This window comes from Struthio camelus, chromosome 9 (assembly GCF_040807025.1).
Source record: "Struthio camelus isolate bStrCam1 chromosome 9, bStrCam1.hap1, whole genome shotgun sequence".
In the NCBI taxonomy this organism is placed as follows: Eukaryota; Metazoa; Chordata; class Aves; order Struthioniformes; family Struthionidae; genus Struthio; species Struthio camelus.
Window position 1 is genome coordinate 8957156 of NC_090950.1, and position 112961 is coordinate 9070116.

General features: G+C 50.7%; 1 long non-coding RNA gene and 1 pseudogene across 4 annotated transcripts; both read right to left on the minus strand.

Annotated features, from left to right (window-relative positions):
* Positions 1-16699: 16699 nt before the first annotated feature.
* Positions 16700-57067, minus strand: LOC138068202 (pinopsin-like; annotated as a pseudogene).
* Positions 57068-70758: 13691 nt separating this feature from the next.
* Positions 70759-87456, minus strand: LOC138068114 (uncharacterized). Of its 4 annotated transcripts, none has more exons than XR_011142738.1 (3): positions 85516-87456; positions 76187-84966; positions 70759-73384 (listed from the first exon to the last, which is right to left on the minus strand). It is a non-coding gene; the product is annotated as an uncharacterized lncRNA (long non-coding RNA). The 4 variants fall into 4 exon arrangements; XR_011142737.1 differs by having other exon boundaries at positions 76187-79902; positions 82918-87456; XR_011142739.1 differs by having other exon boundaries at positions 70759-72514; positions 73257-73384; positions 76187-87456.
* Positions 87457-112961: the final 25505 nt, after the last annotated feature.

Below are 112961 nucleotides of genomic sequence, written 5' to 3' on the forward strand. Positions count from 1 at the left end.
CAGGGCATGTGAGCCCTGTAGGAGGTGGTCTGATTTTGTTTAGGTGGGATCACACCGTGAAGTTTCTAAGCTGACTTACTGGATTTCCTTTCAGTGGAGCACTGGGCTACTACAGGTTTGTGTAGCTCATTCCTATCTGTGACCATTGCTTGATCTCTGTCCCATACCGAAGTATACAGAGTTGTTCACTGGCTTTTAATTTGGAATATAGAAAGAGATATAAAAGGGCTTGGAGAACTCTGGCCCCTCTGGCAGCCGTGCCTGGAGAATGCTACTGTTTCTGGGTTATATTTCTCAAAACTTGGTAACAACAGGGATGTCAGGTGCAATGTGTTTTACAGCGATCTGCTTCACAAGAGCGGGGACATAGCTATTTTTAAAACTGAGCTGTTTTTGATACATTCCACTAGGGAATATAAGCCAAAAATAGAACCACTGAATATTCACTTATCAGTTTGGGAAAATCTTGGCCTTGGCCTGCAAGATAAAGTGGCTGCAGCTGCTTGCTGAACGGGGGAGAAGTCAGTGGGAGTGCAAGGCGAGCTGTGGAACAAGGTATAGGTGACAGGATCCCTGACGTCTCAGTGTGTCACCGTGACTCCCATGGTCCTGTTGGTCATCCACAGCCTGGCTTAGCAAAGAAATACATTTGAGCCCTTGAGTGTATGGAACCAAATGAAGACAAATCGAAAATCCCAAGAACGTGCTGCCTAAATGATTTCTGCTAAATATACTAAACGCAGAAAAAAATGATTTAATCCTACAGCATAAAATAAACACCTGTAGTGCAAAATATGCACTCTTCAGCAGTACGCTATATCCCTGGCTGCTAGGAATCTGCAGAGCGCGGCTGGCCTCAAAAGCAACATAGCACTTAGCACTGTCGGAGGGGCTACCCTGTTATATACATCTTTATTTTTCTAGAAACCTCCCAGGATAGTTCGGTCCTAACCAGGACATTCCTCGATCACTCCCGCTGCCACTGAACCGCCTGGACAAGATGATAACAACCAGCTTGTCTCCTTTTACAACATTAGCAATGGCTCTTATGTTTTCATTTGTCCTCTGTCTTATCAACTTTATGGCAGAGTTCACATCTGTAGGTGACTCTCTTACCAGTCATCTTTGTGTAATTGCTTGATCCACAGGAAATTTCTTGTTAGAGAATAAGAATCCCTCTCTTTCATCTCTGTAACCAACCTTCATTTATCCCTTACCCAGAGACACATACTGTACATGCAAAGTTTATTTTATCCAGACCCTGGATAAAACTAGGGACCCAGTAATTTTTGGACATTTACTAAAGGGAAGGAAGGGAAGCCTGGACACATTTTCTGTTTAGAACAGAATATCGTTAAATTAGAGAAAACCGATGATTGCATCAGGATTTCCAAAACATCAGGAATGTTGTCAGTGTTGAACCTAGTTATCTAAATGACCGACTCCCCTCTAATTTGTCCTGTTTGTAATGTAAAAACTATCCTGAGCTGATATTCACTCCTTTCCACCACCGGTGACCAAATGGAGGTTTGTGGCCAAGCACTGGTCTACGGCTGAATCAGTACTGTTTTGGCCACGCGCTTCTGGTGGGGGTTGTTGGTCCGTAAAACAGCTATGTCTCTGTGCGCCTATTTTAGATATGAACGTGAGAAGGGGCCCTCGCACTAATGACCCTGTGAGCCGTGTTCGTTCCCTCCCATTCCACTTTCCCAGTACGCAGCTCATACAAGTTTCCACGCGGGTACTGACTACCAAACAGATCAGGGGCAACGAGGGTCGTTGCTGGAGATGAACACCTCAACTTGGGTGTAACAGCACAGAGCTGAGTCTGAGGCAGCCTTAAGCATGCACTTACCGCACTACTTAGCGCTCTAATAATCACGGTGAAGCATGAGCAACTATTGATCGATTTGGGTGTTTTTCCACTCACTTGCAGTGATGATCTCTTCAATGTTCCAGGCAGTTTCATGCGATAATTTTATTCATTAAAAAAGAAAAAACTAGAGGGATGGGGGGAAGAGTTGTTAATGTCCCAATGAAAAAGACAAAGAGTTCTCCAGGAGACTGAGACACAAGCCACAGTGCCAAAGAAAGCAACACGAACTCCTCCGAGCTGTTAGTCAGTGAGTAGAGCTGATGGGCAGTGTAATGGAAACTTTTTACTTGCTGGGAATTTCTCATGCCCCGGCACAAGCAGCCGCAGTGACTGCCAGACTTGAAATCAATCCTTTTCCATCATCGTTTCTTTCAAGAGCCAGTGAGTGACTTATTATCTATACTTCCTAACAGCTTCCAGAAATCGTTTGAAGTGGCGCTCAGAGGATTTCCTGGACTCGGAGGAACAAATTATATGCCTGTTGTAATACCAGAAATCAAAGGTCAACACATCTCTGGATTATTTTGGTTGATGGAGCTGAATACAGTTAAAGGACTGGACTAGCTTTAATGATGCCTGGATGCCTGCTTGTTCTCTGCAGATCTCTGTCCTTTCCTTCTCTCCCTCTTCTGAAGGTTTCATTTTCTGCCCCAAGGACCACACAAGCTCCTGCCCGTTGTATGCCATGTGTCACCTTGACATTTTGTGTCCTGTGAACTCCATCGCATTTTCTTAGCTTGCACAAGAAGAAGATGCAGTCCTGAAGCGACTAGGAGTGGAAGGGGGAAGGTTTCATAGTTTCAAAACCTTTCCAGTTGTCGGATCATGAGTTTCCCCTGTGCTGAGTGTGGGAATACAACTGGGAACGGCGCACTGTCCTCTGAGCCCTGAACCTGGGGAAAGGAGCTAGGTGGAAAACCAGCCCTGGGAAGGTGAGAGCTGTCTGCAGCCTTGTAGGGAGTGGGAGAGAGGAGGGCTGGACACATTAGCTCCCTCCTCCAGGGATAACTGTGCACAGTTGACACTATTTGCAGGAATATGTGCTGGCTAAGAAAAAGTATAATTTCTATTTTCTGTCATTTCTGGGAACTTGTCAGACAAAGTACAACTACGCTGTATTTTCCACAGTGAACTGAGAAAGAAGCCTGCTCTTTGAGCCCCGTGGACTAATTAGCAGCAGAGGGAAGAAAGAAAAACAAATACAAACAGTACTGTAAGAGGCTTGAAGCACACGGAGTTATATAGTCCATTTTATTGAATAAGGAAAAGAAATGAGAGGAACCTTTGCACTGAGCAGATGGCTGAAATCCCTGTTTTCTGAAGAAAAGAATACACTGATGGTATCTCTTACTTGGTAAATGAACTGAGCACAGTAAAGAAACCGCAATTAGGAAACACGGAACGGACAGCATTTACAATAAACTTGTAAAAAGGGAGTCAGGAGGTCCAAAAGACAAATGCTATTCCTGTAGGGATGGATAATCTGTAAAAAGAGAGTACAGGGCTCTGCTGGAAATCTACAGTGACTGGCTTGAAATACCTCTGCTTCGCAGCTACCAGCTTTCTAGCTGAGCTCCAAGGCTAGAGCTCCTAGGGTAGAATTGACGGAGAGGACTCGGGAAGAATGGTGCCTCCCTAAAGCAGAAGGAAAGATTGCTTAGACTCTTAACGGAGAGGAACTGGAGAGCATTTCCAGGCCTTAGGCCAGCTGTTTTGGACTGATTTAGAATCCCAGAATAATTCAGGTTGGAAGGGGCCTCAGGAGGTTTGTGGGCTAGCCTCCTACTCAAAGCAAGATCAACTGTGAGATCAGGCCAGGTTGCTCAGAACTTTATCCAGTCAGATCTTGAAAACTTTCAGTGATGAAGACTGCACAGTGTCTCTGGGGCTCTGCTCTGCTGCTTGACTGTCCTCTTGGTGAAAAGTTTTTTTTTTCCTTGCGTCAGAACCTAGTCAGCACCTTCCCTGTTGTAGTTCCTGACTGTTGTGCTTGTCCTCCCATTGTGCACCTCTATAAAGAGTCTTCTTGATAATCTCCCTTTAAATGTTGGAAACCTGATTGCAGATCCCTCCCTAAGACACGTATTTGTTTTGTTCAAGACTAGCCCCCTATGAAGGGCACATTTGCCCCGCTCTGAGAAGAGGACCTTTGTGTGAAATACTGTGGGTTCCTTGCCTAGGTTTCCTCTTGGAGGGATCTACTGGACTTGCTCCTGTGGGATTCCAGGAATGAATTAAAGCATGGATGACTGGGGGATCGAGGTCATGAAGCAAAATAAAAAGTGAACCCAAATAGCAACTTTGATGCCCCGTGCACGTTTTCTCTTTGCTGTGTCTCCTCTTGGCTTTCTTCAGAAATGTTCTCTTCCTTGCAACAACTCCCAGTTCTTTCCTCTTCAGAGCTTCCCTTTCTATGCTCTAGATGCGACCAGCAACACAATAGTTAGTTTTCACACTGAAAGGTCAATCCTGCCCTTTGGGGTTCTCATTCCATAAGGCTCATAACAGGCAAGGAGATTCTACGTTAGACTCGGTGGTGATGATGCCAGCTCGCAAAGAGATGGGGAGAACTGCTTATTCAAAGTATCTGTGAGCAATACAGTTCCACTTGTGACTGAGCAGTGAAAAACAGAGGGAGTAAATCGGAAATAGTAGGTGCGGTCTCTGTGTCTTGGGGGTTTTCTTGTCAGTCACCAAAGTATTAAGTTTGAGAATGCTTTTCTTCCTGCAGTGCCTCAAGGAGCCTCTTTGTGCATTTGAGGGCTTGAAACAAATTCTGTCGAATGGATTTGTGGACTAGGCATCGCCTGAGCCTGTAAAGAAAGCCAGTAGTTAAAGCCCTGAATTATAAGTTTCATATTCCTGCTTTTGTTTTCAGATGACTCCCTTAGCGTTTTGATGGCTGATTGCTACCCTGTCAGAAATTGTCCTGTATTTCCAGGTTGAAGTCTGCTGGCTTTAGTGATCAGTTATATCTTGTTCTGAAAGGTCAATGTACTTTGGGCTTTGCAGAGGTTGTATGTGGCATGTGGGAATGAAAAGATGGACCTGAACCATTCTGCCAGGGATGATTATACCGAAGCTTTTGCATGGATATCTCACTAAATACTAGCATGAGATACTACTTAGCTGATAGAGAATTAAGTAGCTGCTCTAAGTTTGGATATTTAGGTCACCAGCTTTGAAAAGCTTGTCTAAGCTCATTGATCTCTATGTATCCATATTTGGATGCTTAAAATAATACCTTGATAATGGATTGACATATGCAAACACTCAACGTTTGGTCGAGTGACCCTGGTTTGAAAACTCATGTGGTAGTAAAGGGAAGAGCAAAGACAACTCCTGTATGCATCCTGGTCTGCCAACGGAGGACCAAATGGAGCTAGTGAAACTTCCTAAAAGCTTGACAGTAAACTGCCATGGGTCTTGTATAGAAAAAAACTTGGAAAGTATCTTCACTAGTGTATCTATATTTCAATATTGTAAGTGTGGAAGAAGAGGTAAATGGGATTTGTCTAGGACATAGCCTATGTCCCTTTTGTACGCTGTGATGACCTTAGAGAACGGCAGTTTTTGTCGTTACCTTTTATCTCTGCTACATCAAAATTGTAGCAGTGCAATTTTTAAACTCAAAAGTAATTTTCTGCTTTTTCTTCATACGTCACTTCCTTCACGTGTTTTTCACAAATTCACAAATAATGAATGTTCTGGATATTGTGACATTCACTGTTTCTGTGCTAGTTTAATGTGTACTCTATAAAATGTCAGGTCTTTGGCTTGTTATTTTCCCCAAAACTCTGGTCCTAAAGAGCTCCTCCTTTTAATGTTTCCTGGTAGCTTGGACTGTGATACGATTGCATTGTGGGAAAACTTTAAGAAAAGGGAGATATGTTCTCAACTTTGCCTGTGAAAGTCTTGGGCCTCCTGCCTGCCGGTTTTAATTTTAGCAGATCTCTAAAATCAATAAGAAGAGAGTTTGCAATGGCAAAGGCACAGGCAACCAGAGGATTAGATTGTGAATATGACTTGATTTGGAGATGGATCATGTCTGACCTTTGTTAACTTGACTTCTGGATTATGAACCCTCTGAAGTGTCAGTTATCTGAAGTGGAACACGTTTCAAAAAAAAAAAAAAAGAAAGAAAGAAAATCTCCCTATCCCTCTGATTCTTATAATAGATGAGACACTTTGTAAGACAGGAAGTTTCAGTTTCAATTTTGTGCATTATCAGATATTTAAAAATAGCCCTGGTTTGAGCCAACAATTTTTGCTTCTGTATGGGTGCTAGAAAATGCAGAACATACTCTCAGTTAAAATCATGACTATTATGCTAGCTTTAAGGCGGTTAACACTGTTATAATAATAATAATGCTTCTCTAGAGTTTTATATCTTCATTGCGAAGGAGATCATGTCAACTAATTCAGGCAAAATCACCTCTTTACTATATAACCCCTAATGCTGGTGCGCTAGTAATGCGGATAAAACTGGCCTCAATGGAGATATGTGTATATATATAAACATATATGAGCCATTTTTTCTCTGGACACGTGATAAGATTCCAAAGACAAAGGCATTAAATCCATCATTCCCTGTGGTGCCTGGTATTTTTAAGGTCTGAATAACAGTTTTCCTTCCTCTATTAAATAAATTGTCAGAAATTAAGAGAGGGGGAAAGAGAAGAATGAGGCGTAAAGCAGGTGCCTTGACTAAGTATCTGGCAAGACCAGATCAGAGCTCCAAGTCGTACACGGACAAAGTCGACGTCTACGTCCTTGCCTGCCTTCACTGCTGCCGGACTGTCTCTGTGGTCTCGGTTTCCCCATCAGTTAACGTGCATGGCTTGAGTGCCCATTAGTGGCTCTGTTAGCTAGGGACAGCGCGAATCCTCCCCCCAATGGTACCTCTGACAAACAAACGTGAGACAAACCATAATTATGTAAAGGAAATTTTGACTTTTTTGCTTGGTCTTCATGATCTCTTTTTTTCCACGCTTGCATTTTTTTGCCCATCTGTTAAGCTCCTTTGTACAGAAATGAGCAGAAGAAGTTTTAATGAGCAAACCAAGCCTTTGCTCTTGGGAATTATCTGGGGGATTTTGACTTTTATAGGGCAATTTTTTTAAGCTTGTGAAAAATGGTTTGCAACCAGCTTGTTTTGAGGTATACAAAAATGTTCTGCTTATTCAGAAGTCTTCATACTGTGTGAAGTTCGTACTTCTGTAGCGTTTTTTTGTTTGGTTGTCTTTTTTTCAAGGGCCTATCGATTATTATTTTTGAGTGAGGGAAAAATCCCAGCAGAATCATGTCAGTAAAATGTCCAAGTGGCTGTATTGTATTATACATAAATTAAGCATGCCACTAACTATTTTTCTACAGCTGAAACTATCCAAAATGCTTACCTAAAATAAACTACTTTGTCAACATCGTTTTTTTTTTTAATGGGTTAGTTTGGCAAAGTTGGCAGATTGACCAGTCTGTGTTCTTAGAGAACAATCCAAGGGCCCACAGCTAAGTTTTTAGGGTTTTTTTTTTTTTCTTCCTCCCAGGTGTTTGTTTTAGATAATTACAAGTTGCTTCAGCGAGGAATCCTCAAACACTGAACATACAATTCTTTTTAAAATCGTTTTGCCAAATTCTCTGGCATTGCAGTATGGGTTAACAGAAGGATGCTAAATTCCAGCTAAAATACAGAGGATAAGTATTTAAAATAGAATTCAATGTGTGCATATATATTTGCATGCTTTGCAAACAGGTGAGAACAATGTAAAAAGGAAATAACTACAGGTGCCACTCAATTAAAAATAGCTTATGATATTATGGAAATACATGATACCTGATAGAAATCTGCTTCAGACACTTTGTACTGAAGTGGATGTTTAGCATCCCTGCCGACATGTGCCGGCTTTGTCTGTGTGATGTTTGGGAAGGCGAGATGTACTGAGAGGTGCAGGGAAAGACCAGGCTGCAACTCTTTTTGCTTTAGGATGGTTTGGCAGATGCATTCCAAGGGTAAAACCTGTAGAAAAAAGCAGTATCTGAGGAAGCAGATAAAAATCTTCCATTTGGGCCAGCTTTATGTTCTGGCTTTTTTGCTGGAAAGCTAGTTAGAAAAGAATTGGTTGAAAATCTAGGAGTGCAAAGGAAGGAGTGGGAGGAAAAGGAATAGAGACTTCAAAAAAAGCAGATCTCGAGCACCTCAGGGGTAAATGAACTCAGGAGAGCGGGGAATGACTGAAAGAGGCTGCTTGCCTCTTTCACAGCCACTTCACCTGGTGAGCAAAACAGATTGGAAGCAAGACAGGAGATCTGTATGGCTGTCTCCCAAACTCTTTATGGTTCTGAAAATCAAAGGCAGTCATAGAAAACTGGAAGCAGAAATTGTTTAATTTTGATAAGTTGCATTAAAAAGGGAGGGAGCATAGGTTCAAATAGGAAAAATTCATTTCGGTAAGATAGATACGTTCAGGTCAGGAGGGCCCGGTGAAATGTATTCAGAGCACATGAGGAACCAACTGATGCAATCTCTAACCCATTAGTGATCACCTTGGGTAATCTGTGCGGGCTGTAGAGGGACCTCCCTGTAGAAGGTATCTCCTGTAAGAGACCAAAAATGAGAGGCCTGGAGAGTGGTAGACCAGTCAGGCTAATGTTGATTCCTGTAGCAATAGTGGAACGATAATCAATTTATAAGGATAATATAGTGAGAGGAAACTGTCAGCAAATTCTGCCAAATGGATCTCATTTCCTCCTTAGCAGGATCTTGCTAGGTAAGGGGAAATCAGTAAATGTAACATACTATAAATTTAGTAAGAGTGCTGCCACTACCACCTGATATCTCATTAGATGTTGGAGAGTGATAGTCTAAAGGAAATCATGACCTGGCAGGTGCATGACGGGTTGGAAAATTAGATGAAAAGGATAATTATCAGTATGTCACTGTAAAATGGGAACTTCAATAAATAAAATACACATGCAAATAAGAGGAAATAAAGTAAAGACAGTACAAAATGCTACCCTTGGAAAGAGAAAATCAAGTGCATAAATACTAAATGTGTATGGAGTGGCTCCAGAGCTCTCTTCCAGAAGAGGGTCTGGATGTGATAGTGGGTTTCCTAATGAATATAAGTAAACATAAAAGCGCCAAATCTTAGCACAGTCCGGAATGATGAGTGTTTCACACGAAAGAGATGGAAAGTTATATCTGCTGTCCCTCATGTTGGTCATATCTACATGGCACTACTGTATCTGTGCTAGAATCTCTACTTTAAATGGGACCCATAGCCAGTAGAGAGGGATTGAGGTAAAGGAAGGAAAAATAAGAGCACCAGTAGATATAATCCCTGAGGAGAGGCTGAAAACAGTGGAGTTGTTTAGTCTAGACAAGAGAAAATTGAGGAGGAGGAGGGAGGATGGTCAGTGTGCCAGTATTTATAAGGTTGCTACAAAGAAGATGATAAATTGTTCTCCGTGTTCCTTGATAGAAAGACCAGAAGAAAGCCTGCTTTGGCTGTGCTGAAATCGTGCCAGATAGATACTAGCGAAAACTGCAATTTTTAGAGTGGTAAGACTTTTGGAAGTCATGGAGTCTCTTTTGAGGTTCCTGCCAGCCTCCAGTCCTATGTCCCTGTGCTTGCTTCTGAGATGTTTGAAGGTAGTTCCTTAAACCTAACTTAGAGTTAGATTGCAAGCGAGGTCCATAAAGGATGTTAGAGATGTTCTTCAGTTCAGTGGCGTTTTAGTTACTGAAGTGTCTTGTTTTGATAGGTAATAGATCGAGTTTCAATAAATCTGATTCTTTATATACACATTTTGGCAATGATGGCTAGTAATTACCTATCTAATATTGCAATATAATGAAAGTATAGACTTTTCATTTATTCAGCTATGGTATCCGTCTTAGTGAGATGCAGGTTAGCAGCATTCAAAGCGCCCGGGAGCTCTTTGGAAGCAGAAATCTGGCCAACAGTGGCTAGAGGGAAATTGCGGAAAAGTGCAAAGCAACTCTCCTGAAATGAAGAACTCTGTTTTATTCCTCTGCCCTCAAAGTATTGACAGTGGAGACCATTAATCTCTTTGTACTGTGGAAATGGCTTGCTGCTTAGCAGAGGGAGCAGAAATGGGAGGCTCAAGCCCATGGAAACTTTTGTGAGTCACTTTTGAGTGCTGCTGGGGCAGGCTGAGGGGTTTGAGCAGTCGGTAATGGAAGAAATTTAGAGCAGCCTCTGTTTCGTCTCAGCAGCTGTCACTGCAGTACAGAATTGTTAACTCCTGCAGGAGTCTGTGCGCGAGAGATGAAACCTGTTTCTAAGTCAGACCCTCCATACTGCGGTGAATCAGTTCTCGTGTGGTCATAGGGATTTGCTGCATCCTGCCGGAGAGCACTTAGTGTGACATTGTTTTTAACAATTCCCATCTCCAATCTCTGCAGTTTTCAACTACTATCCTCACAATCTTTCTCCTTAAAATAATGTTCCTTTTTTTTATAAAAAGAATCTTATAAGCTCAGGAAATGTTTGGTCTTGAAATTCTGAGAAATCAGCTTAGAGCATACAGCATAAAAGATTCAGATGTCAGATGAGAACTGCAGTACGTTTGCCCTCTTGTTTAGAAGGTTACTCCTAATTAGTCAGACGATGATTGAATTTAAATGAGAAGAGGTCTAAATGGAGATTGTAGTTACCACTGACATGAAATTCTTGGGATTATGTGATTCTGGCCCTGTTTTTTAAGCTTTTACTCTGATATGCTGAAAGAGTCTAAATCTGTGAGACCACAGGCATGCCCACCAGCTGCATGCTGAAGCACACACAACCTTGTGAGGTTCCTGGGAGATAACATGTGTTATCTACCTTTGTTCTCACACCAGCAGTCTCTCTCTGCTTTTTTGCTAAGTTATGCATATGATGAGGTGAAGGAAGAGTTTCAGTGTTTCAAGCGTTTCAGTGGCTTTCATGAACTTATCCTGTCTGAGTTAATAAAGAAATCCTGGGATAGAGCTGAGGATTGCAGAGTAGACTGCTGTCTTCTGAAGCTCTTTTGCAACTGTTTAGCTCAAGTTCATGGTGCAGCATGAATGTGAGCCCCTTCTCTCCCAGCAAACTTTAGCAAAGCGAAGGCAACCAGGCTTTTGAGGCTTCTGATACATTACCAGTGTTCAGAGAAGTGCCGTCATGTGTGTTTCATGAAATGCAAACTCTTATCAGCAAGTGGGTTTCAGATCAGCTGAACAGAAACAAATCACTGAGCAGTCTTACTTACCACATGTGCTACTCGTGAGTATGGCGCCAAGGCTAGGGCTTCCTCCAAAGCAGGCAGTCTGGAGAAGTGGGAACCTTTCCTTGGATCTGCACAGCATTTTCAGTCTTCAACTTACCTCAACTCACAATTTCCATTTAATGTCCTGGGAGGAACTGAAGACTGAAAATAACATATGGGGCAATCAAATTCCATTTGCTTGGGAAAAAATAGTCCTGCTACTGATATCTGGGTATTTGCACCTGGAGTTTCTAAAGGGAGAAAATTAGGATAAAAACAAAAGCGGGTGTTTTTATGCTGAATTAACAACTACATGGTGTTGTAAACCTTTTCTCTCTTGTATTCTGTCTTAAATGTAATTAAAAACTACCTTCCTATGGCATCATTTCAGTCTTCAGCAGGAAAAAGTGGTGTTTATGGGCACCTTCCATAAGGCAGAAGCACTGGAAGCTTTCCAGGAGAAGGCCAACACCTTCTGGGATTTCCGTTCCCTTTTGGCCATTGTGGCGGCCGTGCCACAAGCGCCTTGGCAAGGCACAGGCAGGATGAAATCTCTGCTCTGTGGGCTGGCCAGCAGCAGTCCCCAGACACCACATCTGCCCCAGAAAGGGCTCTGGAGCTGACATCAGGTGCACGCTGTGGACCATGGAGAAAAGTGAAATGGTCAGAATGCGTTGTCCTGCCTGCTGAAATTCACCCTTTTGGCGAATGAAAGGGGTCATTTGGTATACACATGGCATTTTTTTTTAAAGATACTTCCCAGAGAGAAAGAATCAATACCTGACGAGGTCATCTTTATGGATTTATATGCCATTTTCCTCTGAACTTTTCACATATTCTGAATATCATACTTTTCTCTATGATAGAGTCATTCTTTCTACTGAGGCATGTTGAGAGTGAAACTAAACTGCGTTATAGACACAGCAGGGAAAATCTAATGTCCATGAAGACGATTTTTCTATTTTTTTTGTTTGTTTGTTTGTCACTACAGATCAGTTATGCTTTATTTTTTCAGGGATGACAAGTAACCATAGAATGATTTAACTAGTCCAGAAAATGAGGTGCAAAAACTTTGACTGGAAACTTATTAACATCGTCTTTCTGATAAGAAATCTTACTGTTATGAACCCCGTTGCGGTTTCTGATTGGCTCTGAAATCTCACTGTGTGTTTTTACGAATAACTGTAATTTACGCCTGAAAGTTTTTATCTTAATATCAAAGCAAATGCCCGCCCAGATTTTTCACATCTGCTTGCTGATGTTCCTGTCCTGTAGCGCTTTGAGGCACAGCCCATTTATTTCTGGCAAGTCCTAACCGTGAGAGCATGAATTTGCAATGCAAGTGCTCATCTGATGCAGTGCTTTGCGTATAACCTACAACTGCTCTGGTCTGTAAGGCTGCCCAAAGGCCATCTCCTCTGCTCACCGTGGAGAGCTGGGAGCTTTTGCCTTGAAATATCGATGTTTTGTGAATGTCAAATGAATGCTAGTGTTGCTGATGTACCAGTTAAATTAAGATGTTTGTGTTAACTGTGACTGGTTCTGCTGTCTTTAAGATTTTAGTCTCCTCCTCTGTCAGCATATTAGCTAGAGGAAGGCCTATTTTTAATGTCTTTGCTGATTGTGTGAAAATGCTGCAGAGATTGCTGTGAGCTAGAAAGAGAGGGTAAGGGGTCACAGATTAAACTGGTCTTGTTCTCGGAGCCAAGCTTTGGATAGATTAAAGAAAAAAAGGATTTTTCTCATATATAAAAACATCTAATACACCATTTCAGTCCGCCCCACTAGTTTTTGTGTCCATGTCACTTTAACCTTTTACAATGGCTTTACTTTAATCTGGTCAGGAAAGCCAGAATTTGAGCTGACTGGCGGGTCTTTCCATACCTGCGGGAGCTGAGGGTGTCCGGGGAGACATCTCCATGGGACAAATCTATAAAAGCAAGACAACCAATGTTGTTGCTACTGAAAACAATAAACTGTGCATCTTCACAGGACATCTTCTCCGCCTTGGACAAACTGAGGTGAATGACACCCAACGCACTCATCTACCTACTCATATAATGGAAAATCATAACCACAATCTCAGTGACTGTGCGTGCTGGTTAGCACCATGGAGGGTTACACCTGTGAGAGAATATCATTTTATAATGGAAATCAGGTTTTGCTGGTAGAATATATTAAAAATATTTCTCACAGCCTAATGAAACTTTTTAATTAACAAAGCATTTGGCAGATGGTACTGCAGGGTGTAATAATCTAGCTGACTGACTTTTGATGGTTCACTGAGTAACAGAATTTCTTACGTAAATCAACTGGTTCTAAATAGTGCAGGAGTCTTGTCTGTGAGCCCTGTACTGGCCGTGGTCATCTCTCACACTGCAGTTCATCCTGAACAAGCTGGAGTTTACTATCTTCTGTGTTACAGTGCTAGCAAATGTGTAAGGCGGAAGAAAAGAGCAGGTCAGCCAAACGAGCTGTTGTGTTTAGGACTGTTCCCTCACTGGAGAGATGGAGTATTTAGACAGACCTATTTAGATGGAACTTTGCTCCTGGGTTCTTTGCAAAGAGGGTGGTGACTTTTGGAAAGAACTTGGTAGGTTTGTGGCAATTACAAATCACAGCTTCAAAATTATAAATAATCCTGACTATCAAAGGCTGTGATCCTGGCTTGACTGATGGTAGTAAAATTTGATATTAAATTTTGGTGGTATGGGCTTTGCTGTAAATTTCACCTAAAAGGGGCTAGAAAAATTTTCCAAATCTACTGAGACCAGCAATCAGCAATCATTGGGCAGTTGTCATATGTTTTGGTGGAGTTTCCTTAAGGTGAAGGTTGCCGAAGGTGAAGGTTGCCGAAGGTGAAGGTTGCCGAAGGTGAAGGTTGCCCTTTCCAACAGCTTAAGTTGTCTATATCCTGATTCTCCATTGTTAGTTGACCAGATTTGCTCTAGTGAATGACACTAGTCACCTTCATTAGTATAGCAGGTATGTTCTCTCAGATCAATCTCTTTCTTTCTTTCAAGACTTCATGGGGATTATTTTGAGTTGCTGATGCATTATATTGAAAGAGTACAAAGAAGGGGGGGGTGCCATGCTGAGATGAAGCTGGACAGGGCTAGAACTTGGTGACTTCCTGGAAGGATGTGGAGAATCCCAAAGCGAGTTATTGACATACTGTGTGCGATATCAAAGATATGAGGTCTTTGTTGTACATTTACCACCTGGAGAGGGGCAGACTCGAATCCAGCCCTCTGGCTGCGCTCTGCAGGATATGAGCCTCCAGATACAGCCCCAGGCACCCCTGAAGCCACCTACCTGATGCCCTCCCACCACCTATCTCTTGGCTTTCTGGGGGGCAGAGGCAATTGAGAGGGAGAAGCAGGATATGAAGCTAGCTGTGTTGGCAGCTGCTCTGGGATCTGCTCTTTCTGACTGAGACGAACACGCTCCTTGAGTCTACCCAGGCTGGAGAAACTGTGTTTCTCAGGTGCCCTCAGGGTCAGGTGTGGGAAAAGGAGCCTTTCTTTGCTCTCCTTCTGCTTACGGGATGTTGAAATGCATGCCATGAGATGTGGGCGCCTGCAGGTGTTGTCAAGGAGGGATCTGAGAGGGACCAGGCAGCGTTGGAGTAATCACCTGAAACGATGCCTCTGAGGCCTGGGTGTAGATCACAACTGAGAACGACCATGCTTCATGTTGGCTCCATCTTCAGTTTGTCCATGTATCTAAGATACTGTTTTATATTTAGTGTATTTCATATAGGAAACGATCATGAAACTGGGAAACTGCAGAGTCCCACCAAACTTCTTCACAGCAGTTCTGCAGAGTTCCTGCTAAAAGGGCATCAGGGGTACCTGGGTTTTTCTGTCAAGAGGGCTGTGAATTAGGCAGGGAAGAGTTAAATGCCTGGGGAGAAGACGCAGCTATAGCTGGTTACTTTGGCATTAGTAGAAATAAAAAAGGAACTCCTTAGTGTGGAAGGATGGAGTCTGGCTCCTCTTTAGGGAAGGGTTATTTGAGGCGTAGAAAAGAGAGGGAGGACTTGATTTTGAACTTTGTTTATGCCTAAAAATTTGAGGGTGAGAGAGAAACACATCCCTTGACTTCTGTGCCAGCATGTGCTTCCCAGTCTGCTGGGAGCAGAAGTCTGAGAGGTGCTTCTCCGTATAACCTTATTTCTACTCTAAATATTATTATAAACCTCCCATATTGTTTATATTTTACACAAAGCTGTGGCCACCATCCTCTATTCTCTGTGTAATCTGTGGTGATTCCTACTTTCCCGTGCCTGTGCTGCCCCAGCCAGTTCTCTTGGAGCCACAGAGGTAGTATGTTATTGAAAGCACCGCAGAGAAGGAGATGGCACAAGCAGCATGTTGTCAGCTGGTGCAAACAGCCATCGCTCCTGAGACTTTCCTGGAGTAGCCTCGAAGAAGCTGGGCCTGGGGATTTTCCTTCGTAACTGAAAACTCTCTTGGACCGCTCCCATCAAACTACGTAACTGGGATTAATAATGGGGCTGGAGGCAGATGGTGCTCTGGATTATTCTCATAGTTGGGTACAGTGCAGAAAAGGTGTGATTTCATGTCACAGTTGTGTAGCTGCTTCTTGCTCTGCACTGCAAGGTGGCTCGTTCCTCCCTCAGGGCAATGCTAAACGGAGGGGAGGCAGGATACCTGCTATCGTATTTTCTGAGAAGTGGTGCTGCCGCTGCGAGTAGCAGTTTCATTTTGTACCTGGTCAAATAACAACATCTTGTTGTGGAAGAGATGAGAAGAGAGGGAAAGAAACATGACTGGAATATTCTTCAGGAAGTAGGTATCATACAACACCTCTGAGATGACCTGAAGCGACCTCTGAAACAGGAAGGTCAGCATGGTCACTGGTGCTTGAAGCATCTATCCAAAGCCTCCCTCAGCCACCTCATCATCACTTGCACGCAACATTTCTGTGGCCACTGTCTTTTGACTCCTCTTTGTGACGTGCCCTTAACCATCTTCAGCATAGGACCAAAATTAGGTCCTTGCAGAGTGCTTTTAGGCACATCCTCATTGATCATGCTTCCCACTAGCTGTAGGAGAGAACACTCTTCTGTAAGACAGAAGAGTGACCGAAAGATTTGAGGGGGCTTATAAAGAGAAGGAATTGGGGAAGAACAGGCTGCAGTTGGAAAGAGGAAGAGTTGCTGTGGGCAATATACTGTGTCACAGGCATCGTGCAGAGTAGAAAAGGCTCATGTCCTAACAGGACTTCATATATCTGACTGAACTTTAGACAGTATCAGGAGCCTTCTTGCTTGCCAGAACATTGATTTTTCCTCTTCCTTATTAACTCTTTGCTCATCAAGTTATGTAGTGGAACAAAAGAATCCATTAGTTGCTTTTTGGATACGTGGGAAGTTGATTGTCCAATTTCTAGAAGTCAAGACTTCTTAACTTAAAGAAGTTGCTCCACATATCCCTTTCTGTGTTTCCATCTTACCTGTTTGTTCAGTGATGTCACTGATGCCCACTTTATTTTTTTGCATGCGCTGAGTCTGAATGAATGCAAGGAGAACATTTTACTTACCTATTTGTTCAGAAATATGTAGATGACTGGGTTGTAGACTGTGCTGCTTTTGGCAAGGATGGATGGGACGATGCTGGCTGAGGGGGTGATGAGACCAGGTTTTCTGAATGTAGCTATGAGTGCCACAATCCCATATGGCAGCCAGCAAAGAAGAAAGGAAATTACCATTACCATGGCACCATGATCAGGATGCGCTGCTCCCTGGTCCGGCCCATCCCTTTGGTGATGCCACTCACCTGGATGGGAAAGAAGCATGAACACACCATTATCACTGCTGCTCATTCTGGGAACAGAAGATGATGCGTGGGAGCTGCTGGGATGGCTGCACTCAAGGCAGGGAGGAAGATGGCAGTGCACCTGCGCAATATGGGTAGGGATTCAAGCCTCTCTCTGTCTAGGAAGATTTGTACAAATGAGCAGCCCCACTGGATTAGCGTTAGCAATAGTGCCATTCATCTGGAAGAGCTTTCTCCATCCTTCTCTAAATTACAAAGCACGGAGTGTGAGTGTCTGATTGTACAGAGAAGGGGGAACCTGTCATCCTCTAACTGGCCTGGAGGATATTCAGAGCCAGTGCTCCCAGAAGGAATGGTTATGTGTCAACCCTTCCCTTAGTGATGCATCCAGCCACTTCAGTGTTTGTCTTGCCGTGGAAGAAATTCTCTGCACCCAGAAGCTGCCAGGGCAGGACAGCAGGCAGGCAACAATGTGAAGAACAAGGATTTGAGAGACCTTCCTGCCCTGAATCCATTCAAAAAGTCACTGGTTCACTGAACCACTCTGTGTTTCATCGACAGCTGTCTAGTGTAACACTAAAAGCGTTCATAATAAATCCGACTATAAGGTGCTCCTCTCAATCGGTGCCATAGCAAGGACCTACCCACTGCAGAACAGTCCTGTCATCCCTGCTTTCTTATCCCTATGAGACCAAGCAGATTTGTGCACAGCCGTTGCTATGAACAAGATTATATGACATGCAAGAGAGCCTGGAGGGATAGGGAGTGGGAAGGAAAACATCAAGTCCCTCTCAGATTTGCTTTTTTTCATTAATGTCTTCCTTTTCTGCCATCTACTCAGTTGGAATATTGTATTTAGTTACCTTATCTTATATAACAGCATATGCGATTTACCTGTGCAACCTGTGCTGACAATGGGAACTGCAGAGATCAGAGCCATCATGTAGATCCTGCTCCTTTCTGCAGAATGGACCCTGCCGTTAACCCCACCACCAAGCTCGGCTGCACTGCGGCAGTTCACAGTGTGGTAGCAATTTACACCGCCCATAAATCTGACTTCATTCTTTCCAGAAAGTCATTGATTGCCTTGGTAATAACTTTCCTTCCAAGAAAAAGAACTTGACTGAAAAAATAAGTAGTGTGACAATGTTTATATGAACACATATAACCTCCTTCAATGAAGCGAGGTAGGAAATTGATCTGTTTTTCCTCGTACACTCTTATAAATCTCATTTCATGACATGCAGCTGGCTTCTGAAACTGGAATTAGAATGGATTTATTTTACCAGCAGTATAAAACTCCATTTTAACTTGAATGACTAATGACTATGATGGATGTTACTTTTAGGCTGCATAATACTCGTTAACTCAATTTACAACGGTTACAAGGTCACACTGTAATTTGTAAGTGCCAATTTCTACAGTGCAGAGTACCTCAGTGCCAGCTCTCCTTATTGTATTTATTAATTAGTGTAAGATAAGTGATTTGCAAAACTTGGCAGTCGGGAAGGCTGACGGTCGCGTTCTCCAGAGCTCCTGCCAGTGTCAACCTGAAAGAACAAGTCACAGTGTGGTCCCTTGACTAGGTGCATTTGAGGTGGAAATCTGGATTCTCCGACAGAGAGATGGCCTCGTTCTTTCCTGGTAAAAAAGACCAAATAAAACGAGTGATAAAGTTTAGGAGTGCACTAATTCCAAGAGCTCGTTCAGCACCTTTCTCCTTCAGCAGCTGGATAAAGAAGCCAAGAAGGGCTTGGAGGAGTTTGCCCCTTCTGCCAAATCCACTTTGCTGTATCTGAGCTCCTTGGCCTGCTGGCCACGAGCAGCCAAGTGTGAGCACCCAAAAAGTGTTTTCCTCCCCACCCAGCTGGGTCCTGTAGGACCAGATCAGGGAGAGCTTCAAAGCTGCTTGAGATGGAGGAGCTTCTATCCAAAAAGGACACACGCAGCTCGCTGACTGCTCATGACGTAATACCAGCAGCATAACCGCCTAAAAGGGCAGCTTTCACTATAAAGGAACTTGGTGTGACTGCTGACCTGTATTTTGGCTAAGTGAACACTTCCCCAGGCTGTCCCCTGCAGGTAGCTTCCCTTCGCTCTGGTCACCGGTGCACCCCTGAACTTCTGAACTTGTTCGTAGGTACAAGACGATCTTGTTCTGGTTGCTCATAAACATTTGTAGAAGATGATCTGGTTTTGACTCCCAGGCAGAGGAAGGAGGCTAAATTGTAGCTTAAGGAGGAAGTGTGGGTGGAAAGGAAAAAAAACGCAAAAAAACAGATGGCAAAGGAAAAAGAAGTAAATCACAGTTTAAAAGATAGTTTTTAGTTTGCACAAAATAAAATAGATAATATTGCATATTTGATGCTCTGAAATGGTGATAGAAGCGCTTTATACTGGAGAGATGAGAGAAGTTCAAATAAGGAAAATTTTAAAATGTCATATTGTACCTCAAATCCTTACATTTCTTAATATTCTGGAGTTAAATGAAGTAAATGCGTATTTTTATTCAAAGTGTTCTTGTAGTAAAATAAAATTATCAGAGATGTAATCAGGCCAGAGGTCTAAGCCCAGAAACCGAGCTTCAGCAAGAGCAGGAAAAGGTTGTTAAGCGTTGTAATTTATAATTTGGGAATCCAAAAATGCCAGGTTTTGCTCAGATGTTTCACCATCTCTGAACTGACATTTTTCAGGAAAAGTCTGTTCATTTCAAGTTTCAGTATTTGAGCTTTGCTGATGAGGAGCAGGTGTTGAAACATGTGGCTTTTCGGTGCAACGGGAATTCCAAATTTTGTCAAGACGAGGAGGAAGGGCGCTCACCGCTGAGCCAGCGCCCGCTGCTGCTTGATGCAGAGGTTCAGCCAGTTTCTGTGCTGCTGAAATCAATGGGCGTTTGGGTGGAAACACGAACCCTTTAGAGAGTTGTTTTGGATTTAGCAAAGACATTTGTTCTTTAAACCTCTTGTATTAACTTTTCAAAGTCTAAAAGGAGAAGGAAACATGGAAAAAAAAGGGAGTTTTCGGCACATGAAGGGCTGCTGCCGTTGAATTCAACCGATGCATCTATGTCTCTCTCTCGTGACTGGGGCTCATGCTATATTGCTAAGTAAATTGTACCATATATAAACACTGAGGCCTTATATCTCACCTTTCTCTTCTAATTTCTTATGAATATATTTTGAAAAATGTACCTTCTACAGGTTGCTGTGTAATCCCTCCACTGCAAAGTGCTGCAGTAAGCGCTAGAAACTATTGCAAAAAGTTTTACGGGGAATACAGCAGGATGTATTTGCGTGCTGGAAGTCACCTTGGGACTAATTAAAAGCCAACAGAAACTGTTCTGAAAGTGGAACATATCTGTAACTGTGTGCTGCGGGAACGTAGTATAAAAACCCTGTTTTTGTGCAAATTGAATCTTTTATGACACTTGCCTGTGTTTAAAAAAAAAAAGTAATATTTGCCATAAGGCAAATACGTTTGTTAATCAAAATATTTCCATTAGTAACGGGTAAATATTTCACTCAAATACACCCACAGATGGTAGTAACTCAGTTTTTTATGCAGCCATATTTTAGAGAAAGCTCACACGTGTATCTTTTTCTATTGTGTTTTGGGCTGTTGATTTGAATTTTTCATGGTATCTTCCCTCTGTTCAGATTTTTTTTAAATCTGCCCCAGCTTGGTATAGACTTTAGGAGAACGCTCAGGCTGTGTGACGAAGTAGAAATAACTGGATTTGGCCAAAGATTGGGGCGCGTTTGTGCGAGGACACAAATGGGAAAAGAACGATATTTTGCATCGCGTGGGCTCGATCTTCAGGCTCTCAAGAAGAGGCGCTGGCAGCTGCCTGCCAAGGTCCCGGCAAAACCCCGGCCCTGGTGTGTCCACGTGCCTTCCTGGGAGCCTCCTCTCCTCCAGGCTGAAACCAAAGCTCCTCTTCCTGCTTTCAACGAAACTCAGGGTAACTCCTGGATAGGTTTGAGGGAAGGAAACCCGTACGACCCTTTCTTCTTGCTTCAGGTAAGGGCAGAAAAGATGAAAGTTTTCTGGATGTTTTCTGGATCAATAGGAGCCTGGTCTGAGACCGTGGGCAGGAAACAGCGGTATCTGGAGGTATCTATCACTTTAGTAACCTCCAACAGACCGCGAATCACACAGCGGTGGCTGTTTGTCTCCACACCTCTTTCTGAGCACCCTGATGCAATGTGACACCTAGTTAAGCAGGGAAAAACCGGTTCCTTTTCATCACTTGATTGAATACTGAAATAAGGTTAGTAGAGTGTTTCTGGTGGTACCTGTTCTATGAACTCAAAGCACCCTTGTCAAGCAAACCCATATCTTGTCCTTAAACGAAATTTATCTCTGAGTATCTTCTCTCTTCCTAAAAGGAGCTTGCACTTTTCAAACGGCGTTCCAGGGACTGGCTTCGCTGGCAAGCAAGTGAAGACTTGAATTCTGTTGCCAGCAGCAGGAAATGGTTATTTTCACTCTACAAGGCCAGCAAGCTTGAGTATCTTCCCATTTTTAAAATCCTCCTTGAAACATTTTTGCTTTCAGTTGCGAGGCTCCCCTGTTCAGTCAAAGAAATCTGATACCTGGTGAAGAGATGTTAGTATTCAAGGTAAATACAGAAAATCTGTGCAAATCTGTCCAAACTCAGCAACCGTAATATGCTGCTGGCAAATCTTCAGTTGATGTGGACTCAGAGACAGCACCAAATTCCTGAGCTGTCCCTGAGGCCACGGGATTAAATCCTGTAGATCAGCAAACGAAAAGACCTGCACGATGCTGAGACCTGACACTGTGGCCTTAAGCATTAATTTTGACTTGATAACTGGGTAAATACGAAGGCGAGCCTGGTCCAGCTGGCTTCCTTCTCGTCAGCAGGCCCGTAGAGATTTGAAAGTCAGTCTAGAGTCTCTCTGACTCAGGAGCAATAATAGCGACGCTGCTGCAGCAGTTCAGGTGCAGGGTTACGCTAACAGTCCACTGAGCTGGTATGGAGTGTAATTTATGTTGTTGCTGTTGTTAAAAATCTAATGTTAATCTGTTGTGCAGGAAGTAGGAAAAAAAACTTGCCATTTCTGTGGGGTTTGACATATAAAAGAGTCCCAGAAAATAGGTTTTTGTTATCTTTATGTTTTCTTTGCTGGAAATCGAGTGTCTGTTTCTCCTAAAAGCACTCTTTTCATGATGCCCCTCTATCCCTCATTCCATGTGTTGCATGTGCAGTCAGATGTGCTCGTTTGCCTCTTTTCAGGCATAAGCCATGGCCAAAACCAGAACACTGATGAACAGCTGATGAATCCGTGTTATCAGTATACCTATCTTGCTGTAACACAAACTTCAGAGTGTTGTGCTGAGTTAGCAGGAGGGGAGGTCTTATCTCCAGTGGCGTTGGAGGCTGTGATTGTGTCTGCTCTAGCTGACAGTTACTCTTACAGTGATATTGTCATGTGCATCTCATTGGTGTTAATTTTTATACAGGAAACTAATAAAAAGCTCAGGAATGTTTGGGAATCTCTTTAAACATGAGCTGTACCCAGTTAAGGTCCTGACCACGTTTCTCCCGGCCTCTGTGGCTGCACTGTGAGTCCCTGCCAAGTGAGTCTATAGGGGACGGAGAGATCGTGCTGGGAAGCAATGCTGAGTAACGAGGAGATGGCTTAATAGTGGGCTGAAGTCACATCCCATGACAATTTCTGTGAGCAGAAAGAAGGCTAATGGACTGGACATGTCACTGTGCATCCTGCACGTAAGCTGCCTCATTTGTCTGAGAGCTTAGCATGATCACGATGATGTCGAGCACCGGGGTCAAAAAAGCATCTTGCCCTGTGCATTATGTGCTCCATCCGAGGGAACGTTGACTCTCTCAGCGCAACCCGTGACGTCAGGAGTAGCGGGGTAGAGTGCTGCCTGTGTGTGTTTGCACGCTGGCTGTATTTGCCTGTCTCTCATCGCTGATATCGGGACCTCTGAGAGCTGGGGCTGCTCTGAACCTGCCACCGTGGTGGAGGAGCCCCTCAAGCCAGCGGGTTGGGGTGTCCCTGGCACATGGCCACTTCACACCATCCGCCAGAGCTGGTGCTCCTGTCACCTCTCTGCCCACAGCAGGGCCCACATGGGCAATGTTGCCAGATAAGGGCAATGGTACCTATGAACCCAGATGATTTTATCTTATCTGAGTGGAATTTCTTGGCTGCTTCTTAACCTGGAGAGTTGCCTGCTTTTTTTTAAAAAGCACAGAAAAAAAATGCATGGTTACCTTAATCTCACTGAGAAATCCCTGTCTTAATGAGCTCTTGGGTCTTTCTGGTTCTTGTGTATATCTGAATACAGAGGGATGCTTTATCTGTCTCTCTGCATCCAGCAGCTCTTAGGCCTTGCAGAGCGCTCAGAGGCTGCCAGTGCCAAGTGGCTACTGAGGCAGGTGAACACCCATGGCACGTTCTCTCAGCAAGCTGGCATCTCCTCCCAACAGAACTAGCTCTCGCTGCAATATAGTCCCCCTGCACCGTGACACTCTAAATCCTAAGGTCAGGTATTTAAGGATGCAGGAAAAACCTTCAGAAGACCTTTTAATGGCTACTTGTAATTTCTGTTGTATCTACTGGATCCATTTCCTAGAAGCAAGTATGGAGATAATTCATTAAGAGAGCAGCTAAAATCCAGCTGGTCATTAAATATTGTGGGTTTTATACGAATATGACTAAAGTTCTGACTGCCTTCTCATTTCCCTTTCCTGTACAATAATGTTGGGAACTTCTTGGATTTATGGGATTAGCAAGACTTTGAAAGTTTCTCAGATTTTACTTGGAAACAATATGTTCTCTTTTTCCATTTGGGCGTTCTCAAGAAATGCGTTTTCCTTTGCTAGACTAGAAGGGTATGCAAAACACTTCTGTGCCAAGAGAAATGCACCAGCAACACGGCAAAACACCAGCTTCAGCTTTGCCACCCAACAGCTGAAGTGCTGGAGTGCTGCAACTCCCTGCTGGATGTAACTGTACGATGTCTATTTGATTAATGATCTTTAGACTAATTCCTTTACACTCATCTCTTAGAAAAGAGGCTTTAGTAAGGCTGTGAGTACGAGTATGCCTGTGCCTTCGGACCCGCCAGGGAATCAGGCCTCAGGGCTGGCCCCAGCCCTTGCTGAGCAGCCACCCGCTGCTCCCCAAGCACAGGGGCTGGCAGGCCGCTTCTTTAGCAAAGTAGTGGTGGCTGCCTGTTGACCTCTGCTTGAGGAAGTCATAACATAACTTAACACTGCGTTAATCGCTGTACTCAGTACTGACTTCTGGTGTCAGATAGGGTCCTTGGTGGAGGTGAGTGTGCCAGGTGAGCATAGGAGGAGGACAGTCCCTGTGCTGTGGTGCGTAATGTCGTAGCTTAGTTCCGTTAGGTTTTTCTAATCTGGAGAAGCACCCCTAGGTGGTGATTCAGCCCTTAGAAGAGTTTAATTTGTGTCTGTTTTTTTCGTTCTCTGTAATCGGGAACATACATGTAGGGGGAATGATTTGGGCTGAAGTGCTTACAAACACAGCGTTCATGTGAAGTGCCAGTGGACATCATGGGCCAAAGGACGTGGAAGAGAGACAAACGCAACAAGCAGTAAGAACATGTTTAAATAGTGGTTACTGTGTACACAGCTAATCCCTGGCTGATACTGTTTACATGCCCTGTGCAGAAATACCACAGTCATTGCAATACTATGAAAGTAAAATCTGTATTTTCAGTTAGGGATATGGTAATAGTGCGGTACTGAACTGGAGAGCGCAGTGGAGCGTGCCCGCATTTGCCTGGGAGATTTAGCCACAAAGTTCCCATTGAAATTAATAGCTAAAGCCCAGGCCGATCCGAGAATCTCAGCCAAGTGAGTGACTGCTGGCCTGACTGTGTTTTCCCTTGTTTGTTTTGAAACCACGGCAATATTTATTTATGCTTGGAGAGTTCACAAATACACTAATGGGACTAGGATGATGACCCTTGAGAGAAGCCTGAAAAAAAGGAAGATAGAGGAAAAAGCTCAACCAAGCTGGATATGCAATGGCCTAAGCACGCTAGCTCAGATGGCCCGTTTACGTGAGCAAAGCTGCTGCGTTTCTGTACAACAGGCAGCACAGCATCCCCCTTCAGTCAGCAACCGAACCACCTTCAAACATCACTATCTTAATTTTGTTCATCTAGGAAACATACCTGAGTGATATGAAATCAAATATATCCCAGTTTACTCAGCCCTGGTGAATTAGTAGCTTGCAGTTACTTGAATAAATACTAGAGACCCAGACTATAACTTAATAAAGTTGCAATTAAATTGTGTTGCCTTTGCATTAAAGGTCAGCACAATTCCCTCTGAAGTCAGTGCAAGACTTCCTTGGTCCCTGCACATTGGCTTATGCCCTGGTTTTAAGAACTGATAGTGGTTTTGCAGTAGATACATCAGATGCTTCAGGGGAAACTCTCAGCTCTTTGAAGTGTTACTGTGTCATATGTTCATCTCATTTGATGCTCACGGCCCCAGCCAGGACATCTGTGGGAACGCACGTGAACGCGTCTGTGCATTGCTTGGAAAGAGCTGTGAGGTGCCTAAAATGGCATCAGGTTGCCAAGGGAGCCTGCCAAGCGGCCAGAGGAGGCTCAGAGGCTCTGCAGCCTCTCGGCATGAAAATAGCCTACCTCTGCCGACGCAGGCTCCCGCGGCAAAGAGCGAGCAAAAAGAAGAAAAGGATTCAGCAGAAAACTTCAACCAGTAAGTCAACAGCGTGATTAGACAAAGGGTGTGAGAGGGTCTTTACATCATATCACATTCCCCATCAGACCTTGGCAAAGTGGCATGAAGGGAAGGCAGGTGAGTGCAAGATGTCAGGAAGCTCTTCAGAAACATTTTGCTAGTATGAGAAACTGCTTGGGTTGCTTCTGTTGCCATCTCTGCCCAGACACATGATCACCTCTCTACCTTTTTTTCCTGGACCAAGAATTTAGGCACCTGCTGTAAACATGGAGATTTTTATAAAACACAAAATCCTCTTTCTTGGCATTATAAAAATGTCCTACTTTCTATCAGGCCAGGGTGTTTCTCCAGAGATGTGGGTCATGCATCCTGACTCTGTTAATTAGCTTATACATCCTACCGCCGCACGGAGAGCTGGCTGATCCAGACTGCTGGAAGTTACTAATATTCTTTATGATGATTTTACTCTGGCTGCTTTTGACCTTTCCTTCGCAATGTTGTTATGCCAGTTATGAAATTGTTGGTGAGAGCCTAACTCCTGGGGCCTGTCTAGCACGCCCCTGAGGGAGCATTGCTTGCCTCGGTTTTTTCCTTACTCTGTGAATTGCACCTGTAGGATTTAAGTGAACCTGGGGAAGGAAAGGGGAGCAAGTGAAGGATGGCTGCCCTGCACCAAAGTCTCTTTGCTAGACCATGTGCCGCTCTCGCTCACCTCACCAGTGTCTGCAGAGGAGCTCTAGCTCCACGCTCCCCCATGCTAATGCTCGTCCTGTTGTCCCCCGGTGAGACATTGCTGTTTACACAAGGCCTCTTTACATCACAGGACAGAGGAATAAGGCAAAAACGGGAGGCTGTAGGTGCATGGCAGGTAAAAGTCCCACTGTGAGTGAGGCTTGGGGCCTTCACGCTCTGTGCTGAGCATCCTCTGGCTCACACGGAGGTGAGCTGTTGTGCTTAGCTGCTGCGAGAGATCGAATGTACCGAGCCGGAATGCATTTGTTCCCCTTTTCTGGGGATCCACATATTATAAGCACTCATATTAAGAATAAGGAAGAAGTTCCAGCTTGCAGCAGACGCGGAGCTGTTAACTCATCCCTGTGCTAATCCAGAACGCAAGCGTACAGCCACCTAGGGAGCCTGTGATGCTTTTTGTCACTGTAACTTGCTATTGTGAGCCATAGGAAACAGGGTTATTCTCATGTAGCCTTTGCTAGATGAAAGCTGCATGCCAAAACTGGTTGATAAGATGGACTTTTCCCTGCTGCAGGTAGAAAAGAAAGCTTTGGCTCTACAGTTATTATGCATCTTTCTCGCATCTCCTTTTAATAGTCAACTAACCATTAAGCTCGCCATATTCCCAGACTGAGCTTTTGATTCTTTCCCTCTCCCTTGCCCCAGGCAAACCCCTCCTTTGCCTGCTCCTTCAGGGCTTGCAGTTTGCAGAGCGTGAGCAGTTTGCTGTCGATACTCTGCTTCTTACCAGAGACTTCTCCAGACAGATTACAGCACGCACTGGCTTTGGAAATATAAACAAGTATATAACTTGTATAAAAATGAGGCTATGCTGTTGCTTTTATCCCCTCAACCTCCTCAGGTATCCAATTCTTCCGGCAACAGAGCCAGGCCTCAGTGCTCCGTGCCCTCCGCGTTTAATTGCCAGAGGAGCAAAATGCTCCACAAAATCCCACTCGGAACCTGCCAACACAAATCACAGTCCATTTTGTGGGGTCTTTGGAGCCTCTCAGAAAATGCCCACCACGCCATGGGATGGTATTCACTTTTCCACCTCTGAGAGCTAATCTGAAATTTTGTTCCTGCACTGCACGACGTTACCAGCAAATATTTTGGAAATCAGGGTAAGAGTTTGAATCATCTCCACTCCTCTCTCACACTGCACCCTCTGCCTCCCCAGGACTTCTCCAGTATGTCCCGTGATTGGACTGGACCTCCTAGTTTTTCTTCTGAGGTAAGGCCCTGCCAGGGAAGACCATGTGCCTCCATCTGAGGAAGATGGTTTTTCCTGGTAAGTGATTTGCTGTCACTTCTGCAGGCTCAAATAAACTCTTCAATTGTATTCCTAGCTGCTCCCTCTTTGCCTGTGCCCTCAGCAGCACCACTGAGTAAAACCTAAATGATTTTGATCTGGTGTGACATTGGTGACAGCTGTTCTTGTGAACTTCAGGATTTTATAAAATACCATTACAAATAACGTGACTAATATTTTCTGCCTTCTTATATTGTCCTCCATTCTAAAAAATACATAATAGCAATACTTTACTAAAGATAAGTGTATTTTTATGGAGGGATAACGAGCATGGTTTCTTGCAGAGCTGGAGCCTTGGAGTATTTAATTAAGCATGGGCAACTAAGACACCTGTCTGGAGCTGTAAGCTGCCTGATGAAAGGGGACTGTGAATGTGCAAGTACAAAAGGGTAGCTAGGAGCCGTAAGGCTTGTTCCTACAGAGTGCTTTCAAGGCTTCTGGCTGAAGCATTTCGTTTATAAATGGTCTAGACAGTGGACTTAATTCTCTTCTGGCCCAGGCGAGTCCAGACTGGCAATAACCCACAGAAGTCATCAGCGGGTGTATGTGAGACGAGACCAGGGCCTAATATCTCTTGACTACAGCACAGATGGCCAGCAGCAGGTACTGTAGAAACACAGTCTGGAGCAATTTTCCCTGCAGTTATATTCCTTGTAAAGCAGAGTAAATACCATGGCCCCAATAGTCAGCTGTTGTAAATCAGAAAAGCTCTTTCAAATTGCATGGAGCTATGCCAGCTTACACTACAGGAAAACCTGGCATACCATCGAGATCCTATTTATGTCCAAGTCACTCAGGCAGAACTCCTAAGGATCCCTATAAACCAGTGGCTTACATCATACGAATACTGAAAGACGTCATAAATCTTGTTGGGATGGCCTAGCACTCCATAAAGTCTATTATGAAATCTGCATGCAACATCTGCTTCCACTAGAGACCCTGGGAAGCCACCTCTGCAGAAGGAGTTGGATGTACGTTCATGGGTAAGTGTTTGCAAGCCTGAGTGACAAAGCAGTCACGTTTGTTTTAAGGCATTACTCGATACTGATGCAATAAGTAAATCCTCAACTTTCTTTTCTTATTTTTCCTGGAGAAGACCTCTTGAAAGAAGTATGCTTTCCATGACCTTTTTTCAAATACTTTTGATCTGCAGCATATTAATTTTTTTTTTTAACTTGTCAATTTTGATCTGAATGAAAAACACTTGCTGGGTGTAGGCAAGCAGTGCGCTGTGGTGGTTGGGTGCCTCACCCTGCTCCCAAGCGAGCGGCCCCGGGCTGGCACGTGGACAGCTCTCCCACTCTGGCCTTTGCCCACCACCTGCCACTGGACACCCATGGACAGAGGGGCTAACCATACTGAGGAGATACTATTTTGAAGGTATGTGTTACGGGAATTGGAAGTTGTAGAGATCATTTTAGAGAGCTAGCCCTGTTACTGTGAGGGGACAAAACCAATGGGATATGCTGTGGGACAACCTGGTAATGGGTATGATGTGTAAATATAAGCAGACAAGGGGAAAGTTGCGCTTACAAAAGACCAGTGGTTAGAGAAGCAGACCAGTCAGGGAAACCACTTTTTCATAAATTACTGGTGAGAATTGTGTGGGGTTTTTTTAACTCTATTAGTTATGTTTCTGTTTGTCAGTTTTGTGAGTTCTCATTCCATGATGAGTCCAGGAAAGATGTGAGTAACAAATTCAATGACCCAACGTTTTCCTGCCATACCCACGTTTGTAAACTGAAAGAGTACTGCTGCTTAGGTGTGATTAATCTACATAAGTTGCCGCTTGAATAAAGGATAACAGATTTTGATCTAAAAGGCTTCATCTATTGTTATCACACTGACGCTATGTCCTACTCACCTAATAACATTTATTGTTAATATTCACATTTAACAGCTTACAGAAGGCAGTATGTCTTGCGGCACTAATTTCCTGCTACTTTCTCAGGAACGGAAACGATCGGGCTGTCTTGATGGGATGGACAGACCACTGGCTTTTCATCTAGAGATCTTCTGGCCCATGTGAAATGGCAATAGAGCCCAAACAGAGGTACTTGGACAGAGACGTGGCTCTAGTTGTAGGTTTGGTCCAGCATAGACAGTGCTCTCGAAAAGGAATGAAGGAAAATAAGTTTCTTGCTGTGGTCAGCCTTGCCTATTATCTGAAGATGCAATAAGTGGACCGAGGAAGCCGAAGGTATCTTTTTATTTCGTTATCTTAGATGGTTTCTGAACTTGAGAGCACTGAGTCATAGATTTGTGGAGAGACTAGCTGACCCCCTTTCCCCTTAGGAAGTGATCTGTGGATAAATGACTGCAGAGGCTAGTAGCGTGGTTGTGAAGAGCTCTTGGGTTCCATAATATGCACTTTCAGAGAGTAAGTAGTTGCTAGTAAAATAACACTCAATATACTATTGTTTTATCAGAGGAGGGAAAACTGAGCTGCAAGGTGCTGGTGTGAGAAATCGGCCTGCTAGGAAAGAAGGTAGCCCTTGGCCTGAGGCGTGATTTCTATCGCGTAACGAGAGCTTCCCAGAAGTTGCTAACCAACAGGCAGTGATACAGTGGTCAGTTGAACAACAGCTCTTGATCTCTCCTAATAATAAAAACGCTTTTGTTGGGAGAGGAAATACTCATGTTTATCAAAGACAATAAATCGCTGATCCTACCGTTGAGAAATGTTGCCAGATCAACTTAGATTTTATTTTTAGGGAAGTTTTTCTCTCTCTCCTACCATGTCAGACTTTGTATCATGCTTAAAGGCTTATCACTGGAACTGTAAGACCTGGTAACGTATTACCTGCGTTTGTAATCAAAATATTTTCATATGATTTTTGACTTAGAGCTTCAGCTTTTTAATAAAATCCCCATGCATTCAATACTTTGCAATAAAAATAAGGGTGAGAAAAACAAGTTGCCAACTCTATGTTATATTTCAGTTTTAATTCTCGCCTATAGCGTGAGTGCTTTGCTCCTAGCAGGCCTTGTCTTTTACTCCATAAAACAAATTTTATACCAGTGTTACACCTTTGAACCCAGGAGGCTGGATTTCAGTACAACAGAAGAAGAGATGGTGAAAAGCAAAATATAGGACAGGACTTAAAATAACAGTCACCAACTTGAGGTGAAAAGCCGTGACGATGCTAGTTTGCCGTTGAGAAACTTCTGCCTCCTAGTGTTGCTCTCCTGGTCTAAATTTAGCAAATTAGCATATCTTGAGGCTTAGCAGCCTCACTGTCCTGACGACAAAATCCCAAATTCCTTCTTCTGTGTCAAAGGCAAATCTTTTTGGCTGCCCCTTGCGTGATGCCAGCTAAGAAAGTTCCTAGCTGGTCAGGCTTGTTGGGGCCAGGTCTTTTCTATTTACGTTATTGCAGTTACTAACCCCCTCTGAGTTATGATACTTTTGAGTATCCCACAGCACCAGTGGTATGGGTGTGTGTGAATACTGGTAGAAGTTATGAAACAGAAGACCTTTCCAGTTCACATCAAGCTTTATCAGTTCTGCAAAAGTCATGGAAGATGCACCAACTTGTGCACCACATTTTCTGCAAAGGCACCAGCAGAGTTTGCTCACTCTCTGCATTCAGTGAAATTGGGAGGCTCTTCTGGTTTTTGCTGCAGTCCGAGCAAAACTGAGCTAGCAGAGATGGAAACTGATTTAAAATAGTTCAGTATTAATTTCAGGTGCAAAACATGCAAATACGCTCAAGATTAGGAAACCTTTCTCAAGATACTGGAAAGAAGCAAGCATGTCTGCACGTTCCTGGACAGAAAGGGCTATAAACACTCTAACAAAAGTAGTTGCACACTTCTTCCATGATCACAGAATTCTTGGCAGTTGGCTTCTTGCTCTTGACTAGGCGTAATTTCATGCGTAGTGGAACACCTTATGTGCAAGAAAAAATAAAACCTCTGTAAGAAATTGCTTTTGTTCTCAAACTACTAATTAATTGCAACCAGAATTCCATCCACTTTTTATAAGAGATGCAGCCTGAAGGGAACTGAGCTTTGTATTTGGAATTCCCCTTATGAGGTGCTCTGTTCTGTGTTCTGCAGATCTATATTCTATTATGTAAAGTGTCCGTGTATTCAGTTCTTGCCCAAGTAGAGATTCAAAAGAGACTGTTGATGAATTACCCATCTACCGTCTCTTCTAAAAGATGGTACCCTTTCTTCTAAGTGCATGTGAAAAGACAAAGAAATCCTGAAACAGATGAATAGATTTTTGTTATTTAAGCTTGATAACAGTCCATATAAGTGATTTGCTATCTTTTCTAGCCATTTTCAGCCATAAAGTTTTTTTTTTTCCTCACTTTTCCTGCTGTGGAATTGTGCTGTAGTATCTGTCACTTTCTCAGTTCTCAGCGGACACGGTTCTTGCTGACTTGAGCATCTCATTGCTTTTGAAATGCTTTAGTGACTTCCAAATCACTCCACTGTGCTATGGGAGGAAGGGGACCAGATGACAGATGTTAGGAGCGTTTCTGATGTGCAGAACATCTTATGCTCCTGAGTCCCACAAATGCTTTTGCAAGGAGTTTTTGTTTAAAAAAACAAGCAACCCAAAAACTTCAGATAACCCTAAGCGTAGCATGTGTTCCTATACCTTAATGACTTAGGTTTATTCCAGCACATCCCAAATTTGCTTGCTCATTCAGAGGGGAAACTAACAACTCTCTCCCGGTGGATCCAGGCGGCACCGGCACCTCCTCTTGTGCCTTCAGTGCTGGCTGCTTCTAAGAGACGCGTGAAGGTTTCACTCTGCAAAACATCTTTTCCCCAATAGAAGATGACAGTGGAAAACCATCTGTGGTAAGTGTGCTAATAGGAAAGACACTAGGTAAATTTGGTCAAAATTCACTTAGAGCGGGCTGTGGTAAACGAAGGTGGTCGCCGGCTCTGTCACAGCGGAGCAGGAATCTCGGCCACTGCGGGGATCCTACATGCGCAGGGCCGACAGGAGCCTGGCCCTGCTGTCCTGACCCCTTTCGGGAAGGGATGGCTCCAGTGTTAATGCAGACCTCTGCCGAAGCTCAGGGATGCGAAGGTGAAGAGAGGGAACGTTTCTTACCTCTGTGGTTACGTCTTCCACCTCTGCTACAGTAATTTTCTCATCTCGGAGAGGTCTCGGAAGGCGCCAGCTGAGTAATAGGAAACGTGATGGGGCCTCGTGCTGTGCCGGGGAGAGTGCGCTCTGGCTAGGAGTCGACGTTGGTTACAACATTTGTGAAGCTGTTTATACCCTTGAAGCTGTTTACAACATCCTCTTGCACTCACCTCTCCCCTTGGCTGAGTCCTCGTAAGGATGGGCCATGCGATTTAAGATTAAAAGGTTTTTAAGATTACAATTAAATTTAATTTTTCACTAGTCTCTAGAAACATAAAGGGCTTCATAACAGTAAGGAGAGGTCTGGTGATAGCCAAAAGGAGATTATAATTAATTTAAAATATCAGAATGTTAAAATAATTCATTGTCGCTGATATTTCCCAAAGATGTAGTAACAGGTGCATACGCCGTGCAGCACTGTGAGAGGTTTCTAGATTCAGAGTGTTGCCCCATCCTTCTCCTATTTAATTTTCCGTAAAACAGCAGGTGTGCTTTTATGCATTGGGGCACTTAACTGTACAAAGTAGAAACTAATAACTGATCAAAGGAACCATGTCGTTTTGAGTTATTAATCTGCTTAACACATTTGCCAGTATGAATGAATATTAAAATACTTCAGCATTAATTATGTTTGCACTGGTTTGATTCCCCTCTTTCTGCTTGTTTGCTAGATACTTTAATTGGCAATGGCTGGGATTATAGCATGTTATTATCATTTAGACTGGAGTTTTTCTGAAACATTTAAATGTTTAGTCAACCAGTCTGAGGAACTGGTTCTTTCGGGTTCTTCTGAAAATTGCAACCCCAGTTTTCATCTTACATTTCTAAAGTTTTAAACTCTCAGATAACATTTCCACAGGGACTTAGAACACAGTCCTGCCTAAGCGTGGGTGTCACTGTGAGAAGGGAACTTGGACCCGATGCTGCGGTTCGCTGTGACTCTTGGACGGTCTGGGAACCCATGGGAACAGCCTGTGGCATGAGGTACATGTGACAACATCCAAGTATTTCTGCATAACGTTGGTTGACAAGCTCTACACTGTTGTGCAAAGGCACTTTTAAGTGGGACCTTTGCAAGTGTAGGATGTCTCAAAAACAACTCTTGGGCTCCTCTTAGTGGGAGTATTTGCAAAAAAACCCTCTCCTCTAAGGGAAGAATGACTGTTGTCTCTATGTATCTAGGAGGATGATTATGTGTTGTCATGCCTGTTGCATCTTCCGTGGCAACCATGTATGGGTAAAAGCTAGACTGCTGTCACGGAAAACCTGTGGCAAGGTCTGCATTGAGCTTGAAATGGCCACACAGTTCCTGGCTAGTAGTTTGCCCTCCTGAAAACATATTTCACTGTCTAGCTCGGTGTCCTCAAGTGCAGGAGCTGGGACTGTCACAAGCCTCCACGTGGCTAAAGGAAGGAGCTGGGGTCAGTGTTCTCATCAAAGCCTGAGGGCAGTAGATTAATCCCCAAAAGAGCCACACAAATAGCCACACTGGGCATTTGTCTTGCCCTTATGGTATGGAGGACAAAGCACAGTCATCTTAGCTTGTGGAAAGTGGTTATATGAGATACAGTGAAAGACTTGCATGGTGAGGACCGGTGAACACTAGAAACTGCCACTCAAGAGGAGTGTGAGAACAGGGCAGGGAAGGAAGTGTGTCGAGATGCCCTGGCCACTTGTGCTCTCCTATAGAGCAGAGGACCAGATCAGCCCAGTTTCTAATGGCATGGTGTTCCGCGCGTGCAGAAGGAAACGTTCTTTAGAAAATAGTGATTATTTAGCTCTTGTGCATGTACTCCTGACCTTAATTCAAGGTCACGTTTTTGCCATGCCCCAAAAGGATACATGAGTGCCTGGAGGTCCTTCGTTTTTCACCCATCCTCAGGTCTGCTCTGCTTCCCATCAGCGACTAACAGCTATTTTATTGTCTCTAGAAGGTTGCATGCAGTCAGAAACGTTGCTTTCGTGCTATCTCCACTCTTTTTCCATCAGTAACTTGCCAAGTGCATTCCCTAGCGCTTCTCAGCGAGCTGTGCTTTCATGAGAGAGAAGAGCAACCTTCAGAGATCCTAACGTATGCTGTTTCTACCTTCAAAACAATTGTATATACTTCTTATGATTACCTATTTTCACCGTTCTTCTAGCTGTTTGTAATGAACTTCCACATCTTATTCAGAGCTTAGAGTGAGCCTTGTTTTAGAGAAGTAGAAGTGGTTGCTTGCAGCTCCTTCTCATTTAAATCTCGCTCCAAATCCCAGAGCAAGTACACATGGGAAAGGGTGTCACTGACACTGCTCTTAGCTTGCAGGGAGTAAGATCGTTACAAGTTACAAGTAAGATCGTTGCAAGTAAGATCGCTACTTTACGTACTCCCCATTTACTGCTTTAGCTCATTTGCAGGGAAAATGAAAAAGAAGTCATTAACCACTGAAAAGCTTTTCATTTGTTGTGCAGTCCTACAGGATCAGGATGCTGATCCCATCACTTACGTGTTCTAGCTGGCTAATTTTTTTGCTAAATTTTACTGAAAGAGAGTAAAGGAGGATGATTTTCACTGTGAGAAACCCTGATGCCATAACAGTAGAATAACCTACAGAGGTCCAAGCAGGAACTGCAAAAAAGCCAGACAATTTTGTAATGGGGAATCTATCTCAGGCATGGGAAAGGAAGACACTGAGGCTTTTCACAGGCTGCAGGTTTCCCCGAAGAAAAGATCTGTGGGGGCGAGCTCCCTTCAGCTGGTTGTTTTGCTTTGTTTTCCAAAGGGGAATTTGTGTCTCTAAATCTGAGAGTTTTAATGGATGACCATTGCTGCTAGCTTTTCCTCCTAGCACAAACGCTGCTGGGGACTCTGGCTGTGACGGGTGTATCGTAGGAGGAGGGAGAGATGGCCCTTGGAGCAGAAGGTCTCCTGCCCCTGCACGCTCTTTCTTCTAAAATGTCATATTTACCTGCTGCATTCTTTGTAATCCTTTCCTCTGTTTGTCAAGCCTAAAGGACCAATTACGCTAATACAGGAGATGGTATTGATGGCTGAGAGGGTGTTCCCTAAAGGCAACTGCTAATGGAAGGTAACCTTGCACTTGGTTTGCTGATTTAGGGAAAATTTAACCAGTGTTTCAAGGACTGCTGTGAGAGGTGCTTCTATATTAAAAAAATAGATAGGGTTTGTCCATTCGTTGAGTCTCCTCCTTAATTTTTGCCTTCTGTTAAAATGGCTTAGTCGTGGGGGCAGGTTTCTCCCTTCTCTGTCCCACAGCACCCTTTCCCTCGGAGTTCACTGGTCGTGGGCGAAACCCAGAGCAATGACAGGAGTGGGGATTAGGATGCCCAGAAGTCGTCTGTAATTCTACAAAAACCCTCAGCAGTAAACCTGGCTCTGGAGAGTTTGCTGCGCCTGCCTGAGAGGCAGCACAGCAAGGAGAGGGAACTTGGCTTGGCCTCAGAGTACTAGCATGCACAAGAGCCGACGAAGGGAGGAAAAAGTGGTTTCTGGCACTGACCGTGCTCTTAGAAGAAGGAAAGCGCTCATACTGAAAGCAGCTCTGCCTGCGGAGAACGGGTGCTCTCTGCTGTCCTGCAGGCTGAGAGGGAGCTGTGTTGCACTCGTCTTGCGTAACTGTAAGTGCTTGAATGCTTCCCTTCTGAATTTTTGAAGTGAATGCTGAAAAACAGTTGAACTAGAGAGAAACGGAAAAGGTCGCACTTGCTTTGTTTTCAGCTAGAAAAATCCTGCGTGTATTAATCAGGCAAGTGACTGCTGTCGGAAAAAAATCTCAGTACTGTCTTGTTTGGTAACGGTATATTGTGCACAAAGTACGATAGCAGAACACAAAACACGCACCCTCCAGCCGTCTGCAGAGGCCAGGGACCGTCACTGTGCCCGGCCTTCAAAGCCGACTCACACGTGGAACCGGGGTAACTGGAGGGGCAAGCGTGGCCCCCTGCTCCAGAGCCACTCTGTGGCCGGTGGCTGTGATTTTTACATGTATTTAGTGTATTCAGATAGGCAGCAGATCTTCCCGCTGCCCAAGGTTATAGCTGCTAATGGGGAGTGTTTCTCCAGCCCCGCAAGGGAGCACTTTAGGTAGCCTTCAGCCAGAGAAGTTTGCAACTGCTACGAGCAGAGGTCTTGCTACCATTCGAGTGGGAAAACAGAAACGCATCCCACTGTTTCGTTTTCACTGGAATTGAAGTTAAAAGAAGCAAAGAAAACCAACCACTTTGTTGTTTGGGGGTGGGGAGGGCTTTTGTTTTTAAAGGTGAATGCTATCTTTGGTCATCGGGTTTGAACTCTTACTGCAGACTCTTACGTGTTCAGCTCTCTCAAGGCTGATTTCTCTTATTTGTCATCTAATGTGTTTCAATGCTTAAGCTTTAACGCTTCCTGCCTTCACACTTCTCCGTTTCAGGCTAAATTTGTTCTGGGTAAGTACTGGCTGAAGTAACAGTAACAATTGTCTAGACAAGTGCTTGAGGACAAGTGTTAATTACAGTTTCCCCTTTATTGTCAGTGAAAAGGAAGTATTGGAAAACAGTGTTGTGTTTCCAGATTTCTTGTGCACAAGCTCTAGGGAGCTATTGCCCCAACACTCAAAACTGTTGGACTCACTAATCAACATAACGAAGTTAATATGTAACATATCACCTGACTTGCTACAGTTTTTTTCCTTCCATAGCACTTGAGGGACCAAGAGGGGAGAGGTCTAATGGAAACCATGCTGAGATCCTGGCTTTTCCTGACTTACATGTGATTATCCCTGGAGGGAGGGGGCTCAGAGCACCCCACAGCAGGGGTGAGTACCATGCAAGCCTGGATAGATGTTAACAGCTCAGACGTGATTATTTCCATGGCACCATTCCTCACATGCCTTTGGTGCACGTAGCCAGCGCGTCCATGAGGTGCTAGGAAAGGCAGCCTTGCTCAGGGCCAAGCTCTGCACGCTTGCCTTCACCGTGCCAGCTGGCTGGCATGTGGGTTAGCATGTATGCTGCAGACTTGGGCTCACGCAGAGTTTTCCTTGGACCACTGGTATTCAATGCTGGTGCAGGGAACCTGTCCCCTTGCTGGAGTGTTAGGGCCAGCTGGAGGACAGGAGATCAGATAGTGACCCTGCCAGAAGACCTGACCTCCGTAAGGGCCTTGTTTTTGCTCCTTCTCCTTTTGTCCCTGAGAGGAAGGGTGCTTCTGCAGGGTGGGACAAGAAGGGGAACTGCAAGTCCTGGGGCTGGTCAGGTTTGGGGTCTGAAACTGAAGAGCCGTGAAACCTCCCTCGAACCTGGAGCTTTGCATTATGACACTTCTGCTAGTTTTATGCTGATGTATCTCAACCCAATGCAGAAGTCTGTGCTGAAAGGCACAGAATGCTGTGCCCAAGCACTAATTTACCGGGATGAACCACAGTCAGTAATTTGGGTGCAGGCCTTGAGGTAAGTTTGTCTGGGAGATGACAGAAGAGTAGCCTGTCAGTAAATTAAGGAAAAAGAATCCAGGAATTTAAAACAATTGTAATATGGTTCCATAAAAGCTGGAATAAATTACATTTGCGCTCTGACCATTCACGCAAGAAGAATCTGCCAAACTATCGAAGAGGCTAAATGATGACTTTCTCACCCTTGTGCTCAACAAATCATTCATCTTTCTCAACAAATCATTTATCTATCTCAGATAAGCATTTTTAAGATCTCCCAAGCTGACTACAATGATTTTGAAACTTGGTAGCAGAATGGTCACATCCTGCAGGTTTCATGAACGCAAGGGGTAAAGCGCTGCCTGAGCAGACAAGGTAGCAGACAAGGAGTGTAGGGCAGCCACTGTATTTAATGACTCTTCTCCTAGATGTTCATTAATGGGAAAACTCTGTTTATCTTTTCTCCTACTAACTGAACCTCTCAGATTAGGATGCAAAGAGAAAAATACTGCTTTGTAAAATTGAATGTCCAACTTTCTATCTCAAGAAGCTGCTTCAGCTCTATAATGAGTGCAGCAGCAGCAGCAGATTATTTACTACAGTGGATTTAAGGCACAGACCACATTTGATGAGACGGTTTACCTAAGGAGGTATGTGCTTGGCATCGTATTACACCCATGCGTTGGGTTTGACAGCCTGGTGAAACACACAGGAACAGTCAAAAAGGTCTCTTGCTTCCCCAGGACATCCAAGAGTTCACGGTGAACCTGAAACTGCCTCTGAAGTATTTGTACTAGAAGAAAGCCCAAGCACAGACAATATCACTAAGAAGCTGAAATAAAGGAAGGTGACAGAAATAGCACCAGGCCCAATTTTTTTTTCCATAGTCTCTGCTGGTTCCATAAGATCTTGCAGTCTTGAACTGCAGCAGCGGGTTAATGCTGTTACTTCACCACCGCAGCAAGGCAGTGCTTCAGGACAGGGTCATCTCCCTGACCGATCAAGAATAATGAATTGATGTTAGTAAATACGTGCGGGACACACATTTCACTTCTGTCATTTTTGTTATTGAACTTCTAATTTGATCAGATCTGAAGGATTACAAATTCCCTGCCGCGGCACGTAGTTTGGATGAGATCATCTGTACCCGTATATTCCAGTTATAGGGGAAATAACGTGCTCTCAAGACTCTGCTAACTAAACAAAGGCAATTACAAAGCATCCTTGAATTTTGCAGCAAACCCCAGTCAGCTGATTTCTGCTAGAAGCTCCGTCAGGGGAATGAGTCCAACCACGTGAGGTAAAAGGAGCAGGAGCTGTGCTGAAGCCCGCTGTGCAAGAGCTGATAAAGTTATAGCTAAATCCCCACAGCCAAATGTTCACAACTGCACAACTTAATTGTGCCCATTGCAGCATAGCAGACATCCTCCGGGGGCCTTTGCTTGCATGCGGAGTACCGTGCCGCAATTCGCAGGGGAGGTATGGAATTAGTATGGAAACAGAAACGCTTCCCAGAAAGAACGTAATTAAGAGGAAAGTGCAATATGTTTGGATGCCTAAATGCTGCTCATTTTCTAATGTTTGTTTTCAATATTCGCTAGCTAGTAAAGATTCATTGTCAGTAGCGTTCTCTAATACGTTCAAGCTCCTTTGATATTCATTTGAAATGGCTCAAACTTAACACTTTCTCTCAGGACATTGCCTGCCAAACTGAAATGAGACTTTGCGGCAAAACATGGGTCCTCTCTTAGTGGTGACAATTTTCTTCAGGTTTAGGGAAACCATGGGCTTGAAACAAGACATTACGATTTCTCATCTGCTTGCAAACAGTACAGAAGACTACGAGACGCGGATTAATTTACAAGTTTTTAAGCATCCCTGGGTATCTCCTGTGATGGCAATCATGTCAGAAATCAGAGCATGAAAATACAAACGTCAAGCAAAAGAATATGATCTTGCACGGTTGGCTGAAACCAAACACCCTGATCTCCCACACCCTGACGTATAATTTTACTTCTGTCAGCAGCACAAACAACCTCAGTTACGGGAAGCTGTTCACAATAGGAGTTGGAAACATGCTAAAAGGCTTGCAGGATATTGCCTGTAATTTTGAATCTTCTAAACGCACAAATGTTTATCATTCAATTCTTTTTGGTGTTTAGCTTGCATGTGAAGTTTGTTTCATTTGGACTGGTTTTTGGGGTTTTTTCCTCTCACACACTCCAGGGAATTTTGCTGCTTCTGTACCTTTTTCCTGAAGTTCTCACCACGTGATGCCCTCAGCTGTAAGTACAGGACAAGTAAACAACAATATTAAGGACTACTTTGAATCCCATGCTGGGATGGTGCACTCTGATGGTCAGGTCCATCACTGGAAACCCCTACAGCAAGCCTTATTTGCGGGGCTGCAGAAGACTGCATCCGGCACTCATCTGTTTCCACCTGCAAACGAGTGGGCTCACGTGTATCGCTAAGGCAGAGCCGGGCTCATGAAATCTGACCATGTTCCCACTGCACAGGGCTTTGTCCGCAAAGGCAGGACGCGGGAAGAGCTGGGGAGAGCCTGAGGAGCAGCATCCTCACGTGTGAACCTCTTCAACTTTCTTTTGATTGTTTTTTTTTTTTTTAACAACAGTGCATCAGACATCAGAAGAAAAGAAAAGGAAATCCCTAAAATTACTTTGCCTTGCTTGCTGCTGTCCTCCTTGAAGCTTTGGAAAAAGAGCAGTAAAAAATGTATGAATTTCTGGAACAGGTGATAGGTAATCATTCCAGATTAAACCTAATTATGTTAGATTAATACATCTTTCATATATGAGGAGATGGACCCACTGTTTAAAACAGGAGCACTTGGAAGATTTTCGTGTTAGCTGTCTGAATATAGCTGGAAAAAATCATGCATCTCCTTCTGTGCTCACAGATTCATGGCTTCAGAGCAAAACAATGCATCAAAAATGCACATAATTTTTCCCCATCTGCTGGATGTAATGAATAAGATATATGAGCAGAGAGCAGCCAATCCAGATCACTGTTCCCTGAGTGAAATCCAGAGATTTACGGTTTAAAACCCAGGGCTGCATGATGGTAAAGTATTAGCTACTTTTTTCAAGACGTTGAAACTGTTGCTCTTTGATAAACACAACTTTCTTCCTGGCCTTATTTCATGAGATCCTGCCAGCTAGAATAAAGGCCGCTCTCTGAAGCTAGTATTAGTAGATCAGCTTGCTAGTAGTCTTAATGATACAAGGAAAGCTTGAATCAGATTTAAGCTCTTTTTTTCCATTGCTTGCTGGTTAGGTTACCCTCCCCGGCCAAGTTTTGCTCCACTCCCTGTGACACACTAGGCAAAAGATTTGGCTCGGTTTGCGTATTCCCAGGCTTTATAAAATGACCCATACCTATCCCTGCACCCTGGCCCAAGCAGTGGCAAGCGTAGCTGTGCTGCCAGGCGAGCCGAGGGAAGAGGGGGGAAGGCAGCAGATGGCCCCTGTCTGGGCTGCGGATCACGGGTGGTAGGTGTGCACGGTGCAGGGCTGGAAAACCCCGTGTTCGGTGGGAGGTATAATCGAGCTAGAATGGCTCGATGGTGGTGGCAAAGCGAGTGAGAAGCCTGCCACAGGGGAAGCTGCAAGGCAGGTAACTTGCCAGTCGAAGACTGGGCCAGCAACGTGCATGTTGCTTAAATTCGGAGCAGGAGAGAGGCTTTGGGGCTCACCTCTGACAGAAAAACCTCTGGAGGGCCTCTGTAGATCTTCGCCTCCCATCCTACCTCTTTGGGCTTCCCAAACAAGCTCCGCTGAGCCCAGCCCTCCATGTCTCAGTGGTCCCAGCATGTCCAGGAGCAGCAGCCAGTTTTGACTTTTTGCTCTTGGTGGAAAGACCTATGCCCAGGCTACCTTTCCAAAGGTTTCCCACCAGCTTGGTGGTTCTCTCTGTACCTCATTTCCTTGTTTTTTTCCTGCTCTATAATATGCAGCAATACCATGTTTTTGTCTTCCTCATCCTTCCCTCCTTTCTTCCCCTTGCGTGGGCGTACCGTACTTCCCACCTACGTTTTTGAAGATGCTGGATGTTTTCCTCCTTTATGGAGCCTCATATCTGCACTGTGATCACCACCTCCTGACCTGACACCTAGGAGATGTTAAATGGTTTGAGGGTGACTTCACTGGCTGAGATCACTGCTGGATTTGGATCAAGAGCATTATATACTGAAACGCTTCAACATCGGAGTGCGAGAAAGGGGAGACTGGCACAAGGAAAAGGAACTTCATCTCCAGGAAGAGAAGTATGTTTGGCAGGTCATGTTTGTAAAAGGCTGAGCCTCAGACAAGGCTGTCCTCCTCTATGCCAGGTCTTCAGAAGTCACATCCTGGAGGGTCATGTACCAAGTATAACACATAACATGCGCACACTTCAAGCACACTATGGAAAAATGGCTCTTCCAGTTCTGACAATAATTTTTATATTGTTAGCAAAATCCCAGTACATTTCCCATGCTTTGAGTCAGGGTGCAAGGGAAACTTTGGCCCTGAGTGAAGCCTAGAGAAGTGTCCAGGCCACGCAGTGAGTGCAACACCCTCTCTGAGCACAGTGAACTTCTCCGCTGACCGCTCCGGACCTCAGCTCCAACAGCTGGGCTGCTCTTCCCACCACCCCACCATTATTCATGCATTTTCTTCCCTGTCCTGTCACTCTGTGGGGACCCAGCTGCTATGAGACTGATGTCTCTCCTGGGACCAGAAGGCCCGGGCAGGGCAGGTGTTGTCCTTCCCATACATAGCTGAGGTCTGACGGGGGCTGCGATAGCCTCTGCTCCTGGTCACCCTTCCATGCCGCAGTGATCACAGCAGCACCAACACCCCAACAGCGATCTGAATTCCCAAGCAGCATCTCAGCAGACCTCTGACAGCCGTAGCTGCCACTGGCCCTGGGGGTGCCAGGCAGGAGCGAGATGGACTTGCTCTGGGGCCTGGGAGATGCAATCTGTTCTCTCTTCCAGAGCTTTGGCACGGTTGAAACCCTCTCTGTTCCTCCAGTTCACACACACCTTGCGTTACACCACTCTCATTCCTTTGCATATCTACAGTTTGAAGCTTGGTTTTCTCTGCCTCTTGCCTACTGCTTTTGCAGTTCCTTTCTTCCCCTCAGACTAGCTCTGCTGTGTGGTTAAAACAACGCTTCCTACAAGTGGGGCCGGGGAGGCATGTGTCTTTGTGCTGTCTCCTAAGAGGAGAAATCGTTCTTGGCTATAAGCAGATGCGCGTTCAGCTGGGCGACCAGCCTTAGACGGGTGCCTGCCTAAAATTGGTTTCACGTTGTGCTGTTTATAGACATGAGCCCTCTGCTTTGTTCTCACGTCTCCCTCTGCCACAACAAAGACGCTCCCTCCCTGCTGCTGCAAGGTAAAGGTCCCCTTAGGACCTCCCCGACCCGGCCCCGCTGCTTGCTTGTAGTGACTGCTAGTCCCCCAGCTTTATCCGCATTCCTGACTTCTCTTTTCCTAGCTCAAAGGTAATGTTGATATAGACAGGAGATCACTGTGTAACAGAGACCTCTGCATGCTATAAAACTTTACAGCATCTGAGATTACTGATGGTAAGTGATCAATCAATACCTTAAAGTACAGACACCATTTATGTATTTATCATCATTTTTATACAGTAAGACTTCCCCCCAAGCTAGGACCTGATTCACTGTTTATTAATTAGTTAGTTTTTTTTTTTTTAATTCTTGCTATAGGATGACTACTGTATGTTTTTCATAGGAATACTTTTACTTAAGAAGTTTCCTCCACTTGAAATATCAAGTGTGTGTCTTGAGCAAAGCAAGCCATGATGCCCAAAAATCTGAAAACCAGACTATGAGTTAGCTCCTGCAAACTAACACCCCTTCCAGATGAACTAGGCATTATCAGCTCCGAGTTGGGCTTCCCGTTAGCATCCGAGGCAACAACTCACTCAGAAGCAACTGGCGATATGTCTCCTGCTAACTAAAGCTGAGTTGCTCCCATCTGGCCTTAAGGAGCACTTAGAAATGGCAATAGACAGTGTGCAGGCATCTTACAGGCATTAGTCACAGCCCACTGGATAGGAGGACATAGACAGATAGCTCCTGTGAGACGGACGTTGTCCTCTGGTTATGGATCTAGGTGATCCCTGTGCTCTTGTCCTGGGGCCTGCAAGCAGTATCCCTGGCTGTGCACTCCACATGAAGTAATGTTTGCTCAGAGATCAAAGATGCGGTGAGGCGTTAGTTCTGTTTATTGAACTCGCCCTGGAAATTCCCTAGCATGAGACAAGGCATGCAGGATTTCTGCAGCGTGCAGACGTGCAGAGCGCTAGAGTTTGAACAACTGACTTTGCATTTTGCATCTAGCAAAAAGACGCAAGGCAAATGTGGCGTATCAAAAAGCTCATCTTGGTAGACAGCCCCACTGCACAGTTTCTCACTAGTACTAATGGCTAAATACAGATTTTTACTCACAAGGAAACCAAAAATTCTGTATCAGCCATGGGAGCAGATGTCGGATACATCAGTAGGTGACTTATGCCAAATCAGTTTCTTTTTTCCCCTGAGGCCTCAATCATGCTTGGGAATTATTTTAATATTGCTCATATTACTCAAAATTGCATGTAGCTATTCTTTGCACCCAGCAATAGCTGTGTGCTCCAAACACACCCCTGCAAAGAGGGGGGCCTGGAAGGAGGGGAAGGGAAGGACATGCACCCAGGTATGGCATTCACATGGCAGTTTCTAGGAAAAACACAGGAACGAGGCTTGCTGGAAACAACGTTTGGTGGGGCTGGTGGGTTTATGGCTGCAGAGCTTTTTTTCACTTTGAATTCAAGTGCCGAACCTCTGCCTAGTCCTTCTGCATTTCAGCTTCCCTCTTAGCCTGAGCATTAGCTGCAGGGTCCTGCAGAGCGGCTGCAAGAGGCACACTGCTGCTGGGAACGGCAGGCACGCTCCCTCCGGCATCGCTTCATGTTGCACACAGCAGATTAAATCCCGCAGCCTGCACGAACCCCCTCGCTTTGGCGGGACAGGAGGTAATTTGGGAGTCTGTTAATGCCCTTCCACGTGCAACCCGGGAAGAAGCAAACAGCTTCACAGCTGCAGGAGGCAGTAGCTGGTAGACACGCAAAGCCCATCCTCATTGGTACCACCTATCTTCCCAACAGCCGGCTCCACAGCCAAAATTAGAAGACCTTTCCCATCCTGTTAAACACACACCAGCTAAACAGCTCGCTGGTGCTCACCAGCGCCCCTGGGGCAGCAGGAGCGCCGCTGTGCTGCCCTGGCTGCTCTGCGCTCCCTCTCCCACCCATGGCCCATCGGTCACGAGGCCCTGAGCTCTTCTGCACAGAGCACTTTCACCAGTCACCGGGATAACGTTTGTACATTGCTGAAGCTGAGCTGTACGCGAACCGGTGACCTAAAGCTACTCCCTCCCATTAGCAATCCCTGGCTGTACTCGCTCCCCTGTCAAGCACAAATGTGCTAATGTGAGAGGCGTTCGTTCTCACTAGAGCTTGTGAGTGCCAAGGAAGCCAGAGGGTAAATGATTAGGTTAATTAAAGCTTCATGCCTCCTGGCAATCCCCCACAGGAAATCCAGCTCTGCACCAAAGTGGAACTGCCTTTTTTTTTTTTTTAAAGCCTTCCCCACCAGCGTTACAGCTGATGCACGTTTTTCAAGGACTTTGTGAGAAGATGCCCAATAGGGAACAAAAGAAACGAACTGTTGCTCCTTTCAGAGTGCAGGAGACTATTTGCCCACGTTACCTTATGCTCTAACTGCTGCAACACAGAGCATGAACAAAACCTTGTTGTTAGACCCCAAGATGCTGAGAATAACGTCTAATTGCTCATTAGTCTTTTACAGATATCTTCACGCATTCAGCCTTGCTATGTTTCTTACTGGTAGGATGATGCTGATGATGACATTCTGGGGAAGCAGTTGTGGGGTCATAGTGTAGGTTGATGGGAACGAGATAACTAATAGCTTTCTGCTGTGTCTGATCATCCTAGCCCAAACACATGACTTGGTAACACCATCTTGTTATCTCTGCACTGGGTGGATTAGCAAGATTAAAAGCAATTATCCCTTACCCATAGGATAAATCAATAGCTCATGATCATTTATGGATCAGCTTTCTTTTGTGCTTAAGGGCTGAGCTGTCATGCCGTTGGGTTGGATTCCAGTTTGCCTTTGCTAAACTGCTCCCTGCCTGGCCTGGATCCTGCCAGCATCTGGCTCACGCGGGGCTCTAGCACCTCTTCACAGCCTCAGCTGCTGTGCTTTCAGAGGAGAGGTGCTGGACCTTGTTTGGGAATCGCAGCTCCCATTCCCGTCCCTGATCGCAGAGCTCTCAATCTGCAGCTGTTGCTCATGTCCCCATAGGCCTGCTGTCACTTTAAGTGAGGCCCTAGATAAGTCCCTCCTAGTGGTAATTAGTGGTAATTAGGAGCTCCTGGAGCAGTAAGAGGAAGGCTGAGGCTTCTCAGTTCACTAGTTGCCCTTCTCTGGGGCTGGAAAGAGCCTGAATTCTTCCCTGCTTTCATCGCTTGGATGTATGAACGCTGCTGAAGCATGCGTGATGGTCTTGTGCAGAGACACTTTCAGCGCACAGCCAGAAGCTGAGTGCTGCCTGTAGTTTCTGGAAGGCCACGATGAGCTGACATGCTGAGCTGCAGCACCGGTGAGCTTCTCCTCTGTTACCTTCTCTGCTAGAGCCTGTCTTGGTGATGAAATGCTTTCCTTTGTGTGCTGTACTCAGTCTGCAGCTTGGAGAGGAGCTGTGTTTAGTGGTAGAGGACCCTAGAGCAGGACTTCCAGCTCCTCAGCTGTGTGTGGAGTTGAGGAACACTGGTTGTGTCGTGATTGCTACCTGAAGTGGAGGCTGTAGCATAATCTCAATTGCTGCAGAGACCAAGGGAGGCGCTGCACAAAACTGTGTGTAAAGAACTGTTGCACCCTGTGTGTGACCCTTCAGGGTGCTCTGTCCCCCCTACTTGAGGGAAGCATGTGTGTCTCATGGTGCTGGCTAAGGAGGAAACTCTGGCTGGTGACTGGGACCCTGGCTGGGAGGGCTGGCTCCAAGTCCTCTTCCCCAGTGGCAGAAGCGTGGCCCCTGGGAGGATAACTGATTTCCCTTTTCTGTTGTGATTAATGGAGTAATGCTAAGTGATGCCACCCTGGCATCCCTGGTGCGCGGCCACTGGGAAGCGCAGGTCATCGAAGGCCTGGCGGTTTGAACAAGGCTTTTGGACGGGGTCTACCTGCCACCTACTAGCAACAGGAGCAATCCAGACCCTACCTGAAGCGCTATGAAATAGTGATGGGACTGCCATCTGCATGAACAATATATAAATATATACACATAGTTGTTGGTGTGGATACACGGATATTCTCCACAGATATTGTTTCAAGCAGAGTACAGTGGTTCAAAGATACAAAAAAACTCCTTATGATAACTTTCTGGTGTGGGTATAGGTAGTGCCCTTTCAGTCCCAGGGAGGAGGGAAGTGGAAGTCATTGCCCTTGTTTTTGCCCACCCCACCCCTTGTTGGAGAGCGTTTGGGGGTTCACTATTGCTGGGGTCATTTTCATCTGAAGGACACAGGTGACTTTGTCTCGCCGCAGCAGGCTGTACTGGAGAGGTCATCTAACGACAAGTGATTCCCATTGCAAGGATTGTATGTTTGCCTCAAAAATAGCTGATCATCTCCCAGGCTAATGGCATTCCTTTGTGTGGAAAAAGCAAGTCCCCGACTCCTGATTGTGGCCAGTGCTTGCTTAGTGGTGTTTGCTGGTTTTGAGGGGAAGAGGAGGGGGGGTCTGTGCCCTCTTCATCCATAGCTCCCTGCTGTGACTGTCGTGTTTGGCTTGTAACCACAAGTGGTTGTATCATGAAACAACTAGTACTAAATGCAGAGTGTGAAGAAGTGCCCCTGCCCAGGGCTGCAAGATGGAAGTGCTGACCGTGTGCATCTGAAAAGGCAGGTCTTGGACGAAGGGTACGGTTTTCCTGGAGGTGCGATCGTTGGGTGTGGGTCAGGGGCCAGGGAGGTGGCTGTGTGCAATCTCTTCCCGTGGGAATCCGAATCCTGCTTTAGCTTTGGCTACAGGGAATCTCTATTTGCAGCCCTGCTGTTATTTCTCCCTTTCCCACCTCTTGCCAAGCCTTTCTGGGCCCTGAGAAAGGGGTGGGGGAGGAAAAGCAGCTCCTGAGATCCCTAACCTCTTGTGTCACAAAAATACTGTGATGGCAGGAGGTGCAGCCCTTCCCTTTGTTCCTGAGCAAGCAGTGGCATCTCCCCTCAGCCTGCTCGGGAAGGATGTTTGCAGCATCTTCTAGGCAGCTTCCAGCCGCTGCCCTGGTAGTCTCCCTAATGAGCTACGATGGTATTGAGCAGTGCTGCCTGCACAGGACGTTGCCTGAGGCCGGCTCTGCACCCTGCCAAACTTCTAGCACTACAGACAGAGTAGCAGACATTGGTATGTTTTGGGATGTGTTTTGGGACAAATAGAGATGATAGTTTACATACACCCTCCAGATTAGATTAACGTTGTTTCAGGTCATTAGAGCACCTTAAAGGCTATTCAAAGGTTAATTCACATTGGCTGTTGCAAAATGAGCAGCCTGTTCCTGCTACCCACTACCCTTGGAGACTTAATAGTCTGTGTGTGTCCATCCTCCCAGCTCCCTCCTCTCCTCTTAAGGAGCTGAGCAACCTGGGGCTGGTGTTGAGCTCCTGGTGCTGCCCTGCAGCACTTCAAGGCTTTCCATAGTGAACTGCTCGTCCTGCTCCGAGGCTGTGGATGATGCACCATCAGCCTTCTCTCTGCAGGCATGCCTTCTCTTAAGTAGCTGTGCTAAAGCATTTCCCATTGGTTTTATTTTTTTAATTAGGACCCTTATTCAAAGGCCGCTTCAACTAAGTAAGTTCTCTTTTTATTTCTTATTAGTTTTGGGGTGACTTAAACACTCAGCCCCAGGATCTGCATTTAATGTACATCTGAAACTTCTGAAATGCGTATTGCTGCCATGGTAATATTTCACTGGGTTTTTCATCTCTATGGATAAGTGTTCCGGCTGTAGTTACTTCAAGAAAATCTTAATCCTTAAAAAAAAAAAACAAACAAAAAACAACCCTAAAATGTAATAAAGCTGACTTGCTTACTTTAAAGTTTAAGATAGCTGTAGAACTTGGACTCTTTTCATTTGGCAAGTGATTTTTCCAGAAATATCATCTCAATGATCAAAAGCTGGTTTAGGAAAAAGCCTATAAAGTGCTCAGTTCATCCATGGGAAGAGAGCTAGAAGCAGTTTCTGACAGGATCTGAGTAAGGCATCATGGAGGGAACAAATGTGACCAGTTCGTAAGTGGCCTGGTTTTGCAAACTTGAGGAGAACACCTATTTTACATAAGCAGGTGTTTCTAGTACTTCACTGAAAGAAGTCCATCCCCCTGAAATACTCTTCTTTTCTGGGGGGAAAAGCTCTGTATAAAGATACAGAATGATCAGTAGTATGAGATTTTTTCCAAGAGCCTGCGTTGTGGCTTTGTGTGTATTTTATATGTAAATGTAGATGCTGTAACTATGGTGTACAGAAACTGGCTGTTTATGGTACGTGCTGATGTAGAAATATTGCTCATTATTTCTGGACTGCTTAAGACTGTCTATAATGGCTTGGCTAGAGAGGCTTGAATGAAGGTCTTGGGGAAGCTTCAGAGCTAAAGTGTCTGTGCCTGGCAGCTTGAATCCCTAGGCCTCTAGCATCTGCATAGCACTACTGAGAAAGGTGCTTATTTGGAAGGGTGGTTAGAGTTGTTTTATTGCGCTTGGAAGATAGTATTTTCAGTCCTAAAGGACTTGAATGTCTTCCTGACTAGTGTATTCCACCTTTGGCATTCCCAATTTGATCGTCAATGAGGCCTTTCATTACAAGGCTGATCTCACTGAAGTTTTCCTGAAGGGTGACCATCTGTCCCTGGTTTCAGATACCCTTGTCTTACTCATTTTCCTCAAGTTCATGCAGCAGTCAGACCTCTGAAGGACCCACAAAGCAGTGCAACTGCTCGTGTCAGCCTTGGCTTTGGTCAAGAACTTGGCCGAAGCTGTCCCGGTAAATATCTTGATCACGGTGCTGTTCTTGGAGCGCGGTGGCACATTGCTCCTTGTGACAGGTCTGGGATGGTGCTAGCTGGAGACTTTGCAAGAGCTTTCTGGAAAAAAACTTAGTGACCTGTAAGTGAGGGGCCATTAGATGGCTCTGCTGAACTGCCACAGGTATGTCCTCAGCTGCTGAGAAGGCTGTGGAAGGACAGCTCCAGGTGTGTAATGAGAGTAGACATTTGGATTGTGCTTTCAGCATAGGAGAAAATAAATGAGGACTTCTGTTCCCCTCTCTCCCTATTTTTTCCCTTGCTCTTCTCTCGCTGAAAAACATAGCCCACCTTGCAGAAGAGACTCCTTCATTTCTGTGTCCCTCTCTGCCTCGCTCTGGTTAGGCTCCTCAAGGAATGACTGCCAGAGGTATTGTTGCCCTGAGGGGAGTTGCTGGTGGCTGTCTCGTTTCCCCAGCCCAGCTCTGCTGCTCTGAGATGGAGCCCTGTGTCTGACCTCAAACAGCAATTGTTTACACTAATGCAACACATCTATAACTAAAATATCCTGCAGTTCTTAGCAAACTTCATATAAGTGACTTCAACCTCTGTCAAGCAAAAAGCTAAATCTAGGAAGGGCTATAATCTGTCCAAAAATGGCATCCAGAAGTACCTTATGTAATCCATTTCTTGATAACTACAGGTGATTGTATCCAATAGTTGTACATTGTGGAACTTGTATCTGAGGTCTCCTGAGCAGGTGAAGGGGTGCGTAGTAGATCTAGACTGGTATCTAAGGGTATGTAGTTTTTCCTCTTAATATCTGGTCTTACATCCTTGCCTATGTTGTGGAAGTCACTGTGAGGTTCATTCCTGGAACAAGTCAGCGTATGCCACCTAAAATGCTAAGAAACTACGTTCCTAGATAAGTAGAAGAATGATTTTGCAAGAATCGGGGGGGAAAAAGAAATAGCTGTGGTGCTCACTGCAGTGTACAAGAAGTTTTTTACACTGCTCATGGTGAAATCTCAGATGTGAGACACCACTCAGCTGTCATGAATGAGAATAATATGGTCTACAAGAGCAAAGCTCATGAGACTTTGCTAACACGTGTGAAAATACAGAAGATGAGCAAATCAGATGTTTTGATTGTTTGCAATACTCATCAAATCAACAGTTGTTCAAAGGTCTTGTTTTGCAAGACTTATCAAATGCTTGTGTAGTACACCTTGGAAAGACAAAAGTGCCTGTGTTACCAACGATGTTTTTCTTTCCTTCAGTTGAAAAAACAACTAGGAATGGAGTTCAAAAAACTTTTGCCTCTTCTGTGGCCACTGAGGCCGCAAGTCATGGCAATGTGTGTATTCTCAACAGTTGCTTCTCCTTGTGCAACTGAGAAGAGAATAACCCATTGCTGTCCTGGTTATTTTCAGGCTAGGGGTGGACCTGTTGTAAGAGGTGTTGAAAGGGATTTTAAAAATCGCAGTTTAATCATTTGAGTGGTACAGTGCATCAGTGAGCAGCGTGGTTATGCTCTGGTCAACTTGGGAGAAACCAGTCTGGCCAAGGCATAACAGCAAATGGGGTGCAAGCCTGCTTCTAGCAGAAATGCCAGGGCAGGAGCTGGGACAAAGAGCTAGTTATGGGGTGGGGGCAGGAGGTCACCTTTCCCCCCAAGGTAGTGCGACAGCATTTTAGTTTCTTACCCTCATCTGCCAAAGGAGTTTGAGTTGTGTGATCATGGAGACAAATTGACAAGAAAAGTTCACCTGTTATGTTCCATGTCTCCACAACATGGTGTCGCCTCACCCAGTGGCAGAGAGGATCATCTCTGAACGTTTTCTAGCTCTTAACTTGCTGTGCTTCTATGAGGATGCTCCTCTTGCATTTTGTCAGCTTCCTAGCACTGGAGGGAGTCTCTCAGTGACTTCGTCCTGTTTGCTTTTTATGATGGCAAAAACTCGAATGCGTGCTGGAACTCGGTGTAATAGCTGTTGTATGTGGGGGCTGATATGTGCCAAGTGATAAATACGTGGACGCAGTTAAAATGTGCAAGTGAGGAAAAATGTATATGCTGTGGAAATGGAGATAGTATTCTGTAGGTGTCTTCCATGTTTTCCTCCCTGGAAAATGGAGATGGAAAGCAGAGATGACTGATCAGGGAAGGAGCAGAGCGCTAGCACAGTGTGTGTGACTGGCAGGGCCAGGCAAACACTTTGCAGAGGGCTGGAGGATGTCCGTTGGGAATGCATAACCATGACAGACTAGCACTTTCTGTGGAAATCGTATGTACACAGATGCTTTAACATCTGGTGCGCTGGAATCCTGTGGCAGAAACTCAGTAACCACATAATATTTGAAACTGCTAGGCAGTTTGGCTGCTCTTTTGGAGTCTGAGACTTGTTCAAATAATCCTTGTTTTCTTACACTCGGATACTTCTGCGCAGGCTGCCTGCCTGTGTAATTAAACTTCTTCCAATTTATCTTCTGCGTTACAGCTTTGTCTTGACATTTAATGTATATTGCTTAGAAACAGATAGCTAATGCCTATACTTCAGGACTAGCATGAAAGCATCTTGCTGCTAGAATGATCTACATGTAGCATCTTTGTCCATCTCCTAAGGAGATTCACTGACTTGGAAAACATAATTGTCACACTCCCCTGAAGCAGTAGCTGCCTCATGGATAAGGTATCTCAGATGGCAAAAGCCTTGCCGGGCTCTGACTACGAGCCTTCCCCTCTCCAGCATATGGGCAGGCACAGATTCTTTCTGATTCAGTTTGAGAGTCATCTGAAACTTCTTGCTCAACAGATTGGCTGTGATTGGGAGCCTCTTCCAATGAGCCTTGGCAACCAGGCCTGAAGAAACTACCTAGAAATTCTCACTAGGAGTGGGGAGCGGTGAGAAGAAAATCATCTGCAGAAGGAATTACTGTTAATCTCCCTTGGTCTGAATACTAGGCAACTTCTGTTGCGACTTGCATGCTTCCATTGAAGCGTTCATTTTGTTGCAGTGGGCAGATATGATGCTATACTGAGATCCTCAGATATCCTCAGCCAGTATTTCCTTGCTCTGAGGAAATGCTTCTTCTGGACCTCTCAAATGAGGCAGACCATCAGGAATGCTGCCTGTGTACCATGTACATTTTACACCAGGTAGCCTGAGTGTAAAACAGAGCAGCATACTAGCAGTATGGCAGCAGGGTCGTAGCATGCTGCATGGATTATCAGTGTCTACCCAGCTTCTGATGTGGCTTTTGCAGCCCAGCCTCCACCTTTTGCTGGTTTGGTGAGTCTACGAGGTAGTGTTTGCATGAGCTGTGCTAAAGCCGGCTCTGGGGCAATGGTGAGAGATCACCTAGTCCCACCCAATGTCTCCATTCTTGTTATCCAGGCACAGTTCCCTCAAGGCAGTGTCTGACATGACTGTTAATGCTTTTCTGGAGACTCTGCGATGGAGGCCAGCTTCCCACAATATATCTGTAAATCAGAAGTCTGTTATGTTCTGCCTATGGCTAACTACTGATATGCAGCAGTGTGTCTGTATAGCAGTGTGATTTCCTTCCTCTCCTCTATGTGAAGATATTCGCCATCTGTAAGTGAGCTGAAGGTACTATACGTGACACTTCAATTTAAATTGAGGTTTAAAAGCTGGGGGATGGGGGAGGAGAGTTGATAACACAATACTTGAAGAGGAAGCTCCCACTCTCAGGCAAACTTACTCTTCTGTGAAGTGGTAACAAGAACTTCTCAGTAGTGGTCACAAGAACTTAGTTCACTTCTAATGCTTTGGTAGATTGGAGCTTGTCACCGAGACAGTCGCAGGAGACACGTTTTCCAAGCACCATATAGGTATGACAGTGACACATCTGACAATAGAGAACTTGTAAAGATGGAAGTGAAGGTTATTGATCTCTGCTTTTTTTTTGGGGGGGGGATATTGGGGGGTTACAATAAAAAGGTAGTTTAAGAATTTACTCACCTGCCTCATAGCACACAGCAGTTTCCCATACAAATAAACAATAATGACAAAAGGGATTACAAGGCAAAAGATGAAAAGGCATATGATGTAGGACACGTTGTTAGCATCCTTTGAATGCCAGTTTACTGAACACATTGTTCCTGGTCCTTCTGGCCCATAACTACTCCCGCCAAAAAGGGGTGGTACAGTCCAGAACAATGAGTATATCCGCAATAGGTCAATTTTTATCTGTATCTTCCTGTAGTTTGTGGTGACCACTTCTGTTGTTCCCATCATGGTGCAACACCGTTCATAAGAAAGTACAGCCAGGGAGACGAGTGAGATAGTGCCTGCATTAAAACATACCTTTTTTTGTTAGCCAAAATGGCTAAATTAACATTGATCTATCTCCCAAAGCAATATTTCAAACAAGATGAGAGTAACTGCAGGAACCTTGAGAACCCTACTGGGCAAGGACTGTGGGCTGAACTTTGTTCCCCTCAGAGAACCTTCACCTCAAGAGCACCTTCAGGGCTGAGAGCCTGACCTCGGTTAGCAGAAGGTTGAGGGTGTTTAAACATCTATCCAGCTGAAGGAAGCCTATTATCACTGATGAATAACTGAGCACGATCTGTGTGTGTGTGTGTGAGACTTGCAGCCAAATCCTGGCTAGAAAGTATCACTGATTCAAGAGCTGGGTAGGAGCTTGGGATATATAGCAAGTACCCCTGTAGACATGTTTTAGAGGTGAAGTAAAAATGCAGAACGATAAAAAGCACTGAACAGTAGCTCAAGATACAAACGTGAGACAAAAATGTCCTCTTATTAAATGGCAGTCTAAGGAGATTTTTCTCTGGTTATATATGCATAAAAACTACTTTTTCTGGATTTCTGGGAAGAAAAGATTGGCTATTTACTTCAGATCTTCCACTAATATGCCTTATCTTATATGCTCGGAACACTGTAGTCTTGTCTATTCATTACAAACAGTAATGGCTAGTTGTTGGTTTGTAGCTCTCCGAAGAGGTATGTAACGTAAACCAAGTGGCACGTATTGAGCCAAGCTGCTTTTTAGGACTGATATCTGAGCTGAGGAGGAAGACAACTGAACTTTGTTCTGAAACTCCCTCAGGGCCTGGCTCTGCACTGCTCTGCCCCTTGTTTTAGTGACATCTGCCTGAGCAAAATGAGCGTTATGAGTTGCTGTCCAAATGAATGGAAAACTTTGACTCTTGTCCATCTTTGTGCAATCTCAAACGGTGGTAGCAGAGATAAAGCAACAGACTTAAATCAGCTTTTCGAACTGAGTCTTTGCGGTACCTCGGGGACGGTACACCTTCTCACCACTAGTAAACAGTAACCTTGTCCTCATACTAAAACTGTGAATGCTGGAGTCGGGCTTGAAATGCCATCCTGATACTATGGCCAGCTGAGGCACCTGGAGCTAAACATCTGCAATGTTTAGCTTCCTCTGTATGTACGGATACCCAACTGTCCTCAGCTGTTGGGGAGATAACTTACAGCTGGTTTGTAGGGCAAACCGCAAGAAATGACAGGAAAAATAAGCACAGAAACAAGAAAAGATGCTATTTTCTCCCATCAATTTTTCTGAATAACTATTGGTTGACACAGAATTAGGAAGTACCTAAAGAAAGAAGTGATTCAAGCGGTTATGGTAGAACCTCTGGAGAAGAGATACGAACAGATGAGGATTTCCTAAATGCTAATCCTACTCCTGATGACTGCAAGAGCTTCTTATCTACAAAGAAAGGCTTTTTTGGCTCAAATTCTCTGCTAGACTTCAGTACAGTCCTCCCTCTGGGTGCTCTAACATATTACTATATGGGATAAGATCCTATTACCTTAAATTGCCCTTGCATAAGCACAAACTGGAGAAATACTCTTTTTGTTTTGTTATAGGAACTATATTTGAAGGTAGGCGGGTGAAAAGACCTATGAATGGTTAAGAAGAAGTTGTGAGACTACTGGCAATGAATTCTGAGGATACTCAGCATTGGCTTGTCTGGACTGATTGGCCGTGAGCAGAAAGGGGGATCGGCTTGAATAAGAATAACGGTTTTGTGCCAGTGAGAAACAAAAAATGGGACAGAAGGTACCTAGAATGGACTTAAGGCCAGAAAGAAGAGTGTCATGTTTGGGAGTAAAAAATAGGCTGCTCTGGTTTTAAGCTGGAGAGCAACCTTGGGGGAGCCAGACTGCGAGAACCTTTTCTGTAAACTCGTATCTAATGGTGCAGTGGTAATGCATACGCGGGGGCCTCTCCAGCCTGAGAGGAAGCACTTGGTTAAACCTTTCTAGGGAATAACGGTGGGCGATGTCCTTGACAGCTGCCAGTAACCTGCACGGATGTAGCCCTGACTGGACTTCTTCTAACAAGCAGTCTCCAGGAAAGAGAAGTGAATGGCTGATCTCTGAAAATGTGAAGTATCATCTTGGCTGCACAGTTTTGTCATCAGTTAACTTCTCTATTGGTTTCTGAAAAGAGAATAAACTATATTCTTTAAAACCAACAAATCTAATAGTGTTTTTTATTGAATTTGGAGTCTGGTGCTTCCAAAAGATTAATAGCTGCGTTTGCCCAAAGTTCAGGAAATACCCAGCTTCACAGACTACTTCAAGCATCTCTAGTACCGGCTGAAATGACGACATTGGCTGTTCTCTTCCTGGGATTTGTTTTCTCCTGGGCATCTTTTTCCTCCAGGAAAGATGTTGGCAACAATAAAATGTACGTGCCCATTGTCTGATCTTTTTACAGAATTTTGACCATCGCTTTTGGTATAAGAGAAGATGTTGAAACTCAGAGTGAAGGAAGCAGGAAAAAGCTACCCCTTCTGGCAGCTTCTCTAGGTGTTATAGTCTCCAGACAATTCTCAAATGTTTTTCATGCATCTGTGTGAATTCTGGAAGCTCCTCCTGGAGACTCGGCACCAAACCCACAAAACCTGGCAGTATGCTAACTACAGCATTCAAAAAACAACAACAAAAAAAAAAAACTGCACCATTATTCTCTTGACTAATAGCTACAGAAAGGATGAACCCTGAGGACTGTCAGCACTAATACTGAACAGCAAATGCCACCTCCTTTCCAGTTCAGCAGTAGCTGTGCTTTGTTCTTGAAGCCAGGCACAACAGCTTATAAGTGGAGGGCAAAAGTGGAGGGAAGAGCAAAAGGCCCATGCCAGACATTGAGGAAAATGGCATCCTTGGATGGAAAAAGGATGTGAGCGAAGCCAGAAACTGTACAGGAACAGAAGTGACTTGAAAGCCTGTAGAGCTCACCTAACCTCCTCGTGGCTATCTTTACCAAGCAAGGAAGGTGAAGATCTATACACGAGAGCATCAGTGGAGCAATGCTCCTTACTCAAGTGGAACTTCTGGAAAATCAAATCATATTATTCACTTGTGCAATTTTGGCTGTTAGAGAAGAGACGATTCTGTGAACTTTTGGTGTAAGAATGGGAAGAGGGTGCATATCACAGTTTAATAAACACTTAATAGAGCCAGGAGAGCTTTGCCAATGGCCTGTGGGATGTCTGGCAACCTGAATGAAACCTTAGAGCCAAAATCAAGACCTATGTCTTTAGGTGTTAGACCAGAAAAAATAGAGCCTAAGGAACACGGTAGCCTTGTTGCTCAAGTGAAACCTAACTTGGAACTCCCAAGGCGAGCACTGTAGCTTACTGCAGCAACGTTTTTTCTATCTAAAGCATGAAGACATCTTAATATCCAGCAAAATCACAATTATTTTAGAGAGTCAGTCAGTCCCTCTTCTGAGATGTAGATAACAAGAAGTCCTGCTCTGCCAGCCAGAAAGTGCAGAAGTCTGAAAACCCTCTTGAGGAAGCACAGCAACCCAGGCTCTTTGTAAAAGCTTATCACCGCTCAGCGATTTGATGGCAGTTGGATCTTCCTGCTTATGTAATGCTGCATGTAATGTTATGGCAGGAAACGAGTGTTTTTGTAAAGCTAATGTTAGACCCTTCCCCCCCCCCACCCCTCCAGGCATTTTAGAAGCGATGCTGGCAGGTCCAAGAAAATGTCTCTGGAGCTGCTGGTTAATACTGACGTCTCTCAGTACTTCTGTGTTTAAGCTCTCCATGGTGTTAGAGGATTTATTTGCACGAAGTCCAGCTTGCAACCCTGTATAACTTTTTCAGTGAGAGAGGCTACAGGAAACATCTAAACTGCTACTGCAGGTGACAATTCTGTACCTTTAGAAAGGGTATAACCCATGTTCCCCTTGTGAACGTCTCCAGAAGTGGAGGTCTGCGCTCTGGCTGTGATGCCGAGTTGATTCTCGGGTTGTTCTGCTCTGTTACTAGAGGGCACAGCGGTAACTCCATCAGTACAGGTCCTCCCTGTTAGTAGGGCTAGGCAAGGCAGGGTTGCACTGATTTGTGTCACTGTTTCTACTTTTAACACAGGCTAGGGGAAAACTTTGATGTTAGAAGCTTGAAAATATAAGAGACTGCAAAAGTCACTTAGCTCAAAGGGGCTCTCTACTAAACTTCTCTTCCTATAGCTTAGGAAATACTGAAGAACCACGAAGATGGCATGCGGGTATGTCTACGTACCTGTCGTCCTTCCGGCCTCCTCACCTGTCCCACCACGGCCCACGTTTACCTCTGTGTGTCGGGCTTGCGGACAGGGACGGGGCTGGGTACAAGGAAAGGTGCTGGCTGGCGATGCTTCCCCGCTTACTGCCTTCTCTGCTTTGCAAGCGCGTTTGCCTCGCCTGCACCCATCGCCGGGTTCCCCTGTGCAGGAGCTCTGCCCTCCCCTTCCTACGCCCCTGCGTGTTTGTGGTGTCTGTACCAGTGCCCCTGGCCGCCCTGCTACCACCCCATGACAGCGCATCCCACCTCCTGCCTTTAGTGGTGCTTTGGCAGGTTGCAGCTGAGGGGTCTTGTGCCGATGCAAGCAAAACCAGCCGGGAGGTTTTTAGGCAAAGGTGTGCCTAAAGTAGGATACGACAAATAGCTTTGGAAGAAGCTTCAAAGATTAAATAGCTTCTATACTGTTCAAAGACATCTCCAAAGTAGCTTGTCTGTTTTACACGATACTGTTTTGAAGCACAGCCTGATAGTTAAAGCATACAAACAAGCATAGATTCTGCTAAACTTGGGTACTAAATATTTCTTTAAGAATAAATATGTATTGGATGGGGTGGTGAGAAGGGAGAAATCTGTGTTGCACTGGAAAACTAGCATTCTGTGCTGCAAGCTTGTAAAGCTCCCAAGTTTATTTTAGGAGGTCAAGTTTTGCTCCCTTGATCAGTGCCTGTCTTTCTGAGAGCAGGAATAAGTCCTGTATCTTGGGCAGGGACACTTGCCAGGTAACAGCTGTGTTCAACAAGCAGAAACCTATTCATCTTCCTTTGGAGAAAGGCAACCCTTCCACTGAATTTTCTTTTTTGCCGATCCTCACATGGGAGTCCCTGATGGCGGGCCGGCCTGTTCCCTAGGTGCACGGGAGCTAGTCTGCCTTTCAGATATTCCCTTTGCACTAATCATCTGCAGCCAGATGCTCTCTGTATATCATCTCCTGGCAGGTGCTATGCATGCACGCAACTGCCTCCACTCGAGGACTCGCTAGGCAGCAAAACACGGGAGCCACCTGAGTGGGGTTGTGCACTGTGATTTCCCCCAAGCCCTGCATTTCCCACAAACTATTTCTAATTATAAGCCCAGGAAAAAGCTTCTTGATTCTTTCAACAGCAATACGGGCACCTTTGTGACCACAAAATGCAGGGAGCCGGCCTTGGTACAGGGAGGGGAAAAAAAGTGGTTTGTAGCATCTTGAGTTCTGCTTTTTGCTCTGTTGACGTGACTGGGTGGGCTAGGACTTTGAGGCTGGCGGGTGGCAGTAGCGTGGCGGTGCCCCGCAGGGCGTCCCCGAGTGCAGCTCCCTCGTCTCTCCCCGGGAAAGCAGTCAATAAAGTTTATCAGCGTTCAACCACGCTTGCTCACGTTGTCTTTGGGGAAGGCTGGCAAAAGCGTTGGACCCGTTTAGTCGCCGCCGGTTTGGTGGAGGGAGGAGCGGGCACAGGAGCGGGCTGCAGGCAACCCTCTCTGGCCAGGCCACGGGGAACTGCTTTGGCCGAGCCACCTCCCTGGTGGGCTGCACCGATTTTGGCAAATCTGCACCTGGGTGGTGCATCCTCGTGGTGGCCCCAGGTGGCCAGTGGAGGAGTCCACCCTTCTGCGCGAGGGACCTGGGGGCTGCTGTTGCTGCCTGCTCCTTGCCTGCAGCCGCGTGGGGCAAGGGTGTAGGGTGGCGCGGGACCTTGCGGGCTTGTGGTCAGCGTGCGGAGGGGGCTCCCGGAGCGGGGACCAGCTCTACCTCATGTGCTCTTCTAGGCATCCCCCACCCTGCAGGACCCCAGCTCCTTCCTCCCTCGTCCCTTGGTCCCGTCCTTTGCACGGCGCCAGCCGAGACCCTTGGGGAGGGCAGCACTGCCCCTGCCGCCCCACGGTGGCAGAGCTCAGGTGCATGGCTCGGGTCAAAGCTTAAACTGTCTGAGGGATATAGAATAAACCTTTTCTTATCCATTAAAATCTCTTAAAACCTACAGGGCACCTCTGAACAACTAGCTGGGTCCGTATTCCACCCTTCAGAAAGGAGTGCTGCTATCCTGAGGAAATATAAGAGTATGTTTTCAAAAAAAAAAAAAAAAAAGATAATTGTCTAATTTCCTGCAGCTCAGTGTCCAGGAGTAGTTAGTAATGAAAAGGAGGATCTGAAAGATGATTATTTAGGTCTCTCTTTTTTTTTCCCCTTTTTTTTCCTGGACTTTGTTTATGGTAGGGAGGAAACAGTTCAGTATATCTCTGCTTGTAATGATTTTTAAAGTTGGTTTTTAAAAAATGCAAAATTCTGAGCCTTGGGGAAGCCTGCTGCCTCTTGACTTCCCTCTAGGATGCTAGTGGTGTGTTGCCTTAAAGATGAACATGGTCAAGTATAGCGTCTTCTATTTAGCGTTTTCGGAGAATATGAACGTGACTAGGTGGGTGTAAGTAGCGGTTAGCTGGGCTTTCCAGGAATATGTATTTGGATAAAAAAATAAGCTTGTGTAAGAATTTCATCCTCAACTGTAACTGAAAAAAGAAATCTCTGTAGTTCTTGTCCTGCTTATACATATTTGCACAACACTAGCTATTACATCGAACAGCAGAGAGCAAAGCTAAGTCCTGATCAGGATAAGATAACGTTGTCTATGATATTTACCTCGGTTGACTTAGGGCTCAACCTCAGAAGGGCTCATACTTGGGAATGGCTGTGCTAAAGGAAACAGGATGACAAATCCTGCAAACTTACTTCAGATAACAATTATCGCTGTTTTTTTTTTTTTTTGCCTATAGGAAGCAAGTTTCAGTATATTTTCATAAGCGATGCCTGACTCATTTCAATATTTGCATACAGCTATCCGCGTAGGTAAGGCGAGGTGCTCATGGCTGGTTTCTTATGCATGGCAGTCTGTAGGCAAAGAGGTTTGTAAGCAAAAATGAAACGAGACAGGGAGCGTTCACACGTAGCTTGCTTGTTGGTTGCTCAAGAGCGTTAGATAATTTGCATGAACAGCCTGGAAGCTATAATATAATTATAAACATATATGAATGTAAGTAAAATTCAGCACCAATGTGTTTCCTAAAAAGTACCAGGAGTTTGCTTAGCGATGAAAAGAGAGTGCATCCCCCAGCGACAATAAAGCTAATAAGATTCTTCCCCTAGTCTGAGGAGTTTCCAATCATCCCATGAAAATATATAAAATAATTATTTTAATAATTCAAAATTGCTTTGAACTGACCATTTCACGCAAAGTGCTTTGATAAAAATTTTATATGTGAATAGTGTGGAGCAGGAGTTTTCAACCCCTTCTAAAACAAAACCTAGCACTTTCCTGAAGAGAATATGTTTGATGTGAAATTATATTCTGAAAGTAAATCTATTAAAAACATATATTGTGGTTTCACATTTATTTTTTGGTAAGGAAAAGCTATTTTACCCAGCAGCTATGCAAATTCAGCCAAGTTTCCAGATGATTAAATAAATGAACATGCTGCTGAGTAGCATCTTTCATGCAAGTTAGATGCCACGTCCCTTTGCTATGTGAAATAATAAGTGAGCAAGAAAGTAAGGGAATGGGAGATTTAAGGAAGGCAGGAAGACAGAAAAGGAGGAGGAGAAATTGTGAGAGATCATCCAAAGGGGAAGAAGAGAGAGAGCAGGGGAGAGCAGAGTTTTCTCAAACCAAATCCAAACTGCTAGTAGAAGTCCCAGTTTGGCGGTTTTGGGTTAGTTCCTCGCCCAAGAGGAGGAGGAATCTGGGCGTGGGGCGGTATTTCTTTCCCACTTGGATATTCCTACTGCTGAGTGCAAAGTAGTTTGGCCCTAGTCTGCAAGAGGAGAACCACTAGCCCATCCAAGAGGTATCAAATCATTTATTCCTGGCAAAGTGGGATTAAGGTGCTTGCAGCAAAACGGGAGCATTTTGCACTTTGCAGAGGCAGAGAACTGGGCTGTGTGTGTAGCACCTGGAGGACCACAGGGCCGAGCATCCTTGGTTGCTCTCCTTTTGGGGTCCAGTCTGCGCCCCTGGCTATTCGGTTTTCCTGGCAGGTACAAGAGAGCCCCCTTACCACATCCAGCTGCGATACAAGTACCAGATCCTCCCTACACCCCTCCAAGCTCTTGGGAAACACTTGTGTAGGCACCTGCCTGGGTACAGCCGCTTCCCATGGCAGAAGCTCACAGGCTGCAGCCTATCAAAATGCTCGATACATGGTCTAGTCAAGGGGACACAGTAATGCCCTTAGCAATTTGACTCTAGCATGCAGTGAGTACTTAGCTGCCTTTTCGAAACCCCACAGAGCACCTCTTCTCTATGGAAAACAGGATTTTATTCTTTAGGCCACTTTGACTAAAAATTTCAGAGCAGCCTGTGGGACTAAGGTTCCTAAATTCTGTTCTCGACATTGTCTTGGTGCTTAATGGCACAAGTTAGAACTCTATTAGTTGTGCCTCTTCAGGCTCTGCATCTTATTGATGAAAATATCAAGGTGCTGAAGCCGCTTTGAAGAGCAGGACTTGGATTTCTACGTCAGAGAAAAGCGTTAACAATGTTAAATGCTTTTATCTCAATGACAGCTCTTTGGGGATATTTCAGAAAGGGCAAATTCTAGTTAAAAAAAAAATGCAATAAGAACAGTCAAGAGGGAAACTTTCAGAAAAACAGCTTCTGCTTCTCACTTAGCAGTGGAGTTTCACCTCTCAAGGCGAGAAGGATGGGCTGCAGATTGAAGAAGCCGGTTGCAGAAGCATTAACTTTTACAGCAGTGCGTTCAGTAAACCACAGGGATTTCTCAGCACTGGGGCAGCAGCGGCTCTTCAAAAGACCATGGGGGGATGACCTGCCCGTGGGGCCGTCTGCAGGGGCACAAAGAGGCCTCGGAGTTCCTCCGAGGGTGCGTGGCGGCAAGGCAGGGGCCTGCCCAATTTTTCAGTTTTCTGGCTTTTCCCGATTTTTTGGCTAAAATTATTATTTTTGGCTCATTTCTTGACAGTGGTGTTTAACCTTGACCTGTGCCTGCAGCAGGCTTCTCCTGGGCTCTGACCAAAGCACGGGTCCTTCTGAAAAACAACTTGCAGGGCAGGAATAAAAGGCAGTGACCCAGCACACGTGTGCGCATGGGGGGCAATGCAGCGTTAAAAACAGCCTGACATATTGGTGCTTGCCTTCATGGCCCCGCTCCGGGGCGGCTGGTGGCACGCTTCCGCCCTGATAACGCGTATTTACGTCGTAGACGGCTTTTGAGCTACGCAACTACAAATCTGATATTGTGATAGTTGCCAGTTTCCCTGATTGCGGAGATTAAACGGCTTTGTGGCGGGTTACCGGCAACGCATGCGTGCCGCCAGTTTGGGCCAGCACACCGTGGGCTGTGGGAAACCCCCTCCTGTGCAGTGACCCCGCTGCCCCCGACCGGGTGCCACCTTTCGCTCCTGCCCTACGAAGGGCTTTGCTGGCTGTGAGCGCTGGGGACAGCCAGGGTGACAGCCGGCAGCGGGGCTCCGGCCGGGCTGGCTCTGCCTGGGGCCCATCCGGCCACGGCAAGGGGAAGGAGCAAAAACCTTCTTGCTTTGATGGTATTGGAGGTGCATCTTCTAAGGTGGATCAGAGGTACGTTTAGGACGTGTTGTCAGGTTAGCTCAGGCAGAAGTTCATTTGATTTCACTTCAGCTGTCTTCTCCTTTCCATTAAAAGGACGTACTTTCAGGCTGAGCTGACACTTCAGTGGCAGGACTGGAGGTGGATTTGTTCCTCCTGAATGAGGAACACTAGGGTGTCTGCACGGTTCCTTACACCGACTGAAGCCGTAGCTGCGTTCAGCTGAACAGGGGCAAATAATTTCTTACACTGAGGCATTTAAGGGAACGTGGAGGGGTCTCTGACGGGCGGTGTGATGATTAGAGGAATCCTCTCTGTAGAGGGCTGGTTTTCTGCTGTTGGAGGTGGTGCTGGCTGCTTGGGTCTTACTTCACTTTCCTGGAGCTGAGGAGGCTGGAGGGCAGCCCGGGCGCAATGAGGCCGGGGAAACGAAGGCTGTGGTCGTGGCACTTGGGGGTTGTCGGGTAGTCTTCACTTTCTCCTGACTTCGCTCATTGTCCTCCTGGTTAATTTGCCTATATTTTAAGAGTGGCCACAAGATGGCAGAGGGCCCTTCGTAGTGTGATCAAAATGTGATCGCAGGACGCACGTTTTTTTTAGGTAGCCTGCATTCAGGCTGTGCTAAGGCTGCCCAAAAATAAAATACTGGTATGTGACACTCGAGAGACTTGAGCTTCAAGACGTTTGTAGGTCTTGGCAGCTTAGGCGCAGAGTAAACCTTGCACCAGCCTCTCACCTGTGCCTCTGTGCAGACCGGCCCCGATTCAAAGGCTCGTGGGCAATGCGGGCAGTGGGACAGGGCTGCGTGTGCACCGTGTCTGCTGTCACCCAGCTCTTTGGAGGAGGAGAAGTGGTTTCCGCATCGCTGCCTTGTTTTGACAGGTTTTGTCCCACTTAAGGTTGTAAATATGGACATTTCTTCATGACACTGAGCGATGCTTACTTGTGTTCGTTTTAGCAAACTGGCTCATGCAGATGCCTTGGTCGGCATGCACTTGGATACCGGGCAGCATGTGCCGATTTTAAGACCTGCGATTGCCCTGTGGCAGTGTCCATGTCTTTATTAAGGACATTAACGCTAAGGAAGCACAGGACATTTAATCTCTTGCGGGGTGGAGGGAAGTACCGGAGCCTTGAGGGGCGTCAGGAGAGGGATGCGATTTTGCCATAGGCTGGAGGGCAGCGTTCCTGAGACTAAAGCAGGAAGTTTACGTTTTTGTAGATGAACGCGCAGCTGGCTGCACTGCTTCTGAAAATGAGGCATGAGCAGCTTCGTTCTGTGCGGGCATCATGTACAGGGGTGTTGGGCTGGTGTCACCGCAGGCAACTGTGTTGTCATGCTGCTACGCTGAATATTGGAATAGCAAAGTCCAGCTAGTATGCACAGGTGCATTTCCGACACAAAGACTGTGATACAGCTGATTCCTATTGCATTTCACCCCTGTACAGTTTATATTTCCCGCTGGTATTCACTCTTCCAGGCTGAAATAACTCCAGGATGCAGTGGCCATTGGGCCAGGTGTTAACTGGGGAAGCTCTGATACCTCTTCTTGGTGGTACTTTTTATTCCAGTGTCATCTTCACTTTCTCTTCTACTAGTCACAGCATTCAGCGCCCAAGGTGAAGAGAGACAGTTGTATTCCCAGTTATTCCTAAGGGTATCAAGCACAGCACAGGTTAGCAATATTGAGGCAATTATCTTTTCTCTCTTGTAAATAATAAGAGAGGTAATAATCCCCCATAGGACTAACTACAGGCAGTGAAAATATGGTAATGAAAAATCAACTCTAATTGCCAATGTTTGGAGAGTCACCGTTTCCATAAAAAAGAGGCTTATGTGAATAGCGATTATTATTTTGTACATGGCTCTCTCTTGTCCCATCTATTGTAATTTCGGTAAATCTCAGTGCAATTAATCACAGAAGATTAAATGTTGCAGGGAAAGCAATGGGAAATTATGCAAAAGCAAAACTGGTTGGTTTTGACTTTAAACAAACCTGGGCTATCTGTTGCAAAGAGCACGTTGTCTGGTCTGCTTCCTACCTAATAAATCCGTCTGATTGGATTCATTTCTGTGAGAGCTGTGCAGATAGTGAAGAGCAGAACAGAGTCTCCTCAGACCCATGCAGAACTCCTCCCACATGATAATGGCTGTGAAGGACCTCTGTGGGTTCTTCAGATAATCAAGAAGTAAAACATGCAGAAAGGTGCCTAAAAAGTCTCTCAGAATTCCCAAGGAATCTACATGCAGATTCTTGACAGCGTTTGGGTGCTCAGCTTTACAGCTGAAAACCAATTGATCCTCCAGCTTTCCTGCTGCTACCAGAAATTAATGTAATTTCCCCAAATATTAATCAGTTTGACTGTTTTCTGGGTGTCTCCATGGCATTGTTTAGCTGGGTTCAGTGTGGACTTGGAGATTGCACCCCAGATCTTTGGGACAAATGTTGGGAACAATGGGGAAGGCGGAGGGGCTTTCCTTGCTCCCCCTCCCCCTTGCTTTGGAAACACTGGCGAGGTACAACCAAGCAGATAGAAGTTGGGCCAAGGTGTCTCCTGGAAGGTTATCGCCACTGGGTGTGCTGCAGTCAGTAATAATAGCACCAGCCAGTATTTCACTTGCCGAGAACTGCACCTAGTTGGTTACCCGCAATGTGTTATGATGAACCCCTCTTACCATGAATTTGCTCAGTCCTGGATTCCAAGACTCAGTAATTCCAATTATTGCACCCAAATCCAGCATTTCCTGCCCTCCGTCCTTCGAGTGTGGTCACACATGGTATCAAACACACGTTTTTGGTGGTAGAACAGCCCTCTAAGCTCCTCCAAAAGCCACCCCCTCTAAGCACTTGTAGTTAAGCATTTGATATATGTATGAATGAACACTTGATATCATCTACTCTTTTGCTATTTCGGTCCCTGATGATATCTCATCTTTATTCCCTGAAAGAAAGAATGTCAGCTAATGAGTTTCTTAATGATTGTATGAATTGTTCCTGTGTGAATAATTGCTGCTATTTGCGATAAATGAGTAGACTTTGAACTGACTTTTCTGTTTGGTCCTTCTTATTCTCATTTTGAATTTTGGGTTTGGATTTTTGTTTGGATAGATCTTCTTAAGGATTGTTTTCTATTCCTTATGATCACTATCTACTTTTAAGGCTGTTAGCGCCGGAGTATCTTAATGGGACTTGACAAGTTTGAACAGCAGTTACGCCTGCAGTGGGTTGGTGTCATCTCTTTTTTTTTTTTTTGGTACAGGTTGTCATATATATTAGTGATTGCTATTATGGAGCACTCTTCAGTGACAGCTCTACTAGACTTTTGATAGGATTTTAATTAGGTGATGAGTGCCTAGAATGACCCCTTCTCTGTAAGCGCCACAATGCTTCCCATGGGATCCCTTCAGGTCATCGGATCACCTATCACCCTTCTTCAAATGTGTTTTGCTGTTCCTATCAAGAGAACTTTGTCCCTAAACTGGTGGCTACTGTGAGCATAGGAGCTTTGGTCTATTTACCTTTCGCTGGCCAGTAATGAATAGTTATTGAATTAGAGTGGTTGTCACTAAAACGCAAGCAGCAGTAGCCACGAATAGTAACGACATCTTTAGGAACCATGTTAATTAGCAGCCAATTCACCCCAAGTTATCTGGAATGGTTTGCAGCATGTCGACAAATTGCAATCACTGAAAACATTTACAGACAGCAGAGATGTACTTAGGCTCTCAGGACACGCTTTGCCTGCAGTAGTGCTGTTCTGGGACGCAGCTATGGTGGAGGCTGCTGCTACGTGTGCCTGTAGAGAGGTTTCAACACTGGCAGATGCAGATGTGGGAGGGCAGGAACAAGCATCTGTGGCTGCCCTGCGGGTCCCTAGCTAGCCATGTCTTGCACCAAGCCCTGTCACAGCCATCCTATTGCCCCAGGAGCGTGTGTGCATGCGTGCACACACACGGACACGTTTCCAGTTTACCTAGTGAGCACAGAGCTATTGTCTTTATGGAGCCAGCAGAACTTGTAGTTAACACGCTATGGAGGGGCAGGGATTTGGGAAGGGCATGTGTCAGGGAGACTGGAAATTAAAACTGATGTTAATCAAACCGGAAGGAAGGTGTTAAGTTAGCACTGAGGGTAATTAGACACCAAAAAGACTAAGAAAAGGCAAAATAAATTCTTCACTGCCTGACATCTTTAAGCCAGTGTCATCTGTCTGAAAGAGAACCTAGTACAGTAACAAAACGTTCCCAGTGCGGAAACTTCGGTGTGAAATCAGTACAGTGCTTTGACTAACTGAACTCTCCTTTTTCCGTGATCTTTGGCCCAAGTAGAGGGATACATATCGGGGGAGCCTTTCCCTGCACAGCTCAAAGGCCAGAGGAGAGGCCTTGAGGCACAAGGGATCCCTAAGACGCACTGTGGCAAAAACTGTATCCTGCAAAATTTGTCAGTGATGCATAGATTTCACAAAGGTCAGTCTCAAATGTTCAAAGGGTTAAATCCTACTTTCTCCCAGATTTTCTTCTTTTGCTTTTTATGTGCCTATCTTTTTATGCAGTAGTAGAAAAGTCATACTCCAAAGAGAAAAATTTGGATCCGCCACCAGCCTTCATGGCATGAGGTCCCCAGCGAGACACACCCCCCCCGCTTTCCATCCTCTCCCACATTGCCCCAGCAGGACTTCATAGCAAAGTACATAGCAAAGTACTTGCCTACCTTTGAGCTACAAATCTGGTCTTTGCAACAGCAGTTGTATATGTTTCAGGACACAGAAAGCATCAATGCTTCCTTGTTGCAAGGATGAGAGCCACCACCTTAATTGGCTTGCTAAATTAGATTCACAGGCAGCCCCACTGGGGTAGTAGCAGAGCAGTGCAGCATCAGGCAGTGCCAGAAGATTATTGTCACTTAAGGTAGTTTATTGCATTGCTCTCTATGGCAGGTCACTGGATAGAACATCAAAGAACAGAGTAGATAATAGGCTGCAAAAAAAAGATGAAGAAAAACTTAATGGATTTTTCTTCTCCTTTTCTTTCAAAGCCTATTAAGGCTCCTCTAAGTGTGCTAAAAGCCAAAGAAGCCTGTGCACTCAGAATATTACAGACCTTTACCAAAATCATGTTTTTGGAATTGGGAAAGTGCAAACAGGGAGTCTCTCCCTCTCAGCCATTCGGTACTGCCATTTGCATACGAAGCTGCCCAGCTCCCTAGTCTCTGGGCGTCCTCGGTGTTGTATGTCCAGACCCTTTTCTGCTGGGTCCCTGCTGGGTGCTGCTGTGAGCTCCAGGAGGCAGTGACGGTGGATGCGACTGGCTCAGAAGCTCCCACCAGAGAGGAAGGCGAGGCTGTCTCTCTCTGCTTACAGAGGATGCTTACAGGGGAGGGACACAGCCCTAAGTGAAGGTTTAGGGACATGGGTGGCCAAGATGCAGGGCTTGTTAGGGTAGTTTAACTACACACAGCAGGACCCCAAAAATAATTCTCGACCTGAGCTTCAAAACCTTGCAGCAGTTGCTGAGCTGTAAAAAGCGGTTGCACAAAGTCAGCGCTCTGAGCAGGTTAGCAGCTGAGCGATGGTCTGCTCTAGCCACGCATCAGTATTTTCTGTGCAGCGACACTAATGCCGTCAATAGAGTAAGGCTCGGTCAGCAGCTATCAAACAGGAGGGGATGCTGTAAGTGCTGGGAAAGCAGAGGCAGGTTCCCAAAAGCATTTACTGAGCACACACTCTAAAGCTGCTTGGTTTTCTTTGAGAATGGGATGGGAAATTGTATTCATGGTATCTGCTGCTCGGGGAGAAGCAGAGCTTTCTCGCACAGGTCTGGAGTAAAGAGAGCAAGGGAGATCTGCAGCCCCTTAAAGGAGGCCGCGGTGTGAGAGCGATGCCCGGGTGGAGGAGCGAGCTGGACCACCCGCAGTAATTCGAGAGACAGCAGGGGGAGAATTGCAAATTGTAGGAGTTTCCAGCCCTGCCTGGAGACTGTATGAGATCCTTCTTCTCTGAGCACGTTCCTCAGCCTTTGCCAGCCACCACCCACCCGGGGCACCCCTCTGCGCAGGCCGCATTGCTCCTGCAGCAAAAACTAGGCCATGGAATAAAACTGCCCTTCTGAAAAGCAGGGTACAGACAGAGCTGCGTGAGGCTGGGGAACTCGGTTGCCTGAAGGGGGATGAGAAGGTAGGATGGCAGTGGACTGAGAGGTCAGAAACACTGAAGCAAAGAAAACGGAGAGGAAGGCAGACACTAGAAAATGTGCTGTTTGTTGTTATCAGATATGAGTTTTATTCCTAAACTAATCCATGTAAAAGCTGAAAAACCCTCCTTCTAGCTGCTTTCTCTGTTTTTTAAAACATCCTAAATGGCTTTATCTTGTCCTCCCTAGCCACTTTGCTACCCTTTGCTGCAGGATCCTGGCACCTTGTCCTTGCACAGCTGGCTTCAGTGTCACTTTGTGGGTTTTCCAGCAAGGCTGACTTGGAAAGCGTGCAACTCCTGACCTGATTTCTGCAGGACTGAGTTTCCTGGAGGCTCAGAAATCATCAGGGCATTAGAGATGCACTAGTAGAGAGGAGTCTCTGGAAACACACCGGTGTGATGGCATGCAGCTCTGTGTGATGATATCTCCTGAGACTGTAGGGGTAGATAGAGAGACGTTCGTGGGAGTAACACCAGAGCTAACAGGAAAGGAGATTAGTGAGGACTGATGATTTGTCTCCCACAGCTCTGTAAATAGTAGGGAGTATGTTGAAACTACAAGCCTAGAAGGCTGCATTTCCCCGTTGCGTTTTCAGCTGCTCACAGAGACGAGCAACATGGTGGTTTTTCTCTTTTGCCTGGTGTGAAAGGCAGCTTGGCGATGTGGCTGAGGTTGTGGCACTAGTTACAAGCGGCTGATGTGAGGCTCTATTCCCCCTTCCCAAACACTTGCCCTGCGCTTCTGCATGACGAGCTGGATTTCCCACCGTGGCAAAGTGGGGAAAGTCTACATCACTTTTAGGAAAGATCCTGTGAGTGCCCACTTGCCTGACCTGCGCTCCTCGTTACGGGACTCAAGGGATGTCGGGGTTAGGAGCTCCAATGGGGAATGGTGCCTCAGGATCTCCTGTCCTTCTCCTTAGTCCTCTCTGAACTCCTCACCCTCCTTAGTGAGTAAGCGGTGCTTGCTCTGAAGATTTGTGTTTCTGTGGTGTTGCCTGGCCTCAGAGCTTTGTCAAACCACGTAGTGGCCTGTTTTGGTGGGAGATCCTGTAGAAGAGGCGGGGGTCAGGAAGGGCTGAGCTGCAAGTTCGTCGTGTGGATCCTGCCGCTCTGTGGCTGCAGGGTTCAAAGATCCCTACAAGTTTGTTAGAGGCTTTAGGAGCCCAGTCAGCTCTGTAGGACAGGACGTGACTTGGTGAAACCTTCTCCTTATGGATTCAAGTCTGCTCTTCAGCTCTTCTGGGCTGTCAATCATCTGGCACTCCTCCCAGTCTAGCTGAAATGTATAGAAAGCTACTGTACACTGAGAGAGACAAATAGGGCTATTTGTTTTCCTAATAGTTATTGTGCATGGTTTGTTTTGTTCCAAGTACTCCTCTGTGCCTTTTCTCTGAGGGAAAACACTTCTGAGTAAATAGGAACCAAGCAGTGAGCTTAGCCTATTGCATTGATAAGGTGCAAGTCTGTGGACGTTGAGAAAGATTGTGTGCATTATCTTCTATAAGTCTCTGTCAGATAAAGTGCGTTTAAGGTCTTATAACTGTAAAATGTCTAGCAGATAATACCCTTTACTAGAAATCAGTAATATTGCTGCAAGAACTGCAGGCTAGGAAACAGGTGTAAAATGTGCATCGTACACAATAAAACTATATATACAGCTCTTCCTCTCCATTCCCTGTTTCGGGTCAGATATTTTTCTTATAGTTCAATGACACAGTTTCACGGGCCCTCCTGCTGATCTGAGCGCATCTCTAATCAGTGGTAGAAGATGAGCCTTGTTTTCAGGCCGTGACGCTTGCTGCTCTGATAAATGACCAGCTGAAATAAGTAGAAATGAAAGTGTTAATTTCCCCCGGGGTCTAGTGTTATTCAGCTCTGACATATACGGTACCAATGGGAACGTCTACCAGACAGGCCTTTAAGGGATTGAGCTGGACGTCTTGAATCAAGCAGCGTGAATCGGTGTGCGAAACAGACGCCGTATTGTGCTTTAATCCACCCTTGGGAGCAGATCCGTGTGTTAAATCCTTCCCCTCCCTCTCTGCGGTGCACTGCGGCTAAGGCTTCCTGGTGGGTAAACGGCAAGAGATGCGAAGCGCGTTTAAAGCAAGAGCCCTCAGGAGAACTCGTGGTGCAGAAGGCGGGGTGAAGCGATGTGAAACGGTGCCAACAGCGAGCGTTTCCCTTGCCTCAGTGGCTGCTCAAGGCTCCTCCTGGGAGCAGCCGAAGGTGCCCGGCTTTGCTGGTGTGCGCACCGGCAAGGCGTGATTTGGAGAGGCTCTTCTTCGGGATTCGCCTCCTAGCTCCGTTTCAGGTCCACACAGGTCTTTGTGGAGAGCCTTGGGTGCTCTCCTGGTGTTACCAGAAAGCCAGGTATCAGGCACTGGGCTTGAATTTTAGGAGAACAGGAAGTTTTGTGTATATGCCAGTGGCGCGTGGCCCTTCCTGGAGGAAGACATGGATTTCTGCTTGGTAGAACAGCCCAGGCCTGACGGGAAATCGGATATTGGGTTTCACTCCTCTGGGAGCCCCACCCTCCCAAACCACCAGCCTTACTTACTGCACAACCTGGAACAGCTGAGGTGTATCCCATTCCTCGATACCCTCCAAGATCTAGAGACCATTGTTCCGTTCCCTTGTGTTTATAGTGTTCTGGAGTCACGTGCGTTGTTGTTTGAGCTTGGAGGTCTGTGGAGACAGGAGTATGTGGCGATTAGATGTGATATAGGCACGTATGTATATAGGCAGTTACGGATTCGAAAGCTCTTCATCTCTGCTATAAAGGGACACGCACGCTCTTTGCAACAGCACGGCTGTTACAAAACCCCACAGCAGAGGCATGAGCCGGCTCTCTTGCTTTTCCTCAGCCCGGGCTGCCCTCGCAGGAAAATCAGCTGTACCTGTGCTCTGAGAGAAGACCGAGGGCAGCAAATCTAGGGCATTTCTAACTGCACAAGTACAGCGTGCTGGTTGCAAAAACCAGCCCCGAAGAGGTGCTCTGAACGCCTCAGAAGGTGATAACTTGTAAGGCAAAGCTTTGGGGCAGGCCTGTTCGCTCAGCGGCTCAGCCGGGGGGTTTGCAAGCACGCTCTGGGGATGTCCCACGCCATGATTTACGGCCGCCGGTGCAGCAGCCAGCCGCGCGCGGGACGCACTCCTTTCGCAGCCCGGGAGACCAGCACAAGCAGACACGGCTGCAACCTAAACAAAAAGGGCTTGAAAACTGTTTTTCAGCAAGGTTTGGCTCTAGCTGTGTCCTAGCTCGTGTCAGATGTTACCGCAGGCCGGAGGTGTAGCGGCGTGATCAGATCAGCAGCGATCGTTTTCTTCTAGGGAGGAACCAGCCACGAGATGGGAGATAATGTTTTGTTGACCGAGCAGCAGCTCTCGCCCCAGACGTTTGCTCGTGAAGAAGCCGCGTCCTGTGCCTGGGCGGCTAACCGGCCCGGGCAGGGACGGGGTGGGGAAGCCCTTCCTGGGGCAGCTCACGCAGCTCCTGGCCACCCCAGCTTGCAGCTCCTTGCCCCGAGGCAGGCCCTTGCGTCTGTTTTACAGGGCTTACGCTTGCACCCGCCCCGTAAAACCTCCTCTTCTTCCTCCCTGACGGTAGTACAACATACCGGGGATTTGGGAAGAAACGGAAAAACCCTCTGGCTTATTTCTCAGAGGGTCTGGCCGATAGAGCATTGTAGCAGTGGGGAAAATCGTCTTCCTCGACGTTGCAGGAGGCCAACGTCAGCCTGGCTCGTTGTGTGCACAGCTGCAGAAATAGCCCTTCAAATGGGTTTTACAGACTCCGGTAACATCCCCTGAATGAAGCCAAGCGGGTAAACAGCGTGTGGGGCTGTGATTTGCACAGTGGGGCACACCTGGGTACCGAGGGGCAGCGAAAGCCTTTGGAGGCAGCAGCGGGGACCTGGAGGAAGGTGGGCTGCTGCAGCCCTTCCTTCTGAGGCGTCAAAGCCGAGTGCAAGAGCAACCTCAGCGTGAAGCGAGGCCCTGGGAGGATGCTGCCTGGCAAAGGGAAAAGGCGGTAGAGAGAAAGGGAGACGTACTAGCCAGCCGCGAGGGTGGGCGCGGGGGCAGAGTCGAAGCAAGAGAAGCGCGGTTCGCTAGGGCTGCGCGTCCCCGGGCGAAGGGGGAAACGGGGGCTTTGTCAGAAGGTCGGGAAGAGAAAGGCGGCGGGGATGCAGTCTCCCCCTCGCTGCAGCGAAGCTGTTGACAGCTCTGTTGGGGGAAGGCGACCGAATGTCCCTGCCTGGCCTGGGCAGAGACGTGGGCAGCGGACGCGGTCGGGAGCTCTGTCTGTCCAGCAGAAACGCCAAGGTCCCGGAGCGGGAGAAGGTCTCTTCTCCCCCTTCCCCTGCGCCCGCGTGGTCAGGCTCGGCCGACAGCGTTGCAAGGGGTCACGGGGAAGCCTCCGTCTCCGTCTGGTGCGGTTCGGAGGCAGATGCCGTGCACATCCCGCGCGTTCGGGCTGCCCCCGCAGCTGCCCCTCCAGCCCCTGGCCAGCATTTCCAGAGCAACCCCACTGCACACAGGCTCTATGTACTATATGAAAAATATATATGTATATATATATAATATATGTACACATAAAGAGCATGCCAAAGGAAACTAAGAGTGACTTTTCCTTTTCTTTTTCTTTCTCTTGTTTCTACAGTGCTTCAAGTGAGTGTACCATCCCGCGCTGCTCGGAAAGCCGGAGCCCCCCCGTGCCGAGGGATGAGTTTTGTGACCCCTGCGGTTATTAGTGACGTGGCCACCACCCAGGCTCATCACTGGCAGCACCGTGGGACGGGGAGCTGTGGCACGAGGAGACCCCCGAATAACGAAACCCTTCCGGCTCAGAGGAAAGCAGTGAGTTTTGGCGAGGGGCGCGCTTTAAGACAGCAGACTGAGAAATTTTGCCCGTTGCAGATGTACAGTGGTCCGAGCTTGCTTTTCTCATCGGGAAAAAGTTAAATGGTCCCTTTCCAGATGTGGAGAACTGCAGGGAAGTGTGGACTCGAAGCACAGAACTGGTTTTTGCCGTTGTTACAATTTGGGGGCCTGAAGAAAGTACAAAACGGAGCAAGCCTAGAGATAGCGTTTTTCTTGCAGTGAAAGGTGTCAACGTATTTGTCAGCCTCCGAAAGTTCAGGGCATCAGCAGAGGCCGGTAGTGTTTGTCGCACCATGTTTTCACTGATATCAGTGAAGCCGATGAGTCTCTTCTCAGAACTGGAGATTTTAAACTCCCAGTTATTTGGGACAGGGCACAGCATTTACTGCATACCTGTAGCACCTCAGAAAGCCCCCGACCTGCTTTAGGACTTGAGGTGTTCCTGTGCTGGCAAGACTGAATGCATCTATCCCAAGCGTGTGAGTGAGTCTCACCCTGAGCAGGGGCTTTAGGCCACAGCAGCGGTGAGCGCTCAAATATCAAGAGGAAACGTAGGAAACATTGCTCTGATAAATATCTGCCCACGCGGTCGGGGGCTTATCCTACCTTTGGAAAGGGTGCAAACTCTCTTGCTTGAAACCGGTCTCAGCTGCAAAGGATGATACAAAGTTTAAAAATGACCTTTAAGCATCTAATTCGGAGGTCATTCTCCTCTGAATATAGCTTTCTGGTGAACTTCGGATTGCTACGGTGTCCAACGGGATGGTTAGAAAAATAGTAGCAATAATCCCACGCAAAGCTACTCCAGAATAGACTGAAAGCAAAATTAAGATCAATAGCTGTTTAGAGGAAGAGCAGCTACTGGAAATCAGTAAACCAAATGAAGCAACGATTTCCTGTTACAAAAGAAATATTGAACCTGACGTACTTCTCGGGCCGTAGCCGTGACTGGAGCCTCAACTGCAGCTGCGCGGCCCCAGGGGAGATGTCCAGCCGGTCTGGCCAGGGTCTTCCACCACGACCACGGTCTGGTGGCTGCTGTCCTTTCGGCAGTGTGTTGTGGTTTGGATGAAGTGGTTGTCTAGGTGACGTGGACACAGTCGAGATTTGTTTTATGCCTCTAAGTGAAAAAAGCAGAGTAGGCTGTCTTCTGTATGGGCAGATAGGAGAAACGTCTTTGGCGCTTGAAGCAGATTTTTTGCAAGGTCTGTTGTGTTGTCTGTGGGAAGGCGCTGTGTGCATGCGGGCTGGATCAGATCTCTCTCCTTTGTGAAAAAAAAAATCTGAGTCCCTGTAGTAGGTCATGCCGTTGTGCCACTGCTGAGGGAGGAAGATTCCCTGAATATATACGACTCTGTGTAGCTAAGATGGTCAGTTATGCACGCGCAGTTACACAGAATCAAAGTCCATCTTCCTATAGCGAAAAGGGATTGTGGGCACGCTAATAGTAATTGAGTTATAGCACCCCCAAAGTTTCAGTAAAACAAATTTATAACGCTGCCACCCTTGAGCAAGCAAGGTAGAAAATTGCTTTTAAAAATTCATGTACTTTGTGGAGAGAGAACTTATTTCCTGTACCCTCAGATTTTTTTAACCTAAGGGTCTAGTGTGCAAAGTAAATACCACACCTGAACAGTATCGTACCCCTTCTGGTAATACCAGAAGAAGAGATTGATTGTTCTTTGACCTTTTAGTTCAGAGAGGAGAAGAGAACTGCTAGATCAGAGATTTCATCAGTCTGCAAGGCAGCCTGCACTGTGCTCAAGGACATAGCGAGTTGACTGATTGCACTTCTAATCTTAGCCAAAATGCCAAAAAGACGTTGATACAATGAAATAATAATAATGGCACGTCTTAGGGACTGTTGTCCAAAGGAAAGAAGCAATTGTCCGAAGTGTAGCCTTGCATCAGCATATGCATTCAGCGTTTCCTACTGCAGATTGACCCAGGGGTTCACGTCTGCTCTGTGTAAAGTATTGTGTTCAAGGGCAAATTCTGAGCGCTAAACACTACTGTGCAGTTTGGGTGTCTCTTCGCTTCCTTCATCTTTCAGCTGCGTCTGCCACGTATGATTGTATACTATTGCAAAGCCTTTTGTATTTATAGAGCAAGACGAGGATGCACAGAGTTTTGTTTGCCCCACGTATTATGTAGGTCCAAAGTTTGAATGCTATCAGTATACGAATCATCATACGTGAAACTGAAGAGGGAGTAGCTTCCTGGGCAGAAGGCACAAAGCAATTGAGCCTTGTGAATTAGAAACTATAAATTGTTGACAAACTTGGAGTAAAATTATGTAATCTGTAGCATAACTTAGGCCACCTGAAGAGACTGTAGAGGTGACTGAATCATTTCTATGGGGATTCTGCTAAAGATGAGAAAGGGATGTCAGTTGCTTCCATCATGCCATGGGTTAGAGGAAGACAGTCTGAGAAGAACTGAACTCAGAGCCTTGCACAGCTTTCTAGAAAAAGATGTCCTTTGAAATAGGGAGTGAGGCTCACTCAAATCACGACAAAGGTACTCTTAAGCATCCAGTCACTGAGAGGGCTGAGGAAGGTGGCCACACCTGGGTCATTGCTACACTGCAGCATGATGATGATAACAAATTTGGGTCTCGCTGCTCTAGTCCATCACTGAAGAACGGCATCCCTCCCTTCATTACTTGTTAGGGGCTTTGGAAAGTCCTCAGGCAACAGGAGGCGACGGAAGGAGGTGGGCTGTGTCAGACTTACCCAGGGATTAGTCAGGGCCTGGTTTTCTCCAGCTTACTTTGCAGTCTGGTTCCACCATCCCTCGTTATTGCGTTGCCTGTGCCAGGGCTGCTCGTGGGCAGGGTCACAACTGAACGGTCACTCACCGTTAGCTCAGCCCAGCCCCATCACATGGGGCAGCTGTGGCCTGTGCTACTGCCGCCCCGCACGTGAACAGGGCCCTGTGCAGCCAGAGGTGGCCTCCAACAGGAGGCCTCATCCAGAAACACTAATAGTGTGATAAATGAGTATTTTAAACTGTTAACGTCTGGAGAGAGAAAGTAGTAGTGGTGGTGGTAGGAAACCCAAAACACAAGGCTGTTGTGACCTTTACCACAGTAGGACTTGGACATTTCACAGTGTTCAGCTGTGAGGCCTGGTGAACTCACAGGGACACGATGGCAGTCGTCGGGTGGAGAACAGGACATAACACCACCTTACAATGATTGGTTGGGTTTAAAGTCATGCATTTCAACTAGCGTATTCCACTGGCAGAGATTTGTCCTCATCTCTGACTTCTGCTGCAGTAATGCAAGGCGAGTATCGACCAGAGGGAGTCAGGCACTTCAATATTATACAGTGCTCACCTGTCCCCCCAGGTAAATGCTCTAACCTAACGCTCACCTGGAGAGGTACAGGTCTAGAAGTCACGTAAATAAACCTAAGTAAAACCTGCCCTTAGTAAGCAGAAGATGCTATTAAACCTGTAAGAACTCATTATTTATCTCAGTAGAACTCATTACTCTCAGGGTCCCTATCACAAGCATCTGGAAAATGCATTGTGGTCACAGTTTTGCACAAGAGAGCAGGGGAGAAATATGCTGCTCTCTTGAGTAGGAAGTTGTGGTAAAAGACTCTCACATAAATGAAATGTCATAGAACGAAGCAGATAAACCCCCAGCTAGCAAATCAAGTTCATACTTAAATGGGATTCAGCAAATTTATGGTTTTGTCGTTTTCCCCCGCATTACGCTCTCGCTAATTCCAGGAACTCGATGTTCTGGTCAACCTGACACTAGCTCAGGCCAGGATGGAAGGCAGCTGGTCAGAGCTGAAGGTCGTCTTCCTGGTGTGACTTCCTGCCTAAGTTTTGTTCCCTTTTTCTAGCAAACGTGGAGATCTTCAAGTAGGAAGATTTATGAAGGACATGCGTATGTTGGCAAATTTGGGGTTTTTCAGGGACTGAAAGACTTCGGACAAAGGGCTGTCTGTGGCAGACGTTCAGTGATTTAAGAGTAGGGCTGAGAGGAGTTCCTACTGTGACAAATAGTTGGATGACAGAGCGTGAATGAGTGAAAATCAGCGTGTTCTTCAAGGGTGCGTTGTCCTCAGGTTCCAAGTATGTAGTGCATGTCACCCGCACATGTTTTAGCTGAGACCTGAAAGCCAAAATGTCCATGCTCAAAATTAAATTCCACCAGCAGAGCCTGGAGCAGAACTTCCAAATCAAGTTTTCCTTGTTTTGTGTCTGATCAGGGGAAACCTTGTCCACCTCCCAGTGTTTGTGCTTTTCTGCTGGGTTCTTTGCTCTTCTGTTTTATTTTTGCAGTGTGGTATGTCAACACTGCCCTAGAAAAGGGAAGGCTGACATTTATAATGCACATATGCTAATATGCTCTCCTATCCTGGAAAGCAAAGTAAACACAAACAGCTTAATCTTTGAACATAAAAGGCAGTCCTAAAAACGGTACCAGTCAAGCTGATCGCTGGCGTATTACATTTCATATAAATACACATGCACATAGACGTGTAGCTCACGCGCAGCTCACCCAGCAGGCTCCAGGTAGCATTGTTCTCTGTAAATCACATTATTCCTATTGCACAGTTTAATTGCATTGAACGCTTGGTAGCATACAAAGGAAGGAATAAAACATTTGTCCTCCTTAGCTTGTGTGCCCTCAGGCACCTGGACTTTGGAACTAGATAATGTTATTGACATTATCTATTATTCCTAATTCTTAAATAATGGGATAACTTTCTTTTTGGAAATGGATATGTTAATAAAAAACAGAATTTAGAGATCAAAGTGGAGCTCGCGTCAGATTGCTCCTGCTCCTGCTCCTTCTCCATCAAACATCACTAGCAGGTAACCAGTTCAGTGAAGGGAAAGAGTTGGCAGGCTCCTGATGTTGCTGACTAAATAAAAGGTGTCCAGTCACACAGCCTGTAATCATTTAAAATAGTTGCTTAGCGCGTAAGATCAGCTCAGAGGGAGCACGCGGGCTACAAGAGCTCGGGCCACTGCTGAGCTTTCTTGCCGAGGAGCATAAGCACGCGGTGAGCTCCTGAGGTTTATGTCCATTGGCACGGCCCACTTTGGTGCCTTAGCCCCAGTGCCCCAGACTGCACCCTCAAAGGTGTCCCAGCAAAGGATACCGTGGCAGGTTTTCAGCCCTTTCCTGTTTTTTCTGCATCTTCCCTGCAGCGTAAGCGTTGCAAAGAGCGTCCTACCCAGGCAGGCGAGACACGAGCCAGCACGCTGTGGTCGACACTTGGTGCTGCTACTCTCGCGTGGTTACAGGAGGGCTCTGGGCCCTAACGCCCCAAAGGGACATCTAAACTGCGTGTTCTTGCCAGCATTTATCAAAAAGGTGATGTAATTTGGTTTACAAGATGTGGAAAAAATAAGCATGGAGGAAAAAGGGCAACGAATCTGGAGGACAACGAGTTTTGATAACACTCTTATTTCAGGAAACCAGTGTAAATACATTTCAATAGAGTCTATTCCAGGAATGCTTAAAAGAATAGTAACAAAAAAAAAAAAACCCCATGGGCAAAGTCCAAAAATGTAAGCAACAGCCTTTAACAGCCTATAGCACATGCTATATGCCAAGAATGGTTGCTGCTCCTAGTCTGAGAGCACCTCTGTTATCAGGTAGAAGTGCAGAGGACATAACTGCAGTGCAAAGTACGGACTGGTCAGTGAAAGAGGAGGATGAAATGATTTGTTTGCCCAAGAATAGGAGAGCGTAAGGCAAGCACATGTTTCAGTTACTAGACTTACCACAACCCCCACCCCATCCCAGTGTTTCCTCTTCACAAAAAGCATTTTTTTTTGTCTTGTGGTTGAGAGGAAGAGAGAGAAAAATTTGCTGGAGATGTTGAAACATCAGATGTCTCTCCACCCTGCAACGGGGCACTCAGGAAAAAAAATCTTTCTGTTTTTGTCTTTTTTTTTTTTTTTAAATCTTTATGTAAAAGCAGAAGTGTTTATTTTAACGGGTAACTCAGAGATGCCAGGGCAGCATCTTGTTTGGAAATCCAGTAGTACTTTATTCAAGGTGCGGCCGTAGCAATACACCGCTTCTCTGATGATGCCGAAATACCTGAAACAAGTGCTTCCGTACAGCATGTTTGGTGGTACGCTTTGACTGAATTTTGCGTGTGACTTGCTCAGATACCAGGATAGATCATGAGTGCTGTAAAAACCAGCCCACTGAGCCTCATTAACATTGATGCTATAGATTCATATTATTAATCTCTAGAGCTGAATTTCCAGGTCAATATTCCAATTGTGCCTAATTATTCGGCCTGAGAAGTTTCTAAAAGAAGCAGATTTATGGTTGCAAATTTTATCTAGCAAGGGTCAGTCCAGGCACATAACGGGTCTGGAAGCAGTTAATAAACTGGGGCAGCTGGAAAACACCTTGTGCTTGACCAAGTCCTCTGCTAGCAGCGTAGGTGATTAGCATCTGATGCTGAGAAAGAATTTGGCCTTGGCAGATAGGAAAAATTAAGGTAAATAAGACGAAACCTTTTTGTTTTCCTCCTCCTTGAACATGTGAACTCAGATTGTAAATGAATTAAGTTTTGAATTCGGAATTTAAAAAAGTAACATGAAGTCCTTCCATTCCCAGATGGTTGCACAGCCAAGTGACCTTTCAAATTGTAAATGTAAGAGTGAAACTTTCATAGTTGAAGGGTGGGAAGCAAAAAACGAGGTTAAGAGGCTTTTGCCTCACTGCCGTGCTGAAGGTGTTACCCTTAAAGATCACTGTGACTGTCATACAGAGGTTTGCAGCTTCCCACATAGGCGTTCCCCTCGTTTCATGTCACAACCTAAACCTCACCGTCTAGTTCTGCTCAGCATACTACAGCTTTTGGCAACAAAAAAACAGACGTAATCTGTGTTATCTTATCTTTTTCCATCACAGGGATTTTGTAGGAAACTGGTAAGAGATGCCAGGGAAATATAAAGAAGAGCAGAAGCACGGGCATAGGGAAAGGCTCGCTCCTGCAAGGGGAGGCAGGGGGAGGCTGGTCCTCAGCCTGCCCCCTCCAGAGAGCAATGGCTGCTCCCATGTGTTTTGGTCTCACTGAGGACCTGTGCGTGGTAGGAAGCCAAAGCCGTGGCCAGCTGTACCAGCCCCTCTCTCTGTCTCTGCCTTCACCCTGCTTATGCTCCTCTGGTCCTGACGTTGTGGTGCTGGTTTTCCTCCAAAAAAAATGGCCAGGGTGGGGGTTATGGTGAGTCACCTGCACCCCGACCTCTTCGTCTGGAGGAGTGTGATGTGGATGGTTTCTTCGACTTTGCTCTTGGGTCTGCTTAGGGTCATTTTTATGTTACGCTGTCTGCTAACTTACCTTTTCCCAGCCGCTTGGCAGTTGCACGTCGTGTCCAAGTGTTACTATAGCATGTGTTTTGCAGATATTGAATACTTGTTCTTTGTCATCTCTGTTATCTCCGCAAATGGTTTTGCCCTGCTCCCAGGTTTGCAGTTCTTTAGTTAGCAGTGATTGACTATTGGAGAGCTGCTTCTGGCCTTGGTGCTTTGGTACCACCTGTGCTTGTGGGGACCTTGTTACAACCTGCAAAACTCCCCCAAAAACAATGTCAGTAGGAACACCTTAATTTGCAAATGGGTAAGAAGCTCAGGGTGGAAAGCTATCAGTGGACAGCAGAGACACTAACCTTGAGCCATTGAAGGGTCTCTGGCCAGGAGTGGTATCGATGAGCCGAGATTGCCAAGTGCCTGCCATTTGGCACACCATGAATGTCTCACAGCCAGGGCCAGGGCAGGAACTCAAGCTGGGACATGGTCCTTCCCAAACAGTGTGCAACTCCCCCATTTCCAGGTGAAGTTCCCCATTGGTGTGAAGTTTTGTTCCCCACAAGACTTTAGAAGTTTTGTCATCTGTGAGGATGTCGTGAGCTGGCTAGAGCAGTTCGGTCAGTGTTACTCCGTTAGTCAAGGCACCGTCCTGTCTGACGGGAGGTGCGCTTTGCAGGTCTCATGGAACATTGTGAGATGAAATGTCCCAAGACATCTCAACCAATCTGTTCCAGGATTTTTAACTCAATGAAAATAACGTCCACTTTTTGTTTCAAAAGAGAGTGGAAGCGGAGGTTGGAACGCAGGCGTGAGCCTTGGATACATCCGAGGTTTGCAAATAGCTCACGCGAAACGTTTGCACATCCGGAGTCAGGCTGTGAAGGGCTGCCACAAGAATAACTTGTTGCTGCTCTGTAACTTGTGTTCGAGCTGTCCTCTGCAGGCACAGAGGAGGGGACCGCCACTAGTAATCCTGTTTGTCACCCCCTTCCCTCCACAGGATGGTTTTGCTCAGGCTGCGAGGTCTTTGAAAGCTGGAGCTGTGCTGGGGGCTGCTGTTGTCACGAGAGTAACGTGGCTGCAGAAACACTCTGAACGTGATGGTGGGGCTCGAAGGGGATTCGGAGCTGCTTCTTGTAGTTTTTCTTGCCCTCAAAGTAACCCCCAGAACACCTGAGCAGACCTCAGGGAAAGGGAAAAGGATGTGAAGTGACCCAACGTCTCAGGGCCCCACAAGCCTCTTTGCGCTCTCCTGTCCTGCTTTTCAGAAATCACCTAAATGACATCTAGAGCAGGGACGGTGCTGTTGATCCTGTTGTGCTTCTGCGTGTTTCGCGTTGTCTCAAGGGTGGGTTTTGCATGTTCTCCAGCCTGTGGTCCATAGACCCTGGCTGAAATGGGACTTTGTCTCTTCCTTTTTTCCTGAATGCTCTTTTGGCTGGAAACATATAAAAGTAACTTTGCTCCCACAAGACACCTATTCAGGGTGCCTGAAATTCCAGAGAGAATTCACAACTTGCAGAGCCAGAGCTATGTTAAGTGGATAAATACACGCACGTGTATTTTGTGGGCGCGCTTTGCAGTATGGATCCCTACGGAATTTTAAGCAGGAATTGATGGCCAGGGGCTCCCAAACCACCGGCACCCGGTGCAAACTGTGCACCCAGTTGGTTTGCTTGCCTTTTGTTTTTTAAAAGTAATCAAAAGGGAAAATCAGATGAAATCACTCTTCCTCTGGGCAGCATCCGAGACTGTTGCAACCCCTTGCTGTCTCGTGGGTACCCGTGGGTCTGTATGGGGTCGGTGTCTCGAAGGGCATGCTGAAGGATCGCCCGCGCGGCAAAGCAGCTGGGGTTGAGCCAGGCTGGGATGCCAGGACCAACTAACCACTTCTAGGAGGAGCCAAACCCCCTTCTGCAGTGACCGCCTAAACTGGGCCGTGTCCTGCAGGCTGGGGAGAGCCCCCCGCTGTGTGCTCAGTGCCAGCAGGGTCTCAGCCAGCTCTCTGGGTCTGGCTGGTCAAGGGAGAAGCGAGCGAGTTAGAGCAGCCATCTGCCAGGAATAACGTGGCTCATCCTGCCTAGAGGGGAGGAATGAAGGAGGAAAAGCTGCTGATAAAGTGAAGGACATTTTTCCCCAGGTAGCAAAGGGCAATTAAAGCATCAGGAAGGACTTCTGAGTGTCCCACAGCCCTCGGCTGCATTAGCCGTACACGAAAGGGGAGATAGCCCCAGATAATTGCTGTAACGGAGCTGCTCTGCAAGCTGCTCGTGGCAGCCTCTGCGGTCCCTGACGTTTTTGCACTAATTGACTAAATTCCCCTTAGACAGGGCCCCCGGCCCTGGGGGCTGTCTGGGCACTGCAGCATGCTCCCATGGTTGCAACCTCCAGGGCCGCTCCAAGGGGGAGCTGCTTTTATCTCAGCCAAGGAGAAGGCATGTAATTTCCTCGCTGTTTCAGGCGCAACACAGGCTGCAGTTTGCGCTCGGACTGATGGTGCAGGAGTTACAGCAATTGCTCGTTTCCCTCTGTTGCATCTCGGCAAGCGCCGCAGGCTGCTCAGGCCTGTCTTGGAGGCTCTCTGCCTTTGCCTGAGAGAGCTGTGATTCCTCCCGTGTTGCTTACATACCCTGTTGTGCGTTGGCGCTGGTATCGTAACGGGGGCTTGCTCTTTAAGCTATCTAGCGTTCGCCATCCTGCCCACACGCAGCCCAGGTCCGAGCTCGTGCCTCGCCTCTGTCCTGCTGCGGCGGGAAGGGAAGGTTTGGGGAAAGCCGGTTGTCCATCTGCGAGGTGTAGCTGTTGGCAAGCGTCAGCCTGCGTTTGCATCCTGCGTAGCGTGGTAGCCGATACCGGCGGCTGGTACGTCTGCATCGCGGAGGGGTCGGTGTAAAGCCACGCTGAGCGACGCGGGTTGGTGCGCCGGGGACGGCGAGCCGCAAGCGGAGCCGTTAGCCGTGGCACGTCTGGATCAAACCCACCTGGGCGAGGTTGCCGTTTCACTGAATCTACTTCTATAATTCACACTGATTTCCAGGAGAAACGTCTCTGCTTTTATGATTTGTCTCTATCAGGCAGAAACAGGCCGTGGCGTTTGCAGTGTTTGGAGGGATTATTTGTTCACTTAGACTTCCCTGTTCTCTTAGCTGTGTTATAACCATTTGTGGTTAGTTTCTAGGTTAGAGAAACTGACTGTTACACGCTGTAACAGCAGGAAAGTTAGGCGGCAGTTGTCACCCTCCCCCCACCCATTTCAGCTCAACGGGACCAGTAGCTTGTCCCTGGCAGGACATCCAGGTACCCAGGCCACAAGCCTAGAAAAGTTTGAATAGCTGAGCAGCAGTTATAAAATGCAGCTGTTAAAGGAGCGCTAGAGACCAAATGAAAGTGTCACTCCAAAAAGACCTACTATAATCGGTAACATCCTGGTACACGTGGAACTTGGTTTTTCATGCCTATACGTGACAATTGTCAACCTCATTATAAAAGCAGAGCATCTAACAATCCCAGCCTCGCGCCGTACCCTTGTCACCACCCTCCTGTCAGCCAAGTATGGGGTCTTCTGTTGACGAGACACTAGCGCAGTGGTGTTTTTGGAGCGTGCGCCTTCGTCGTGTGCTCAGGGTTTTACAGCCGCGAAGTGTCTACTTGGGCATCGGTATAGGTGGTTGTCGTCACCTTCGTGCTGCCAGCTCTTCTGGTGCTGCCAGACACATATTTCCTTTCATATCTCATTCCTACCAATCTTAATATCTCTCAGAGATGTGATGCACCAGCTCACTGACAGCTTTGAGAAATACAAGACTCTCTCCACCCACCACATCTGGATTCATATCTGTAAATTTGTAGGAGCTGGGACTGCAGTCTTCCGTGTGCACTGAACAACACAGTACAGGAGAGCCTTCCCGCCTAATAGGAGTATGGTAGAGCAGTCAGACTACTGCAGCATAAATAGTGAAGAAGGCAGTATTGTTTAGATGCAGACATTGATTTTTTCCAATGATTTAAAGTAGAGCAGCTTTCATCAGGAAACTCAAAAGTCCTTCCCTTAAGCCTAGCAATTCCCAACGTGTCGGTCAGCCAAACTCCGGGGACGAGGGTCAGTTTCGGAACGGTTAAGACTTAATGTCGCCTTGGGGGCAGAAGGGAAAATAGCTTGTATGTGGGCCTGAGAAGTTAGTGTAGCTGAAACCCCAACAGTCCAAAGAAAATATAAGTGGGTGCTGTTGTTACTAGTGGACTCATAAAAACGCTAGCAAACACAGCTGTTTTGATATACCCTGAAGACTCTCCGTAGCTAGCATCCTTCTCTTCTTCATGTGTTATCCAGTGCACCTCTGGGCCCCATAAGCAGGGGACACTTCTGCATCCCACAATCTTTCTCCGGAACACTATGATGCTCTTAGTGATGGGGGGGGGGGTCTTCCTCCTTGAGGCTGGGTGTTTTAGGGGTTATTTTTAATATGGTTTCTTAACACGGTGTGCTTACATGCTCTTTCCTTTCACGGGCACCCAGCAGCACAGTTCGCTGGTCTCCTCAGTATCGCTAAGGAGAGATTTTTTTTTTGTTCCCCAGTGCCCAGGGTTGCATTCTGGCAGCGACCAGTCGCTGACCCTGGTTTTCTGTTGGCCTCTGGCATCACCCTGGCTCGGCACCACTCCCCTCTGCACGCTGGAGCTGGTCACAGGCAGCTGGGTCTGCATGCACTCACTAGCTAGTGTTGCATCAGGCTATCTGCGAGCGGCTGTGTGAGTGTCACGGATGGCTGGGGAGCAGCTCCTTCTCATCCCCACTCGGCTCCCTTCTGGGGCAGTGCCTGGACATGACAGCCCGCTCAAGCACTCAGGTACTGACTGCACCAAAGATACAAGCGCTGGCATGGAAATAGGGAACTGCTTGTTGTACAGAAAGGTATGAAACTAATTCTGTTTCCCCAAATGGTTGGTAGCGGATAGGCTAGTTTTTTGTTTTGTTGTTGTTGGGTTTTTTTTCCCCCTATAAGCATACTTTAAGAATCTAAGTTAATGACCTGGACAATGGGGCGGAGTGTACCGTCAGCAGCTTTGCCAGTGATGCAAAACTGAGAGGAGCGGTTGATAAAATAGCCGGTTGCGCTTTCATTCAGTGGGACCTTGACAGGCTGGAGAAATGAGCTGAGAGCAATCTCATGATGTCCAACAAAGCGCTGAGTCCTGCCCCTGGGGAGGAACAGCCCCACGCACCAGTACAGGCTGGGGGGGCCGACCAGCTACAGAGCGGCTTTGCAGAGAAGGTCCTGGTGGACAAGCTGACCATGAGCCAGCAAGGCAACCTCATGACAAAGAAGGCCAAAGGTATCCCGGGCTGCATTAGGAGGAGCACTGCCAGCAGGTGCTCTTCTCAGCACTGGTGAGGCCACATCTGGAGCGCTGGGCTCCTCGCTATAGGGCCCTACTGGAGAGACTCCAGCAAAGAGCCACAAAGATGATAGGGGCTTGGAGCTCCTCTCATATGAGGAGAGGCTGAGAGAGCTGAGCTGTTCAGCCTGGAGAAGATATTGGAGATACTTAAAATCTGACTGGACATGGTCCTGAGTAACCTGCTCTAGCTGACCCTGCTCTGAGCAAGAGTTTGGACACGGCACTCTCCAGAGGTCTCTTCCAAACTCAGCAGTTGCTTCCATGGTTCTGCTCTGGGCAGGACCACCAAGGGCCTGCAGCATGCCTGGCAGGTAGTACTGCTACTTAGAGAAATGCACAAGAGGGTCGGGGGGTGGGAGGGGATATGCGCATGTGTGTTTTTTTCCCTAGTGACAGCCTTTCTTTCAGGTGAAGCGGACCAGGCGATGTGGAGGCCCAGCAGCAGCTAGATCTCAGTTTGCCTCTGGGCTCAGACTGCCTGAACAGTAAGTGGGGCTATTACCAGGGGCTAATGGCGCAGGGCAGCTGCAGCGAGCCCATGGCCTGCTGAGGCACCGTGTGGCAAGGCAGCCGGGCGCAAGAGAGACGCGAGGCCCTGGTCTGGGAACGCAGTCACTGAAGGGAGTGCTCCGGGAGACGTTGTCCACAACGATGGCTAGTGAGAAAGAAGAGTCCGTTTCTACTGGCCTATGCTGCAAAGGTGAGCTGGGGGAGCCCTGCCCTGCTCCTCTGCCACCGACCAGGGCAGGCGATGCACGTGCACGTGGACATAGGGTCGAACAGAAGGGGACGCATGCAGGCTAAGTAAGAAAAAAGAAAAAAGTGTTTGTTTTCTCCAGGAAGCAACTAACTTTCTTCTGCCTGACCTCCTACAGCAGTGACTGGCATGGGGGGGGGGGGTTAGCCCCCTTCACTGGGAAGCCTGGGTAACTTGCTGCTTAGCAAGCTGCGGGAGGCAAGCACGCCGTGCGGAAAAATGCAGCAGGAGGACCATTGCTTCTCACAGGGACACAGGCCTGGGGATGGACAGCCATACGGTCTCTGGAGGTGCAAATCCAGCGCTTGCCCTGTTTGGGACCTGCACGCCCGTTCAAGCAGGCCTCAGAAGAAAGGAAGGAGCCTGCCGCGCTTGGCCCCGGCCATGGCTTAAATGACACCTACTCCCCAAAGTAGGATCGTACTCGGGGTTCGGCAGCTCTGGACCAGATACCTTGGCAGTGTGACAGAGACTGTGAGGAGGTGAGACACGCTTGGGAGGTCTCCTCTACCCTCCCTTTTCACAGAAAATAAATGGTAAGACAGATAATAAATGGACAGAAAAACACATGGCAGACAAAGAAGGGAAAAATCAGGAAACGGAGATCAAGTCAACACAGATCAGTGAGGCAGAGAAATGAGATGGTTTCCACTCCTTGTGCCGTGCGTCCATCAATTAATCACATGTTAACAAACTACACCTGTGGAATGGGGGGACTAAACAAATGAACATCAGTACAGAATGGGATACATCTTAACATTGAAACATGCTACAAAGTGGGGTGTTGCGGTGTGCGTTGGGGCGTTGTTGGGTTGCTTTGGGGCATCGTTGTTGCTGTTGGGGCTTGCGTTGGGGGGCGTTGGGGAGGCATTGGGGCGTTGTTGGGGCGTGGGGGCATTGGGGCTTGCGTTGGGGCTTGCGTTGGGGCGTTGGGGCGTTGTGGGGGCGTTGGGGCGTGCGTTGGGGCTTGTTGGGGCGTGCGGGCGTTGGGGCATTGTTGGGGCCTTGGGGCGTTGTTGGGGCGTTGTTGGGGCGTTGTTGGGGCGTTGGGGCATTGTTGGGGCGTTGGGGCGTTGGGGCTTGCTTTGGGGCGTTGGGGCGTTGGGGGTTGGGGCTTGCTTTGGGGCATTGTTGGGGCGTCGTTGGGGCGTTGTTGGGGCGTTGGGGCGTTGTTGGGGCGTTGGGGCGTTGTTGGGGCGTTGGGGCTTTGGGGCTTTTTGGGGCTTTGGGGCGTTGTTGGGGCGTTGTTGGGGCGTTGTTGGGGTGTAGGGGTGTTGTTGGGGCGTAGGGGCGTTGTTGGGGCGTTGTTGGGGTGTTGGGGCGTTGGGGCTTGCGTTGGGGCATTGGGGCTTGCTTTGGGGCGTTGGGGCTTGCGTTGGGGCATTGGGGCTTGCTTTGGGGCGTTGGAGCTTGCGTTGGGGCTTTTGGGGCCTTTGGGGCGTTGGGGCTTGCTTTGGGGCGTTGTTGGGGCGTTGTTGGGGCGTTGGGGCGTTGGGGCTTGCTTTGGGGTGTTGGGGCGTTGGGGCTTGCTTTGGGGCGTTGGGGCTGGCGTTGGGGCGTTGGGGCGTTGTTGGGGCGTTGTTGGGGCGTTGTTGGGGCGTTGGGGCTTTGGGGCTTGCTTTGGGGCGTTGGGGCTTGCTTTGGGGCGTTGTTGGGGCGTTGGGGCTTGCGTTGGGGCGTTGGGGCTTGCGTTGGGGCGTTGGGGCTTGTTGGGGCGTTGGGGCTTGTTGGGGCGTTGGGGCGTTGGGGCTTGCTTTGGGGCGTTGTTGGGGCGTTGTTGGGGCGTTGGGGCGTTGGGGCTTGCTTTGGGGCGTTGGGGCGTTGGGGCTTGCTTTGGGGCGTTGGGGCTGGCGTTGGGGCGTTGGGGCGTTGTTGGGGCGTTGTTGGGGCGTTGTTGGGGCGTTGGGGCTTTGGGGCTTGCTTTGGGGCGTTGGGGCTTGCTTTGGGGCGTTGTTGGGGCGTTGGGGCTTGCGTTGGGGCGTTGGGGCTTGTTGGGGCGTTGGGGCTTGTTGGGGCGTTGGGGCGTTGGGGCTTTGGGGCTTGCTTTGGGGCGTTGGGGCGTTGGGGCTTGTTGGGGCGTTGGGGCTTGTTGGGGCGTTGGGGCTTGTTGGGGCGTTGGGGCGTTGGGGCTTGTTGGGGCGTTGGGGCGTTGGGGCTTTGGGGCTTGCTTTGGGGCGTTGGGGCGTTGGGGCGTTGGGGCGTTGTTGGGGCGTTGGGGCGTTGGGGCGTTGGGGCGTTGTTGGGGCGTTGGGGCGTTGGGGCGTTGGGGCGTTGGAGCGTTGTTGGGGCGTTGGGGCGTTGGGGCTTTGGGGCGTTGGGGCTTTGGGGCTTTGGGGCGTTGGGGCGTTGGGGCTTTGGGGCTTTGGGGCTTTGGGGCTTTGGGGCTTGCTTTGGGGCTTTGGGGCTTTGGGGCTTTGGGGCTTTGGGGCTGGCTTTGGGGCTTTGGGGCTTTGGGGCTTTGGGGCTTTGGGGCTGGCTTTGGGGCTTTGGGGCTTTGGGGCTTTGGGGCTGGCTTTGGGGCTTTGGGGCTGGCTTTGGGGCTTTGGGGCTTTGGGGCTTTGGGGCTTTGGGGCTTTGGGGCTGGCTTTGGGGCTTTGGGGCTTTGGGGCTTTGGGGCTTTGGGGCTTGCTTTGGGGCTTTGGGGCGTTGGGGCGTTGGGGCGTTGGGGCGTTGGGGCGTTGGGGCTTTGGTGCGTTGGGGCTTTGGGGCTTTGGGGCGTTGGGGCTTTGGGGCTTTGGGGCTTTGGGGCTTTGGGGCTTTGGGGCTTTGGGGCTTTGGGGCTTGCTTTGGGGCGTTGGGGCGTTGGGGCGTTGGGGCGTTGGGGCGTGGGGGCTTTGGGGCTTTGGGGCTTTGGGGCTTTGGGGCTTTGGGGCTTGCTTTGGCACTTTGGGGCTTTGGGGCGTTGGGGCTTTGGGGCTTTGGGGCTTGCTTTGGGGCTTTGGGGCTTTGGGGCTTTGGGGCTTGCTTTGGGGCTTTGGGGCTTTGGGGCTTTGGGGCTTGCTTTGGGGCTTTGGGGCGTTGGGGCTTTGGGGCTTTGGGGCGTTGGGGCGTTGGGGCGTTGGGGCGTTGGGGCTTTGGGGCTTTGGGGCTTGCTTTGGGGCTTGCTTTGGGGCTTTGGGGCTTTGGGGCTTTGGGGCTTTGGGGCTTGCTTTGGGGCTTTGGGGCTTTGGGGCTTGCTTTGGGGCTTGCTTTGGGGCTTTGGGGCTTTGGGGCTTTGGGGCTTACTTTGGGGCTTTGGGGCTTTTTGGGGCGTTGGGGCGTTGGGGCGTTGGGGCGTTGGGGCGTTGGCTTTGGGGCGTTGGGGCGTTGGGGCGTTGGGGCGTGCGTTGGGGCGTTGGGGCGTTGGGGCGTTGGGGCGTTGGGGCGTTGGGGCTGCTTTGGGGCTTTGGGGCTTCTTTGGGGCTTTGGGGCGTTGGGGCGTTGGGGCTTTGGGGCTTTGGGGCTTTGGGGCTTCTTTGGGGCGGCTTTGGGGCGTTGGGGCTTTGGGGCTTTGGGGCTTTGGGGCTTTGGGGCTTTGGGGCTTCTTTGGGGCTTTGGGGCTTTGGGGCTTGCTTTGGGGCTTTGGGGCTTTGGGGCTTTGGGGCTTGCTTTGGGGCTTTGGGGCTTTGGGGCTTTGGGGCTTCTTTGGGGCGTTGGGGCTTTGGGGCTTGCTTTGGGGCGTTGGGGCGTTGGGGCGTTGGGGCGTTGGGGCTTTGGGGCGTTGGGGCGTTGGGGCTTTGGGGCTTCTTTGGGGCTTTGGGGCTTTGGGGCTTTGGGGCTTCTTTGGGGCTTTGGGGCTTTGGGGCTTTGGGGCTTCTTTGGGGCTTTGGGGCTTTGGGGCTTTGGGGCTTCTTTGGGGCTTTGGGGCTTCTTTGGGGCTTTGGGGCTTTGGGGCTTCTTTGGGGCTTTGGGGCTTTGGGGCTTCTTTGGGGCTTTGGGGCTTTGGGGCTTTGGGGCTGCTTTGGGGCGTTGGGGCGTTGGGGCGTTGGCGTTGGGGCGTTGGGGCGTTGGGGCGTTGGGGCTTGCTTTGGGGCTTTGGGGCGTTGGGGCTTTGGGGCTTTGGGGCTTTGGGGCTTTGGGGCTTTGGGGCTTTGGGGCTTGCGTTGGGGCGTTGGGGCGTTGGGGCGTTGGGGCGTTGGGGCGTTGCTTTGGGGCGTTGGGGCGTTGGGGCGTTGGGGCGTTGGGGCGTTGTTGGGGCTTTGGGGCTTTGGGGCGTTGTTGGGGCGTTGGGGCGTTGGGGCGTTGGGGCGTTGGGGCGTTGGGGCTTTGGGGCGTTGGGGCGTTGGGGCTTTGGGGCTTTGGGGCGGCTTTGGGGCTTTGGGGCTTTGGGGCTTTGGGGCGGCTTTGGGGCTTTGGGGCTTTGGGGCGGCTTTGGGGCTTTGGGGCTTTGGGGCTTTGGGGCGGCTTTGGGGCTTTGGGGCTTTGGGGCGGCTTTGGGGCTTTGGGGCTTTGGGGCTTTGGGGCGGCTTTGGGGCTTTGGGGCTTTGGGGCTTTGGGGCGGCTTTGGGGCTTTGGGGCGGCTTTGGGGCTTTGGGGCGGCTTTGGGGCTTTGGGGCTTTGGGGCGGCTTTGGGGCTTTGGGGCTTTGGGGCTTTGGGGCTTTGGGGCGGCTTTGGGGCTTTGGGGCTTTGGGGCGGCTTTGGGGCTTTGGGGCTTTGGGGCTTGCTTTGGGGCTTTGGGGCTTTGGGGCTTTGGGGCTTTGGGGCGGCTTTGGGGCTTTGGGGCGGCTTTGGGGCTTTGGGGCTTTGGGGCGGCTTTGGGGCTTTGGGGCTTTGGGGCTTTGGGGCGGCTTTGGGGCTTTGGGGCTTTGGGGCGGCTTTGGGGCTTTGGGGCTTTGGGGCGGCTTTGGGGCTTTGGGGCTTTGGGGCTTTGGGGCTTTGGGGCTTTGGGGCGGCTTTGGGGCTTTGGGGCGGCTTTGGGGCTTTGGGGCTTTGGGGCGGCTTTGGGGCTTTGGGGCTTTGGGGCGGCTTTGGGGCTTTGGGGCTTTGGGGCTTTGGGGCTTGCTTTGGGGCTTGCTTTGGGGCTTTGGGGCTTTGGGGCTTTGGGGCTTGCTTTGGGGCTTTGGGGCTTTGGGGCTTTTTGGGGCGTTGGGGCGTTGGGGCGTTGGGGCTTTGGGGCTTTGGGGCGTTGGGGCGTTGGGGCGTTGGGGCTTTGGGGCTTTGGGGCTTGCTTTGGGGCTTGCTTTGGGGCTTTGGGGCTTTGGGGCTTTGGGGCTTGCTTTGGGGCTTTGGGGCTTTGGGGCTTGCTTTGGGGCTTGCTTTGGGGCTTTGGGGCTTGCTTTGGGGCTTTGGGGCTTGTTGGGGCGTTGGGGCGTTGGGGCGTTGGGGCGTTGGCTTTGGGGCTTTGGGGCGTTGGGGCGTTGGGGCGTGCGTTGGGGCGTTGGGGCGTTGGGGCGTTGGGGCGTTGGGGCGTTGGGGCGTTGGGGCTGCTTTGGGGCTTTGGGGCTTCTTTGGGGCTTTGGGGCATTGGGGCGTTGGGGCTTTGGGGCTTTGGGGCTTCTTTGGGGCGGCTTTGGGGCGTTGGGGCTTTGGGGCGTTGGGGCTTTGGGGCTTTGGGGCTTTGGGGCTTCTTTGGGGCTTTGGGGCTTTGGGGCTTGCTTTGGGGCTTTGGGGCTTTGGGGCTTTGGGGCTTTGGGGCTTGCTTTGGGGCTTTGGGGCTTTGGGGCTTCTTTGGGGCGTTGGGGCTTTGGGGCTTTGGGGCTTGCGTTGGGGCGTTGGGGCGTTGGGGCGTTGGGGCTTTGGGGCTTTGGGGCGTTGGGGCGTTGGGGCTTTGGGGCTTTGGGGCTTTGGGGCTTCTTTGGGGCTTTGGGGCTTTGGGGCTTTGGGGCTTCTTTGGGGCTTTGGGGCTTTGGGGCTTTGGGGCTTCTTTGGGGCTTTGGGGCTTCTTTGGGGCTTTGGGGCTTTGGGGCTTCTTTGGGGCTTTGGGGCTTTGGGGCTTCTTTGGGGCTTTGGGGCGTTGGGGCGTTGGGGCGTTGGGGCTTTGGGGCGGCTTTGGGGCTTTGGGGCTTTGGGGCGGCTTTGGGGCTTTGGGGCTTTGGGGCTTTGGGGCGGCTTTGGGGCTTTGGGGCGGCTTTGGGGCTTTGGGGCTTTGGGGCGGCTTTGGGGCTTTGGGGCTTTGGGGCTTTGGGGCTTTGGGGCGGCTTTGGGGCTTTGGGGCGGCTTTGGGGCTTTGGGGCTTTGGGGCTTTGGGGCTTTGGGGCTTTGGGGCGGCTTTGGGGCTTTGGGGCTTTGGGGCGGCTTTGGGGCTTTGGGGCTTTGGGGCGGCTTTGGGGCGGCTTTGGGGCTTTGGGGCTTTGGGGCTTTGGGGCTTTGGGGCGGCTTTGGGGCTTTGGGGCTTTGGGGCGGCTTTGGGGCTTGCTTTGGGGCTTTGGGGCTTTGGGGCTTTGGGGCTTTGGGGCTTTGGGGCGGCTTTGGGGCTTTGGGGCGGCTTTGGGGCTTTGGGGCTTTGGGGCGGCTTTGGGGCTTTGGGGCTTTGGGGCGGCTTTGGGGCTTTGGGGCTTTGGGGCGGCTTTGGGGCTTTGGGGCTTTGGGGCGGCTTTGGGGCTTTGGGGCGGCTTTGGGGCTTTGGGGCTTTGGGGCGGCTTTGGGGCTTTGGGGCTTTGGGGCGGCTTTGGGGCTTTGGGGCGGCTTTGGGGCTTTGGGGCTTTGGGGCTTTGGGGCGGCTTTGGGGCTTTGGGGCTTTGGGGCTTTGGGGCGGCTTTGGGGCTTTGGGGCTTTGGGGCGGCTTTGGGGCTTTGGGGCTTTGGGGCGGCTTTGGGGCTTTGGGGCTTTGGGGCTTTGGGGCGGCTTTGGGGCTTTGGGGCTTTGGGGCTTTGGGGCGGCTTTGGGGCTTTGGGGGGGCTTTGGGGCGGCTTTGGGGCTTTGGGGCTTTGGGGCTTTTTGGGGCTTTGGGGCGTTGGGGCGTTGGGGCTTTGGGGCTTTGGGGCGTTGGGGCGTTGGGGCGTTGGGGCTTTGGGGCTTTGGGGCTTGCTTTGGGGCTTGCTTTGGGGCTTTGGGGCTTTGGGGCTTTGGGGCTTTGGGGCTTGCTTTGGGGCTTTGGGGCTTTGGGGCTTTGGGGCTTGCTTTGGGGCTTGCTTTGGGGCTTTGGGGCTTTGGGGCTTTGGGGCTTGCTTTGGGGCTTTGGGGCTTTGGGGCTTTGGGGCTTTTTGGGGCTTTGGGGCGTTGGGGCGTTGGGGCGTTGGCTTTGGGGCGTTGGGGCGTTGGGGCGTTGGGGCGTGCGTTGGGGCGTTGGGGCGTTGGGGCGTTGGGGCGTTGGGGCGTTGGGGCGTTGATGCTGCTTTGGGGCTTTGGGGCTTCTTTGGGGCTTTGGGGCGTTGGGGCATTGGGGCTTTGGGGCTTTGGGGCTTCTTTGGGGCGGCTTTGGGGCGTTGGGGCTTTGGGGCGTTGGGGCTTTGGGGCTTTGGGGCTTTGGGGCTGCTTTGGGGCTTTGGGGCTTGCTTTGGGGCTTTGGGGCTTTGGGGCTTTGGGGCTTTGGGGCTTGCTTTGGGGCTTTGGGGCTTTGGGGCTTTGGGGCTTCTTTGGGGCGTTGGGGCGTTGGGGCTTTGGGGCTTGCTTTGGGGCGTTGGGGCGTTGGGGCGTTGGGGCGTTGGGGCTTTGGGGCTTTCGGGCTTTGGGGCGTTGGGGCTTTGGGGCTTTGGGGCTTCTTTGGGGCTTTGGGGCTTTGGGGCTTTGGGGCTTCTTTGGGGCTTTGGGGCTTTGGGGCTTTGGGGCTTCTTTGGGGCTTTGGGGCTTTGGGGCTTCTTTGGGGCTTTGGGGCTTCTTTGGGGCTTTGGGGCTTTGGGGCTTCTTTGGGGCTTTGGGGCGTTGGGGCGTTGGGGCGTTGGGGCTTTGGGGCTTTGGGGCTTTGGGGCGGCTTTGGGGCTTTGGGGCTTTGGGGCGGCTTTGGGGCTTTGGGGCTTTGGGGCTTTGGGGCGGCTTTGGGGCTTTGGGGCTTTGGGGCGGCTTTGGGGCTTTGGGGCTTTGGGGCTTTGGGGCGGCTTTGGGGCTTTGGGGCGGCTTTGGGGCTTTGGGGCTTTGGGGCGGCTTTGGGGCTTTGGGGCTTTGGGGCTTTGGGGCTTTGGGGCGGCTTTGGGGCTTTGGGGCGGCTTTGGGGCTTTGGGGCTTTGGGGCTTTGGGGCGGCTTTGGGGCTTTGGGGCGGCTTTGGGGCTTTGGGGCTTTGGGGCGGCTTTGGGGCTTTGGGGCTTTGGGGCGGCTTTGGGGCTTTGGGGCGGCTTTGGGGCTTTGGGGCTTTGGGGCTTGCTTTGGGGCTTTGGGGCTTTGGGGCTTTGGGGCTTTGGGGCGGCTTTGGGGCTTTGGGGCTTTGGGGCGGCTTTGGGGCTTTGGGGCGGCTTTGGGGCTTTGGGGCTTTGGGGCTTTGGGGCGGCTTTGGGGCTTTGGGGCTTTGGGGCTTTGGGGCGGCTTTGGGGCTTTGGGGCTTTGGGGCGGCTTTGGGGCTTTGGGGCGGCTTTGGGGCGGCTTTGGGGCTTTGGGGCGGCTTTGGGGCTTTGGGGCTTTGGGGCTTTGGGGCGGCTTTGGGGCTTTGGGGCTTTGGGGCGGCTTTGGGGCTTTGGGGCGGCTTTGGGGCTTTGGGGCTTTGGGGCTTTGGGGCGGCTTTGGGGCTTTGGGGCTTTGGGGCGGCTTTGGGGCTTTGGGGCGGCTTTGGGGCTTTGGGGCGGCTTTGGGGCTTTGGGGCTTTGGGGCGGCTTTGGGGCTTTGGGGCTTTGGGGCGGCTTTGGGGCTTTGGGGCGGCTTTGGGGCTTTGGGGCTTTGGGGCGGCTTTGGGGCTTTGGGGCGGCTTTGGGGCTTTGGGGCTTTGGGGCTTGCTTTGGGGCTTTGGGGCTTTGGGGCTTTGGGGCTTTGGGGCGGCTTTGGGGCTTTGGGGCGGCTTTGGGGCTTTGGGGCTTTGGTGCTTTGGGGCGGCTTTGGGGCTTTGGGGCGGCTTTGGGGCTTTGGGGCTTTGGGGCGGCTTTGGGGCTTTGGGGCTTTGGGGCTTTGGGGCGGCTTTGGGGCTTTGGGGCTTTGGGGCGGCTTTGGGGCTTTGGGGCTTTGGGGCTTTGGGGCGGCTTTGGGGCTTTGGGGCGGCTTTGGGGCTTTGGGGCTTTGGGGCTTTGGGGCGGCTTTGGGGCTTTGGGGCTTTGGGGCGGCTTTGGGGCTTTGGGGCTTTGGGGCTTTGGGGCGGCTTTGGGGCTTTGGGGCTTTGGGGCTTTGGGGCGGCTTTGGGGCTTTGGGGCGGCTTTGGGGCTTTGGGGCTTTGGGGCTTTGGGGCGGCTTTGGGGCTTTGGGGCTTTGGGGCTTTGGGGCGGCTTTGGGGCTTTGGGGCTTTGGGGCGGCTTTGGGGCTTTGGGGCGGCTTTGGGGCTTTGGGGCTTTGGGGCGGCTTTGGGGCTTTGGGGCTTTGGGGCTTTGGGGCGGCTTTGGGGCTTTGGGGCTTTGGGGCGGCTTTGGGGCTTTGGGGCTTTGGGGCTTTGGGGCGGCTTTGGGGCTTTGGGGCGGCTTTGGGGCTTTGGGGCGGCTTTGGGGCGGCTTTGGGGCTTTGGGGCGGCTTTGGGGCTTTGGGGCTTTGGGGCTTTGGGGCGGCTTTGGGGCTTTGGGGCTTTGGGGCTTTGGGGCGGCTTTGGGGCTTTGGGGCTTTGGGGCTTTGGGGCTTGCTTTGGGGCTTTGGGGCTTTGGGGCGTTGGGGCGTTGGGGCTTTGGGGCTTGCTTTGGGGCGTTGGGGCGTTGGGGCTTGTTGGGGCGTTGGGGCTTGTTGGGGCGTTGGGGCTTGTTGGGGCGTTGGGGCGTTGGGGCTTGTTGGGGCGTTGGGGCGTTGGGGCTTTGGGGCTTTGGGGCTTGCTTTGGGGCGTTGGGGCGTTGGGGCGTTGGGGCGTTGTTGGGGCGTTGGGGCGTTGGGGCGTTGGGGCGTTGTTGGGGCGTTGGGGCGTTGGGGCGGTGGGGCGTTGGAGCGTTGTTGGGGCGTTGGGGCGTTGGGGCTTTGGGGCGTTGGGGCTTTGGGGCTTTGGGGCTTTGGGGCTTTGGGGCGTTGGGGCTTTGGGGCGTTGGGGCGTTGGGGCTTTGGGGCGTTGGGGCTTTGGGGCTTTGGGGCTTTGGGGCTTTGGGGCTTGCTTTGGGGCTTTGGGGCGTTGGGGCGTTGGGGCGTTGGGGCTTTGGGGCTTTGGGGCTTTGGGGCTTGCTTTGGGGCTTTGGGGTTTTGGGGCGTTGGGGCTTTGGGGCGTTGGGGCTTTGGGGCGTTGGGGCTTGCTTTGGGGCGTTGGGGCTTTGGGGCTTTGGGGCTTTGGGGCTTGCTTTGGGGCGTTGGGGCGTTGGGGCGTTGGGGCGTTCGTTGGGGCGTTGGGGCGTTGGGGCGTTGGGGCGTTGGGGCTTCTTTGGGGCTTCTTTGGGGCGTTGGGGCGTTGGGGCGTTGGGGCGTTGGGGCTTCTTTGGGGCTTCTTTGGGGCTTTGGGGCGTTGGGGCGTTGGGGCGTTGGGGCTTTGGGGCGTTGGGGCTTCTTTGGGGCTTCTTTGGGGCTTTGGGGCTTTGGGGCTTTGGGGCGTTGGGGCTTTGGGGCTTTGGGGCTTCTTTGGGGCTTCTTTGGGGCTTTGGGGCGTTGGGGCGTTGGGGCTTTGGGGCGTTGGGGCGTTGGGGCGTTGGGGCGTTGGGGCTTCTTTGGGGCTTCTTTGGGGCGTTGGGGCGTTGGGGCTTCTTTGGGGCTTCTTTGGGGCTTCTTTGGGGCTTTTTTGGGGGGGCGTTGTTGGGGCGTTGGGGGGGCGTTGGGGCGTTGTTGGGGCGTTGGGGCGTTGGGGCGTTGTTGGGGCGTTGGGGCGTTGGGGCGTTGGGACGTTGTTGGGGCGTTGGGGCGTTGGGGTGTTGGGGCGTTGGGGCGTTGTTGGGGCGTTGGGGCGTTGGGGCGTTGGGGCGTTGGGGCTTTGGGGCTTTGGGGCGTTGGGGCGTTGGGGCGTTGGGGCTTTGGGGCATTGGGGCTTTGGGGCTTTGGGGCTTTGGGGCTTGCTTTGGGGCGTTGGGGCGTTGGGGCGTTGGGGCGTTGGGGCTTCTTTGGGGCGTTGGGGCGTTGGGGCGTTGGGGCTTCTTTGGGGCTTCTTTGGGGCGTTGGGGCGTTGGGGCGTTGGGGCTTCTTTGGGGCTTCGTTGGGGCTTCGTTGGGGCTTTGGGGCTTTGGGGCTTCTTTGGGGCTTCTTTGGGGCTTTGGGGCGTTGGGGCGTTGGGGCGTTGGGGCGTTGGTGCGTTGGGGCGTTGGGGCGTTGGGGCTTCTTTGGGGCTTCTTTGGGGCGTTGGGGCGTTGGGGCTTCTTTGGGGCTTCTTTGGGGCTTCTTTGGGGGGGCGTTGGGGGGGCGTTGGGGGGGCGTTGGGGCGTTGGGGCGTTGTTGGGGCGTTGTTGGGGCGTTGGGGCGTTGTTGGGGCGTTGGGGCGTTGGGGCGTTGGGGCGTTGTTGGGGCGTTGTTGGGGCGTTGGGGCGTTGGGGCGTTGTTGGGGCGTTGTTGGGGCGTTGGGGCGTTGTTGGGGCGTTGGGGCGTTGGGGCGTTGGGGCGGCTTTGGGGCTTTGGGGCGGCTTTGGGGCTTTGGGGCGGCTTTGGGGCTTTGGGGCTTTGGGGCGGCTTTGGGGCTTTGGGGCTTTGGGGCGGCTTTGGGGCTTTGGGGCGGCTTTGGGGCTTTGGGGCTTTGGGGCGGCTTTGGGGCTTTGGGGCGGCTTTGGGGCTTTGGGGCTTTGGGGCTTGCTTTGGGGCTTTGGGGCTTTGGGGCTTTGGGGCTTTGGGGCGGCTTTGGGGCTTTGGGGCGGCTTTGGGGCTTTGGGGCTTTGGTGCTTTGGGGCGGCTTTGGGGCTTTGGGGCGGCTTTGGGGCTTTGGGGCTTTGGGGCGGCTTTGGGGCTTTGGGGCTTTGGGGCTTTGGGGCGGCTTTGGGGCTTTGGGGCTTTGGGGCGGCTTTGGGGCTTTGGGGCTTTGGGGCTTTGGGGCGGCTTTGGGGCTTTGGGGCGGCTTTGGGGCTTTGGGGCTTTGGGGCTTTGGGGCGGCTTTGGGGCTTTGGGGCTTTGGGGCGGCTTTGGGGCTTTGGGGCTTTGGGGCTTTGGGGCGGCTTTGGGGCTTTGGGGCTTTGGGGCTTTGGGGCGGCTTTGGGGCTTTGGGGCGGCTTTGGGGCTTTGGGGCTTTGGGGCTTTGGGGCGGCTTTGGGGCTTTGGGGCTTTGGGGCTTTGGGGCGGCTTTGGGGCTTTGGGGCTTTGGGGCGGCTTTGGGGCTTTGGGGCGGCTTTGGGGCTTTGGGGCTTTGGGGCGGCTTTGGGGCTTTGGGGCTTTGGGGCTTTGGGGCGGCTTTGGGGCTTTGGGGCTTTGGGGCGGCTTTGGGGCTTTGGGGCTTTGGGGCTTTGGGGCGGCTTTGGGGCTTTGGGGCGGCTTTGGGGCTTTGGGGCGGCTTTGGGGCGGCTTTGGGGCTTTGGGGCGGCTTTGGGGCTTTGGGGCTTTGGGGCTTTGGGGCGGCTTTGGGGCTTTGGGGCTTTGGGGCTTTGGGGCGGCTTTGGGGCTTTGGGGCTTTGGGGCTTTGGGGCTTGCTTTGGGGCTTTGGGGCTTTGGGGCGTTGGGGCGTTGGGGCTTTGGGGCTTGCTTTGGGGCGTTGGGGCGTTGGGGCTTGTTGGGGCGTTGGGGCTTGTTGGGGCGTTGGGGCTTGTTGGGGCGTTGGGGCGTTGGGGCTTGTTGGGGCGTTGGGGCGTTGGGGCTTTGGGGCTTTGGGGCTTGCTTTGGGGCGTTGGGGCGTTGGGGCGTTGGGGCGTTGTTGGGGCGTTGGGGCGTTGGGGCGTTGGGGCGTTGTTGGGGCGTTGGGGCGTTGGGGCGGTGGGGCGTTGGAGCGTTGTTGGGGCGTTGGGGCGTTGGGGCTTTGGGGCGTTGGGGCTTTGGGGCTTTGGGGCTTTGGGGCTTTGGGGCGTTGGGGCTTTGGGGCGTTGGGGCGTTGGGGCTTTGGGGCGTTGGGGCTTTGGGGCTTTGGGGCTTTGGGGCTTTGGGGCTTGCTTTGGGGCTTTGGGGCGTTGGGGCGTTGGGGCGTTGGGGCTTTGGGGCTTTGGGGCTTTGGGGCTTGCTTTGGGGCTTTGGGGTTTTGGGGCGTTGGGGCTTTGGGGCGTTGGGGCTTTGGGGCGTTGGGGCTTGCTTTGGGGCGTTGGGGCTTTGGGGCTTTGGGGCTTTGGGGCTTGCTTTGGGGCGTTGGGGCGTTGGGGCGTTGGGGCGTTCGTTGGGGCGTTGGGGCGTTGGGGCGTTGGGGCGTTGGGGCTTCTTTGGGGCTTCTTTGGGGCGTTGGGGCGTTGGGGCGTTGGGGCGTTGGGGCTTCTTTGGGGCTTCTTTGGGGCTTTGGGGCGTTGGGGCGTTGGGGCGTTGGGGCTTTGGGGCGTTGGGGCTTCTTTGGGGCTTCTTTGGGGCTTTGGGGCTTTGGGGCTTTGGGGCGTTGGGGCTTTGGGGCTTTGGGGCTTCTTTGGGGCTTCTTTGGGGCTTTGGGGCGTTGGGGCGTTGGGGCTTTGGGGCGTTGGGGCGTTGGGGCGTTGGGGCGTTGGGGCTTCTTTGGGGCTTCTTTGGGGCGTTGGGGCGTTGGGGCTTCTTTGGGGCTTCTTTGGGGCTTCTTTGGGGCTTTTTTGGGGGGGCGTTGTTGGGGCGTTGGGGGGGCGTTGGGGCGTTGTTGGGGCGTTGGGGCGTTGGGGCGTTGTTGGGGCGTTGGGGCGTTGGGGCGTTGGGACGTTGTTGGGGCGTTGGGGCGTTGGGGTGTTGGGGCGTTGGGGCGTTGTTGGGGCGTTGGGGCGGCGTTGGGGCGTTGTTGGGGCGTTGGGGCGTTGGGGCGTTGGGGCGTTGGGGCTTTGGGGCTTTGGGGCGTTGGGGCGTTGGGGCGTTGGGGCTTTGGGGCATTGGGGCTTTGGGGCTTTGGGGCTTTGGGGCTTGCTTTGGGGCGTTGGGGCGTTGGGGCGTTGGGGCGTTGGGGCTTCTTTGGGGCGTTGGGGCGTTGGGGCGTTGGGGCTTCTTTGGGGCTTCTTTGGGGCGTTGGGGCGTTGGGGCGTTGGGGCTTCTTTGGGGCTTCGTTGGGGCTTCGTTGGGGCTTTGGGGCTTTGGGGCTTCTTTGGGGCTTCTTTGGGGCTTTGGGGCGTTGGGGCGTTGGGGCGTTGGGGCGTTGGTGCGTTGGGGCGTTGGGGCGTTGGGGCTTCTTTGGGGCTTCTTTGGGGCGTTGGGGCGTTGGGGCTTCTTTGGGGCTTCTTTGGGGCTTCTTTGGGGGGGCGTTGGGGGGGCGTTGGGGGGGCGTTGGGGCGTTGGGGCGTTGTTGGGGCGTTGTTGGGGCGTTGGGGCGTTGTTGGGGCGTTGGGGCGTTGGGGCGTTGGGGCGTTGTTGGGGCGTTGTTGGGGCGTTGGGGCGTTGGGGCGTTGTTGGGGCGTTGTTGGGGCGTTGGGGCGTTGTTGGGGCGTTGGGGCGTTGGGGCGTTGGGGCGTTGTTGGGGCGTTGTTGGGGCGTTGGGGCGTTGGGGCGTTGTTGGGGCGTTGGGGCGTTGGGGCGTTGGGGCGTTGTTGGGGCGTTGTTGGGGCGTTGTTGGGGCGTTGTTGGGGCTTTGGGGCTTTGGGGCTTTGGGGCTTTGGGGCTTTGGGGCTTTGGGGCTTTGGGGCTTTGGGGCGGCTTTGGGGCTTTGGGGCGGCTTTGGGGCTTTGGGGCTTTGGTGCTTTGGGGCGGCTTTGGGGCTTTGGGGCGGCTTTGGGGCTTTGGGGCTTTGGGGCGGCTTTGGGGCTTTGGGGCGGCTTTGGGGCTTTGGGGCTTTGGGGCGGCTTTGGGGCTTTGGGGCGGCTTTGGGGCTTTGGGGCTTTGGGGCTTTGGGGCGGCTTTGGGGCTTTGGGGCTTTGGGGCGGCTTTGGGGCTTTGGGGCTTTGGGGCTTTGGGGCGGCTTTGGGGCTTTGGGGCTTTGGGGCGGCTTTGGGGCTTTGGGGCGGCTTTGGGGCTTTGGGGCTTTGGGGCTTTGGGGCGGCTTTGGGGCTTTGGGGCTTTGGGGCGGCTTTGGGGCTTTGGGGCTTTGGGGCTTTGGGGCGGCTTTGGGGCTTTGGGGCTTTGGGGCGGCTTTGGGGCTTTGGGGCGGCTTTGGGGCTTTGGGGCTTTGGGGCGGCTTTGGGGCTTTGGGGCTTTGGGGCTTTGGGGCGGCTTTGGGGCTTTGGGGCGGCTTTGGGGCTTTGGGGCGGCTTTGGGGCGGCTTTGGGGCTTTGGGGCGGCTTTGGGGCTTTGGGGCTTTGGGGCTTTGGGGCGGCTTTGGGGCTTTGGGGCTTTGGGGCTTTGGGGCGGCTTTGGGGCTTTGGGGCTTTGGGGCTTTGGGGCTTGCTTTGGGGCTTTGGGGCTTTGGGGCGTTGGGGCGTTGGGGCTTTGGGGCTTGCTTTGGGGCGTTGGGGCGTTGGGGCTTGTTGGGGCGTTGGGGCTTGTTGGGGCGTTGGGGCGTTGGGGCTTGTTGGGGCGTTGGGGCGTTGGGGCTTTGGGGCTTTGGGGCTTGCTTTGGGGCGTTGGGGCGTTGGGGCGTTGGGGCGTTGTTGGGGCGTTGGGGCGTTGGGGCGTTGGGGCGTTGTTGGGGCGTTGGGGCGTTGGGGCGGTGGGGCGTTGGAGCGTTGTTGGGGCGTTGGGGCGTTGGGGCTTTGGGGCGTTGGGGCTTTGGGGCTTTGGGGCTTTGGGGCGTTGGGGCTTTGGGGCGTTGGGGCGTTGGGGCTTTGGGGCGTTGGGGCGTTGGGGCTTTGGGGCTTTGGGGCTTTGGGGCGTTGGGGCTTTGGGGCTTTGGGGCTTTGGGGCTTTGGGGCTTGCTTTGGGGCGTTGGGGCGTTGGGGCGTTGGGGCGTTGGGGCTTTGGGGCTTTGGGGCTTTGGGGCTTGCTTTGGGGCTTTGGGGTTTTGGGGCGTTGGGGCTTTGGGGCGTTGGGGCTTTGGGGCGTTGGGGCTTGCTTTGGGGCGTTGGGGCTTTGGGGCTTTGGGGCTTTGGGGCTTTGGGGCTTTGGGGCTTGCTTTGGGGCGTTGGGGCGTTGGGGCGTTGGGGCGTTCGTTGGGGCGTTGGGGCGTTGGGGCGTTGGGGCGTTGGGGCTTCTTTGGGGCTTCTTTGGGGCGTTGGGGCGTTGGGGCGTTGGGGCGTTGGGGCTTCTTTGGGGCTTCTTTGGGGCTTTGGGGCGTTGGGGCGTTGGGGCGTTGGGGCTTTGGGGCGTTGGGGCTTCTTTGGGGCTTCTTTGGGGCTTTGGGGCTTTGGGGCTTTGGGGCGTTGGGGCTTTGGGGCTTTGGGGCTTCTTTGGGGCTTCTTTGGGGCTTTGGGGCGTTGGGGTGTTGGGGCTTTGGGGCGTTGGGGCGTTGGGGCGTTGGGGCGTTGGGGCTTCTTTGGGGCTTCTTTGGGGCGTTGGGGCGTTGGGGCTTCTTTGGGGCTTCTTTGGGGCTTCTTTGGGGCTTTTTTGGGGGGGCGTTGTTGGGGCGTTGGGGGGGCGTTGGGGCGTTGTTGGGGCGTTGGGGCGTTGGGGCGTTGTTGGGGCGTTGGGGCGTTGGGGCGTTGGGGCGTTGTTGGGGCGTTGGGGTGTTGGGGCGTTGGGGCGTTGTTGGGGCGTTGGGGCGTTGGGGCGTTGGGGCTTTGGGGCGTTGGGGCGTTGGGGCGTTGGGGCTTTGGGGCTTTGGGGCTTTGGGGCTTGCTTTGGGGCGTTGGGGCGTTGGGGCGTTGGGGCGTTGGGGCGTTCGTTGGGGCGTTGGGGCGTTGGGGCGTTGGGGCGTTGGGGCTTCTTTGGGGCTTCTTTGGGGCGTTGGGGCGTTGGGGCTTTGGGGCTTTGGGGCTTCTTTGGGGCTTCTTTGGGGCTTTGGGGCGTTGGGGCGTTGGGGCGTTGGGGCTTTGGGGCGTTGGGGCTTCTTTGGGGCTTCTTTGGGGCTTTGGGGCTTTGGGGCTTTGGGGCGTTGGGGCTTTGGGGCTTTGGGGCTTCTTTGGGGCTTCTTTGGGGCTTTGGGGCGTTGGGGTGTTGGGGCTTTGGGGCGTTGGGGCGTTGGGGCGTTGGGGCGTTGGGGCTTCTTTGGGGCTTCTTTGGGGCGTTGGGGCGTTGGGGCTTCTTTGGGGCTTCTTTGGGGCTTCTTTGGGGCTTTTTTGGGGGGGCGTTGTTGGGGCGTTGGGGGGGCGTTGGGGCGTTGTTGGGGCGTTGGGGCGTTGGGGCGTTGTTGGGGCGTTGGGGCGTTGGGGCGTTGGGGCGTTGTTGGGGCGTTGGGGCGTTGGGGTGTTGGGGCGTTGGGGCGTTGTTGGGGCGTTGGGGCGTTGGGGCGTTGGGGCTTTGGGGCTTTGGGGCGTTGGGGCGTTGGGGCGTTGGGGCTTTGGGGCTTTGGGGCTTTGGGGCTTGCTTTGGGGCGTTGGGGCGTTGGGGCGTTGGGGCGTTGGGGCTTCTTTGGGGCGTTGGGGCGTTGGGGCGTTGGGGCGTTGGGGCTTCTTTGGGGCTTCTTTGGGGCGTTGGGGCGTTGGGGCTTTGGGGCTTTGGGGCGTTGGGGCTTCTTTGGGGCTTCGTTGGGGCTTTGGGGCTTTGGGGCTTCTTTGGGGCTTCTTTGGGGCTTTGGGGCGTTGGGGCGTTGGGGCGTTGGGGCGTTGGGGCGTTGGGGCGTTGGGGCTTCTTTGGGGCTTCTTTGGGGCTTCTTTGGGGGGGCGTTGGGGGGGCGTTGGGGGGGCGTTGGGGCGTTGGGGCGTTGTTGGGGCGTTGGGGCGTTGTTGGGGCGTTGTTGGGGCGTTGGGGCGTTGTTGGGGCGTTGTTGGGGCGTTGTTGGGGCGTGGGGCGTTGGGGCGTTGGGGCGTTGGGGCGTTGGGGCGTTGGGGCGTTGGGGCGTTGGGGCTTCTTTGGGGCTTCTTTGGGGCTTCTTTGGGGGGGCGTTGGGGGGGCGTTGGGGGGGCGTTGGGGCGTTGGGGCGTTGGGGCGTTGTTGGGGCGTTGTTGGGGCGTTGGGGCGTTGTTGGGGCGTTGGGGCGTTGTTGGGGCGTTGTTGGGGCGTTGTTGGGGCGTTGTTGGGGCGTGGGGCGTTGGGGCGTTGTTGGGGCGTTGGGGCGTTGGGGCGTTTTGGGGCGTTGTTGGGGCGTTTTGGGGCGTTGGGGCGTTTTGGGGCGTTGGGGCGTTTTGGGGCGTTTTGGGGCGTTGGGGCGTTGGGGCGTTGGGGCGTTGGGGCGTTGGGGCGTTGGGGCTTCTTTGGGGCTTCTTTGGGGCGTTGGGGCTTTGGGGCGTTGGGGCTTTGGGGCGTTGGGGCTTTGGGGCGTTGGGGCTTTGGGGCTTGCTTTGGGGCTTTGGGGCGTTGGGGCTTTGGGGCGTTGGGGCTTTGGGGCTTTGGGGCTTTGGGGCTTTGGGGCGTTGGGGCTTTGGGGCTTTGGGGCTTTGGGGCTTTGGGGCTTTGGGGCTTTGGGGCTTCTTTGGGGCTTTGGGGCTTTGGGGCTTTGGGGCTTTGGGGCTTTGGGGCTTCTTTGGGGCTTTGGGGCTTTGGGGCTTTGGGGCTTTGGGGCTTTGGGGCTTTGGGGCTTTGGGGCTTTGGGGCTTCTTTGGGGCTTTGGGGCTTTGGGGCTTTGGGGCTTTGGGGCTTTGGGGCTTCTTTGGGGCTTTGGGGCTTTGGGGCTTTGGGGCTTCTTTGGGGCTTTGGGGCTTTGGGGCGGCTTTGGGGCTTTGGGGCTTTGGGGCTTTGGGGCTTTGGGGCTTTGGGGCTGCTTTGGGGCTGCTTTGGGGCGGCTTTGGGGCTGCTTTGGGGCGGCTTTGGGGCGGCTTTGGGGCGGCTTTGGGGCGGCTTTGGGGCGGCTTTGGGGCTTTGGGGCTTTGGGGCTTTGGGGCTTTGGGGCTTTGGGGCTTTTTGGGGCTTTGGGGCTTTTTGGGGCTTTGGGGCTTTGGGGCTTTGGGGCTTTGGGGCTTTGGGGCTTTGGGGCGCTTTGGGGCTTTGGGGCTTTGGGGCTTTGGGGCTTTGGGGCTTCTTTGGGGCTTTGGGGCTTTGGGGCTTTGGGGCTTTGGGGCTTTGGGGCTTCTTTGGGGCTTTGGGGCTTTGGGGCTTTGGGGCTTCTTTGGGGCTTTGGGGCTTTGGGGCTGCTTTGGGGCTTTGGGGCTTTGGGGCTTTGGGGCTTTGGGGCTTTGGGGCGGCTTTGGGGCGGCTTTGGGGCGGCTTTGGGGCGGCTTTGGGGCGGCTTTGGGGCGGCTTTGGGGCTTTGGGGCTTTGGGGCTTTGGGGCTTTTTGGGGCTTTTTGGGGCGCTTTGGGGCTTTGGGGCTTTGGGGCTTTGGGGCTTTGGGGCTTTGGGGCTTTGGGGCTTTGGGGCTTTGGGGCGCTTTGGGGCTTTGGGGCGCTTTGGGGCTTTGGGGCTTTGGGGCTTCTTTGGGGCTTTGGGGCTTTGGGGCGCTTTGGGGCTTTGGGGCGCTTTGGGGCTTTGGGGCGCTTTGGGGCTTCTTTGGGGCTTTGGGGCTTCTGGGCTTTGGGGCTTTGGGGCTTCTTTGGGGCTTTGGGGCTTCTTTGGGGCTTTGGGGCTTCTTTGGGGCTTTGGGGCTTCTTTGGGGCTTTGGGGCTTCTTTGGGGCTTCTTTGGGGCTTCGGGGCTTCTTCGGGGCTTCTTTGGGGCTTCGGGGCTTCTTCGGGGCTTCTTCGGGGCTTCTTCGGGGCTTCTTCGGGGCTTCTTCGGGGCTTCTTCGGGGCTTCGGGGCTTCTTCGGGGCTTCTTCGGGGCTTCGGGGCTTCTTCGGGGCTTCTTCGGGGCTTCGGGGCTTCTTCGGGGCTTCTTCGGGGCTTCGGGGCTTCTTCGGGGCTTCTTCGGGGCTTCGGGGCTTCTTCGGGGCTTCTTCGGGGCTTCGGGGCTTCTTCGGGGCTTCTTCGGGGCTTCGGGGCTTCTTCGGGGCTTCTTCGGGGCTTCGGGGCTTCTTCGGGGCTTCTTCGGGGCTTCGGGGCTTCTTCGGGGCTTCTTCGGGGCTTCGGGGCTTCTTCGGGGCTTCTTCGGGGCTTCGGGGCTTCTTCGGGGCTTCTTCGGGGCTTCGGGGCTTCTTCGGGGCTTCTTCGGGGCTTCGGGGCTTCTTCGGGGCTTCTTCGGGGCTTCGGGGCTTCTTCGGGGCTTCTTCGGGGCTTCGGGGCTTCTTCGGGGCTTCTTCGGGGCTTCGGGGCTTCTTCGGGGCTTCTTCGGGGCTTCGGGGCTTCTTCGGGGCTTCTTCGGGGCTTCGGGGCTTCTTCGGGGCTTCTTCGGGGCTTCGGGGCTTCTTCGGGGCTTCTTCGGGGCTTCGGGGCTTCTTCGGGGCTTCTTCGGGGCTTCGGGGCTTCTTCGGGGCTTCGGGGCGGCTTCGGGGCTTCTTCGGGGCTTCGGGGCGGCTTCGGGGCTTCTTCGGGGCTTCGGGGCTTCTTCGGGGCTTCGGGGCGGCTTCGGGGCTTCTTCGGGGCTTCGGGGCGGCTTCGGGGCTTCTTCGGGGCTTCGGGGCGGCTTCGGGGCTTCTTCGGGGCTTCGGGGCGGCTTCGGGGCTTCTTCGGGGCTTCGGGGCGGCTTCGGGGCTTCTTCGGGGCTTCGGGGCGGCTTCGGGGCTTCTTCGGGGCTTCGGGGCGGCTTCGGGGCTTCTTCGGGGCTTCGGGGCGGCTTCGGGGCTTCTTCGGGGCTTCGGGGCGGCTTCGGGGCTTCTTCGGGGCTTCGGGGCGGCTTCGGGGCTTCTTCGGGGCTTCGGGGCGGCTTCGGGGCTTCTTCGGGGCTTCGGGGCGGCTTCGGGGCTTCTTCGGGGCTTCGGGGCGGCTTCGGGGCTTCTTCGGGGCTTCGGGGCGGCTTCGGGGCTTCTTCGGGGCTTCGGGGCGGCTTCGGGGCTTCTTCGGGGCTTCGGGGCGGCTTCGGGGCTTCTTCGGGGCTTCGGGGCGGCTTCGGGGCTTCTTCGGGGCTTCGGGGCGGCTTCGGGGCTTCTTCGGGGCTTCGGGGCGGCTTCGGGGCTTCTTCGGGGCTTCGGGGCGGCTTCGGGGCTTCTTCGGGGCTTCGGGGCGGCTTCGGGGCTTCTTCGGGGCTTCGGGGCGGCTTCGGGGCTTCTTCGGGGCTTCGGGGCGGCTTCGGGGCTTCTTCGGGGCTTCGGGGCGGCTTCGGGGCGGCTTCGGGGCTTCGGGGCGGCTTCGGGGCGGCTTCGGGGCTTCGGGGCGGCTTCGGGGCGGCTTCGGGGCGGCTTCGGGGCTTCGGGGCGGCTTCGGGGCGGCTTCGGGGCTTCGGGGCGGCTTCGGGGCGGCTTCGGGGCTTCGGGGCGGCTTCGGGGCGGCTTCGGGGCTTCGGGGCGGCTTCGGGGCGGCTTCGGGGCTTCGGGGCGGCTTCGGGGCGGCTTCGGGGCTTCGGGGCGGCTTCGGGGCGGCTTCGGGGCTTCGGGGCGGCTTCGGGGCGGCTTCGGGGCTTCGGGGCGGCTTCGGGGCGGCTTCGGGGCTTCGGGGCGGCTTCGGGGCGGCTTCGGGGCTTCGGGGCGGCTTCGGGGCGGCTTCGGGGCTTCGGGGCGGCTTCGGGGCGGCTTCGGGGCTTCGGGGCGGCTTCGGGGCGGCTTCGGGGCTTCGGGGCGGCTTCGGGGCGGCTTCGGGGCTTCGGGGCGGCTTCGGGGCGGCTTCGGGGCTTCGGGGCGGCTTCGGGGCGGCTTCGGGGCTTCGGGGCGGCTTCGGGGCGGCTTCGGGGCTTCGGGGCGGCTTCGGGGCGGCTTCGGGGCTTCGGGGCGGCTTCGGGGCGGCTTCGGGGCTTCGGGGCGGCTTCGGGGCGGCTTCGGGGCTTCGGGGCGGCTTCGGGGCGGCTTCGGGGCTTCGGGGCGGCTTCGGGGCGGCTTCGGGGCTTCGGGGCGGCTTCGGGGCGGCTTCGGGGCTTCGGGGCGGCTTCGGGGCGGCTTCGGGGCTTCGGGGCGGCTTCGGGGCGGCTTCGGGGCTTCGGGGCGGCTTCGGGGCGGCTTCGGGGCTTCGGGGCGGCTTCGGGGCGGCTTCGGGGCTTCGGGGCGGCTTCGGGGCGGCTTCGGGGCTTCGGGGCGGCTTCGGGGCGGCTTCGGGGCTTCGGGGCGGCTTCGGGGCGGCTTCGGGGCTTCGGGGCGGCTTCGGGGCGGCTTCGGGGCTTCGGGGCGGCTTCGGGGCGGCTTCGGGGCTTCGGGGCGGCTTCGGGGCGGCTTCGGGGCTTCGGGGCGGCTTCGGGGCGGCTTCGGGGCTTCGGGGCGGCTTCGGGGCGGCTTCGGGGCTTCGGGGCGGCTTCGGGGCGGCTTCGGGGCTTCGGGGCGGCTTCGGGGCGGCTTCGGGGCTTCGGGGCGGCTTCGGGGCGGCTTCGGGGCTTCGGGGCGGCTTCGGGGCGGCTTCGGGGCTTCGGGGCGGCTTCGGGGCGGCTTCGGGGCTTCGGGGCGGCTTCGGGGCGGCTTCGGGGCTTCGGGGCGGCTTCGGGGCGGCTTCGGGGCTTCGGGGCGGCTTCGGGGCGGCTTCGGGGCTTCGGGGCGGCTTCGGGGCGGCTTCGGGGCTTCGGGGCGGCTTCGGGGCGGCTTCGGGGCTTCGGGGCGGCTTCGGGGCGGCTTCGGGGCTTCGGGGCGGCTTCGGGGCGGCTTCGGGGCTTCGGGGCGGCTTCGGGGCGGCTTCGGGGCTTCGGGGCGGCTTCGGGGCGGCTTCGGGGCTTCGGGGCGGCTTCGGGGCGGCTTCGGGGCTTCGGGGCGGCTTCGGGGCGGCTTCGGGGCGGCTTCGGCGGCTTCGGGGCGGCTTCGGGGCGGCTTCGGGGCGGCTTCGGGGCTTCGGGGCGGCTTCGGGGCGGCTTCGGGGCTTCGGGGCGGCTTCGGGGCGGCTTCGGGGCTTCGGGGCGGCTTCGGGGCGGCTTCGGGGCTTCGGGGCGGCTTCGGGGCGGCTTCGGGGCTTCGGGGCGGCTTCGGGGCGGCTTCGGGGCGGCTTCGGGGCTTCGGGGCGGCTTCGGGGCGGCTTCGGGGCTTCGGGGCGGCTTCGGGGCGGCTTCGGGGCTTCGGGGCGGCTTCGGGGCGGCTTCGGGGCTTCGGGGCGGCTTCGGGGCGGCTTCGGGGCTTCGGGGCGGCTTCGGGGCGGCTTCGGGGCTTCGGGGCGGCTTCGGGGCGGCTTCGGGGCTTCGGGGCGGCTTCGGGGCGGCTTCGGGGCTTCGGGGCGGCTTCGGGGCGGCTTCGGGGCTTCGGGGCGGCTTCGGGGCGGCTTCGGGGCTTCGGGGCGGCTTCGGGGCGGCTTCGGGGCTTCGGGGCGGCTTCGGGGCGGCTTCGGGGCTTCGGGGCGGCTTCGGGGCGGCTTCGGGGCTTCGGGGCGGCTTCGGGGCGGCTTCGGGGCTTCGGGGCGGCTTCGGGGCGGCTTCGGGGCTTCGGGGCGGCTTCGGGGCGGCTTCGGGGCTTCGGGGCGGCTTCGGGGCGGCTTCGGGGCTTCGGGGCGGCTTCGGGGCGGCTTCGGGGCTTCGGGGCGGCTTCGGGGCGGCTTCGGGGCTTCGGGGCGGCTTCGGGGCGGCTTCGGGGCTTCGGGGCGGCTTCGGGGCGGCTTCGGGGCTTCGGGGCGGCTTCGGGGCGGCTTCGGGGCTTCGGGGCGGCTTCGGGGCGGCTTCGGGGCTTCGGGGCGGCTTCGGGGCGGCTTCGGGGCTTCGGGGCGGCTTCGGGGCGGCTTCGGGGCTTCGGGGCGGCTTCGGGGCGGCTTCGGGGCTTCGGGGCGGCTTCGGGGCGGCTTCGGGGCTTCGGGGCGGCTTCGGGGCGGCTTCGGGGCTTCGGGGCGGCTTCGGGGCGGCTTCGGGGCTTCGGGGCGGCTTCGGGGCGGCTTCGGGGCTTCGGGGCGGCTTCGGGGCGGCTTCGGGGCTTCGGGGCGGCTTCGGGGCGGCTTCGGGGCTTCGGGGCTTCGGGGCGGCTTCGGGGCGGCTTCGGGGCGGCTTCGGGGCGGCTTCGGGGCGGCTTCGGGGCGGCTTCGGGGCGGCTTCGGGGCGGCTTCGGGGCGGCTTCGGGGCGGCTTCGGGGCTTCGGGGCGGCTTCGGGGCGGCTTCGGGGCTTCGGGGCGGCTTCGGGGCGGCTTCGGGGCGGCTTCGGGGCGGCTTCGGGGCTTCGGG